At 40.1% G+C, this 144,179-nt stretch overlaps 2 protein-coding genes and 1 long non-coding RNA gene across 3 annotated transcripts in view; 1 reads left to right on the top strand and 2 right to left on the bottom strand.

The window, feature by feature from the left end:
* The window catches only part of OTC (ornithine transcarbamylase), a 57,667-nt gene extending 13,953 nt beyond the window's left edge, over positions 1–43,714 (bottom strand). The window contains exons 1-6 of the mRNA XM_082864765.1: positions 43,379–43,714; positions 36,235–36,373; positions 34,686–34,767; positions 23,755–23,842; positions 2,960–3,113; positions 1,017–1,139 (exon numbers count right to left, since the gene is read on the bottom strand). Of these exons, the coding sequence (XP_082720891.1) occupies positions 1,017–1,139; positions 2,960–3,113; positions 23,755–23,842; positions 34,686–34,767; positions 36,235–36,373; positions 43,379–43,455 (663 nt within the window). The 5' untranslated portion in view covers positions 43,456–43,714. The remainder of the gene's footprint in view (positions 1–1,016; positions 1,140–2,959; positions 3,114–23,754; positions 23,843–34,685; positions 34,768–36,234; positions 36,374–43,378) is intronic.
* Positions 18,306–21,541, bottom strand: LOC309977728. The gene is made up of 2 exons (XR_014327090.1): positions 20,023–21,541; positions 18,306–19,797 (listed from the first exon to the last, which is right to left on the bottom strand). It is a non-coding gene; the product is annotated as an uncharacterized lncRNA (long non-coding RNA).
* Positions 43,715–72,160: 28,446 nt separating the features above from the next.
* RPGR (retinitis pigmentosa GTPase regulator) lies at positions 72,161–142,969 on the top strand. The gene is made up of 18 exons (XM_082864767.1): positions 72,161–72,303; positions 74,119–74,244; positions 74,887–74,979; positions 76,428–76,490; positions 78,949–79,107; positions 80,060–80,209; positions 83,541–83,699; positions 86,053–86,208; positions 90,963–91,087; positions 93,501–93,686; positions 94,630–94,801; positions 103,000–103,097; positions 103,484–103,549; positions 106,012–106,959; positions 116,986–117,129; positions 119,165–119,222; positions 120,726–120,802; positions 142,369–142,969. The coding sequence occupies exons 1-18, from the start codon at positions 72,276–72,278 to the stop codon at positions 142,576–142,578; spliced, it is 3,018 nt and encodes a 1,005-aa protein (XP_082720893.1). The 5' UTR covers positions 72,161–72,275; the 3' UTR covers positions 142,579–142,969.
* The last annotated feature ends 1,210 nt before the right edge of the window (positions 142,970–144,179 follow it).

Genomic DNA, 144,179 nt, shown 5'->3' with positions numbered 1-144,179 from the left:
AGCAAAGTGACTCAGTTATACATATATAGATACATTCTTTTTCATATTCTTTTACCTTATAGTTTATCACAGGATATTGAATATAGTTCCCTGTGCTATACAGTAGGACCTTGTCGTTTATCCATCCTGTATATAATAGTTTGCATCTGTTAATCCCAAACTCGAGGCTGGGAGTATCTTAACATAGGGCTTCTCCTAGGGGGATCTGCACTTTTTTATTTTGGTGTATTTATTTACAGACTTAATATGTAGGTAGAACATTTACATGTTAAGAAATTCAAACCACATAAAAGGATATGCTGTGGAAATAAAGTCTCCCTCCTACCTCTATCCTTGAATCTCCCAGTTGCACTTCTCACAGACAACAATTATTACCAGTTTCTCGTGTATCATAAAGGGTTACTTTGGACCTATAAAAGAAGTCACACTTCCCATACATCCTGTGAGAGATTAATAGCAGGGTAGGAAGTAAGTGGGGGTAGCTTCACAGCCAGGACTCAGATTTAAAAGGCTGAAGGGCCCCTGGATTTGAGTTTTGAAGCACTAAGCTGGTGTACATGCCATTGCTGTGTCCTTCACATTCGAGTGAATTTTTTTTTTTTTTTTTTTTACCAAATCGTAGTACTCAAAAAATGACAGCATCTTCCCCATGCCTTTTGGGATTTCTACGCTGTCTGGATTTCATTACTTTCTTCAGCCTTTGTGGTAGCCATGCACAAGAATGCCAGTCATCATAATGGCTGGTTTCAGGGTACTCAAAGGGATAATTCAGACATGCTTTTAACACAGACTTACAGGGTGAAAGGCATCAGGCAAGACTATCCCTTTTTGTAGAGATGGGAAATTGGAAACTCAAGAGGCCGGGTAGCTATAATAGTAGGGCTAGTAACATAACCTAAACTTTGTGGCCTCACCTGTCCTCTCCTTGAATGGAAGAGAGGTTTGTCTTTCACTAGGTAATTGCATCTGGGAATGATTTCAAAGGGGGTTAGTTTCAAGGCAGAAAGTTTCCCTACCTTTGGAGTAGCCACCTGAAGGTGCATCCCGAATTTCGCTGCACTCATCATGATGGAGTGCAGGATGTTATTCCCATCCCCAATCCAGCTGAGGGTAAGGCCTTTCAGAGAGCCGTAGTGTTCCTGAAAGGCAAGGGATGGAGGAGATTACATCTGGGAGGAAATCCACTCATGTGAAACAGTTATTAGGGTTACAATAAAGGAGACAATCTACATCTCAATTTTAAGTGGTTTCTTGGAAAGAATAAGCTACTAATTTTTTTTGCATTATACAGAGCAATTCAATAACATGAAGGTACAATCACAAAAAAATAGCAATATGTCCTAATATCTTAAGCCAAGACATCATATGAGCTCATATGGAGACTCACTTTCATATATTTCAAATCTGAATCTTTGTTGTATTTATTCTTTCATTCAACAAATTGAGAACCATCAATGTCCAGACACTGTCCTTGGCCCTGGAGATATAACAATGAACAAAGGAGACAAAAATCACTGCCCTTATGAATCTTACACTTGTTGGTATAAGAAAGGGGAAATACAATGCACCTAGAACAGCGTAGCATGGTAGTTGAGTAAGTTCCCGTTTATATAAAGTTTAAAAACCATTAATACATTTGGTTGTTTATAGATATTGACATGTACAGCTAAAGTATAAAAACATGCTTGGAAATTATAAATACAAACACCAGGATAAAAATTTCTTTGCGGGGTTCGAGGAAATGGACTTCAACTCTTACCTGTAACATTTTATTTAAAAACAACAAAAAATTCTAAAGTAAGATTTGGCAAAACTGTATAATGGGCACATGGATATTTGTTTTACTTTCCTTGAAGTGTCTGTAGGTTTCATATATCTTATACGTTTATATATTTATAAAGTTAAGATTTTAAAAACAGAAAGGCTAACTAATTTGAAGATCACAGAACTACTGGGTGGCTAAGCTTGGATGTAAATCCAGGTTCATCTGATTTAGATTCCACGCCCTTAATAAGCTGCTATGTATTCATTCGGCTCCTACTTTGAGAATTTCCTTTATGAAGGCATTGCACCAGGTCCTGCAGGGGACAATATGATGAGTAGAACATTTCACTATACCTGATGAATGTATAATCTAGCAATGATAAAGCCCCAAGGGGAAGCATTAATTATCTGACGTATATGTAAAGCCACAAATACAAACAGACACTTGGTATCTAACATCGTTGTGTCATCCTCTCTGCATTAATCTTACCTTCATCACCAAAGAGTTTCATTTTGAGTTTAACCTGACATGTACATGTGTGTAGCTTATTCAAATGAGGAGGAAGATTGACCTACCTATCCAGTTTGCCCTGTCTCCCCAGAATAGTCCATAGACGCAGAAACCATGGTTGTTAGGATTCCCAGTGGCAAGACTCTGTAGATTGGCTGTGGCAAACCCAATGGGATGAATCTTTCAAAGTTATTCAAGTTTTTAATTTGAAGGAACATGGCTAAATTTGAGCCTCAATTCTATAAATTCTGCATGCTCTTAACTCCACTCTTAAGCAATTTATTAAAATGATAGAAAATGGCCTCCTTCTCAGAAAGTCATTTAGTAATTGACCATTCTGAATGTTCAAAGCACACTCCACCAGTCTTCACTGCCAAGTCACAGAGCCTGATATATATGGATTACATAACGATTCTTCTATTTTCTGTGCTCCAGCATTCCCTGTTCATCCACTGTGTTAAATATGGCACCAAAAAAGCAAAGGTTTGAGAACAGAAGTATCTATAATCTGTTTTTAGCAATGCCCTGTCTTCCTTGGATATCTAGTTGTACACATATGCTATAATTCTTTGCCAAGATATTATTTGAAAACAAAACACCAATACCACAATTTAAATGCTTCCGTTTAGAGCTGGTTAGGAATTATTGATTCTGCTCTTGTGTGAGGCAAAGAAATAAGCCAACCTGGAGAGTGAGGTAATCAGCCAGGATCTGGATAGGATGGTACAAATCTGACAGCCCATTGACGATTGGGATGGATGCTTCTTTAGCCAGGATGTCCAGATCCGATTGTTTATACACTCGCGCCAACACTGCATCTGTCATGCTAGACAACACACTGTGACAAACCAAGAAAAAATCATCTAAGTTGATTATGCTTAATAATTCCTTCTAAATATAGGGTCTTAGACAGTAATAAGAAATGCTAATACATTAGAATTTTTACTGTTACAACTGCCTATCAACATGACGGATTTAAAAGCTAATAATAAACATGTAATCATTCCAGAAGCCAGATGTTGTTCCACTGATGTCTTAGCCAATGACCGCTGATTTTACTATTTTTTACGGAGATAAGAAACCAATTGTGAGCCTAGCAGTTGTGATAATGAATTATAATTGCTATATGGCAGTTGGTAAAGTTAAAAGAGACAAGACCAGGGGCTTCCCTGGTGGCACAGTGGTTGAGAGTCCGCCTGCCGATGCAGGGGACACGGGTTCGTGCCCCGGTCCGGGAGGATCCCACATGCCGCGGAGCGGTTGGGCCCGTGAGCCACGGCCGCTGAGCCTGCGCGTCCGGAGCCTGTGCTCCGCAACGGGAGAGGCCACAACGGTGAGGGGCCCGTGTACTGCAAAAAAAAAAAGAGAGACAAGACCAAAAACAAGATATACAGAGAAAAATTAATGAACTGGATTGCGGCATTTTGTGAGGGGGACATCATCTCACAAATACACACTTTCACTATAAAATTGAAGGTAGCAGTGTGGCAGTCAAAGAGGTGCATACAAAGGTTGTTTTGCAAGAGAGAACCTTCTGGGAGGAGTGCTATTAGCTGACAGCCCCCAGCTGCTGCACCTTTGGAGTCTGCTGCAGCATTGCTGCTGAGGCCACACCCTCCCCAGGCTGTTCCCACCAAGGACAGAGCACAGGAGGGCCCCAGAGCTGGGCCATTCTGCCTGACACGGGACATCTCTGATGGGCAGCAAAGATGGATATAACTACTCTCATTTTATAGCTGAAGGACCTGAGACAAAAAGAAGTTTAGTAACTTGCCCCAGATCACACAGCTAAGTAAGTTGGAGGAGCTCATATTCAAACCAAAGTCAGTTTAACTCAAAAGACCACGTTCTTACCATTACAACACATTGCCTCAAATTTGCAGATGATAAAAACCTGGAATGAGAAACTGGGATCCAGATTTTAAGCTCTCTCTATATGTCAGGGTGATGGTGGTCCCTCAGCTAAAGCTTCAGCCTTACAAAAATAACAGGGATGGCCTTTTGTTTAAAATCTTGGTTTCTTCTTATTTAAAGGGAAACCCCACAGCAGAGGCTTCTAACCATTTTAGTTTTAAGGAACTCTTTTTAATGGCGAAAAAAAAATTGGAAAGCCTCCCATAATAGTAGTTATATTAAATATATAGAGTCATTATTATAAGGTATCCAGTTAGCCTTTGTAATTTTGGTTCTGTAACTTACTAGCTGTGTGACCTTGGACATGTTATTTAATTTCTCTATGACTTAGTTTCTTCATCTGTAAAACCATAATAACAATATCTATCCCATTGCGTTATTGTGAGGACTCATGAGATAACCTATATAAGATGCATATGCCTTGTTCATATGTATGCCTTGTTCATAGTTCATAAGTATGCCTTGTTCATAGTAGAAGATCAAAAAGTAATAGATGATATTACCATGTCAAAAGCAAATGTATAAAAACTAGAGCTAGTATTTAGTAAGGATTTCATAGATTTGTATTTTAATCATCATATATTTGGAAAATTAGTCCTTCTTATATATCTGAGACATATTATTTACTCAGTCTGTAGAAAACTTTTGCTGCTTATAAAATTCAATGACCACTAAAAAAATTCCTTGCTCCCAGAGATTAGAGAATCAAAGATTGAAAACCATATTCCTGTAACAATATTTTCTAGACTCAGGGTTTTTTTCAAATTTTCACAGATTTCTCATACCCATAGTTCCCAGGTTTTCAGATTTCATGGATCAGCAAAATTTCTAAAAACATATGGAGATCAACATATGATTCCCAACTTTTTGTTTAGAAGATTAAGGGCATGAGAAACAAGCAGATAAACACATATAATATGTTAATATCTTCATTTAGTAAGAGAGGACATTTTAACAACAAAAAAGGTGTGAATGACCTAATCTCAGAAATGATCCTTGAATTAATTTAGCTTTTTGAAATTCACTATATTGTCTTTATTTTTCTTATTTTACAACTTCTGATGAAAACTTCCCATGGCAGGGCATCAGTGGAGGGGTCAAAATTTGGAAACCAGTGCTCTCAACTGTCTAAGCACATTGTACATTGTAGTTTGAAAGAGGTGAATAAAAGAGCCGCTTTAGAGTTTCTCTTGTAAAACAGGTGACATTTGATGGTTGACTAAGACCGGAGTTTTCAATTTTTGCTGCATATGAAAGTCACCTGGAGAATTTTTAAAACTCTGGAGGCCCAGGCCATAATCTCTATCAATTTCATCAGGAAAATAGAATCTCTAGAGGTACGACCTAGAGATCAACATTTTTAAAAACTTTCCAGGAAATTCCAGGGTGCAGCCAAGGTTGAGAACCAAAGCTAGAACCTCACTCCTCAAATCAACAGTATCAGCATCACCCGGGAGCTTATTAGAACTGCAGAATCACAGGCCCCACCCAGATTTACTGAATCAGAATCTGTATTTTGACAAGGTTTCCAGGTGATTAATTTGCATATTAAAGTTTGAGACTCCTAATAAAGTGAAAATTGACGCCACCATATTTTTGAAAGTATCATCCATTCTTTTCTTCAAAACCTAACCAGCCCCCCTCCCCTCCCCGGCAAACATCAAGAGATCAAGAGATGGCAGCGCACAAAGACAAAGGACTTTGTCCACAGTCTCATTGGCAAGGAGTGCTTTCTAGTTCAATTGAAAGAAAAAGGCATCTCAAATCCTGAAAAATGAATAATTTACTCCCTTCCATTAAGGCCCGCATCTTTACAGTAACCAGCTAGCCTGACCTATCTGGTGTCCTAAGGCAATGGGTCCCAAACTTGGGTGTATATCAGAACTAAGTGAATAACTAATAAACAACAGAGGTCCAAGCTCCTGAAATAGGGTAGACTGGGTCTTTGTACTTTTACCAAGTTTCCCAAATAACTCAGATAACCTTCCAAAATTTGAGAACCACTGTCCTTAGACATAGGCTATTATGTTAAAAGAATTTTAGATCTTCTCCCCTTTTTTCAAAATCAAAATACAGATTCCCTTCACCATACAGATATACTGATGTTTCATACTACAGAATGCAGGCTTTTAACTCCACCTTGAGAAAGTTATTTAGATGCCGGTAGATATCCCAATAAGATCTATAATTATAATCAATTTCCTATTTCAGAAGAATTGGTTAATTTTATGATACCTAAAATCCTATGAGAGAGAGAGAGGTAGAGGGGTGTTTGACCCCAAAGGATTTCTTTAAATATGCATCACTTCCTACAGTGTGTAGAGACAGAATAAAAAAAAAAATCTGGATTAACCATTACAGTTGACTTTCTGGAATCTCCCAGTCAGAAAAACAGATCTGAGTTCAGTTGTAGCCTCTCAAATAATTTTAGGGAGCTAGGACCATGGGCTGCCAACCTCTTATGGTTTTTATGAACTTTATGACGTGTTGTTAAGTTTTGCTGTGTATGTCACAGATAAATGTTATCAACCTCATAGATGAGAAAACCAAGGCTTTTGAAAGCCTTGAAGTAATTAGAGCAAGGTTAGGAAAGAATAAAAAAGGATGAGGCTGAAAGAGGGAGACACTAGGAGAGCAACTGGAGAAGTCAATGCCCGATACACTTGAGTTTTTCAAGAATATTGAAAAAGGGCAGTTGTCGTCATTCCCTCCCTTGAACAATCCCAAGAGCTCTGGAACAAAGCAGCCAAAAGGCAAGCATGCATTTACTTGCCCTGTTTATAATGTGGAGTTGGTAACCCTGGAACCTCTATGGTATAATCTCATGGAATAGTGACTGGTCTGCTTTACTGAGGTTGCCCAACACCTCCTAGAACAGAGGTTCTTGACCTTGGCTGCACATTAGTATCACCTATGAAGCTGTAAAAACCCTGTTGCCATATTCTGCCCTTTGGAAGTTTAAATTAGAAGCTATGGTGGGGGAGTCACATCAATATTTTTTTATAATTGCTTTACATACTTTATAAGATTTAATCATCATGATAATTTTAAAGGTTAAGTATACATACTTTTTTTTTTACATATACATGTATCTATTCTTCTTCAAATTCTTTTCCCATTTAGGTTGTTACATAATATTGAGCAGAGTTCCCTGTGCTATACCCAGTAGGTCCTTGTTGGTTATCCATTTTAAATATAGCAGTGTGTACATGTCAATCCCAGACTCCCTAACTATCCCTCCCCACCACCTTTCCCCGCTGGTAACCGTAACTTCGTTCTCTAAGTCCATGAGTCTGTTTCTGTTTTGTAAATAAGTTCATTTGTAACATTTTTTTAAGATTCTGCATATGTGATAGCATACGATATTTCTCTTTCTCTGTCTGACTTACTTCACTCAGTATGATAATCTCTAGGTCCATCCATGTTGCTGCAAATGGCATTAGTTCATTCTTTTTAATGGTTTAGTAATATTCCACTGTATATATGTACCACATCTTCTTTATCCATTCATCTATCGATGGATATACTTAGGTTGCTTACATGTGCTGGCTATTGCAAACAGTGCTGCAATGAACATTGGGGTGCGTGTATCCTTTCAGACCATGTTTTTCTCTGGATATATGCCCAGGAGTGGGGTTGCAGGATCATATGGTAGCTCTTTTTTAGTTTTTAAGGAACCTCCATACTGTTCTCCACAGTGGCTGTACCAATTTACATTCCCACCAACAGTGTAGGAGGGTTCCCTTCTCTCCACATCCTCTCCAGCATTTATTGTTTGTGGATTTTTTGATGATGGCCATTCTGACTGGTGTGAGGTGATATCTCTTTGTAGTTTTGATTTGCATTTCTCTAATAATTAGCGATCACATCAATATTTTTAAAGCTCCCCAGGTTATCCCAATCTGAAGACAAGGCTGAGAAGTATTATCCTAGAAAATAGAGTGAGGAGGTGGGAGGAGAGTGGGATACTCTGCTGCTGGGTGGAACAATAGATCAGTGTAGAGGAGGAAAGTCTTAGTAGTTGCTGAAATCTCATACTATAGGAAAAGTGAGGGATAACAACACGATACGTTGTACTGGAAAGAACAAGATTTCATACACTTATAAAAGAAGCACAGTTGACCCGTGAACGATGTGGATTTGAACTGCACAGGTCTACCTAAACGTGGATATATTTCAATAGTAAATACTACAGTACTACATGGTCCATGGTTGGTTGAATCCATGGACGCTGAGGAACTGCAGTTACGGAGGGTGGACTGTAAGTTATATGTGGATTAACCCCTGTGTTGTTCAAGGGTCAACTGTATTTTCCTTTCAGCTCAGTCACTACCAAGAGCAGTCCTGTGGCAGCAGCAGTAGCTATAATCTTCTCTCCCCTCAACACTTGTAAGCATCGCTAGTGCCCAAATTTTGGTCTTAATATTGTTCTATACCTTAAAAGGGAAACAGAAACTATTAGAGGATAGTTAATTCCATGTCCCTGGGCAGGATAAAATCAGTATAGGTCTGTAACACCCTGTTGTTGCTAGGAAGCAAAAATGATTTTAGAAATAGTAGAGGCAGTGCTAAAAGGAAAAAGAACTAGCTTAACCATTTGTCAAGTTGTGATCATTTATAGTAAAAATCATTAAGTAAAACATGTTGTGCTTATAAAAGGCCATGATGCTCATAAGAAAAGAGTTAATATAAAGAAAATGTACAAAAATATAATTGTAATATCAAAGAAAGATGAATATTACCATGTACATTTAAATTTATTTACTTAAGTAGGAAAGTGCTTATATATAACTGTATAGATACAGATAGATATTTCGTGGGATTTTGTTAAGTGTATTTCTCTTCATAAAGTATAGATAATGTGCCATTTTTAATGTGTGTAAGCGACAAATAATTAACACAACTTAGATACCCAATAGTCCTAGAAATAGTAGAAACTATAACATGAATGGACAGGCCCCATCAGCATTTGTGGTCTTATGTAAAATGAAGTAGAAGAGGAATCCTGCAGCTGACTAGCACCCGTCGCCACACACAATTTCCAATTAGAAAGATGATACAACCATTTATTCTAAAACAATAAGTTAACTGTCCTGAAGAAGAAATCTAAATTTTCAAACTCACGTTCCTGTCGCTCTAGTAGTGAAACCTCTTGGTGACCCAACTAATTATAAAACAATGCCAATCAGAAAGGCATATATTTCAAAATGTGGAAACCAGGCCAGGTTAATATATCATAAAAATATTACAATGGGTCATGTACTGCCACAGATTGAAAACAAATAAAAATTGAAGGATACCCCATCTTTTAACTTCTTTAATAAATCAAAATCCATATGAAAAACAGAAACAAGGATCCTATGGTAGACAGAATAATGCCCCTCCCCCAAGGATGTTCATGTCCTAATATCCAAAACCTGTGTATTTCCTTACGTGGCAAAGGAAATTCTGCAGATGTGATTACATTAAGGATCTTGAGATGGGGAGATTATCCTGAGCTGGGTCCAATATAAGAGAGAGGATCCTTATAAGAGAGCCGCAGGAGGGGGGATTCCCTGGTGGTCTAGTGGTTAGGGCTCCGTGCTTCCACTGAAGGGGGCACGGGTTCAATCCTTGGTCCGGGAACTAAGATCTCACAAGCTGTGCGGTGCGGCCAAAAAAAAGGAGCGAGCGAGGCAGGTCAGAAGTGAGAGAAGATGCTGGCTATGTTGCTGGCTTTGAAGATGGAGGAAGGGAACCATGTGCCAAAGGATGTAGGCAGCCTCTGGAGGCTGGAAAGGCCAAGGAGTCTTTAATACGGGAGCCTCCAGAAGGGGCACAGCTCTATGGGCTCATTTTAGACCTCTGACTTGCAGAAGTGTAAGATAATAAATTTGTGTTGTTTTTAAGTCACTAAATTTATGGTAATTTGTTAAAGCAGCAATAGGAAACCAATATCAGATCCCGTGATTAAAAATGAAAATTAGGTTATAAAAATATATTCAAGCTAGTGGATGGCAGCTTGAATTTAATTCATCTTGAACTTAGCAAGCAGTTCCCAAACCCAACCAAAATTAAGTGGCCAGCAATCCACTAAACCTACATTCCTAGCCTCTTGAGATGATTTTTCTTCTTTCCAGTCTGGTAAAATTACACACACACATTTAAATTCCAGGACCATGTAAGGATAAGAATAAAAGTAGGGGTAAGAATGTAAACAAAATTAAATCTATGATATTAATAGCGTTGTGCTCAGTTTTATTGTTAAAATATTAATCAGCTCTCTAATCAGTGTGGTGTTTTAGGTATATATTTTCCTTTTTAAAATATTTAGAGCATTCAAGAAAATCTGAAATGCTAGGCTTGTGATTAAGTGTTTTAAAGCATTTGATTAAATTGCAATCAATGTTTAAATGGTTGACGAGACTTGTTTTGTTCATTTAATATGTATTTGATTTAGTGGTTGTATAAGTAGTGTGTGAATGTTTAAAGCAATCATTCTGAAACTTAAACACGCATCAGAATCACCAGGAGGGCTTATTAGAACACAGCCAGTTGTGTTTCTGATTCAGTAAGTCTGGGTTGGGGCCCAGAAGAATTTGCATTTCTAACGAGCTGTCGGGTACTGCTTATGCTGCTGATTTGGGGACCACACTTTGAGAACCACTGAGGAATGTTTGCTCTTTTTTTTTATGTTTGCTCTTTTATGTTTATAGAAATACTAAATTCATAAGATTAAGATATTGGACTGTAAACGAAGTACAACGAGTAGGGAGTATTTCTATAGCACAAAAAGCCTCTTAGACATTAAAGCATCTATGAGCAAAGGGGAGTATGACAAAGCTTGATAGAAAATGTCACTTCAGTCATTCAGCCACAGAAGCTGCAGGTGAAATGAATCGATATGGGGGAAGGAACAACCCTAAGCTGTTTTCACATTGGAATCACTTGGGGAAACAAAGATATTAAAGACCTTTAAATAGACAATATTATTTTGTCAATAATGTTGCTTTCTGCTTTATGTTTATAAGTCATAGAGAAATCACCATTCTTATTTTTCTTCTTCCAGTCTACTAAAGATCTTAAAAAACAATGACTTTTCACTAGAAACAATGACAGACCTGTAACTCGGGCTGGATTTACAGGCCCATTAACAGTATTCTGGGCTTTCTATAGTTCTCCAGCAATTTGACACCCCCGCTTTAAACATTGTAAGAGCTGTGTTATATGTGTTACAAATGAAAGGTTGACAAGTTAAAAATACTCTCTGGCTCTGTAATGACTTTTCATTTTGGTCTCTTTTCATTTCCATTGAATATATAGAGTTCTGTTTGCCTTCCGGTGGATTTCTGCAGCTTTGCAGACAATCTTAGGCATCTGTCAACAATGGTAGCAAAACAGCTTTTGCAAAATCCAAAGTACCCAAATTTAAAGTTTCTCACACGTATCAATTTGCTCTGGATGTTTCATTACCAATATGAGGATTTTAAAAAAAAATAGTTAACAAGTTAAAATATTTATTCAACTTGATTTTGCCTAAGTGTTTAAAATGTCATCTATTTTTTCCCCCCATCATCTCTTTTCCTACTGTTTAGAAAAAGGAGAAGCATGACGTAGGACTTTAAATGGAAAGATAGTTCAAGAGATAAAATGTTAACATTGATTATTTCTGGATGATGGCAGTATTGGTGGTTCTAGCTATTTTTTAAATCTCTTTTAGTGTTTTCTACCAAAAGGAATATGAATGTAATAACCAGAAAAAAACCATATCATTCAAAAAAGGAAATTTCTCCCAAACATGATTTGGAAAGTAATTGAAAATGAAATAGGGCTTCTTAGAGTAATGGCTAATTCTTGACCTTAATGAAGAAATGTGTAAGATGAGCCCGGAACATCTTGCCATGTCAAAAAGCAAAGGAGTTATTAAAGACTAATAAAGTTATGTCAAAATGACCTAGTAGCCAACTTGAAGACAGATCACATTGGCCAAATATGGGACAATTTGAGCACCAATAAGAGTAATAACTGCAATTAATTGAAACCTTCAAATATATTAAAATGCATGAGTTTATGAAGATACTACAAAACAGGACATTGAGAAGAGTCATAGCAAGATCAATTTTAACTCAGTATAAAAGAGAACTTTCAGTCAGTTTCAATGAACTCTGGTCAGAAAAGTCAGACTGTATAAAAATGGAACAAGAACTGCAATGAACATACAATGGAATATTACTCAGGCATAAAAAGAAACGAAATTGAGTTATTTGTAGTGAGGTGGATGGACCTAGAGACTGTCATACAGAGTGAAGTAAGTCAGAAAGAGAAAAACAAATACCATATGCTAACACATATATATGGAATCTAAGGAAAAAAAAGTTCTGAAGAACCTAGGGGCAGGACAGGAATAAAAACACAGACGTTTTGGAGAACGGACTTGAGGACACGGGGAAGGGGAAGGGGAAGCTGGAACGAAGTGAGAGAGCGGCATGGACATATATACACTACCAAAAGTTAAATGGATAGCTAGTGGGAAGCAGCCACATAGCACAGGGAGATCAGCTCGGTGCTTTGTGTCCACCTAGAAGGGTGGGATAGGGAGGGTGGGAGGGAGACGCAAGAGGAAGAAGATACGGAGATATATGTTTATGTATAGCTCATTCACTTTGTTATACAGCAGAAACTAACATACCATTGTAAAGCAATTATACTGTAATAAAGATGTTAAAAAAAATGGAACAAGATAGCTCTGTATATAAAGAGTGCCCTGATACTGGATATTTTCATGCAGGCTCAAGAATGATTTTGAAGGAATGGTGTGGAAGAGGCATGAAAAGGATGGTTGATCTAAATAGCTCATAAAAATCTTTCAAACCTCAAGTTTCTATTATTCTTTAATATTTTTTCCCTTTGGTATGAAATCACAACTTGTTTAGGAACTAACTAAAACACCCAGAAAGCCAAAAGAAAACAAAGCAAAACATAACAATAAATACCATAAACAAAGTCTCCCATGGCTCCAGGAAGGTCTGGTGCAGAGTCTGTGGTTGGGTAAACAGATACTAAAAACAAAGAAACAAACAAAACCCAAAACCCAAAACCCCAATAGTGTGCTGGGCCAGATCTTAAGAGCAAACATGGATATTGATGAGATGGGCAATCACAAAACAATCCTGATAATCTTAGAAAGAGTTGAGTAGTTCCTAAAATATTGGAATATGGTAGATGTGTTGCAAAAGCCAAAAGCAAACACAAGTTGTATTCTCATAGGGTCCTCCCATTCATTCTTCCTTCTGTCCCCATCCTGCCTTGAATCACTGTGTGCCCCCTAAATTCCAGTTGGTTATCAATGACATCTCCAACCAGTTGAATAGCTAATTGGCAAACAGTGGGAGGAATTTCCGGTTGTGCACAACGACACCATTGAGAACTCTGTAATCATTTAAAAATGGGCATTTCCTATTTTTACTTTTTATGGAAGCAGGCCAAGGCCCTAGAGAAGACATAGACTTTATCCCCAACGTAAATTGGCCAAGGAATAAACTTGCTGACTGAGTCTCCCTCTGGGAGGGAGAATATTCCAGTGCTCTGATATCTCTACACAGGTTATAATTTTAGTTATATCAATATAAGAATGATGAGGAAACAAGATAATACCTTCAGCACACCTAGGTGGGCTCCTCTCAAATGGGCTAAGGTTGGAAGAAGCCCAGGGATGTTGAATGATATTGCCATATGCAATTTATTTAGGAAGGCAGAAGCCTTTTGACTTATATGTTAGTTCCTAGTTTTGAAGACCTCAGAGATAAATGGGTAGGGCATAATGGCGTTCAGAATGACCTCCTCAAAATGTGCTATAGGAATCTCAGTGTTGGGTCAGCATAGGCTGACTAGGAGATCACAAAGATGGCCAGAATTGAATCAGAGCTTGTCCTGAGATTGAGTTAGGCCATACCTTGATTCAACCAACAGTACTTGAATTTCTTCTGTGGGCCTGTCCTTTAAAAGCACTATCTGATTTATCCTCATATAAACTCATTGAGATACGTATTTGTATCTCCATTTTACAACCGAGAAACCTAAGTTTCAGAAGCAACTGGTCCAAACCACAGGGCCAATGTGGTATGAGCTGTGACTTGAACTGAAGCCCAGCCCTGCTTCAAAGCCCCTACTCTCTACGCTGTGGCAAACTGCCTCTGAACTATGGCTATATCATATTTCATGTTGTGAACAACTAGCTTTTGTTACCATTTACCCAAGGACCTACAACTGCCATGCTGCTAGTTTCTTGGTGGCCTCTGTAAAGATTCTTGGAGATATCGTATTTCCTATTAGATACAAATTGATTAGTACCTAATCAGGTACGTATTTCCCATTAGGTGCCAATATTTTACAACATTTTACCAAGAAACCTAAGTAAGATTACCTTTTTTGGTCTTGATATCATTGGTATAAATATCTTAAGAACAGTATTCCAGCTTTTCAAAACATTCCTTTCAATATAACAATAGTTCACTCCTAGTCTTTTTTTTTTTTTCCCACTGCTACTCTTAAGAAATATGTCTCCTGGGCCTGTGCGTCCGGAGCCTGTGCTCTGCAGCGGGAGAGGCCACGGCAGTGAGAGGCCCGTGTACCGCAAAAAAAAACAACAACAAATATGTCTCATCCAAAAATCCCTTTATAACTTCCATTATTTGAGCTATCAGAATGACAATGATTTGAAACCCTTCCATGTTGCTGCAGGGGCATGTGGATATGTGCTTGTGTAGTGGGTTGAATGGTGTCCCCCAAATTCTTATCTACCAGGAAACTCAGAATGAGGCCTTGTTTGGAAGTAGGGTCTTTGAAGATGTAATCAGTTAAGATGAGGTCATACTGGAGTAGGGTGGGCCCCTAATCCAATGACTGTTGTTCTTCTTAGAAGAGGAGAGGATACACAGAGAAGGTAAAGGTGGAAGCAGAGATTGGAGTGATGTAGCTAGAGACCAAGGAATGCCAAAGATTGCTGAGAGCCACCAGAAGCTAGGAAGGAACAAGGAAGGATTCTTTCCTAGAGCCTTCAGGGAGAGCATGGCCTTGCTGACACATGGATTTGGGGCTTCTAGCCTCCAGAACTTTGAGAGTATAGATCTGTGTTGTTTTTAAGCTACCAAGTTTGTGGTAATATGTATGGCAGCCCTAGGAAACTAACAGTGGTTTATGCTGATTTTCCTTTCTACTGGTTTTACACTGGCAGAAAACACTTCAGCGATCCGTACCATAAGTGAGTTACATCTATAGGGGACCTAATTAGAGTAGAACAATGTTACGTTATTTGGTTTTATATGGTGCCTTTCATACACATGGTTCCTGAAGCTGTTTTACTAAGTACTGTATTAAAGTGAAAATGACTGTGAAGGTATTATGTACCTTTCAATAGTGGACTCAGAGCATTAGGCATGAACAGCTGTCATTATGGAAGAAACAGAAAGCCTTGAAACTGGAGTGAAAATGTCCCACTACTGTTGCTAAGTTTCATCCTTTTTTTTTTTTTAATGGTAATACTTTTTTTTTTACATCTTTATTGGAGTATAATTGCTTTACAATGGTGTGTTAGTTTCTACTTTATCACAAAGTGAATCAGCTATACATATATACATATATATATATATATATATATCCCCGTATCTCCTCCCTCTTTCGTCTCCCTCCCTCCCACCCTCCCTATCCCACCCCTCTAGGTGGTCACAAAGCACCGAGCTGATCTCCCTGTGCTATGCGGCTGCTTCCCACTAGCTATCTGTTTTACATTTGGTAGTGTATATATGTCCATGCCACTCTCTCACTTCATCCCGGCTTACCCTTCCCCCTCCCCATGTCCTCAAGTCCATTCTCTGTGCCTGCGTCTTTATTCCCGTCCTGCCCCTAGGTTCTTCGTCACATTTTTTTTTTAGATTCTGTATATATGTGTTAGCATACATCCGTTTTTAAACTTCCGAAGAATAAGTGATCTGAGTCATGCTAAACTGTCACTTCTGGTGTCACATCTAAAAAGACAAGCCCAGAGTGAGGAAAAAAATAGAATATCCAACTCTTAACCCCAGTAGAGCACCAGAGAATTGACAAAATCTGAAAACACCCTCAAATCTGAAGTAAATTTAACTGAATATATATGTATGTCTTTTGTGTCTTCTGATGTTAGGGGCTGGAAAAGAGTCGCCGAGAGAGACTTTTCTAAAGAGGGAGGTGAGCAATGGTTCGTTTTCTCCAATGGGAGCCTGGCCCTACAGGGATCCACAGTGAACTGAGGAAACAATTCAAATCTTAGGGCTGTCTTCCCATGAGTGTAGGATACACTCCCTTACTAGTTACATTACATCTAGCAAAATCCAGAAGAGAGATGATAGCCCAGTTGTGCAAAAAAAGAGCTAACATAGCAGTCCTGAGATGGCTATCTTCAAAAGGCCTGCTTACAAGGTTGGCCCTTAGCTGGCACTTGGACTTTGGGAGGGTCTCCACCACTCCTAGAAATAATAAGGATGGCTCACTACCTAAACTGCTTTTATAAACACTGCGGATTATGCTGAACACCTGCTTTCCTTCTGCGAGCCTAGAATTTGGCTTCACGCTAGGCAGAGGGTGCCTATGTGAGCAGCTCCCAGTAAAAATCTTATGCACTAAAAAAAATATATATATTATGCACTGAGTCTCTAATGGGCTTCCTGGAAGACAACATTTCACAAGTGTTGCCACAACTGATTGCTGGAGGAATTAAGCATGTCCTGTGTGATCCCACAGGGAGAAGACCCTTGCAAGCTTGTGCCTGGTCTCCCCTGGACTTGGCCCCACGTGCCTTTTCTCTTTGCTGGTTTTTTTATAATGAATCTTAGCCATGACCATATGCTGAGTCCTGTGAATCCTCCTAATGAATCATTGAACCCGGGGGTGGTCTTGGGGGCCCTGACATACCAACTCCTCCACAATATCAGGCGACAGCTCCATCTCAATGCTCCCCTTCACTCCCCACCAGTACCCTCAGATTACATGATACTCAACTGAGACTTAGCTAAGGAGAATTCCTCTACTATATTTTGAAGAGTGAACAGGTTTTATTATTGTAATCAAGTAAGAAAAGCGAAATACCTTTTATTTTGAATGTGTATTTAGGTCTTTTACTCCTTGATCTGGTTTTTCCTTCCTTTGGTGGCCAAGACAGGACCAACTTGTAAGGGTACATTTCTTTTTAACTTTCAAGTTTAAAGTATGTTCCTTTGCAGATGTAAAAACATTGCCGGCTGTCCTTCTGCTCCTGAGTGCATCAAGTTTGTTCTCGCCTTAAGCTTTTTTTTCTTTTTTTAATAAATTTATTTATTTTATTTTATTTATTTTTTATTTTTGGCTGCGTTGGGTCTTCGTTGCTGTGTGCAGGCTTTCTCTAGTTGCGGCGAGCGGGGGCTACTCTTCGTTGTGGTGCATTGGCCTCTCACTGCAGTGGCTTCTCTTGTTGTGGAGCACGGGCTCTAGGCACACGGGCTTCAGTAGTTGTGGCACATGGGCTCAGCAGTTGTGGCTCATGGGCTCTAGAGCCCAGGCTCAGTAGTTGTGGCACACGGGCTTAGTTGCTCCGCAGCATGTGGGATCTTCCTGGACCAGGGCTCGAACCCGTGTCCCCTGCATTGGCAGGCGGATTCTTAACCACTGCACCACCGGGGAAGCCCACCTTAAGCTTTTGTAACAGCAGCTCTTTTTGTCTGAGGTGCTTTTCCCACAGCTTGGCATCCCTGGCTCTGTCTTTTCAGTGAGCTCTCCACTTCGCTGTCACCTCCTCAGAGAGGCCTTCCCTGACCACCCAATCTAAAGGTGCCCCCAAATCCACCCACAGATCACCCTGCTTTGACTTCATCATAGCACTTATTTCAACCTCCTATTGTATTCATGCTTTATTTTTTGTTTAGTCAAAGTCTCCTCCCTCTAGAATGTAATTTCCACTTGAAAAAGTGTTTTGTTTGATTCGATCAGCATTTTATTCTCAGTGCTAAAATCCTGGAAGAAAAACTAGGCATTCAGTAAATATTTTTGAATAAATGAATAATTAAGTCATTTGACTAAATAAGTGACATTTTGGAAACTGCATTTAACAGGTTTCAGGAGAATGGCCCAATTTTCTTTCTTTTTTTTTTTTTTTTCCCCTGTTGCCACATTCAGTGTGTTCCCCATCTGGTTCTTTTTTCACCAATGGGTAGTGACTTTTTTTTTTAATTAATTAATTTATTTATTTATTTATTTTGGCAATGCCACACAGCATGTGAGATCTTAGTTCTCCAACCACGGATCGAACCCATGCCCTCTGCATTGGAAGCATGGCCTCTTAACCACTGGACCACCAGGGAAGCCCTGGGGAGTCACTTTTTTTTTCCTACCAGGCCCCCAAAGCAGTGAGACAGGCAGACAGAGAAGCAACGCCATCAATCAGTGTCAAGTGTGCACTTTTCTCTTGATTCAAAAGGGCCAGCACTGGGCTTCCCTGGTGGCGCAGTGGTTGAGAGTCCACCTGCCGATGCAGGGGACGCGGGTTCGGGCCCCGGTCCGGGAAGATCCCACATGCCACGGGGCGGCTAGGCCTGTGAGCCATGGCCGCTGAGCCTGCGTGTCCGGAGCCTGTGCTCCGCAACGGGAGAGGCCACAGCGGGGAGAGGCCCGCGTACCGCAAAAAAACAAAACTAAACAAAACAAAACAACAAAAGGGCCAGCACTACCATTTAAACATCATCCAATCTCTTTGCATCTTACAGAGTTTAAGGTCTACAAAAAGCAAGGGGGCAATTGCTATGGATTGTACCGTACATATCGGCAGAGTAGATGTCATTAAGATTCACGTCCTTGCTTCTCCTGTTCAATTACTTCTGTGCAAGGCAGTGGATTTCTCTTGTCTTCTTCAGTTTAGATTGACTGATTTCTGAATCTCAGCCATATCTTGTTTGTCAGAGATTTTGGCAGATTAAGCAGGAATGGGATGCACAAAAGAAATGTTTCCACAATAGCTACTCTAACCCCTTTTCTGCCATCCCCATCTACCATTCCAGCCTCCTCTGATATTGTACTAACCTTATTTACTTCGGACCCTAACGATTTCCTCCTGTCCCTCCTTAACTGCACCTGTCCTCAAGGTTCAGCCTTCTGGAATTCTCACACAGTGAGACTCTGCAGCTCATTTTCTACCACTGAGTTTATACTTCTATTTCTCCAGCTATCAACTTTACCCAAATTCTTTATCTCCAGTGGCTCATGGACATTTGTACGTGGAGGTTCAACGTTTAATGCAATATGTCCAATACCTAGTCTCTCACCTTCTTCCCGAAGCAGAAACTCCTTTCATTTTCCTGCTTCTGCTAATATATACATATATATTTTACGAATAACAAATCTGAAACCATTTTGCCTGCACTATCAGTGTACCCTTCACATTCAGTTAGCATGAGACCATATACATATCTTACTAGCTGTCCCTTCTTTACTAACACACTAGCATAGATTGATAGCACAACAGCCAGGATGACTACACAACCTCCCAATTCAGGGTCTCTCAAAGTGCGGTCCAGCCCCGCTTGCAGCAGAATCACTTGAGGAGCTTGTTAAAATATAGATTCCCAGGGCTTCCCTGGTGGCACAGTGGTTGAGAGTCCGCCTGCCGATGCAGGGGACGCAGGTTCGTGCCCCGGTCTGGGAGGATCCCACATGCTGCGGAGCGACTGGGCCCGTGAGCCATGGCTGCCGAGCCTGTGCGTCCGGAGCCTGTGCTCCGCAACGGGAGAGGCCACAACAGTGAGAGGCCCGTGTACCACAAAAAAAAAAAAAAAAAAAAAAATAGATTCCCAGACACCAACTGAACCCTAACCTACAAAATAAGAAGTCCTGAGTGTGGGGCGTAGAATTTTGCATTTTAACAGGTTCCCCAACATAATTCTCAAACTAGCTTTAGAACCCTTGGAATTCTCTCTCTACCTCCTATCTCTACCCAGATCCAAATTACTCTGCATCTGTCTACACATAGTTTACACTGGGACACACCTGTGTTTAAGGACTATGACTTTAATACGTTTGCTTACATTTGAGAGTATAAAGTGGGCCTTCAACATCGGAACGCCCTCATTTTATAGAAAAGGAAACTAAGATCCAGAGAAATTTTCACCCGTGGAGGTCACAGAGTAGGTAAGTGGCAAAGCTTGGACTAGATCTCAAGTCTTTTGATTTCCATGCCACGCAGAAAAGCGTTAACATAGCAGTCCTGTCCGCTGTCCTTTGAAAGGCCTGAGTGTGAGATTGGCCCTTGGATGGCGTCTGGGAGCTTCAGTTTCGGGAGGGTTTCCACCATTCCCAGGACTGATAAGAGGAACTCCCTGTGCCTAAAATGTTTTTTTGTAAACAATATGGTTTAAAATGAACACCTGCTTTCCTTCTGGGAGTCTGGAATTTGGGTACATGTCAAACAGAGAATGCTATGGGACCGTTCCCTGATAAAAACCCTGGGTACTGAGTCTCTAGGGAGCATCCCTGATGGATAACATTTTACACATGTTGTCACAACTCCTTACTAAGGGAGTTAAGCGCATCCTGAGTGACTCCACTGGGAGAGGACTCCTGGGAGCTTGGACCTGGTTTCCTTCAGATTTCTCCTCACGTGCCTTTTCCCTTTGTTGATTGTGCTTCGTATACTTTCACTGTAATAAATATAGCCACATGTCTGACTATATGCTGAGTCCTGTGAACCCTCCTAGTGAATCATCAAACATGGGGGTGGTCTTGGGGACCTTGCAGCGCACAAGCCAATGTTTTCCGTAACTCATTTCACTGCCACTCTCATTGACTGTATAAAAGAGACAGTAGGAGTAAACCAAAACAGCATGGCCTTAAAAAACCAGCATGATTTAAATGCTGACTTAGCTGCTAAGCTCCATTACTTCTCTGAGTCATGGTTTCATCATCTATAAAATAACTGGGCCAATAATACTTACTTTGTAAGTTTTCTTCTTTTTTGGCTGCGCTGCATGGCTTGTGGGATCTTAGTTCCCCTACCAGGGGTTGAGCCTGTGCCCCCTGCAGTGGAAGCACAGAATCTTAACCTCTGGACCCCCAGGGAAGTCCCTGTAAGGTTTTTACAAAGATTTAGCGATAATAGTACAAGAGGTCCATAGTATACACCCTTTAAGAAGGAGCTATGATTATTTTCCTTCGAGTCTTTTGGGTAAGATGGAATGACTAGAAGGAATTCTATGGATCCAATTTTGTGTATCCATGTAGCAATGGAATTAATTGTATGGACTAAAAAGTCCCAATCACGGCTTCCCTGGTGGCGCAGTGGTTGAGAGTCCGCCTGCCGATGCAGGGGACGCGGGTTCGTGCCCCGGTCCGGGAAGATCCCACGTGCCGCGGAGCGGCTGGGCCCGTGAGCCATGGCCGCTGAGCCTGCGCGTCCGGAGCCTGTGCTCCGCAACGGGAGAGGCCACAACAGTGAGGGGCCCCGCATACCGCCAAAAAAAAAAAAAAAAAAGTCCCAATCATATTGGGACTTGTAAGCAGATTATTTTTCCTAGGATCTGTGTAGAGCTCCTCTAACTAAGGACTTGCAGTGCGTATTGTGTGGAGAGCAAGCACGGAAAAAATATGTTTTTACTCATCCTCGGCTTTCAACCCATGCTTGGCTATTCGTCTCTTGCTTTTGGGGTCCTGCCTACTCCACTGATTTCTGGGCCCTGACCTCTTTCTTGCTGCCAATGCGCACTCCTTAGCTCTTTGTTGGATGTTCATCTGTTCCTCCAGCTGCACCTTCTTCCAACCACGAGTTCACACATGACTCATTCACCATCATTCACTTGGTCCTATATAGAGGATCCCCACTGAGACTTCTTTCCTGACTGTGGCCCCGGCTTCAACCCCTAACCAGCTTGTAATATTTGCTCTTGAATAAAGTATATTTCACTTTTGTGGAAACAGTTATTAGGCAAATATAACTCCAGTCAGTGGCAGCATATTTGGAAGAAAAACTCATTTATGTTTATTTATTCTTTTTGTCCCTTGCATCCAGAAGATGAACACAACACTTCTTAATGCTGACATTGTCCCATCTGAAATACCGTAACTAAAAGGTTTAAAGATGAGTTATTTCAACTCTCTTCAGCAATTCAAATGAGGTGGATTTTTAGTATATACTAGGGTAGCTGCCATACAAAGCAGCCAGTGTCTGCAAGGAGTTGCTTTATGGCACATCGTTTTCAGAAAATAATCATTAGTCTTAGATATCAAGGGCGAAATATTTAAACAAAGACATTTGCTCTGTATTTCTCAATCAGACGTGACACAGTAGTGAGGGCACTGCATGAGGAGTCAGAGGGCCTATGTTTCAGTCTCTAACTATAGTTAAGTGGGTAAGAGCCTTTTCCCACCTCCACTTTCATCTAGATAGGGCTGAGCTAATAGTACTTGCCAATAGAATGTGAGTGGAAGTGATTGTGCCACTTTCCTGCTAATGTGGCTTTAAAGCAAGCATCCTGTCTCCTTGCTATCTTCCCCTAGCTCCTGGCTGGATGCTGACACCCAGGATACCCTTGGAGGCCACATGTTGAAGATGGTAGAGCCATTCTCATCCAGAGTTCCTGAATGGCCACACAAATAATCAGTCCTTCCGTCTTATCAATCAGGAACATTTGCACTATGTTAAGCCATTGACATTTTGAGATTTTTGTGTTATAGAAGCTAGTATGTCCCTAATTAAGTTGTTTCACTTCTTTATGCCAATATGTTTGGGTTGTTATAAGGATTAAATGAGTTAGAACAATGCCTGACACAGAATAAATGTTCAATAAATGTTAGCTATTAATATCACTACCTGCTCTGATGCTAGCAGGTTATGGGTCATTGAACATGTCAGTTTCCCTGGACCTCCATTTCTTCAACTGTAAAACATAAGAGTCATGCTTGGACTTCCCTGGTGGCGCAGTGGTTAAGAATCCGCCTGCCAACACAGGGGACACGGGTTCGAGCCCTGGTCCAGGAAGATCCCACATGCCCGGAGCAACTAAGCCCGTGCGCCACAACTACTGAGCCTGCGCTCTAGAGCCCGCGAGCCACAACTCCTGAGCCCGCGTGCCACAACTACTGAAGCCCGCGCGCCTAGAGCCCGTGCTCCGCAGCAAGAGAAGCCACCGCAGTTAGAAGCCCTCACACCGTAACGAAGAGTAGCCCCCGCTCACCGCAACTAGAGAAAGCCTGCGCGCAGCAACAAAGACCCAACACAGCCATAAATAAATAATTAATTGATTAATTAATTAATTTTTTAAAATGTCATGTTTAATGACCATATTTCCCAAAGTTTGAAATTTTATAATCAGAAACCTCTTCAAATTGCTAAGAAAAAATATTATCTTAACCCATGGAAAGTGGCCAGAGGATGAGGGAGAGGCATTCAGAACATCAGATAAAGAGGGAAAGAAGGAAAACAGAGAACAGTCCAAAGGATGCCGAGAGGGAAAACCACTATTTAAAGAGAAGCATATTTTCTTTTTGACATTTATCCATCAATTCTGAAATAAGCTTCAAAGAGAAGATTTACAAACCGTGCTGTGTCCGTGAGACTTTCATTCACACCCAAATGAATATCTTGTGTGGTAAGAAAACAAGGGTGTCCTCCCAGAAGTGCAAAGCCTACAGTAAAAGAGAGAGAAAAAAGACATTTTGAAAGAAAGAAAGTAGCCAACAAAATTGTGAGCAATCAGCACCATCTCAGTTGAAAAGTCAAAATCTTTCAATCTCACCAGCCTCTCTGGTAGGGAATTCCCAGGGAAGCATAATGAGGAACGGAGAGAAGCAGGTGAAATCTTCTGCAGCAGCGCTTAACTCTCCTTCAGATGTGCGCCCATTTCTCCGCCCTCTTGTTCAGATCTTGGCAATATGGGGCATGTTCTCATTTGGAGACTATACCTCATTTTTATTCTTTAAAATATATAATGATGTCCACCCGGAAAATGGGAAAATAAACTATAGTATGGGATATCATGGATTACAATGGAATTCTATTCAGTAATAAAAAGGAATGCACTACTATACGTACAACATGGATGAATCTCACAAACATTATGCTGAATGAAAGAAACTAGACACAAAAGAGTACATAATGTATAATTCCATTTATATGAAGTTCTAGAATGGGCAAAACTAACATAGAGTGGCTGAAATTAAAGCACTAGTTGCTTCTGGAGAGGCTGATTGGCTGGGAAGGAGCATTGGTGAACTTTCTGGGGTTACAGGAATACTTTATACCTTGACAGTTTGTACGTTACAAACCCATATACGTGAGTATATGTATTCCTCAACACTTATTGAACTGTACACTTAAGATCTGTGCATCTTCCAGTATATAGATTATAGGTTAATTTTTTAAAATAAATTTATTTTATTTATTTATTTTTGGCTGCATTGGGTCTTCGTTGCTGCACGCGGGCTTTCTCTAGTTGTGGCGAGCGGGGGCTTCTCTTCATTGTGGTGCGTGGGCTTCTCGCTGCAGTGGCTTCTCTTGTTGTGGAGCACAGGTTCTAGGTACGCGGGCTTCAGTACTTGTGACACGTGGGCTCAGTAGTTGTGACTCGTGGGCTCTAGAGCGCAGGCTCATGTGGCACACGGGCTTAGCTGCTCCGCGGCATGTGGGATCTTGCAGGACCAGTGCTTGAACCCGTGTCCCCTGCATTGGCAGGCAGATTCTTAACCACTGCACCACCAGGGAAGCCCAAGCCCTTAATTATTTAAAAATTGAAAATAAAGTGAGTATTGAAATGGCAATTTCAGGTCACTAAAAGTCAGCAAGATCAGAAGGTCATTCAACTGCTGTATTTATCCTCCAACCAAGACAGGGCTAAGCACCACTTACATACTGCCCTCACCACTTTTCAGCCCTCCATGGGATGTGAGATTATTGCAGACATCTGAGCAGATGAGGATGGCTCCTTCCCCACCCTCATAGCACATTCCATGGGTCTGGGGAGGATGACACAGAGAGAGGCCTGCCCCAAGCCATAGCTAAACTCTGTGGTAACAAGGAGAGCCCTTTTACCACATGCCCTGAGGCAAAATTATGGGAAATGGTGACATCCAATCAGAACTTTACTTTCTCATTTGAGACAGGTTCAATAGGCAGGCTTTCTTAGATATACAATGTAAAGGCAAATAAGTATAATTACAAGATAGAGACGTGTCTGAGGAATTTTGCAAACATTACTTTTTTCCTCCTTATTGTAATATACCTACTTTGTCTTTTGGAAAATATGCAACAGTCACAATTTTCTAATCCTACTTGTTTCCCATGAGAAAGGAGGAAATCATTAATCTCATGGTGAGTTGGGGGACAAAGAGTTTTAGACTCATGAAGGGGAATTTGACCCAAAGTCTCATGAAACAGCCCACTGAAACCTTAATGCAATTTGAATGTGGATAGGTGATATTAACAAATCATTTTTATTAGGTATGATAATGATATTGTAGCTATACAGAAAATATTCTTATTTATTTGAAATATGCATACTGATATATTTTGAGGTAAAATTTCATTGTAGCTTTAATTTACTTTAAAGTATTTCACTAACTGGGACTTCTCTGGCAGTCCAGTGATTAAGACTCCATGCTTCCACTGCAGGGGGCACGGGTTCGATCCCTGGTTGGGGAACTAAGATCCCGCATGCCATGCTGCGTGGCCAAAAAAAAAAAAAATTTCACTAAGAAAAATGAACAGATAAATCAAAGAAGGCAACATATTAACAGTTGATTGATGTAATGGGTATTGGGGTGCTCATTATGCTAATCTTTCTACTTTCTGTTCATTTGAAAACTTTCCTAAGTAAAACAACAACAAAAAATCCATGACAAAACAATTGTTCTCATTTCTGTTACTACATTTAAAAAATAATTATATTCTACCTATTTCATACTTGAAAGTATTCTCTTATAAATGCCCCGACCAAATGGTTTTTTAGCTACAGGTCACTATGCTCTGACTCTAGTGATGACTAGTCACAGAGCACTACCAGGTGATGGCAGTTCACAAACTTGCTTCCATTGAATCCTTCACTCTGACAAAGAGCATATTAGATATTATTATAAGAATTTTATAGACAGGAGTTTTGAGAGTCAAAGAGTCTAAAAACTTGTTCAAGATTGTTTTTAAGAACCTAGAGCTTTCTCCTAGGAGAGCCAGCCCCTAAGCCAACTTACATTGGGATCTACAGAGGCAGGACAACGTAGTGGAACTAGATTCAGTCTTCATCTGAAAATCAGGCAGTTTGCCTAGATCCCTAAGATCCCTTGCAGATCTGATGAGCTACATCCCAGGTCGAGTGAGAGAACATGAAACACACAAGCAGTCCTACTTGCTATGGGCCTCGTAATAAAGAATGTGAGTCAATTTGTGGTGTTTGATTGCTGCCCGCCGTCACTCTCCCTTCTCCTCCCGCCCTGCGCACGGGCATCTCCACCCCAGCCTCACCCCACAACCGCAGTAAAAGCACAAGCCATATAATTTTCCTGCTCTCTAATGCCACTTTGGAACCAATTTTGGAGCTAGCCCTACTCTCCCCAGAAAGCCACGTTATGTGAATAGTAAACCTTTTCATACCCTCTTGGTGCAAGTGTGTTATCCTCACTGTCAACAATCAAACCAAATTTTGGTGGGAGGCACATCTTGTCTCTGTGGAGTGACCACAACAGGTCCTAGCCTCATGGCATGGTTCTAAAATTTATTCATTCATTCGAAAAGTATGTGCCTGCTGCTGTTCTAGGCACTGTGAAAAGCATTGTAAACAACAAGGTACAAGTCCCTGCCTACCTGGAACTTTCATTCTAATGGGGGAGAGATAGATAATAAACTGAACGAGTAAATTAAATATCTTGTATGTTAGATGTTGACAAGTGCTACATGAAAAATAGAGCAGGGAGGGAGGATAGGCAACGTAAGGAATAGGAGTTATCATTTTAACGTGGTCAAGGAAGCTGCATTGAAACATACAAGACAGTGGGAAGAGCGTGTCTTGAGGGCCTGAGGAAGGGTCATGACTGGTGGATTCACGGCACAACAACAAAGTTAGTGTGGAAGGTATAGAGTGTGTGAGGAGGAGAGTAATAGTTGGTGAGGCTGCAGAAGGAAGGTGGGGAGGAAGCGACAGCTTTGACTTTTGTCTGAGTGAGACGGGAAGCCATCAGAGGGTTGGAGCAGAGGATGACATGATTGGACATATGTTTTCATAGAACATCCATAGTGGGGCAAGGGCAGGAGCAGGGAGACCAGTCAGGACACTTGCAAAAATCTGGCTGAGAAGCGATAGCTTGGACCAGCATAGTAACCACTGAAGCAATGAGAAAATGATTGGATTCTTGATATATTTTGAAAGTAGAGCCAGCACTCAGTTGATAACCTTACTTCCCACCTCAGTGAAAAAAATGGTAACAGAGAACTTCCAGATTCCATCCCCCCATTTCCATACTTGTCAGCATCTGTACCCATATGTTCTGCTTCCCTTCCTGTTCAGCATAGATGAACTTTCCATACCCCATGTATGATCTAGAAGCCATGCCCCCTCACCTACTCAAGAATGTTGCTCTACCAACTCTTCCCTTTCTCTCTTACATTACCTGTATCGTGAATAGGCTGTTCTAATTTTTTCACTCATTAATTTTAAAAATGCAAACTTTCTCTTGTCCTTATTTCCCTTGCCAGGTATCCATTTAATTCTTTGCTCTCTTTGCAGCCAAACTCTTGTTTTTTCTTTCTTTCTCCAGTTCCTCGTCTCATTTCCTTCAAATCTATTCCCATAAGTCTTTGGCCCCCCAACATGGCACCAAAACTCCCCTCACCAAGGTGACCAATGACTTTCACATTGCTACATCTAGTGGCCATTTCAGTTCTTATTTTTCTTGACCTTGGAGCAATTAACAGTTGTTCACCGCCTTGCCCTTGATAAACTTTCTTCGCACACCATCCAGGACACCACACACTCTTGCTTTCGCACCTGCCTTGGTAGTTGCTTCTTCTCAATCGCCATTGCTGGTCCTTTCTCTTTTCCTTTACCTCTTAATGTCGATGTTCCCCAGGGCTAGTCCTTGGTCCTCTTCTCCCCGTCTACACTTATTTCCTTTATAATTGTATCTGGTCCCATAGCCTTAAATACCATCTGTATGCTGATGACTCCCAAGTATTCTAGGCCAAATTTCACTCCCCTACTCCAAACTAACACCCAGCTGCCTCTTCAACATCTTTGCTTGTGTGTCTAAAAGACATCTCAAACTCAATACTTCCAAAACTGAACTCTTGATTTTCTCCTCCATCCTGCCTGACCTGCTCTACCCTGCTCCATCCTGCCCACAGTTGCTCAGACAGAAACCTTGAAGTCATCCTTGATGCCTCTCTCTTACCTGATACATCAGGAATCTTGTTGGCTCTCCCTTCGAAACATATCCCGAATCTGGCCCTCCTACCCCTTCCTCTGCCACCACCCTGGCCCCAGCCTCTATGTACTATAGCAACCTACTGACAGCTTTCCCTGCTTCTATCTCATCTGCACCCCCAGCCCCGAAGTTTATTTTCAACAGAGCAGTCAGAGAGATCCATTTAAAATGCAGGTTAGGTCACATTCCTCCTCTGTTCAAAACCCTCCAAAGATTTCCCTATTGTACTCAGAGTAAAAGGCGAAGTCCAAATAATGGAGTACATGTTTCTCCCTCACTTCCAGGCAGTCTTCTCCTTGCCGAGAGCGCTTATCACCTTCCAACGTGATATATCATCCACTTAAAATGTATTATGTCTATTGTTTTTCGTCTGTGTACCAACTAGAATGTCAGCTTCATGAAGGCAGGGATTTACCTCTCTTTTTTTCACTGATATATCAATCTCAGGAACCTAGAATAAATACTGGCACATAGTAAGTATTCAACAAATACTTACTGAACAAATGCAGGAAGGATTTTGACTCTGGAGAGAGGACCCATTCTTTTCACTTGCAAACATCTCCTAATTTTGTTAATGGAATTTTCTATTAAGTGCGAAGTGAGCTAATGCGATTTAGTGACGATTATAATCACTAATCACTCTTGAGCCCTTAATCTATTTCTAAACAGGGGAAGTCACCTAAACAAAAATGAATACTGCACATTCGTCAAGAAAGTATTTACGGTGCACCTACGATGTGCGTGGCACAGGGATGAATGCCATTGAGGGTTGGGGACTGTGGAGGAAGATTTCAGAGAAAGTTTAAGGCCTCCTGGCAAGTCTGCTTGAAGTCATACTCTCACTGTGACAACCCAGGATTTGTTTGTTGGCTTTTCATTTTTCTCTTTGTGCTATAACGAAGATTCCCGTCAAGCCTGGACTTACGAGGTAGGGATAGGAAGAGAGGTTACAGAAAGTGTTAAGAAATAGGAGTGGAAGCTGTGAATGAAGAATGTTGCCTGCCCTGTCAGCACACAGATGATGCTGTGGGCTATTATCAGCCACTACCACCGCCCCGAGGGTGAGTCCTGAGGGAACTCCGAACGGAGACAAAAGGGCTGCCCACTGCCAAGCCCTCAGTCACTACAGCCACCCCAGCAGTGCACCCTGAGGGGACTCCGGATGGGAAAGAATGGGATACTGGCCCTAGATAATTAAGGTGCATATCAAAGGAATGATTTCCATGAGCCCAGATTCTTGCTTCTTCCCATACATAAAAAAATGCTAAATTCAGTAACTTGAGATGTCTGGTTTTCTTTCATTAACGGTAATTTTTTGATGTTCCGACGACCTGGATTTTGTTGCAAACACTCCTGTATATCCTGGTTCCTCCCTCACCTCTTCAGAACAGTCCCTCAGAGCTACCTGAGAGGCTGCCTTCCAGGCTTAAGTCCTCAGCAAGTCCACCGAATAAAACATAATTCTCAACTTTTAGGTTGTGCAATTTTTTTCAGTTGACAAAGCCTTCAGCAGTTCTTGAAGAAGATTAAACGGGAGGACACTGCTTCTAAGAAGGAATTGCCTCTGCAATTTTTGGTCACCGATCGAAAAGAAGCCTCAGACCCCAGTCCAAAAGTACAGGTCAAGCATTCACCAGTTCATCAGACGTGGATGGCATTAAGTGGTTCTGGAAGGTGTCAGAGGTTCTGAGAAGCCACCAGGAGCTGCCATTGCTGAGGAAAGGAGGACAGCTGGACGGGTCTCTACTCTCTCTTCACTCTTCATCCAGAGGAGTTTGTTTTTATCTGTGTCACTTGTTTATGCGTACACATCAGATATTTTTGAACAAAGGATTTCACCTGTTAATATCTTAATTTCTGTCTGGGAAAATAAAAGTACATCTTATTTTACTGTTTCTTTTCCTCACAGATCTCTGCAAGCTTTGGAGGAAGGGTTATAAATAGAATTCACGCTCTGGAAATGTAAAGGCTCTGAGAGCTCTTGCTGGTAGGACTAAGGCAGCTATTAACCTCTCTGTGCTTCGCTTTCATTCCTGCAGCATAGTATCACGTTTTTTATATTGCCACCTCTGTAAAGATGATGAATTTGAAACAGCTTGGAAAGCACTAGCTTCCATTTCACCTTGAAAGTCAAATACCAGTGTTAAATAACGAAAAGAACCATCTCGTAGGATGCCCTGTGCATTTTTCCATCAGCTGCCGCACTTACCAAGATTAATAAATGTATCCACCCATCTGCTCAATTAATTTGCAATAAAAGAGTATAGTCATCAGTAGACACACAGGAGAATTGTACAGTTTGGCAGGCAGGCATACACAAAGAGTGGGTGAGGAATGAATAAGCTACAACTACACACACAGCAACATCGATACAGCTCCCAAACATAGTGCTGAGCAAAAGAAGCCAGACACACAAGAGCATATGCTGAATGACTCCATTTCTATAAAGTTCAAAAACAGCAGAACTAATCTGTGAGGTTAGAAGCCAGGATAATGGTTACCCTTTGGGGGCAGAGCAGGGGTTGGGCGAGGGGAGTAGCAACTGGAAGAAGATACAAGGGAGGGCTTCTGGGTGCTATTCACATCCTGTTTCTCTATCTGGGTATTAGTTACAAGGATGTGTTTACTGTAATAATTCATTGAACTGGACACTTAATGATTTGCACACTTTTCTCTAGGTGTCTTACATTTTAATAAAAATATTACATGGGCAATTAATATGGCTTGATTTGGGTGAAGAATTTTTTTAATTAATTTTTATTGGAGAGTAGTTGATTTACAATGTTGTGTTAGTTTCTGCTCTACACTAAAGTGAATCAGTTATACATATACGTATCTTCACCCTTTTTTAGATTCTGTTCCCATATAGGTCATTACAGAGTATTGAGTAGAGTTCCCCATGCTATACAGTAGATTCTTATTAGTTATCTATTTTATTGGGTGGAGAATTTTATTTTGTCCCCCGAGATAAGTATAAATGCTGCTGTATCTTTGCAACTCAGGCCTGGGATGGAAGCCTCAAGGACTGTCCTCTGAGGATCACCCCATCCCAGAGGCTGACACAAATCTGGGGTAGCAATTGACAGTTTTAATTACATCCTATTTTCATTCTAAATACCAAGGTAACAGGTTTTGATGAAAAATTGTGTTAACCGACAACCATTAAGATGCACATGTACACAGTAGAAATGCTCTGCCATGTTGGGGGTTGAGGTTTACCATTTCTGTACGCATTTAAATCAGCTGCTTACTCTGACTGATTCTCCTACTGTTGAGTTTGGCAGGATGCCATATGCAGTGAGACCCATGGGTATTTATTGAGGATAGTGATGAATATTCTGTGAACCATAACTTTTTATGGTCATATGTTCCTTTTCTCATATATTTGTTATAGTTTGTAATTTTGTGCAGATTTCAGAGCATTTTTTTTTTTTGGCCTTGCCGCACGGCATGCAGCATCTTAGTCCCCCGACCAGCGATCCGACCTGTGCCCCCTGCAGTGGAAGCGTGGAGTCTTAACCACTGGACCGCCAAGGAAGTCCCAGAGCATTTCTCTATAGAAAACCATCATTTAACAAAATGCTTAATGCGACCTGTAGAAACAGCTTTATTGGAATAAAACATGACTAATAAATGTCTGAATTAAATTAGACACTTAAAAAATACATTTAATAATAGCTTCTAATCCTGGGTCTGCCATTTATTAGCTATATGTCTGTGGGCCTTTTGCTGAACCTATTTCAGCCTGTTTTCCTCAGTGGTCTCACCCTCATGGAGTTGTCATGAGGACTGAGATAATCCATGTAATTAATGTAGAGCACTTAGCACAGGGTCTGTACCCAAAAGCTTATTAAATCTTCACTCTTGGTTTTATTAGTAGCTTAACTACCACGTGATATGTGCATGGTAAAACTGATCACTTATTCAGGGGTATTTAAATCGAAAATAACATTTGAACAGAGAAACGTGGTAGACAACACTAAGAACCAAGAAAAAATAATCTGAAAGAAACTTAAAATTGAGAAATTTCTATATATTAATCGATTCTTTTTTTTTTTTTTTTTTTTTTTTGCGGTACGCGGGCCTCTCACTGCTGTGGCCTCTCCCGTTGCAGAGCACAGGCTCCGGACGCGCAGGCTCAGCGGCCACGGCTCACGGGCCCAGCCGCTCCGCGGCATGTGGGATCTTCCTGGACCGGGGCACGAACCCGTGTCCCCTGCATCAGCAGGCGGACCCTCAACCACTGCACCACCAGGGAAGCCCATATTAATCAATTCTTTTGATGACTTCAAAAAAGAACACCTCTCTTAAGTGCTAATGATTTTAAAAGATGATAACCAATGTTGAAAAGGAGCAGAATTTCAGAATTACTGACTGGCTTATGCAATATTCATTTTTCCTTTACTAAACGTCAATGTCATTGTGACCTTTTAAAGAACCCAGCTTTAAAGAGCAAAATGTTCTCAGCAGTTTTCTTCCTAGGACTTTAAAGATTAGATGACACCTTATATGTTTCCTTTCTTCCTCCTTCCTTCTCTCAAAGGGCAAGGGGAGTGCATTAGTAAGAACAGTAAACATGAGATCTGAATCCTGGTGCCAATTTGTATTAATTGCATGAACTTAGCAAGTCACTTGATCACTCTAAACTCCATTTTGTTATGTATTTGAGGCACCTCATTGCTGATCATTACAAGGCAAGAATTGCATGAAGTAGTTGTTTGCTTCTGAACCCTAGAAAGCTCTGATGCTTGTAAGTAGGATAAGATATGCAAAGGATCAACCAACATGTTTTTGTTTGTGGTACCTTTTCCTCAGTCCTATCCATTTGCTCATTTGGGCAGTCATATTATTGATTCAAGGGAGGTCTGATGGAGCAGAAATGCAGAGAGAAACAAGAGGTGATGTATGGCTTATGAGTTTCAAAACAGACTTTTTGAAACTCATTACAGAGATCATAGTTTGAGAAAAAAGAAATTTTGAGTTTCAACAGCTTAGGATTTCAGGCACAAACAACAGACTTGAAAGAATACATGGATAGTCAGAGCCAGTTTTTCCTCTTGCTTTATCACCTGGGAACTGGAAGGGGAAGAAAAGCTGCAAGAGCGAAGAAGCAACAGAAATAGACTTTTGACACTGTATCTTGCTGTCGGTCCCCCAAGCCAGGGACTGAAGGGTGGGGAGCATGATGGAAATTTCAGATGAGTTTGGGGAACCCCAGAGCTGAGATCACCTGTGTCTTGCTTTTAAGGCAGCGTTCTAGGAGGGAGCAAATGTTCTAGAACTGCCTAGCACCCAGAAAGAGGAAGGAACGGTAGAGTAGAGAGAGCCTTGCAATATCTCTGTGCCCATTGTGGCGTGCAGAGCCGCCAAGAGGTTGAGAGAGCCAAACCAAGAGATAGCTCAGATCCTGTGATCAGAGTAAAGCAAACTGCACAGTAAATGGGAGCCAGTCAAGGTCAAACAGGTCTGGTCCAAGGTTCAGAAGTCTCTGCAGATTTCAGCATAGCCATGTGATGATGATGTCCTGATGACCAGTGACCAGATCCCCATAGCTCTTAGATGCCTGGACATTGAGATACTCTCCAGGACTTAACCATGACTGTGGGGAAAAGGGGAAGAGACCCTAAACTGACACAGTAAACACTTTTTAAACAACTGAGGATTGCCTAGCGTTGCAGAGAGTGTTTCCATCATCCAGCAAAATTGATACAAACAAGGAAAAGTTCTTTATATGTTAGAAAAATACACATTTCTTGCTGACATGAGTTGGAGGCCTGAGAATTTATGCCCACTGACATTCTGTACTGAACATGAAGAATTATTTGGGACTTCTGCCCAAGTCCTCATGGAATCCCTACAGATGAGACTCATCCCTCTGCTTGCAGGTTCTATGAGAATTGGGAAGAGCATTCAGAGGCTTGCGCTACCCATTCTCAGTGACAGTGTTTGCCCTTTGTTGTTGCCAAAGAGACAAACAAATCCCCCCACTGGGCTACTCCTCCCAGGTCCTCACCCTCTGGCCCCCTCTTCAACACAAGTCCAAGTTTGTCTATGGACTCACCTGTTTCTGTGGACAATCTTGTTCGAGTACTTCTTTTTTCAAAAATCATGCCTAAGGACTTTCCTTGCAGTAAAGGCAAATACTGAAAGTCAAGGACAAGAATACAATTAAAATGAAATATACATTTTATATCCAATAGCAAGGATTACGTTTCAAAACTTATTCTTTACATTATCAGAAAATGTAGAATAATTAACACTGTTCCCGAACAAGTGTTCACATGTTATTTAAACAGTGAATTTAAAGTGGTTTTTTTCATGTTGTATACAAATGGGGGAAGGGAGCAGGAACGCCCACAGCTTACTGACACGTAATGAGAAAGTACTATTAGTTGCTCTGGGTTCAACCTGAACATTTGTTCCAAAGTTTATTAATATTTCACACTGGAGCCATCTTCTTACTTAAATCCGTGAAAACCTCTACCAGTGTTCAATGCCCTTGAAGACGCTTGGTTCAGAAGTGTTTTCTCAGCTAGGAATGTGCTTCTCTGTCGCAACGTGGGGTACTCAGGCTCCTAAAGATGAAGCTCCAGAGTTTCAGCTACACTTTCATCACGCATCCTTGTGAGAGTGCAAAGACTTTGTTCCTAGAAGTCATGTGGAAACAATCTGGAGAGTTTGGGTGTGGGGTGGAGCTCTACCTCCTTCCTCTTCTGTAGATGGACTTCCCAGTAGGATGAGTTCTAGAACAAACACATTCCTGCCAGCTAACCTTCCTCACCACGAGGTGTGAAGAACAAAAAGCCTGGGATCTTGGGGGACATTTTCTCCTTATTTCAAGGTCTTCTATAGGAACCCATAGCAGTTGGAGTCACTCCTATTTTCAGTTCGTTCTTAGGAACTTGGAGAGCTAGTGAACTAGATAAGAAAATCAAGGTTGTGTAAAACTTTCTCAACCTGAAACCAGCTCTTTCAAATGCTTCTGAGCAAGCTTGGAATACGAAAACACTTTCACAATTAAGCAGTCTAAATGAAGCTGCTGCATTAATTAAGCGTGTTTCAAACATAAATTGCTTAAAATGCAGAATAATGCTTCCCGCAAGGCACCATATCCCATCTCTTCTCCCACTTGGTTACCATTCAGTTGTTTATTTGCTAATCTAAATTTTTTAACACTGTCACATCATCCTGAATTTTTAAAAATTATCCTAATGATGATATATCTGATATTCATCCACAATTGAAATTTGTTGCTAGAAAAAATGTATCATCCTTATTTTTCATTTGATAGAAAACACACAGAGAAAAGAAAAAAGGTATAAAAATAAAATCCTTCCAGAGAAATGATTCCTTAGGTTCTGATTCAGTTAGTAATGACTTTCAACATTCCACATGAAAGAAATGCAATGAATTGTCATTGAATAACTGATTTTTATGCTTTTTATATGCCTGTACACTCAGTGATAATCAATTACCTTGCCTGTGTAGTTTCATTACTTAGCTACTGTTTAGGAATTTTAATGTATTTTCTTTTCCCTCTTTCTCTGGAAAGGCTGTCATTAAAAAGGCTGATTGGTAGCAGTGGAAGGTAGTGTGGAAATGCTACATACCTCTCCTTTCTGTTTTATCCTGTATTTCAGATCTGCTGATAGCCATAGCATATACTTAATCTCTTCTCCTGTAAAGTTCTTTAGAGTGAGGAGGTCACGACCCTTTAGCTGTACTTTATTTTGTAGTGGTTGTCCACATCTACAAAAAAGAAAAAGAGAACTATACATTTAAGAAAACAAAATCTATGTCCTATGGTAATTCATTGTTTAATCCTTGACACAAAACATAGCAAACACATAGCAACATTGCAAATGTGTAGCCTCATGTGTCTCTGCAAAGTGCTAATGCCTTAAAATTGATATGGCTGTGGTTTACATTTCAGATAGCCAGCATCCTGAATGTTGAGAGAAAAGAAAAATTTGAGGAAAGAGGCTGAATTCTTCTCTGCTGGAAATAACCGTATGAGTGGCTTTGTTATGTATTAGTTAGGCAAGTCACCTAAACTCTCTCTGCACCTAAATTTCTCACCTAGAAAATGAGTATAATAATCTTATAGGGTTGTTGTAAGGATGAAATGATTTAATACATGGAAATCAGACAGTGTCTGGCATATAATAAGTATTTGATAAATTTTAGCTATTATCATTGAAGTCATTCAGTGGTACAAACAGAATTTGTTATGTACATATAATAGAAAACAATTTCATTCTTTTCCCTCTACTGCCCTTCAGATCTGTTCTTGAAGATTTGTTCTTTATTGTCCCTGGTCAGATACAATGCACCCTGTGGCTTTTCTATTAACTTTTAGGGGGAAAAAAGTCCTCTGCTTACTTTATTCCCTCAAAGAGTCTCAGTAAAAGCATGTGTAATAATAACAATGATTTTTTTTTAACTTTAAGAAATGTACTGCAGGGCTTCCCTGGTGGCACAGTGGTTAAAATTCCACCTGCCGGTGCAGGGGACACAGGTTCGAGCCCTGGTCCAGGAAGATCCCACATGCCGCGGAGCAACTAAGCCCGTGTGCCACAACTACTGAGCCTGCGCTCTAGAGCCCGCGAGCCACAACTACTGAGCCTGTGCGCCACAACTACTGAGCCCGCGCACCACAACTACTGAGCCCTCGTGCCACAACTACTGAAGCCCGCACACCTAGAGCCCATGCTCCACAACAAGAGAAGCCACCACAATGAGAAGCCCATGCACCGCAACGAAGAGTAGCCTCCGTTCGCCGCAACTAGAGAAAAGCCTGTGCCCAGCAACGAGGACCCAATGCAGCCAAAAATAAAATAAATAAATAAAATTTTTTTAAAAAGAAATTCAGCAGATTTCTGAGAATAAATTTAGAGACATCCACCATGATGGATTTTCAATGCCATGACTAAAGTCTGAAGACAAAAAAGATACCAAGAGCCCCCCCAAACAGAATTAATGTTGAGGCAAGAGCAAGTATGGCCTGTGGCCTAGGCTGGACACAAGACCTAAGAGTCATGGAGGAGACTTGACTGTGGTCTAGTATGTTGCTAAAGCTGAAATCCTCTAGGGCTCAACCACTCCAGTATTGTATTTGCACTACTAGGAACAATGGTTGGACATATGCATGTGAAACCAAAGCATTATAACCTTGGATCCTATGCATAGCAGCCTGTGTCAAGTGCAAAAACCTGGAAAACTGGTGAGAGGACCTGGTGGGATAAGTTTTTGCCCATAGCACTGTGAGGGCCAAATCCGAAGTACATTAATAATGAACTATACCAATATTTTGGTTACCTCTTTCCGTGAACCCCTTTTGGACAGAGTAAGTCCCCTGGGTTCTTGGGGACAAAAAGAGTGGAAAGGTAGATCTTGTAAATCTGTCATACTAGCCTGTGAGAGTTGGAGTAATTAACTGGAAAATTTTTTAAAAACTGTATCTCACCTGGTGAAGGGGGTCGTACTGTTTACACCATTGAAAAATCATTAGAGCAGCCACCGCCTTTCTCAATTCTGTCCGGGAGGCGGGGCAGGAAATGTTGTCTTGGGAAAAAGAGTTGTTTTTCATAGATATCAAGAGCTAACCAGGAAAATTTATCACTGGAAGGAAAGCAAACACAATGGTTCCAGTTTAAATTCCTATCCTGTTTGCTGTCTCCTCCCCTCTGCTCCAAAATGGAGTTGCCACACCTCTTTCCTAAGCTACTTAAAAATTAGAGAAAAGTAAAAAGCCTCCACAATTGTACCATGTTGAAATGCCTCCTCCACAGACCCCTTTTTTCCTGTCCGTATCAAGCATTTCTTGCTTTCTGGTGATAAACTCACACGCGAGTTAGCTAGATAAAACCGCTGGCCTAAAGGGCTATTAAGTTCTCACAGAGACCCAGTGCTTCAGTTGGAAGCAGCCTACTCTAGTTCATGAGCCAGACCAAGGCCAGAATCACTATTTTAGTGTTCCCATAAAATGCTTGGTCTCTTTGTACTCAAGTGTGTCTCCTTGGTAAACCAGACCTAAACCACATTATCATTCTTCAGCCAACACATAACGGGGAGAATACAATATTGGAGAAAACAATGGGAACCACATACAGATTTTCTGTCAAAACTGTCACGGCAGTCGGTTATAGCAGAGCTTTTGAAAAAGGCAAGACTCGTTTGTTACATTAATTTTATCCCTTGAAAAAATAATTACAGAGATTTCTTCACCCCAGACCACTGAATGCTAAGAAGTTAGGCCAAGGTAATAGAAGACCCTTGTGTTAGCTTCACCCAAATATCTTCCTAGCTAGAAAATGGAAGAGCATTCTCTATTGGCAGAATGAAACCTTTCATTGCTACAGTCTGCATTTTCCAACTCTAGTAAATTGTTTGGAGTAGCGGGGGCAACCTGGATGTGTTCCCTTGTATAATTGTATTTTGTTGGAAGAGAAAGTGCTTAATTCGAGTAAAATGTGGTCAGTCAGAAACTGACTTTGCCAGAGTAGGAAAAAATTCAGTGTTAAATGATATTTTGATCCCCATGGAGAGTTTGCGATAAAGACTTTAGCTTCTGGAGGCATAAGAGAGGGCCAGTGGGCCTTATGGCAGAGATTTTGGTGTTTCTTTAACATTGCAGACTGATACAAAAGGCATATTTTCTTGGTGTTTTTTTCGTCTTTACTGAGATTTTGGCTATATCTTTTAAACAAGGTGGGGGAGAGGATGGGGGGATATTGAACAAGGGGAGATTGGCCAATTTGATCAATTTGGAAGGATCGAAGTCATCAAAGCAGTGGAATGAAAAGTGCAGTGGTTTTAAATATTCAAATTCGAGTCCTAGTTCAACTATGACCTTGGGAAGATCATTTTCCATTTTTGGCATTAATTCCTCATCTGAAAAAGTAAGAAAATGAACTACAAATCAGTGATCCTTCATGTCTTTGACTTCCACAACGCTCATGAAGTTCATAAATACAAGATTTCCCACAGGCCATACTGGAGCCATCTGAATTCTCAGTGGCCTAAATTTAATTTCATCCCTTTCTTTCCATCTCAGAAAGGTATATTGCAACGCAAGGCAGGGAGAGTGACCCTCTTTTCACAAAACACTTGAATATGACCCTATTGATTTGGAAAATAAAAGCACAAATCATTTCCAAATTTCTCTATTATTAACAATAATAATAATTTATTAGTAAAAATATACCTGCAACATTTGTCACTGTTGCCACATGCTCATATGTGGTATAAATTACTATTGATAACTGGGTGACTAGATGGTTTCTAAGATACCTTAGATAGTCAGTATTCTAAAACTGTAAAACTTTGCCCTCATCTGAAAATTGAAGAGTGGGATGAGGATTCGTGCAGACCTACTATTAAAGGGCTGGAAACGCGAAACTGTCGAAAAACTGTGACCGCCTCTACTTCTTTTATCTTAGTTAAATTATTAAATCACTAAAAATAACAAACTAGGAATAAAACCCCAATTCTGCTGTTGGCCAAGGGAAACATAATGACCCCATTCCATTCCTGGTCTCATGCCTTGTATAATTTTCTGAAGTGAAGAAATATGTTTTGTTGTTGTTGTTTTGTTTTAATTAATTTCTTTTTGGCTGCATTGGGTCTTCGTTGCTGCGCACAGGCTTTCTCTAGTTGCGGTGAACGGGGGCTACTCTTCGTTGCAGTGCGCGGGCTTCTCATTGCAGTGGCTTCTCTTGTTGCGGAGCATGGGCTCTAGGCGGGCAGGCTTCAGTAGTTGTGCCACGCGGGCTTCACTAGTTGTGGCTCGCGGGCTCTAGAGCGCAGGCTCAGTAGTTGTGGCGCACGGGCTTAGTTGCTCCGCGGTATGTGGGATCTTCCCAGACCAGGGCTCGAACCCATGTCCCCTGCATTGACAGGTGGATTCTTAACCACTGTGCCGCCAGGGAAGCCCCAAGAAATATGTTTTTTAAAAGGCACTCATTTTCAATTATGATGGAAAATGTGAATAATCAAAGAGGACTGTTTTCTCTCCTCTACACAAGAGCGTGGATGGCCTGTAATTGCTTCGTCTGCATGTCCACGTATGTATAGATCGGCATGTGTGTGGGATGAAGGGAACTTAATGAGTTCTGTAAGCCCTTAGAGAGGCCTGGAATGAAATACCTGAAAACCAGTCACCTCCAGCTCCGATGCATAACCTCCACAGAATTGGGTGGCTTAGCTCAATATTCTCTGAAGAAATTTCTATTTGTGAGATGAAATTGAACTGCACTTACAAGTTGGTCTTCTCTGATAAAGAAAGATATTATTTTTGTGGTTTCTTTAAAAGCTATAAGTGGTTTCCTTAATAGGAGCAAATCATAGGACACTGTCTATTATCCAAACACAGCCAGGCTCTAGAGCCTTGTTTGTGAGATGAAAAGCCTATGGATTGGGTGTTCTCGGCAGTCTTGGTGTCTGATCCTATTGATTTTGTAAAAAAAAAAAAAAAAAAGAAAGAAAAGAAAAGAAAAAATTACTGACTAAAAATGATTGATCCGGGAGCCTGTGTAGATGGCTGCAGCCTCACTTGAGCAGTCATTTTATCATGCCCATGGGATACGGCTGCTCGCTTCAAAACTGTGCAGTCCCTATTTTGTGGCACTGCCAAACCCTAACCACATATTTCCTACTACTCTCTAGCGCTACACTCACATGGTATGTAACAAGCGCCCTCCGCCTTTCCCAAGAGAGACAGGGGTGGGGAGGGGAGAATGGGGGAGTGGGGGGATGCAGAAGAACCCGAATCTCTGCAGAAAGCTGAAAATCAAAGTAAAAGTACCATACAGGCCGAGATAATGGGGAGATTTTCTCTATTGTTAAGGGGTCGTCAAAGATTATAGGTCTTATTGGAGATCAGCAATTCTGAAATCATCTAGCTGGCAGGTAGGGTGGCTAACCAAAAGAGCAGGAAAGAAAAATACTCACGCCACCTGAAGAGGACACCGTTTCAGTGTTATGCCATTTTTCAGTAGAGACTCATGCTCTGTAGTTTCTAATGACATGAGTGATTTGAGGCTTTCATATTTTCAAATAGCAGGTATGGATTTGGGCTGATTTAGCCATGCGTTTGCCTCAGTCCCCATTCACTGTGAGAGATGGCTAGCCAGGATTTTCAGAATCATAGTCTAGCTACTGGATAGAGAAAATAGAATCTTAGTAAATGCCCCCAAATGCCTAAATATTTGGAAGAGGTTTTTACTTGCAAAAATTTAGCCTGTAATAATGGTAAAAAAAAAACAATCAGTCATCACTGTGATTTTCAAAGAGGAGTGTAAGTTTAAGCTCCAAGCTTTGGTTTTTCATTCAGTTGATTATTTCCAGCTCAGTGACGAGTCTTTGTTAAAAACCGTGGAATGAAATTTCATCGCACTTTTATCTGATGTAACTCAGCGGGATGGAATGATAAAATAATGAACATTTGCCTGTCACTTGACAGTTTTCACACACATTATCTCACTGATTATTGCTAGACTGTGATTTCATGTGTCTGGAATGAAATAACTTATTTACCTTATTTACCACCGTATCTCCAACACCTTGCTTAGGGCGTGGCACGAAGTAGGTGCTCAATAAGTGTTTATTAAATAAATGATTGAAGCACCCTGTCATGTAGGCAGAGCGGGTATTACTCTTTCTCCCATTTTATAAGTGAAGCAACATCACAGAAAAGTTTAGTGACTTGCTCAAGGTTCTATAGCCAGCGAGTGGTAGTGCCAGGCCTTGAACCCAGTTCTTTAGACTCTAAACCTGAGCTTTCCTCCAGATGCTTGGTTTATATAGTCTAACTCTGGCACTAACTAGTAAACCCCGTAATCTCTCTGGACCTCATTTACCTTATCTGTAAAATAGGAGAAGGCATTTTTCTGTGGCTCTGAGGTCCCAACTTTACAATATCATTTACAATGTTGTTCTGGCTTCTGAGTGGTGCTAGTGGTAGAGTCCAGAGGGTCCAGAGCTGTCAGGCGGCCCAGAGAAGGGAGGCCCAGGGCCACAAATCACAGGGCCACTTCCTAACAGTGGGAGAAACCTTCAGACTAGAAGCTTCTAACTTTAAGAGTCATTGAGGTCATTTTGAGGTTGGTTTCGGTTGTCAAGAGGCACTGGGAAAATTCTGATTGTTAACAGGCAGTTACTCTAGAAGCTTTCTGGCAACGATGTCCAGATTTGATGGCCTTACTTCCCCGATTAACCCGTCACCCTTGTCCTCTTCCCCAGGGACACACTCCACACCACCTTCGACCGCAGGCATGGCCAGTTGGCTGTGAGGAGGATGCAACTTTGTAAATATTTATGTAGTCGTTCTTTTGGGGTCTGTTTTTTTAAAGATCGAATCAATCACCATGCCCCAGAATGATATATTGTTTTCAGGCAAACCCAAATACAAGCTGAAGGCCCTGTGGAGATTAGTTCCTCTCATTTCCTTCAGCCAGTTGCTCCTTTAGTATGTACACAAATGGAAGATGTCCAGAGCATTTAGTCTGTTATACGTGCCACGGTTAGTCGCCCCCCCAACCCGCCGTCACCTCCCAGCGCCCCATGAAATCTGATTACAGAGGACCGAGAAATGAAAGCTCAGCTGGAATTAGAGACAGTTGTCTCCAACAAGGGTAGAACCTGGCACTATACCCTGCAGAAAGAGGCCTTAGGAGGCTGCACTTCTCTGCAGAATAGAGTTTCATTTATCACCACGGTTCCTAAGTCAGACTCAAATCTCTGGCCATCACTTACCGATAATTTCGAACCGCGAAACTGTGACCGTTTCTAAGAGCTGCCTTGTTCAACAGGATCCTCAAATTAAACAGCATATTCTTTCGATAGTGAAAAGGATGATTCTGTGCTCTTGAAAACGCCGCACCAAGGTAGCCAGTGGGGTCCACCTGAAAGCTAAGAGTCCTTTTGATTACAGTGAGAGAGCAAAGGTAATATCACCCTTCAACTACCTTATCAAATTCCCCTGGTTAGAGATACTGCAGGGCAGGGTCCAGGAGCATTTGAACTTTAAGCCAAGCTCCAATCCACCACTGTGGGTTTTTTTTTTGTTTGTTTTGGGTTTTGTTTTGTTTTTCTTGGAGAAGGAATCCTGACTCTTTTGGTGCACAGACTCCTCATTTCTCATAATATATTTATGCTGTCACATACTCGTACAAAATCAATTGACAAGTACTCGTTGGGTGTATAATATATGCAAGACACTGCAGTGCTGGCTGCTGTGAAGGAACAGAAATAACTCATTCCAAAAATGCGAGTTGGCAGTGCAAAACTCCAGATGTAGACGTGACATCCCTGAGTATTTCCAGTGATATCACTTTCCTCCAAGTCCCAGCCTTTCTACAAAAACAAATAGAAAGATGTGCCCTGGAAGGTACTTGTGTGTGTGTGGCAAAAAGCTGGAGTGGGGATGGAGATGGAGTAAAAAGATCTCTGTCCTGGAGCTCCCACTGTGCCTTGCACATAGTAGGTCTTCAATAAATAAGGGGTTGCCTAATAATTCCAGCAGAAACCCATACTCAGCAGAAGCAGGGAGGTGGGGTACCAAATGTTCCTCCCCTGGCAGCCTCTCCGGATCACTAAGGGGCCATCCAAAGCTTCACACTCATTCATTCATCCACAGTTAGAAATCAGTTATTTTCAAAATCTGTTCTGTGTCGGATACTGGGCTAGGCTGCAATTTCAGGGAAGGAAGATGATCTCGCCTTTGCAGAGCTTACAGTTCAGTAAGGGTCATATATCTGTAAATAAATATCCATAATACAGGGAAGGGAGAGAACTCTAAGTGGGGAGGGTGGGAGGGCAAGGTAAGCACTTGCTAGATGTTTGTGGAATGCAAAAAAAAAAAAGTGTCGTTTAAAAGCCAACTATGGCCACTTCAGGGGCAGGGATGGTCGTGATGTCATAATTAATATCAGCAGGGAAATTTATTGACACGATTCCCTTGTACTCACAGAGGATGAGGTGGGATAAAGAGAGGGAAAGACTGCGATTTCCAAACCTCTGGCTAATCTGTTCTGGAAAGACTATTCCAGGCAGACTGCTTGCAGAGGTGCAGAGGTGAGAAGGTAGAGAATGAATGCTCCACGTGGGAGAAGAGAAGGCAGCTTTGTTTGAGAAGATCACCTTAAAGCATCGTTGAAGAGGCAGAACGGGCCAGTTGTTGGATAGGTTTTAGAGAGTAAATCCACTCTACCTAATACAGGGAAGGAAACTGGATGTTTGCAGGGAGACTAGAAGAGAAGACGATAAACTGCATTCAACTGAATGCTAGTATAAAGCCCACATCTTCAGTCAAATGTGCTACCCACGCAAACAACTCATCTGAACAACACTCGGGGAAGAATCGAGAAGTGTCTGCCGTGGTGTGGTGGGGAATGTGGGCAGCACTGCTGAGATTCCAAAGTGACTCATAAACCCTCGTCATTCTATGGAGGTGAGAGCTCAGTTCCCCCGGAGGGACTAAGAAAAACTTACCCCCCCCATAACCCCCAGAGAGATTGCAAGAGAGGCACCTTACCACAAGTGGGATGAGCTTAAAGGTAATGTCACTAAATCTCAAAAGACAAACTATCTCAACAGACATCTGTGTTACAGGTGTGGAAAAACACCATACAGGGTTTTCCATTCGTCCTCAGAATTTGTACAGGTGCTCTTATGGACCCGCCCCCGACTCCTTTAATTCCACTTCAACTGCCTGCTTTGGCTCTGAGGGATAGAGTGATAACCAGGAATGGTGAGTCCTTTCTCACATGGAGTTCACCATTTGGACTGACTCCAGAGCACAACTTCTGTCTCTGTCCCCTGACCCTGTGCATTCTAACCAAGAGGGTAGGGGTTGTTCCCTGCTCCCTTGCTTCAGGCCCTATGGGACCTCCAGCTTGGAGTGTCCATCATCCAGCTTCCATCAATGGGGGTTGGGGATTAGATGGGGTTCCTGAAGGAAGTGGCACTGGTCCTTGATGAATTGGGAAGAATTAGGGAATTGTCAAAACTGGAGGGGGTTACAAACGATATTACAGCAAAGGATGGAAGCTGTGAGTAGACCCAGAGGAAGGAACAAATAGGGTGTGTGGGGTAACAACATTTGGAGGGGTGGATTCACTCTATCATTGACCGTTTAAATGAAGCCCTGCCACCACCAAGACCAATATGAAAAGCACAAAACCATGAGTGTCCATGTCCTGTCTGTATCCCCTTGGCATTCTGTCTTCACCTACATACCTGCCACTTTTTTTTTTTTAATTTCCTACATAAGAGACTTCCCGGGTGGTGCAGTGGTTAAGAATCCACCTGCCAATGCAGGGGACACAGGCTCAAGCCCTGGTCTGGGAAGATCCCACATGCCGCCGAGCAACTAAGCCCGTACACCACAACTAATGAGCCTGCGCTCTAGAGCCTGTGAGCCACAACTACTGAAGCCCGCGTGCCACAACTACTGAAGCCTGCGCGCCTAGAGCCTGTGCTCCACAACAAGAGAAGCCACCGCAATGAGAAGCCTGCGCACCGCAATGAAGAGTAGCCACTCGCCGCAACTAGAGAAAGCCCACACGCAGCAACGAAGACCCAACACAGCCAAAAATAAATAATAAATAAATAATTTTTTTTTTTAGATGTTGGGCATAGGAGTTTATTAATTAATTAATTTATTTTTGCTGTGTTGGGTCTTCGTTTCTGTGCGAGGGCTTTCTCTAGTTGTGGCAAGCGGGGACCACTCTTCATCGCGGTGCGCAGGCCTCTCACTATCACGGCCTCTCTTGTTGTGGAGCACAGGCTCCAGATGCGCAGGCTCAGTAGTTGTGGCTCATGGGCCTAGTTGCTCCGCGGCGTGTGGGATCCTCCCAGACCAGGGCTCGAACCCGTGTCCCCTGCATTAGCAGGCATATTCCCAACTACTGCGCCACCAGGGAAGCCTAATAAATATTTTTTTTAAATTTCCTGACATAACACTTTATTCAAAATAAGTCTACAATTGGAATATGATGTTTTTGTTTTGCTTTTTATCCCATAAATAATGATTATTATTTTTTATTACATTTACATACAGTAAGTGATTATTATTATGGTGTGATTTTAGGTACAAAATCCTTCCTGCCCAAAAAGATTTTCTTCTACCTAAAAGTTTCATCCATAGTATCATTGTTTGGGATTAAGCATTATTTCAGATGAAATTTATTATGTAAAATACATAAAACAGCAACTGGCTAGGATTCGCAATAATACTGGCATAGAAATAAATTTAACAGATCATTTTTCAGTGTTTCCTAGGACAGAAATCATGGTGAGAGGGTAATGACTTTTGTTGCTGGGGAAGCATACCTGCTACTTTTTTTTTTTTTTTTTTTCCAGTATGTGGGCCTCTCACTGTTGTGGCCTCTTCCATTGCGGAGCACAGGCTCCAGACGCACAGGCTCAGCAGCCATGGCTCACGGGCGCAGCCGCTCCACGGCATGTGGGATCTTCCCGGACCGGGGCACGAACCCGTGTCCCCTGCATTGGCAGGCGGATTCTCAACCACTGCGCCACCAGGGAAGCCCCCTGCTACTTCTTAATGCCCGTGCCCACAGCTGTCTGGCTGAGGGTAAACTCCTCACTCCTGTGTGGGCAACCATGAGGCATGTTTTACACGCTCCTCCGAAGGTCCCCAGTGGGACTAAGCCTCGATTGCCCACGGTAGTAAACTGTCTGTCGATTCACCCTCTGTAAGCTGCCTTCCCTTCCCTGTCTCACTTCCCTCACACCCCTACCAGTGCTTCCTGGGATCATCTCCCAAATATACCACTTGAACCCAAATACCTTTCTCAGTGTCTGCTTCTGTGGGAACCCAATCTTTGCCCAGGTCTACCTTCTCAAATATTTTTCAATGCTCTGCTTCTTATTCGTTTCTCCCAGGCCCTCCCATCTCTGATTTGGGCTTTTAGTGTCAACATCTTTGTATCCTGTATACCATATCGAACACTCACTCTTAGATTTGGTCCTGGTTACCCTGCAACTGGTCGTGTTCTGGTAAATATTTAATGACCAGCTCCTCAAAAAAGAGAAAAAAAGCTCTGATTTGTGGCATTGACCGATTTGTGTGGTATAAATGCTCCCACCATGGACAGCTTCAAGCTACCAAAGTGACATCGCTGAACACAGAGTTGGGAAGAGAGGCGTAAGATTGGCTCTTGCAAGCCATTGTGAGCTGGCTCAGGTACACCACTGCCAACGACTCCCACCCAGAAAGGAGGATTCTCTCAAGGATGGAAATGAATAATGGAACCAGATTGTTGAGGGCCTTGAAATCCAGATTATGGAGTTAAGAATTTAATCTATAGTCAAAGGAAGATTATTAAAGTTTTAGAGCTGGGGCAGACAAAGGGACATATGTCATTATCTGCATTGTGTCTTGAAAACCTTAATCCAGCACCACTGTGTAAGAAGTGCAGTGGGGAGAAAATGGAGGCAAAGAGGCAGAAGTTACTGTGTTATAATAAGGGCCTGAGAGCATACTGGGGCTGTGGAAATAGAAAAGTAGGGATGGATGCAAGAGAGATCTAGGAATTAGAATCCACCTATTGGGACAATTGGTTGGATGGTGAGGGAAGGGAGATGGAAAAGTTAATGATTTCAAGTTTATTCTATCACACTTGAGTCTAAAATTCCAAATAGCCAAATGTCACCATTGGGGATATAGAAAAATGTTCGTTTTCTGACATTTAGAGCTTGTAAACATCATATATGAACTTGCAATATTTCTTTGCAATTGCTACTGTGGTTCCCTAGTGAAATCTAAGCACTGAAGAGGGAATCAATGTTATGTAAAGGAAATGGGAAGGACGTTTGAAGATCAAATGGGATCTCCGGCTGAGTCGCTAACTGATGGTGAATTGGCCAAGTGACTTGACTCCTCTAAGACCCTCAGAGTCCTCATCTGTCCAACTAAAGGTTTTAAAAATTTGGGCTATTACACTGCTTGGGAAACTTTAACATGCTAACCAAACATGAGGTACAGTGTCTAAGAGCCTTGACATAGCTATTGCCAAGGATCTAATGCAAATTTGAGCTCTGTGCAAATAAGACATATGGCTGTTACTGCAGTGAGAAGCTCTGTTTATTTCAGAGTGTTGCTAATTACATAAATACTTTTTATAGCTGGTTGTCTGGAGTCTTTAAGATCCTAAGAAACCACAGCATTTGCATGCAGTGCACACGTTAGTCACAAGCTCTGTGGGATTGTTGCCGGTAGTCTATCTTCCACTGGATATGAATAAAGAAGCATGTATCTCTGTCTGAGAACAGTAGCCATCCTGTGACCATGAGGAGAAGCAGCCTTAGAATGGAACTGGGGTTTGGCAGAGTGAAAGAAGAAAGGAATGTTGGTCATTTATTACATCATTGAGTTGTAAAATCAACGAACCTCATGACTCTCCCTACCACTGGACACCTTGTTATGTAAAATACTAAATGTTCTTTTTGTTTAAGTCACTCTGAATTGGGATTTTTGTTACTTGCAACCAAATGCACGCTAACTAATAAAAATTGGGCTTAGGTTTCTGAAGGTTTATTTCTCCTGTAACAACAGGGAAAGAATGATGTATTTCAAAAGTGTGGGTTCTACTTCAGAACCTATCATTTATTGGTTGAATGACCTTGGGCAAGTCAGTTTCCTTATCTGCAAATGAAAACAATATTCTTTTTCTCTTCTTTCTTTTTTTTTTGGTTAAATGAATACATATGATATGCTTTGTTGTTTTTTAATTTTTTTAATTAGCATACAGTAAATACCTTTTTTGTGTTTATGGTGCTATGGGTTATAACACATGTGTAGGTTCGTGTAACCACCACCACAATCAGGATACAAAACAGTTCCATCCGGGCTTCCCTGGTGGTGCAGTGGTTGACAGTCCGCCTGCCGATGCAGGGGACACGGGTTCGTGTCCCGGTCCGGGAGGATCCCACATGCCGCGGAGCGGCTGGGCCCATGAGCCATGGCTGCTGAGCCTGCGCGTCCGGAGCCTGTGCTCCGCAATGGGAGAGGCCACAGTAGTGAGAGGCCCGCGTACCGCAAAAAAAAACAGTTCCATGTCCCCCCAGAACTCTCCCTTAAATCCTTTTGTAGTCACACCCTCCTCTCACCCCTAATTCCTGGCATATTGATCTTTCTCCTTATACTTTTGCCATTTCAAGAATGTAACATGAATGGGATCGTACATTATGTAATCTTTTGAGACTGGTTTCTTTCATTCAGCATAATGCCTTTGAGAGTCATCTGTATTGCTGTGTTTATCATTAGTTTGTTCCTTTTTATTGCTGACTAGTATTTCATTGTGTGGATATATCAGTTTGTTTATCCATTCCCCATTAAGGGACATTTGGGTTGTTTCCTGGTTTTGGAACTTATACACAGAGTTGCTACAAGCATTTAAGTATGGGTTTTTGTGTGAACATAAATTTTATTTCTAGGGTAAATATTTAGGAGTAGAATGGCTGGATTATATGGTAAGTACATGTTTAACTTTTGAAAAAACTGCCAAAATATCTTCCAGAGTTGCTGTGCCATTTTGCAGTTCCCCCAGGAATGCATGAGAGCTCCAGTTACTCCGCAGCCTTGTCAGCACTTGGTATTGTCTGTATTTTTCATAGTTGCCACCCAGATGGGTATGTAGTGGTTTCTAATTGTGGTTTTAATTTGCATTTTCCTAAATGCTAATGATGCTGAGCATCTTTCCATGTGCCATACATATATCTTCTTTGGTGAAATATCTGTTAATACTTAGGTCTACTTTATTTATTTATTTTAAAAATTTTATTAAAGTATAGTTGATTTACAATGTGTTAATTGCTGCTTGGCAAAGTGATTCAACTGTACATATACATATTCTTTTTCATATTCTTTTCCATTATGGCTTATCACAGGATACTGAATATAGTCCCCTGTGCTATATAATAGGACCTTGTTGTTTATCCATTCTATATATAATCTGCTAATCCCAAGCCCCCAGTCCATTCCTCCCCCACCCCACCTCCCCCTTGGCAACCAAAAGTCTGTTCTCTGTATCTGTGAGTCTGTTTCTGTTTTGTAAATATGTCCATTTGTAACATTTTTTTTAGATTCTGCATATAAGCGATATCATACGATATTTCTCTTTCTCTGTCTGACTTACTTCACTCAGTATGACAATCTCTAGGTCCATCCATGTTGCTGCAAATGGCATTATTTCATTCTCTTTAATGGCTGAGAAATATTCCAGTGTATATATGTACCACATCTTCTTTATCCATTCGTCTGTCGATGGACATTTAAGATGTTTCCATGTCTTGGCTATTGTGAATAGTGCTGCTATGAACATTGGGGTGCATGTATCTTTTCGAATTATAGTTTTGTCTGGTTATATGCCCAGGAGTGGGATTGCAGGATCATATGGCAACTCTATTTTTAGTTTCTTGAGGAACCTCCATACTGTTTTCCATAGTAGCTGCACCAATTCACATTCTCACCAACACTGTAAGAGGGTTCCCTTTTCTCCACACCCTCTCCAGCATTTATTATTTGTAGACTTTTTAATGATGACCATTCTGACTGGTGTGAGGTAGTTTTGATTTGTATTTCTCTAATAATTAGCGAAATGAGCATCTTTTCATGTGCCTATTTGACCTACTTTATTTTTTAAGTGGGTTGTTTGTTTTCTTATTTTTTTAGTTTTGAGAATTCTTTATATGTTCTGGATATAAGACCTTTATTGGATATGTGATTTGCAAATATTTTCTCCCAGACTATAACTTGTCTCTTCATTCTCTTGCAAGGTAGAAGTTTTAAATTTGGATCAAGTTCTTTTTGTAGATTACACCGTTGATGTTATATCTATGAACTCTTTGCTAACCCAAGGTCACAAAGAGTTTCTCCTATGTCTTCTGAAAATTTTATAGCCTTACAAGTTACATTTAGATCTATGATCCATTTTGAGTTAAGTTCTGTCTAAGGTATGAGGTTTAGGTTTAGGTTTTGAGGGGGCGGTTGGGGCATAAGAATGTCCAATTTCCTTTTTCTTAAGAGCTCTCTATGTCCTAGGTCATACCTAATTTGCTGAAAAATCAAAAAAATCCTTTTGTATTAATGCCCCTGGAGTGCTTCGTAAGCTATAAACCTGCATCCTGTTGTAAGAATGTATTCTTATGTGACTTGGATCTCCATGGGAATTGGCAAAAGAAAATAAATTAGAATTATGATAGTGAAGTAAATCACCCATCAGCTGGCTACTATTATATTCCTTTCCACTTGTAAATATGTCAACTACAGAGCTCCTGATAATCTGAAAATTACTTTTTATTTAACAGATGGTGATGGGACTTTGTTAAAATATTGATTTGGGGGTGTTTTCTTGCTATGTAACTGCTAAGTATTTGTTCAAACATTCAGGCCCTCGGGGAAATTGTGAAATCAGTGAAGACTACCTCTGATCCCCTCTCCACCCCCTTTCCCACCCTACCCTTTCAACTGAGGCATATGAAGAAGGTAGATGGGGTCCTACGTGAAGACCAGAATCTGAACTAGAGCGTGAAATGCTGATCATCACATTCAAGGGTAATCTCTCTTCTCTGTTGTCATATAAACCACGTTTCCATCGAAGTCATCCTTCTGTTAATCATTTACTCTGGCAGCTGTTGATTTTAAGCAGAGCCTAGAATTTTTCAGAGCTTAGATAGGGACAGAAATCTCAAGTTTTCAAACCTGAGGCTTTTTATTTTGTGTTCTGGTAAATGTCAGCGTTAGAAAACAAGATTGGGAAATTCACACACAATTTTAGGAGGTAGAAAAAGGGTAAATAAATATGATCCAACCTTTATGTCAGAGGCAGATGAGTTGCAAAAGGCGAGGTTATCTTTCTTGAGTACACTTTCGTTTGCTCAAGCTCTCACCCAGAATCCTACAGCCATCTCTTCCCCCATAGGCTGATTCCAATCCCTCCCTTTGGAAGCACAGAGGTCAAGCTGTGCATAAAGGAGATTTATTAGCAGATCAGAGGCTATCAGGCATTAAGCAAACAGGGAAATCACAGAGGTTCAAAGTTCACCACTGTCTCAACAATCATCCCTGGTGCTCCCTAGGACTGCCGGATACTTCTAGAGGCTGAGTGACGTGAGGGCCCTGTGAGGCTGTAGACATTGTTTACGGCTGCCCAGGGCCTGGTTTAGAAGCACTGTCCCAATAATAATTTCCATAGCAATATTTTCCCCTTGAGCTTAGGACACATATACTGTATGTTCTCAAAAATCACAGTTTAGTGAACGCCTTTCCTGCTCATTTCTAGTTCTTGGTGAAAGCTACAATCATCTTTGTGGTGAATGCCTCTCTTTAGATACGACTTGGAAAGTCCTCGTGACCTACTTATGATTGTTGTATTTGACCACATCTGCTAAGCAAGGGCTCTGCCCTCACCTTAAGCAAATAGGAAAACACACGCTTCTTCTCTTAAGGCTGCTCCACTGGTAACAATTCTATGGCTTATAAAGATGGGACCTACTCAGGGTCCAGAAGATGAACTATGGGAATCTTGTCTCCAGAACAAGAGAGAAACAAGCCCTTTTCCTGGAACTTTTCTGAGTATTTGGAGTCTGGGTCGTGCGGACTGGGCACTCACCATTACCAATTTCACCCTCCGGCATTCTTTAACTGGAGTTCGGCATCCTTTCTTCCAGAGAACCAGGAAGTTCATGGATTCCCAGGTCATCCTCAATTGTTACACAGTGTGTTACTGTTAAGGAATAAGCAAATCACCTGGCAAGCAATAGAAGAATGAATCCAGCGATGTGGGAGTCACTCCATTACTGTTGATTGTGAGCAAATTCCTCAGCCTCTCTAAGCCTCAGTTGCCTCCTCTTTTAAATGGTGGTAGTAGCAGCCCCTATCTCATGGCTTTGTTGTTTAGATGAAGCGTGGTAATGGATATAGAGTGCTGTAGCACAGTACCTGGCTCGGTGTTCAATAAATGTTAGCTTTTATTAGTTACTAGCATCAGTACGCGTGGTGAGAGCCCCCATGCCTGTCCCAGCTGTTGGCTTATTATAATCACTTTCCTGGAAATAGAAATGTTGAGGTGCCCTGAAATAAGAAAGAAACAAAAACAGTGAGTGGCCATGGCTCACCGGCCCAGTCGCTCCGCGGCATGTGGGATCTTCCCGGACTGGGGCACGAACCCGTGTCCCCTGCATCGGCAGGCGGACTCTCAACCACTGCGCCACCAGGGAAGCCCCCAAGTTTATAATCTTTTATTGTCTGATTGTGTTTTCCTTCTGCAACCCTGCCATGCTAACCAACCTATCTCATTTGAGATGGAAACGAGATAAAGAAATTAATGATTACTAAGTGCTTTGAAAATACAAAGGACTCTATAAATGCCAAAAGTCGTTATTGCCTTTCAGTATAACAAAACAGTATAATAAAAATTGATCATAAAATCTCTCTGCTACTATGGTCCCTACTCTTTTTTCAAGTTAAAATTTACAACTGTAGCCTGTTTGTTCAAAGCCACGAGGGACATGAAAACAATCCAATCATTTTCTAAAGTAGGTGTCCCTAATCAATTGAACATAAAATGACTCCGGAGACATGAGCAAATCCATTGTGCAAAGTCCATATGAGAATAACACATCATGATCATCATCTAATGATCATGATGATATTAGTAATGACATTACTGACTCTTCCCTCACCTGCAAGCTCTTTGTCTGCAATGAATGTGCTGTTCACATCTCTTCTGCATGTATTTGTTACTTTATATCACTACCCAGTGTTTGTTCCTATGCGCCCTGCGTCTACTGAATCCCGCGTGCCTAGAACCCGTGCTCCACAACAAGAGAAGCCACCACAATGAGAAGCCCGCGCACCGCAACGAAGAGTAGCCCCCGCTCGCTGCAACTGGAGAAAGCCTGCACGCAGCAATGAAGACCGAACGCAGCCAAAAAAAAAAAAAGCTGTTTGCTAGTTTTCCTATTATGATTCCATATAGGACAGCATTTTTTAAAAAAAAATTTATTGAAGTATAGTCGATTTATAATGTTGTGTTAGTTTCAGGTGTACAGCAAAGTGATTCATATATATAGATTCTTTTTCAGATTCTTTTCCATTATAGGTTATTACAAGATATTGAATATAGTTCCCTATGCTCTACAGTAGGTCCTTGTTGGTTACCTATTTTATATATAGTAGTTTAATCTAGCCAGGTATAACTGCCATACCTGGAAGCCCACCTATTTCTTTGTGTTTGGGGAAGCCTGGGGACTTCAGTAGGATTCTACAAATGAGTAATACATATGGAGTGATTCAAAGAATTGGGTTTCCATTAGAGGGTCTGAACGTATTCATGACCCAGGATACAGGGTTGTTTTGAAACCAAATTCATATAAAATTGTTTAACAATTTTGAAATTGACTGCAATTTTAAAAACATTCTGTGATTTTTTTGTTTTTATCCCGACACTGCCCTTTGATTTGACAAAGTAATGTTGGCACCTGACACTATTCCTTAACTTTATTAAGTGAGGATAATTAAAAGTTATTTGCGTTCAGTTATTTGCTTATCTGCTTCTTTGATTGTGCTTTCTCTTTTCATCAATACCAATTTTAGTTTCATTTAATCAAACTGGTGAAATAATTAGATAGATAAGACATTTAGAGTAAAACTGATGCATCAACCTTGATAAGACCCTAAGGCCTCTTGGAATATTAACTTCCTTTATCACTGTTCTTCCCATGGTTCACCTTGATTTTTTTTTTTTTTTTTTTTTGCAGTACACGGGCCTCTCACTGTTGTGGCTTCTCCCGTTGTGGAGCACAGGCTCCGGACGCGCAGGCTCAGCGGCCGTGGCTCGCGGGACTAGCCGCTCCGCGGCATGTGGGATCTTCCCGGACCGGGGCACGAACCCGTGTCCCCTGCATCGGCAGGCGGACTCTCAACCACTGCGCCACCAGGGAAGCCCCATCACCTTGATTTTTATATGCATTTTAACTTAGTGGGCGTGGGTACTGAGGGAGCTGTTGAAATCAACATGAAATGTCAAAAGGCAAGTAAGGTCAAAATACTTCAATATCTAATATTATGGGAGGAATTCCATAAATATTATAATTTGCTGACATATGTAGAAATTTCATGTACAATGAGAAACTGGGTCAAAAATGATCATTTAGGGCTTCCCTGGTGGCGCAGTGGTTGGGAGTCCGCCTGCCGATGCAGGGGACGTGGGTTCGTGCCCCGGTCTGGGAAGATCCCACATGCCGCGGAGCACCTGGGCCCGTGAGCCATGGCCGGTGGGCCTGCGCGTCCAGAGCCTGTGCTCCGCAACGGGAGAGGCCACAACAGTGAGAGGCCCGCGTACCGCAAAAATAAATAAATAAATAAATAATAAATAAAATGATCATTTAAAATTACTCAGAGAAAAGGAAAGATGTTGGATTCTTCATTTATTAAACTTCTAATGTAAGCATAACACCTTTCTTACTAGATTCTTGAGAGGTTGAGATCATAGAGTGTTAGGCATAGATGAACCGTAAATATGTTAGTCCAACTCTCTCCGCCAGAGGACCAGAGAGGTACAGTGATTTTCTCAAAATCTGGTAAGGGAGGGAGTAAAGAGAGGGAAAGCAAGTGAGGGAGTGAGAGATAGAAAATAGCTTCTGGACTCTTAGTGAAAGCTCTTTCCATGACTGATTGACAGGCAAGGAGGGATTTTCACTACTCAGCATCCCAAACTCTCTCCAGTTCTCATTGTGTGAGTATTAGTGTAGAGCCTTAGTGTAAAAACCTTCCCTCCCTCTCTCCATCCCCTGAAAAAGCCAGGTCATGGGCACGTGATCCAGCAGATGCTCTCACCTGGGGCTTTGAATCTTGAAGGACTAAAGAAAAAGAGCCTGGGAGGTGAGATGTGTAGTGCTGTAATCTACCAGCATTTCTGGCTGTGTCCAGTGACTAGTACACTCTTGCCATGGTGACTAGGCCCAACAGTGGCTGCCTTGCCTCCCTACTTTCCCTACTTTATCCAAGCATTCCTCTCCAGACTGTCAATTCTATGAGTTTCCTGATGATTTCCCACTGTCTTTTTCTTTTACCCCAAGAACTCTGACTGATTCAGAAATTGGTACCACAAAGTGAGCTGCAGGCAACTGACCCTCAGGAAAAGTGATAAAATTGGGAATGGTTGAATGACATTAAAACTCCCCCTTAGAAATACAGTGGCAAAACTGATGCTTAAACCATTGCTTATGGTCACCTCGAATGCCGATTGAGAATATGATTTAAGGAGAACAGTATGAAGGGCATTAAGAGTTCAGTGATGGCCAATGAGATGGCTGCTTCTTATAGTGAATAGCTTAATGGTGAAAAAAGTCACCTGCCTCCGCTGATCTGAGATGGTCAAAGATAAACTCAGACTTTGGTCTGATCCTGTGTGCTGATGAATTACAGTATCAGTGGTATTCACAACCCTGACAGGTTTTTTAGGTGCATATTGTGGCATTATTGGGTTAGACTGAATGCTGGAAAATTGACATGGAAATATGTGAGAGGATTTAGAGGACCTTAAGAATGCTAAACCCTTAAATCTCATTGAATCTCCCTTGCAGGCTAAGAAATCTTTCCTAGCTTGTCTAATGAAACGGTCCTTTTCTTGATTGAAGATGCTTTTTCACTTGAGGGAGTTGCCTTGCCAGATGAAGCCAGTTCTCTTCATCCTTCCCCACCAATCCCCAAGATTGTCAGATTTCAGCATGACCCTGGGAGGGGGCTGGCAATGACAAAGTCAAAAGCCAGAGAAGGCCAAAGAACTCCTAGATTTCTAGTTTATATTGGAAAAACTGGGAAATCTGTGTGTGAACAGAGTATAAAGATGCTTGATCGAGGATGAGAAATGTAATTTTGGATTGGTCTGGATCCAGTAATGCAAGATTCACTGTAGATTGAGCAGCTATACCGAATCCAAGGGGTGAAGAAGGGAAATGCTCCCAGGAGGCAAAACTTCAAGCCTTACACCTCCCTGGCATTTGACCTGGAGGGAGAGAAGCCCTGAGGCATGGGTCTATACCAATTCATGAGCAGCAGTTAATGGTACGGCCAGATGATTAGGGGCATGGAAGGAACAAGATTCAAGACTGGAGACAAGGAGGTTTCGAGAAAAATGTGAGTGGGCTTCTCAGAGGAAATATTGATGTTCTTTGTGAATGCACACCAAAAAGCACAGTGTGCAGAAGCTTCTTATGTCTGTCTCATTTATTAATCTATCCATTAAAAAATGTTACACTGCATTTTACAGACATAAATATAAACAGCAGCTGCTAAAACAAAAAAAACAAACCAAAAAAAACACCCAACATTGTATTGAGAGAAATGCATGCTCAATGAAGTTTAGGTATTAACAGCCCAAGGGGTTCTATCAGGAAGACATTGATTAGGGCCTTCTCTTGGATGGGCTGATTATATTATTTGGCGGCCCAACAGTTGAACCCCCGACTAGATTTGAGAATCTTAGGCCTGCTTTCTTGTATAAGGATCTAGAGAGGGACTTCCTTGGTGGTCCAGTGGTAAAGAATCCTCCTTCCAATGCAGGGAATGCATGTTCGATCCCTGGTCGAGGAACTAAGATCCCACATGCCGCAGGGCAACTAAGCCCGTGTGCCACAACTACTGAGCTCGCACGCCTCAACGAGAGAGCCCGCGTGCTGCAACTAAGACCCGATGCAGCCAAAAATATAAAGAAAATAAATAAATAAACAAGTTAAGAGAAAACTTAAAAAAAAATCTAGAGAGATAAAGGGACCTTCCTAAGATCAGGAAATGGGGAAGGAAGGAAATGAGAGAGAAAAGACAGAACTGGAAATAAAAACCAAATCTCTATACTCTTGTCTGACGGGCTTGCTGTTGCAGATTATAAAGGATATTTAGGAGGTTACTTGTTAATGGCGATTTGTCTTTTTTTAGAGGAGACAGAAAACTGCCTTGTCTTTTTTTAAAATTTATTTGTTTTTTTTGGCTGCGTTGGGTCTTGCTGCTGCGCGTGGGCTTTCTCACGTTGCGGCGAACAGGGGCTTCTCTTTGTTGTGGTGTGCTTCTCGTTGCAGTGAAACTGCCTGGTTTTTTGTTTGTTTGTTTGTTTGTTTTTGTGGTACGGGGACCTCTCATTGTTGTGGTGTCTCCCGTTGCGGAGCACAGGCTCTGGACGCGCAGGCCCACCGGCCATGGCTCACGGGCCCAGCCGCTCCGCGGCATGTGGGATCTTCCTGGACCAGGACACGAACCTGTGTCCCCTGAATCGGCAGGCGGACTCTCAACCACTGCGCCACCAGGGAAGCCCAAACTGCCTTTTTTTTGAGCTCTTTCTGAATATCTAGAAATCCCCAAATGTGCGAGTCTTAAAAGAAGGTAGCAGCCCAGTTCCCATCAGGGAAGCCAAAGGAGGCAATATTCCCTGTCCCCACCCCTTGGCAAAGAGGATAAACTAGTAAGTGAACTAGCCTCAGCCAATTGGATGCTCCCACCCAGGACTTTGCTCCCAAGAATGTAACCGATGTGCCATGGACATATATACACTAGCAAATGTAAAATAGATAGCTAGTAGAAGCAGCCACATAGCACAGGGAGATCAGCTCGGTGCTTTGTGACCACCTAGAGGGGTGGGATGTGGGGGGAGGGAGACGCAAGAGGGGATATATGTATATGTATAGCTGATTCACTTTGTTATAAGGCAGAAACTAACACACCATTGTAAAGCAATTATACTCCAATAAAGATGTTAAAACGAAAAAAAAAGAATGCAACCGGAAGATGAAGGCATGAGATTAGAAGCAGAGTGAAAGCAGGGCTTTCATCCAGCAGTGGCGTCCTAGTCAGATTGCTCCTGCTGGGTAGCTTTCCTTGATCTCTGCCTTTTTTTTTTTTAACATCTTTATTGGAGTATAATTGCTTTACAATGGTGTGTTAGTTTCTGCTTTATAACAAAGTGAATCAGTTATACACATACATATGTTCCCATATCTCTTCCCTCTTGCGTCTCCCTCCCTCCCACCCTCCCTATCCCACCCCTCTAGGTGGTCACAAAGCACCAAGCTGATCTCCCTGTGCTATGCGGCTGCTTCCCACTAGCTATCTATTTTACATTTGGGAGTGTATATATGTCCATGCCACTCTCTCACTTTGTCCCAGCTTATCCTTCCCCCTCCCCATATCCTCAATCTCTAGTAGGTCTGCCTTTTTTAATGAGCCTCATTCCCCAATCTTCCCACTGATTCTCTGCACCAGCTGATAGCCTCTAGTGTCAGATATCTACCCAGGAAAGTTGCTGTGCATGGGCTTCATCAATGAGCTCCCATGTCTTCTAGCTTCTGGTTGGATTTGGCCATTGGAATCCCAGCTGGAGAATGGAGGGAGTAGAGTGAAGTCAGAAGATTTATTCTTCTGGTTTCCCATGAGGTTGCCTTGGGCTGGCTGTTCTTTGATAGAAATTCACTGTTCCTGTCAAGATGGCCTACTTTACACAGCTCTCCTTCCAAGTTGTAATGAACCCTTCATCTCTGTGGACCAAGGGAGAGCAACAGTTCCCCTGCTGTTAGCCCTGGGTCGTTGCACGATGCCTTGCGGTTGTGACCCAGCCCCCTTCCAACCCTTTGAAATTTGTTCCTTTGTAAACAAACCCTTTTCAAATTATCCTAATAAGAAGATGTCATCTGTTTGTCAGAAATCTGACTGATATGCCTTCAAGTACGTTTATTTTCTGGTTAGCTTTGTGCCAAAGAAATCCAACCATCTTAGCGTTCTGAGAGGAGGGGAAAGAAGAAACAAAAGCCCAAAGTTGGGGTCAAAGGTGAAATTTTCAGTCACTGGCAATAAATGAGGCTGAACGTAGCCAAGGAACCCTGTTAGGAAAAAGTTACCTGTGGAAAGGCACAGATAAAAATAGTTCAAAATACACGTAGAGTCTTCAAGCCCAATTCCAATCTCAAAGGGCAATGGCAAACAGCTCATGTAAAAGGGAACTTTTGTTCACAGACATACGATTGCTCAACAGTCAGGCCATTCATTTTTTAAGTGTCTGGACAGTCATTAAGTCCTCCCTTCCTCCCAGTCCCTATAGTGTTTTGCACAAAGGAAAATGTACATTGGTTCTTCCCCATGTCTCCTGCGCAGTTTTCTTTGCTGTCAGACACACAGCTGCACCATGTTTGGAATGATGCAGCATGAAAAAGCTATTAATCTAGCGCCACCTAGACGCACCAAGTCAAACTGCAGGGCTGCCTCCAGCTTAATTATAGGAGTACGTAGTGAAATTTGAAAAACACAGACCAAGGGATTTCCCTGGTGGTCCAGTGGTTAATACTCCACGCTCCCAATGCAGGGGGCCCGGGTCCGATCCCTGGTTGGGGAACTAGATCCCACATGCTGCAACTAAAAGATCCCGTAGGCAGCAACTAAGACCCGGCACAGCCTAATTAATTAATTAATTAAAAAAAAAAAAAGACCATGAAGCAAATAACGGGAATTTTAAATTATGAGGGAAAGTAAATCATCTGGAAAAAGATTGCTGAAAGCCAGGCACTACAGGTTCTGTACACACCATCTCATTTAAACCGAACAATCCTGCAAGTTAGGGGTTATTATCCTGATTTAACAGATGGAGAATCGGAGGCAAAGAATAAACAACTTGCCCAGATGACTCAGGTAACAAGTGGTGAAGCCAGAATTCAAAACCATGTTATCCCAAGCCTATTTTCTAAATGGAGGTGTGTGACACACGCCCCCAGGGGATGCTCAAGACAATCCATCTTGTTCGTTATGTTTATTCTTTATCTCATCATTTTAAATCTTTTTGTGTATATTTTACAATATGCATAATACATTGGTACAGTAGTACATGCATACAAACATGTACATGCACACATATTGCTTCTGCTGGGCAGCTTTTCTCCATCTCTGCCTTTATTTTTTTCTGAAACTCATTCCTCCAGCTTCTCACTGATTCTGTCACCAGCTGAGAGCTTCAAGTGCTAGATATCTACCCAGGAAAGTTGATGTGCATCTGCTTCATCAGGGAGCTCTTATGTCTTCTGGCTTCTGGTTGGTTATGAATGAGGATATGTGATCTACAAGTTTGAAGACTCCATGCTCTTTCAAAAGGCAGTATAGGGCTTCCCTGGTGGAGCAGTGGTTGAGAGTCCGCCTGCCGATGTAGGGGACACGGGTTCGTGCCCCGGTCCGGGAAGATCCCGCATGCCGCAGAGCGGCTGCGCCTGTGAGCCATGGCCGCTGAGCCTGCACGTCCGGAGCCTGTGCTCCGCAACGGGAGTGGCCACAACAGTGAGAGGCCCACGTACCACAAAAAAAAAAAAAAAAAAAGGCAATATAGTGTAGTGATTTGGAGCATAGATTCTGGAACTAGACTGCACGTATTCCAACCTCAGCCCTAACACGTTTTAGCAAACTTTGGGTAACAACTTCTCTGTACCTCAGTTTTCTCTTCTGTAATAGGAAAATTTAAATAATTAAGACATAGAATGCTTGACCAATGTCGGCACAAACAAGAGTATAATAATCTAAGCCATTACCATCACATTACATGAGCCTTAAAAGTAGTCATCTAGCAGGCTTCCCTGGTGGCACAGTGGTTGAGAGTCTGCCTGCCGATGCAGGGGACAGGGGTTCGTGCCCTGGTCCGGGAAGATCCCACATGCCTCGGAGCGGTGGGGCCCATGAGCCATGGCTGCTGGGCCTGCACGTCCAGAGCCTGTGCTCCACAACGGGAGAGGCCACAGCAGTGAGAGGCCCACGTACCGCAAAAAAAAAAGTAGTCATCTAGGAAATTACCTAGTCATACAAATACTGCCAAATACCCCTCACAACTCTCCTTTTGGAATTGTCTCCTGAGTTAGTTTGTGAGTCACCGGAGATCATCAAATCCGTGTCTTTATAGTCAACTCTTTGTCACCCCAAAGCATATTTTTTTCTTGAAATTCTTTTATATTTTTCATCAATTTAAGTTCCAAATTATTCTTCAGAACAAATCTATTTTCTAAATCTAATACAAGTACAAAGATTTAGGATTTTCCCTTCTATGGTTTTTTACAAGAACATACCTCAAGCTTTGGAGTCTCTTCCAAAAGAGTCAAAGCACGTTCCCAGCAATTTCAGCAATGCTAGACTAAGTGACCTCCCAAAGAAGGAGCAATTTCATTTGGATGTCAAAGTTTTGTCTCACAAAAATAATGCTCATATTCCTGCAAAAGTAACCATTTTATTAGAACATAGTGTACTGTAGGGATTCCAGTCACCAGTGTCAAATAAAACTAAGTTTGATTCCTGGTTCAATATTTGCTAATAGAATCACTTACAGATCAATAACATCTAAAAAGTGATTTAATGATTCCTTGTTTGTAGGTTTGAGATGGGAGATGAGCTCAGTGAGGTAGAGAGCCAGATGGTGTAGGCTGTTGTTAGGACTTTGGCTTTTATTTTGAAAGAGAAGGGAAGCCATTGGAGAGTCTTGAAAAGGGGAAGGCATATCATGCCCTTAAAAGGATCATTCTGTTGTGAAAACTGTTAGAATGGAAGCAGGGACACCAATTAAGAAGTGATGGAAGGGCTTCCCTGGTGGCACAGTGGTTGAGAGTCCGCCTGCCGATGCAGGGGACACGGATGATGCAGGGGACACGGGTTCGTGCCCCGGTCCAGGAGGATCCCACATGCCGCGGAGCGGCTGGGCCCGTGAGCCGTGGCCGCTGAGCCTGCGCGTCCGGAGCCTGTGCTCTGCAACGGGAGAGGCCACAACAGTGAGAGGCCCGCGTACCAGAAAAAAAAAAAAAAAAGAAAAAGAAGTGATGGAAGTACTCCAGGTGACAGGTGATGGTGTTTTGGAGCAGGGAGGTAATAATGGAGGTGATGAGACATGAGGAGTTTGCAGATATATTTTATAGCCAAAAGGGATAATGTAGGTAAAAGGCCTCAATCAGGTATCTGGTATACAGTAAAACCAATAAAGAGACACAATCATTACTACTTTATGCTTAAAATGTATACGGATAGCTAGTTTGTTCAGGAATATTATGAACTAGGATCTTCTAACATATACTCTTCCTAACATATTTTAATTTTTCCTAAATAGGCAGAGGCATAGTCCCAAGTCTTAGGGTCTTGTAGCCAGACAGGATGGGTTCAAATCTTGACTCCACCACTTACTAACTGACCATAAGCAAGGTACTTAATCTCTCTGTACCTCAGTGTCTTCATCTGTAAAATGGAGAGACTCAATAAAATATACTGCAGAGAGTTTTGTGAGGATTCAATAAGTTATTGTATGTACTTAGAAACATGCCTGCCACATCAGAAATACTCATTATGCATTAGCTATTATGGTTGTCAGCTTCTATTAGTTTTTTCTGTTTATTATTTTTCATTTCAAACCTTTTTGTTTTGATTGAAAAAGCAAATTGTGTTTATTATTAAAAAATTAAAGCCATATAGATATGTATGAATTAGAAATTACAAGGCCCCTGAAATTCCACACCCCAGAGGTAACTACTACTGCATAGCACAGTAAAGGTTAGTCCATATTTTTACCTATGTGTATATCATACCTATCCATGTATTCATATCTATTAATTTACTTTTATATAGTAGAAAAATGCTCTGCATATTATTTTGCAACTTATTTTATCACTTAAAATTTGGTCTTAGAAATCTTCCAGTATAAGTACATGTAAAACTATTGTACTGATTTTCGTGGTTGCGTGGTATTCTGTTGTATGTAAGGCTGATAATTTACTTCTTATTCGTTAGCTTACTGAAGTCATTTAGGTGTCTTTAATTTTTTCTTAAACAATGCTGCAATAAACATCCTTGTACATATTTTTGGTGCAAATCTGTGTATTTCTGTAAACTCTGTGAAAAAACTTTCTGTAAAAAAATTCTGGAAGCACTTATCTACAGAAGTGGTTATGATGAGTAAGAATTATATGCCTTTTAAATATATATATACATAATTTATACTGCCAAATTGCCTTTTGAAAAGGTCATACCTTTTCGAATTCCCACAGACTGTAAATAAATGTGCTTTTTTCTCCTGCTGACTAGATACTGGCGATCTTCTCGATCCTTGCCAACCTAATAGACAAAATAAATTTTATTCTTTTATTTGCACTTTTAATAGTAAATTGCCTTTTCAAATGTTTAAAATTTGGATTTTTTTTGGTACAAGCTCCCTACTTTTGTCCATTGAGGGGGGTCTTTTTATTTATTTTTTTCCTTTTCTTATCTTTCGAATTTGAAAAAGGCAAGCCATAGGCAGAGAAAAATTATCCGCAATACATAAACTGACAGAGGACACTAGATGTTTACCCAAAAGAAGTTTGAGCATTTGTCCACAAAAACCCCACGAATATCCATAGCAGCTTTGTTTTTTAGAACCCCAAACTGGAAATGACCCAAATGTCCATCAACAGGTAAATGGATAAATAAAGGTATAGCCATAAAAATGAACAAATTACCGATACACACAACATGAAATAATCTCAAAAACATTATGCTGAGTGAGAGAAACCAGACACAAAAGAAACTGTACAAAAGACAATACTAATCTATGACCGATGAAAAATCAAAATGGTGGTATTTTTCTAGAAGGTAGAAGTGGGGGAGGGAAATACATATCTGGCTTAAGGCGGTGGTTAAATGGTATAAGGGTATATACCTCTGTCAAAGCCTATCAAAGTATACACTTAAAATGTGTGCATCTATTTTATGTAAATTATGCCCCACTCAAGTTGACTTAGAGATAAAAAAATTGTTTTGTTTCTAATTAAAACATTTTCATTGTGTATTAAAGTACAGAAAATAGTATAATAGTCACTCACGCACCACCACTCATTGAAAAGATGTTGACCTTTTGCCATATTTGTTTGAGATCTCTGTTCTTTTGAAAGAAGCAAACCATTACTGATACTTATGAAGTTTCACTGTTCATCCCTCACCCTTCCTTCCTGTTCCAGAGGAAATGACTCTCCCTAATATGACGTTCATCATTCCCATGAATGATCAAATTGTATATGTGTATGTCTTTATACAAATATTTTATTTATCATGTATTTAAAACTTTTAAGATAAAATAGCAACATAGAGTACATTTTTCATTTTTCTCAACATTAAGTTGTTGAGAATTCCTCATGTCCATACATGTAAAACTGGTTCCTTTATTATAACTGCTATATGATATTCCTCTGTGTGAATAAACAGTCTATCCATTCCTCTACTGATGGACATTTAGGTTATTTCCACTTTTTTCTTTGGGACAGGTTATCTTTTCAACTTTAGTTTTGGCAATTTTTTTTTTTTTTTTTGGCCATACTGCATGGCTTGTGGGATCTTAGTTCCCTGACCAGGGATTGAACCTGGGCCACGGCAGTGAAAGCACCAAGTCCTAACCACTGGACTGCCAGGAAGCTCCCTGGCAAATTATTTTCTAATGTGATTGTACTAATTTACACTCTCAGTAGCAAGTTTCCTGTATTCCTAAATACACTTATTAATGTTATTATTTTTGCCAATAATGTGAATCTAAAATGTTATATCATTATTCCTTATTTTGCATTCTCCTCATTTCCAGTAAGTTTAAACATCTTTTTATATGTTTACTGGCCATTTGAATTTTTATCTCTGTTAATGCAATACCCTTTGCTCATTTTTTATTTCTTATATTTTTGTCTTTTTCTTATTGATTTGTTGGTATTCTGTGCATGTCCTGAATACTAGATCCTTTATCCATTAAATTGTCCATAATCACATTTACCAGTCTTTTCCTTTACTGCTTCTGTAAACTACTTATGCTTTTCCGTGAGTTAATCCCTTGCTACACAGAGTGTGATCCATGGACCAGTAGCGTCAGTATCATCTGGGAACTTGTTTTAAAAATGCAGATTCAGGGCTTCCCTGGTGGCACAGTGGTTGAGAGTCCGCCTGCCGATGCACGGGACGCGGGTTCGTGCCCCAGTCTGGGAAGATCCCACGTGCCGCGGAGTGGCTGGGCCCGTGAACCATGGCCGCTGAGCCTGAACATCCGGAGCCTGTGCTCCGCAACGGGAGAGGCCACAGCAGTGAGAGGCCCGCGTACCGCAAAAAACAAACAAACAAACAAAAATGCAGATTCATAGGGCCCCGTCTAGATCACTAAATTAGAATCTGAATTTTAACAAGACCAGTAGATGATTTGTATGTGCATGAAAGATTTTTAAATACTAGATTAAATGATTAAGAAAAATGCAAATTTTCCTCCAGGGGTAATAGCCCAGTAATCCCCACCTGGCTTCTGCTTCTTCTTAATAAATAAAACTTCCGCTTTGGACCTGTATGTCCTCAATTCATATATCCTGGAGCTGCACTACAAAATTTCAGAAATCAAAGAAGCTATTAGAATCTGATTTGTAAATTTGGATGTTTATGGGATTTCATAGAGAGGTTTTCAAAGTGGAGACATACCTGTTTATCTGATTCCAAAGAGAGAAGTAAACAGCAATGGCAGCCGCTTTATGATACAATTCAAAATGCAAGCCTTGGAAATTTTGTTGAATGCTGTCAAGAAAGGAACTAGTTCAGCTAGGATGCATAACCCGTCAAATGTCTTCCTTGTTCATAGATGCGTCTATTTTTAGTTGACACAAAATGCTCCAGAAATAAGTAACAACAAGAATTAATAGGGGAAATTGCCAAGAGTTGTGTGTGTTGTCAGACTGTGATGATTTCTGTATATCAGAATGATTTCCTGAGGCACGTATGAGTGGTTGGCCATGTATGAAGGGGGCACCAAAGAGCACATGACCGCAGTCATAAAATTTTACTTTTGATTTCCCTGCCTTCAATAGGACGGAGGTAACTCCACAGGCTGAAACCCTCTGGCTACAGGGATGTGGCAGAGGTATTTCCTACTCACTGAATGTCAGGGGCGTTCTCACATTCCTCTACCACCCTGCAGTCTGGAGCACAGAACACTAGATCTGGCTAATGGGTTGTAAGAAGGAGAAGCGTGTCCCCGCTGGTCTGAAACATTTAATTCCCTGCCTCAGCTCCCTCTTGGCCTGCTACAGCCACTGAAGAGGCCAGGAGTCACGTAGGGTGCAACTACAAGATAGTTGAATTAGTAGCCTGGGTCTCTGAATGACCAGGTGGAGCAGACCACCCCCCACCCCGGCCACTGACCCACATTGGACATAACCCATGAGTGGGAAAGAAACTTTTGTTGGTGTTAAGCCACTGAGACTTGGGTGTTTTTTGCATTGCAGCGTAGCCTGGGTTACAGTAAGCATAGCCTGACTGATACAGTAAGCATAGCGGACTCTGCCTTATTAACATTGTTGCGTGTTACTCTATACCAGGCACCAAGCAGTAAGTTCTACCTGTTACCGAGCCAAGCTTGCTCTGCTCGCTGCACAACAGGCCAGTAAATCGGAGACAAGGCGTTGAGGCAAGGAATACGACATTATTAAGAAAGCTAGCAGACCGAGAAGATGGCAGACTAAAGTCTCAAAATGACCATCTTATCGGGGTTTGGATGTCAGTTTCTTTTGTAGCACAGAGAGGGGGAGGAGATCAGGAAGTAAAGTAAAAAGGCCATAAGTTTTGCAAATGTCCCCTGGAATCGCCAGCCAGCCTCGGGGAGGGGATGTGCTAATTTCTTCTTTCTTGCAGCCATCCACAGGTGGAGCAGGGTCCGGATGTTTCCCTGAACAAAGGCACTTTGGTTTAACATTCAGGCAGAAGGGCAGGGTTCCCCGAGGCAGGTCATTATGTATAGACAGTATCCTTTTAGTGAACAAAAGCAGTGGATAGCAAAGGTTAAAGTAAAAGAAACAGATGCAACATGGAGTCTGATTTGGCTCTTCCCTGTTACATACCTAGTACCTCACAACAACCTTCTGAGATAGACAATCGTATTATCCTATATTACATGACATGTATGATAGATAGCTATATCGTATGTATCAATAATACGTAGATTATTGTCTCTATGTATATGTGTGTGTATATATGTATATATATATATATATACACATATATATATAGGAGTAGTATATTGTGAAAGGAGGCTTTCTTCCTTTCCTCTTGTTATGCTGGAAGTAGTGTCTCTTCTTCTTTTTTTTTTTTTTTTTTGCGGTACGCAGGCCTCTCACTGTTGTGGCCTCTCCCGTTGAGGAGCACAGGCTCCGGACGCACAGGCTCAGCGGCCACGGCTCACGGGCCCAGCCGCTCCGCGGCATGTGGGATCCTCCCGGACCGGGGCACGAACCCGTGTCCCCTGCATCGGCAGGCGGACTCTCAACCACTGCGCCACCAGGGAAGCCCTAGGGTCTCTTCTTGCTAAAGCCAGTCCCTCCATATGGGATCTGGATGCCATCTCTTCCTCCCTTACGTTAGTGATTATTCCTTCACTCTCCTGAATCTGTGTTTTCTCCTCTTCTATTCAGTTTGCCCCTGAGCATTCCCAAGTCTCTCCAGCCTTTGTGAAGGGCTTCCATCTGCCTCCCTTCCTCCTCCAACTGTGCTCTCCCTCTCTCCTGTCCCACCTCTATCTCCTGTCTCTAAAGTGTTCACCCTCACTTCTTTCCCTCAGCATTCCCCACTCTGCAACTACTATCCATACAATACGGTTCTTCCTCCATCAATCTACCAAACAGCTATTTTCAACACCAGTGATGATCTCTGTGTTGCTAAATTCAGTGGACAGTTTTCACCTTACTTCATTTCTCAGCATCACTTGACAAGATTGCCCGCACTGTCCTGTTGAAACCTCATGCTATAGGCTTTTCCCCTCTGGTCACTGTCTCCTTTACAGCTTCATCATCTGTTCCTGGGTGATTAAATTTTAGTCTTCATCACAACTCATCCTAGCCTCTCTTTTCTTCTCATCCTATAGTCACCTTGCCGTCTTTCACCTAGCAGTCTTCACCAAAGCTGCTATCACTATGTACACCCAGGCATCTTCCAAATGGATCCCTCCACCTGGAGTTTCTGCTCACCAATTGCCCGCTCAGTTCTGTGCCTCCACTTTGATGTCTTAGTGTGGACAAGGCTGGACTGTCAAGTTCTCTCCCCTCTACTTACTTAACGTCAACCCTTCCTGCTTCTTCCTCTGCGTTCCCCGTCTCAGTAGACAGGGTCACCGTCCACCTATTTGCTTATTTGGGAACCTGGGAATAGGGTTGCATTAATCCCTCTGGGAGTGCTCAGCAGGAAAATGTGCTTAACTATATTTTGAAATAAAAAACCAAACTAAAGCATATCATAACTAAAGTAAGTCTTTTAAATTCTGATTTTCCCACAGTGACTATTATGATGCTTTTAAAAAGAATATCAAATCCTCTCCAAAATAATTTGGGGCCCCTTCTTTTGCTGTTGCTCCAGGAGCTCCTGCCCTGCGTTGGAGTCAGTAGTCAGACACCATTTCCTGTTGATTCTCCCTCCCAAAATATTTTCAAATCTGTCTGCTCCTCTCGGGCGCCTAAAGCGCCCGAGAATCTAAAGCCAGCGTGACGCTTGTCTGAATTTCTGCAATAGACTCTGAACCCTCCTCCCTGCTCCAAACTCTTTTCCACAAAGCAGTCACGCAGAATGATTGCAGGAATACACATAACTGTTCCCATCAATCCACTGCTTAAAAACCCTCAGTGGCTTCCCATTGTCCTCAGGATAAAATCTCAGATTTGTAACAGGCCCAAGATCCTGCCACTTTGCCATGAGCCAGTGTCACCTCTTTGAGCACCTGGAAAGAGCCAAGCTCCTTATGTGCCTTTGCAGGTGATTTACTCTTTGCTCAGAGCTCACATCTTCTAGCTTCTGTCTCCTCAGTTCTTAGATTTAATGTCCTTTCTTCAGATAAGCTTTTCTTAACCTCTCACATCAGGTCTGTGCTCCTTGTTAAAACACTTTCTTAGTAACCCTCACTTGCTTTGTAAGTAAACGATTATTTGTATATTACTGGATAATTTAATCTCCCCTCCTAATTTGAATGCAAATTCCCTGAGGAAGTCAGTACACACTCCAGTACACACAGGAATTCAGGGATCCTTGAATCCAGCTTTGTCTGATTTTAGAGCCCATGCCCACAACGACCACCTGTACATATATCTACTCATCCTGGAAGATGGCATTTTGCCTCTTTGTTTTACGACGGCCAAGTATGGATGCACGGGAAGCTAAGTGTCAACTGAAAAAAATAAAAAGATAAAGCACAACCTAAAAGTTGAGAATTCTGTTTTATTTGGCGGACAAAACTGAGGACTTAAACCCAGAAGACAACCTCTCAGGTAGCTCTGAGGGTCGGCTCTGAAGAGATACGGGAGGAGGAGCCACGATATATAGGAGTTTTGCAATGAAAATCAAAAGATTAAGTAGACATCTCAAGTACTGAATTTAGCTCTTTTCTGTGTATGGGAAGATGCAAGAATCTGGGCTCATTGAAATCATTCCTTTGATTTGCACCTTAGCTACCTAGGGCCAGCTATTTAGGGGCCTTTTCTTTCCCATCCTGAGTCCCCTCGGGGTGCACCTTTCGGGGTGGCTGCAGTGGCTGAGAGCTTGGCAGCTGGCGTCCCCTTTGTCTCCATTCTGAGTTCCCTCAGGACCCAACTATCGGTGACTTCGGGGGCTGGTAGTGCCTGATGGCTTAATGACCATCCTTTGTTTGTTAATATGGCAGGCAATATTTTTCCTTCACATAAGAAACTAGAAAAATGTGACATCTCTGGCCGAATTCTAGAACAGTGATGTTCTGGTGTTGGTGAATCTCTTCGTGCAAGTTCTGTCTGTAGCAGATTGCACACCTCAGCCTCCTCTTTCTGTGGAAGGAGGGGCGGGGGTCTGAGGGGTGTTCAGATTACCAGCAGGACTGCTAAACTGGACCCCGGTTCTCCCACTGTATAATCTTCACATCCATAAACGGGAGTAACATTAACCACCTTGCAGGGCTGTAGCAGGACTCATTCATCTAATACGTATTTAATGGGCATCTAGTATATGCCAGGTTTGGGGTTGGGTGATGGGGATACAAATAGGACTTAGGATGTTTAGCAGAGTGCCTATCTCATTTAGTTATACACGGTCACTGTTAGTAGTATTAACACAGCTGTGTGTTGACGTTTGCCTGTGTCACGTAGCTTGAGTGAGAGGGGATGTGATATTTGTCACGTTCGTCACTATCCGGACGCGGGACCTGGGGGGCCTGGGTCTCCACCAACGTAAACGCGTACACTTCGGGGACATTACCGCGAGGCGTGACTGCCCCTCCTCTCCGGGCCACCAGAGGGCGCGCGGCCTCTACCGCAACCGCCCCCTGCGTCTGCGTCTGCGCCTGCGTCTGCGCCTGCGTCTGCGGCTGCGCTGCGCCGGCCGCCCGCCCCCCTCCCCCCTCCCCTCCCGCAGGCGGCCGCTCCGCCTCGCTGTGGAACGCTCCGCCTCCGTTGCCCCTAGCGGCTGTCTGTTGACTTCCGGGAACGCGGGAGTCGCCGATGCTCAGAGGGTCGCTTTGGGGTTCCAGGGGGATTCCAGGGTCGGCTTCGGGGCTGAGGCGCTGCCTTAGGCCCCACCGAGTCTCCCCCAACCCCTTCCCGGCCCAGGCGCAGGCTCCCCTTAGCGTCTTTCGGCATGAGGGAACCCGAGGAGGTGGTGCCCGGTGAGTGACACCCGCGGCGGTGGCGGCGGCCGGGAGGGAAGGCCGGCGGGCGGGCGGGCGGCCAGGCCCCGCCTCCGGGCCGGCCCCGTCGGGGGACAGGCCCGGGCCGCGGCGGCCTGACTTTGGTCGGAGCTCTGGACGCGCCCCCGTGGGCGACTGAGGGGAGAAGAAAGAAGGGGAGGGACGGAAGGGCGGACTACGGGGAAGGGGGTGCTGGTCTTTCGTCTTCTAATTCTTTTAAAATAAGTTTGCGATGAGTTTCTCGAAGGCGGGGGAAGTGTTTACCTCCCTATGAGCTTCCCAGAGTACTTGCTTCGAGGTCCTCAGAACCCGGTTGTGTATTGAACGCAGTAAAGAGTGAGTGACCAGGGGGAGTGGGGTAAAAGAGGATGGGGAAAACGCCTTGGAGAAAGGAGGGAGCCGTTAGCGAGTGGTTTTTTAAGACTTTTCCTCTGAGCTCCAGAAATAACCTTTGGCATTGAGACCCGGTACCGCGTACGTATTGTGTAACAGAAATAGAAGTTTCACGAAACAGTACTTGCTGTAGATGCGCTCAGATCTTTTCTATAATACATTCTCTTAAAAATGGTCACTGTGACCCACTAAGTTGATTTTCTGACCTACCAATGGGTCACGACCAACAGTTTGAAAAAACACTGGATTAGAGCAGAATCATGTATTCACTGAAATATGTATTGCGTTTCTGCCATGCTCTTGGGCTCAAACATGGTTAAATTCCTGCCTCAAATTCACAGCTTAGTGAGAGATTCAAGAAACTAAACAAAATGACAGGATCGTTTGACAGTAGTTGCCAGGGGGCCAGAGCAGAGCCGCCAAACCCTGGCTTGGGGTGAAGGTAACGGGGAAGGCTTCCTGGGAACCCAGAGCAGGACAAAACAGTTAAAATTATTCATTCTATAAAAACTTAGAGCCTGTTCGAGAACCTGGCCTCCTAAATGTCAATTATCAGTTTGAACTGACACACCTCACAGTTGTTCTCAGAAGGTTTTCCACAGTGGCTAGTCTCTTGAGCATTAATATTTATTATTAATAATTGTGTTTGCTATGTTTTTCTTTCTGGTACCCGTTTAGTTTCTTTATGTGTGATCATCCTCCTTGAGATTTCCTCAAAAGCTGGGTCTGGCCTCCTATTTGGAGGGGTGTGTGTGTGTGTGTGTGTGTGTGTGTGTGTGTGTGTGTGTGTGTGTGTGTGTGTGTGTGTGTGTGTGTGTGTGTGTGTGTGTTTACATAGTTACTGGGATCTGGTAGGAGTTTTTGATCTCTCTCCAAAATGGTACTGGACTAAAATAGTTTGTGAATACTCCTCCCATCGGGTAGCATTTAATGACTTAATTTAAGAATGTAAAAATCTCAACATCCTGCATCCTCACGATGTTAATGATGAAACTCAATACTGTCCTGTTTCTGTGTGTGGAGAAAAGCCCTCAGTCAAGGGCTAGACCATGAGGTGTTTACCAGCGTGAGGGGGGCATTGAGTGTATCAGCTCATTCCAGGGAGTAGATGGTCCACCTCGTGACAGCAGGACTCTTAGTCATTGTGACAGTATATTTCTTACTTTACACCAGTAAATGAATAATACATAATTAATTTATTAGATTTCATAAATAAAACTAGAATGAAGTCTGAGGAATAAAACTGAGTTAAGATGAAAGAAGGAGGGCATAGACAGTGCTGGAGCAGAAGCCAAGCTGTTGGGAGACAAGAGATCTGTATAGATAAATTACTGGAAAAATATTTTAGTTAACAGGCAACATAATAAAAGTTGTGAAATCCAAACTCTCATATATTTGCAGATTCGGGTGCTGTGTTTACGTTTGGGAAAACTAAATTTGCTGAAAATAATCCCAGCAAGTTCTGGTTTAAAAATGATATACCTATATATCTTTCATGTGGAGATGAACATACTGCTATTATTACAGGTTAGTGTTAAAATCTTAAATGAAGATAGTAATACTTAGAGAATCCTAAGTATTATAAATGTGCTGTGTTTGAAACATGTTGAAGATATACAGAAAGTGGAGGTTTTTTTTACTTTGCCAGATAATTCTTGACAAATTGATTTATCAAGAGTGACTTCTAAGTTCCCTTAGTATATTTAAGTGTGATTTTTCTATACATATTACTTTCTTAGAATAAATCTATTTGAATTTATCAATATAATCAAAAAATTATTACTGTATAATCTTAGAAACTTTTTGTGTGTGTGTGTGGTATGCGGGCCTCTCCCGTTGCGGAGCACAGGCTCCGGATGCGCAGGCTCAGCGGCCGTGCCTCACGGGCCCAGCCGCTCCGCGGCATGTGGGATCTTCCCAGACCAGGGCACGAACCCGTGTCCCCTGCATTTGCAGGCGGACTCCCAACCACTGGGCCACCAGGGAAGCCCTTAGAAACTCTTTACACCTAACAGAATATAGCTATAGGTAGATGGGCAAGGGAGCCTGTTTCAACACAGAAAAGCAATGACAGTGTTTAAGTACAGCATTTTTATTGCTTTGTGATGACTTCTTCTCACATTATGTTGCAACCGCTTCGATTTATTATTTCTTTTTCCTTCCCACCAGGAAATAATAAGCTTTTCATGTTTGGCAGTAACAACTGGGGTCAGTTAGGATTAGGATCAAAATCGACTGTTAACAAGCCAACGTGTGTCAAAGGTTTGGGGTCTTTTCTTCTTTATCACTTTAAATACTTAAAGTGTATAAAGTACTTTTATATTGATTGTGTAATTCTTTAATATATTATAAATAATAAAGTCTTTAGTTCTTTATTTTCTGAGATTTACTTGAATATTATTGGCATTTAACTTTATTTTTCATGTGATATTCAGAACTAGTTTTATATGTTAGGGTCTAAAAATCATATTGATTTTAAACCCAGAGACCACAAAGGAAGTAATGATTCTACAGTATTGCACTTGAACATCCTTTTTTTTTTTGGCCTGTTTGTAAACCAACTTAAATATTACTGTTACTGTATATACAGAGAACAAACAATATGATATGTTAGGATTTCGAGCTCTGTCTCATTTGTTTGAGTTGTGGACATTATGGTTCTGTTGGTTTTATAAAACACACTTTACCCTGCTGTGTATAGTTAGCAGCTGTGCTGAAGAAAATATTAGAACTAGGAGTTGATTAATACTAGTGTTCTTACAAGAACAACAGGACAAAATATTTCAAATCAGGATTGTCCCAGAAAATATGAGACATATTACATCTTTACAAAGCTTTCTCGCCATTATGTGCAAAAGCTTCTGTTTGGTTATAACCTATGAACATCAGCTATACTTGAATGGTGATGGAGATTCCTTGGGATATGACAAGAGCAGGATTCTTTATCTTTGTAGCCAAATTTTTAATTTCAGCTCAAAATTTCAGTGTAATTTATCATATGCATGCTATTTATAGATATTGCTGTGGAACTGTTGAAGTATTCCACTCGGTCAAAAAGTATTTACTGAGCACAGTCTACTAAACCCTTGGGTTTATTTACAGTGCCTATGATCCTTACTCTCAAATATCTAATCAAGCTAACAGGATTGTCTAGACTATGAGATCCTTGAGACCAGGGACTCTGTCTTAGTGATCTTTGTAGCCCCTATGCTAAGAGCTTAGGAGATGTTCTGTAAAAGTTTTTAATATGTAAATGAATGAATGAAGAACTTTAACATAGGTGTATGCCTATGAATATTGGACTTAGTGTTTTGTGGGGCAGGTAGAAAGTAAGCTTGATGATGGTGATGGCAGATTAGGGAATAGATCAGGTTGGTGAAGAGGCAGCAAAACAATGCAGTGGATCTCAGCACATGTTAATTACTTGTGGAGTTTTAAATAATATATAGATGCCTAGGCTTTACCTCAAGCCTACTGACTCAGATTCTCCAGGGGTGGGGCTGAGCTATTTGTATTTTTTTTCAAAGCACCATTGGTTACTATGATGCACAAGTCCTTGCAAAAACTTTTGCTTTATTAGTTATGAACATTGACTTTGGAGTCAGACAAGCCTGGGTTTAAATCTGTGCTACCACTTGGTTATCATTTGACCTGGATTATTTGTCATTTCCATAATCATAAAATATCTTGTCATATTTTTATATTTTTAGCTTTAAAACTGGAAAAAATGAAATTTGCTGCCTGTGGAAGGAACCACACCCTAGTTTCAACAGGTATAGTATTCAATCTGTATGACTTCCTGCCCAATTTGAGGACTGAGGTCTCACTCCTGTAACATTTGTGACTTTGTAAAATTAATAGAAATGGTAACTTGGCAACAGTAAGATTAGGATTTTTAAAAAATGTAAATGGTTAGTACACTTGTTTGCCTATGAAAATATGCAGATAAATGTTAAGTGACTGAAGAAAAAGCTTCTTTTCTTGGATTATGTCAAGGGACAGCATCTCCTTACCTGTGTGCACACCTCAGGGGCCGCTTGCTCCTGATCTTGCTCTTCCCTCTTCTTTTCTGAGGGTGAGTGGAAGCCCTCCCCAAAAGACTATTGATATGAGTTAGCACAATTCCAATCAAAATCCAAACAGGGTGTGTGTGTGTGTGTGTGTGTGTGTAGAAATTCACAAAGTGGTTCTAAAGTTTATATGGAAAAGCAAAGGACCTAGAATAGCCAAAAGAATTTTGAAAAGACCAAAATTGGAGGACTAGCACTACCTGATTTCAAGACCTACTGTAAAGCTACAGTGATCAAGACAGTGTGCTAGCAGTGAAGACAGACAGAGATGAATGGAACAGAACAGAATCCAGAAATAGACCCACATGTTTATGCCCAAGTAATATTTGACAAAGGTGCCAAGGCAGTTCAGTGGAGAAAAGGTAGTCTTCAGCAATCCTGCTGGAACAATTAGACATCCAGGCCCTGACCACCGAGCAGTCTTTCCTACTTCCTTTCCCACAAACACAGCTTCTTCTGTCTTCAGGCTGTTCTCACTGCTTCGGCCCCTGCCTCACCTCTCTGCCCTCACTCATACTTTTCCTTTGCTGAAATGTCTTTTCTCTTTCTCTTACTTAGATTCTTGTCTCTTAAGATCCAGTATAAGTCTTACTTCATCCATGGACTCAGATTCTTGTCTCTTAAGATCCAGTATAAGTCTTACTTCATCCATGGAGCTTTTTGTGACTATTCAACTTTTTCCTTATGTCATTCTCTGAACTGCTTCAGCATACCACCAACTCTGGTTTGTTCCATATGTGTTAAATTGTGTGGTTCAATTCCATGTGGCCTTGTAGTATCTTCCATTTGAAACCTAGTCTTATTTCCTCAATTAGGTTTCATTTTTTCTAAAATAATATCTAGTTTTAAATTTTTACTGATTCAGAATGATTTTGTCCTAAGTTTCCCCTGTAATTTAGTGAGGCTTTAATTCCATGTGCATTTTTATGACAGATATAACTAATTTTAATAAGTATATCTTTTTTAAAATAAATTTATTTATTTATTTTTGGCTGGTTGGGTCTTTGTTGATGCGCGTGGGCTTTCTCTAGTTGCGGCAAGCGGGGGCTACTCTTTGTTGCGGTGCGCGGGCTTCTCATTGCGGTGGCTTCTCTTGTTGCGGAGCATGGGCTCTAGGCATGTGGGCTTCAGTAGTTGTGGCACGCAGCCTCAGTAATTGTGGCTCTCGGGCTCAGCAGTTGTGGCTCGTGGGCTCAGTGTTGTGACACACAGGCTTAGTTGCTCCACAGCATGTGGGATCTTCCTGGACCAGGGCTCGAACCCCTGTCCCCTGCATTGGCAGGCAGATTCTTAACCACTGCACCACCAGGGAAGTCCCAATAAGTATATCTTTATGTGTCATTACTTTAGAGCTTACTGGCAATGTTTATTATCTAGGAATGATATATTTCTTAATGTGATTAAGAAAATTGTTAACATTTATATAGTTCTTACCGTGTGCCAAGTGCCATTCTAAGAATTTTATAAATGTTAACTCATTTAATCTTCATAACACCTCTATGGAGTAGGCACTATTATTATCCCATTTTACAGATGAGGAAAATGAGACACTGAGAGGTTAAGGATAGCTTGCCCAATGTTACACAACTGATAAGTGGCAGGCCAGAATTTGCACCCAGGAAGTCTGATTCTGGTGTCCTCTCTCCTAAACACAATGCTATACTGGCTTTCTATTTAGCTAGAAAATTAAAATAATTACACAACATAGAATTTTCACATTTCTAATTATATTCTTCTTGTATTCGCCTCATTTTACTTATTATCTATTATGTCTTAGCTTTAATGGGTATGGAAGGTAAAATTAATGAACCACATCTCTTTTAAAATAGTTTGATTTGGATTATAATCTAATTTGGAAATTACTTTCCTCTTTTTCACTCTGAGTTAATAGTTCTGCATTAGCAAGAAAATGCATTCCACACATTCTGTGCATTTCAGTTGCTACTTAAACTCTAGAATGATTTATAAAATCTCACAAAAATGTGGAGCCTTGCTTGTTTTGCTGTATTTTTGACGCCTAAATGAAGTTGTTCACCAAATTGTAGGATAATGCCAGCTTTCAGCTTTCTTCACTGGTAGTAGAGGAACTGTCTGATATACACTGGTCTGCCTCATAAAGATGGTGACTATGGTATACTGATGTTTTCTTTTCTGTGTGCAGAAGGAGGCAAAGTATACGCCGCTGGAGGAAATACTGAAGGACAGCTGGGACTTGGTGATACTGAAGAGAGAAACACTTTTCATCTAATTAGTTTTTTTACATCCCAGCATAAGATTAAACAACTCTCTGCTGGGTCTAACACTTCAGCTGCGCTGACTGGTAAGACTTTTTTCCACTTCAAACTGGGACACATCCCTTTTTTTTAGACCAGAATATACCAAGTCAGTAAACTGAAGACAGCAATACTGTTTAGTTTTCTTTCATTGACCATGTGTTTTCAGAAGACGTTTAAAATAGAACTTAAAATCATGACATATAGTACAACTTTATGCTTATAGACGTTTAGAAGGTAATTGTTAAATAAATTCGAAGCTGTGCTATCCATCTGTTCCTTTAGATATTCTTAAACATTATCTTCATTGTGTGTTCTGAAAGTTATATTTCAGCTTTAATGAAGTTGCTGTCAGAAACATCCTAGAAATCTGTTGGATATATGTTATTAAAATACAGTTTGTAGGGCTTCCCTGGTGGCGCAGTGGTTGAGAGTCCGCCTGCCGATGCAGGGGACACGGGTTTGTGCCCCGGTCCGGGAAGATCCCACGTGCCGCGGAGCGGCTGGGCCCGTGAGCCATGGCCACTGAGCCTGCGCGTCCGGAGCTGTGCTCTGCAACGGGAGAGGCCACAACAGTGAGAGGCCTGCATACCGCAAAAAAAAAAAAAAAAAAAAAAAAGTTTGTAATGGTCATTGCATCTCTCTGCCCTCCCTATCAAAAGCCCATATGAGAAATTTCTTTAAAATTTGGAGCCGAGATAAACGTGTCTCACTGAAGAAGCTGCTGGTGTGCTGCTTCATTCCAGTCCGGAGAGCTGTGTAACGTGCAGTGTTAGAGAAAGCCTGCGCACGGCAACAAAGACCAAATGCAGCCCCCCAAAATTTTTTTTTAAAGAAATTGTAATAAGTAGCTACCTGGTATAAATATCTTAGTAGTACTTTTCTTTCAAGATACATAATTTTTCTAAATTAAAAAATAAATGCTCTGTTGGAAGTATAATAACTTGCCATCCCTGCTACCTCTTAAAACCTTTTTTCCTCTTTGTGTTTTCTTTATAGAGGATGGAGAGCTTTTCATGTGGGGTGACAATTCTGAGGGGCAAATTGGTTTACAAAATATAACTAGTATATGTGTCCCTCATCAAGTGACCATTGGAAAACCTATCTCCTGGATCTCTTGTGGATATTACCATTCAGCTTTTGTAACAAGTAAGACAGAACAGTTTGGATTTCTCATGTTATCTCCCATTTCTAAGTTATTACTAAATAATAAAATGTCATAACATTCTACATTTCTATAGAAATATTGTCATGGTACTCCATGTAATGAAATAATTTTGGTCTGTTTTAGGTCACAGTATTTCTTCATTTCAGTAATGAGTATTTATAATTTCAAACTATCTGACGTGTTAACTTTTTTTTAATATCGATGGTACTATTTTATTTATTTCTTTAATTAATTTTTTATTTTTGTCTGTGTTGGGTCTTCTTTGATGCACACGGGCTTTCTTTAGTTGTGGTGAGCATGGGCTACTCTTTGATGTGGTGTGCAGGCTTCTCATTGCAGTGGCTTCTCTTGTTGCGGAGCACGGGCTCTAGGGACGCGGGCTTTGGTAGCTGCGGCACGTGCGCTCAGTAGTTGTGGCTCATGGGCTCAAGAGCGCAGGCTCATTAGTTGTGGTGCACGGGCTTAGTTGCTCGGCGGCATGTGGGATCTTCCCAGACCAGGGCTCGAACCCGTGTCCCCTGCACTGGCAGGCGAATTCTTAACCACTGTGCAACCAGGGAAGTCCCTTAACTTTTTTTAATGAATGTTAGATCTATTAGGAAAACAAAATTTATGCATAAGAAACCCTTCTAAATTTTGGCTCTCAAACTTCTTAGACTCTTTGGCATTAAAAACAAGACCTGTGAGCCTCTTTTCTCTGGATCCACTTGGCTCTGTACTTTGACCTACTCTATTCTTGTCCTGATAATTCGTTCTTATTGTTTCAGTACATGAGTCATAGATTTTCATTGTAGGAATAGGGATGAAGATTAGATGAAAAAGGAAGGGAGTTCAGTATGGGATATGCTTTCCTTTGTTGGGACTTTTCTCAGGATCCCCCGTTTCTCCTTTTCCTGGGCTCACTGGCAACCTTCTCTATCTTAGTTAAAATATTTTAAATGTTGGACTCTAACTATTATAGCCTACATCTACACTGGTAGTAATACCAGAAGTATGATCATGGTTTTCCATCTTATTTATGGTTTTCCTAACAGTAAAAACACCCAGCAGAAATAGTTCCATGGACCCTCTTAGATATCTCTCTAAATATTTGTTTTATACATTTACTTCCTATTCTGTGCACCTCAGATTCAGGTTTAGAAAGTGCTTATTGACCTATCCCAGTGCCCCCCAGGTTTACCAATGAATTGGTAGCAACTTGGTACCAAGAAAAGGCAAACTCTGACTTGGCTGGGTTTGTTCACTACTGGGTCAGTTTGTGTCTTGAAGAAACAATATTTATTCAATCAATAAATATTGTTGAATGAGGAGGTGAGTGAATGAATGATAAATTGACTGTGTTCCTTGGGGCAATACCACATACCAACTTATTTGCAACTCCTGGGGTTGGTATAGTCTGTACTCACTTTGTTTATGAAACAGAAAACAGGGAAAAAAATACCCATGCAAGAACAAATAATCAAAAGCATTGTCTTATATTTGGGCCTTAATAAAACTCCCAGAAACAATTTTTATTTACTACTGCTTTAGCCAGTAGGGAAACAAGTGGAATTATTCGTTTTAACCAATAGGCATTACATTGAACTTTTTTGTTTTGTTTTCTGTTTTTATGCCTTTTTTAAAAAACAGCTTTATTGATGTATAGGTCACCTACCATACAATTCACCCATTTAAGGTGTGAGGAGCAGCAGGAATTTATAGACAGTAGTAGAAAGAGACTTATCTGGACTTAGTAACTCCTTTCATATGAGAGGCAAGAAGCATGGGAAAAGGGGGAGCGTGCTGACTTACTGAGCACTTCTGTGCCAGTGTTTGCCGAATACTTCAGAGAAAACTGTGGTTCAGAAAGCTTCATTTTTTGTACAGATCAATCTAAAAAATGAGTATAGCTGTGTTTGCAGTATTTGACCAAGTTTTAAGTGGCACATACCATGTGCGTTAGATGTCATACAACTTCCCTAAGTTCTGATTTGCTAGAAGGGCTCTCAAGCTTCAGTAGCTGGTTGTACTCGTGGCTTAGATTTATTACAGCAAAGGATACCGAGCAAAAGCAGCAGGAAAGATCTGTATCCTCCAGAGAGGTCCAGTATGCGCTTCCTGGTCCTTCCTATTCCAAGGCCGCACATGACATGTTTTCTCTTTGGCAGTGAACTACAGACTACAGGGATGTGTGTGTAATGTCTCTGCTCAGGGAAGCCTACTCTATTCTCAGGGTCTGAGGCTTTTGTGTGGGTGGCTGGTGTCATGTAGGCACATCCTGCTAGCAACTAGTCATGGCAACTGCAACTCGGGTCCCTCAACAGTGAAACCAGGTGCACATCATCAGTGTTGAAGTTTGTGCAAAGCAAGCCTCTCTTAGCTTCTTGCTAAGCTGGCATAATTCATTTCTCCAGGTGTACATAACAAAAACATCAATCACCAACATAAAGAACACTCCCAAGGGCCACATTCCCAGGGGTTGGTCAACAGTCAGTCAGTCATGCTTCTCTTGGAGACATGCAAATAATACAAGAGGTGCTGTGTTACCTCTTTCCTCATATCAGTGGTGATGCGTTCTGTGTCATAATCTTTGGATTAGATTATGTATTTACAACAGTTTATAAATTCCTGTTTTATAGAACTCAGTTCAGTTCATAGAAATGAATAAAAAAAGTTCCTGCTTTCAAGAAGCTCATAGTATAGCGTGGGACGTGTGATAACAGAAGAAAATAAATAGTAGTGGTATGGACAAGGCAGTGATTAAATGTCATGAGTTCCTTAATAAGAGAATCTGTCTGGAAAAAGTGCCATCTAACTGAGTAAAATCTGCTATCTTTAGAGTCACCATATTTACTTCACACATAAATGGGTTTTCTACAATAAGTTTCATTAAAAGCAATTATTTATTCACCAAGTATTCATTAAATGTTTAATGTACTAGACACACTGCTAAGTTCTTGCAATACCATAGTGAGCAAGACAAAATCCATGTCCTTATGGGGGTTTAATGTCGACTCATTTTGCTTTATTGAAAGTAGGTAGAAGTAAGATCATCTTTTCTATATATTGTGAAACAGGTAAAATAATTTTCTAGTTTTTACTAGTAGTGCTGGTCGTGAATTCTTCAGGAAGATTTTGGATTAGAATAATCAAGGGGAAGGGAAAATCTACCTTTATTTCCTTACCATTCAGTAAAAATATCTCAAGAAAGGTCAAATTTATTAAGTTGAGATTTTCTACATTTTTTTTATCAAACGTGAGAACATGTACCAAAAAGACCGGTATTTGTTCATGTCTGTGTCATCATCGATCACTGTCCTTTTCCTCCAATAGCGGAGGGAGAACTGTACACCTTTGGAGAACCTGAGTATGGGAAGTTAGGTCTTCCCGAAAAGCTGCTGATCAATCACAAAGTGCCCCAGCTGGTGCCTGGAATTCCTCAGAAGGTGATCCAAGTAGCTTGTGGTGGAGGGCACACAGTTGCACTCACAGGTATGTGTGCGGCTCCGTTCCCTGCTTTCTTTGGTAGCTAATGAAAACAGCTTTTTTTACATTCATTTATTTTTATTGTGGTAGGAACACTTAACATCTGATCCATCCTCTTAACAGATTTTTAAGTTTACAATACAGTATTGTTATCTATAGGCACAACGTTGTATGGCAGGTTTCTAGAACTTTTACCTTTGCAGAGCTGAAACCTTATACCCATTCTTAAGCAGCTCCCCTCTCCCCCTACCCCAGCCCCTGGCAACCACCATTCAAGTCTCTGCTTCGATGAGTTTGACTGTTTTAGATACTTCATGTAAGTTGGCTTTGCATCTTTTTCCATTAAGAACCCCACCTTTTGTTCCTATAGTTAATAAGCATTTCTGGCCTGTGGAAGAAATTTTTAAGTAGAAAAAAATGAATCTTGTTGAATTATTTTTGCTAACATAATTGACATTTTCATGATCTTAACACGTTTAATGGCAGCACATAAGGTTTTTTAGCTCATTTTCAAGAACAAATTGTTTTCCTCATATATGTGTATTCCATATTTATTTAAAATTGACATTATTTTTTCTGAAATATCTTATTTTGGAGAAGCTCCCTGCTAATACTGTTTTCTACTTGTCATTGATAATTCTTTTTGATATTCACAATGTCTAACTTGGTGATTTCTTTGTGATTTTTATGTTCTGTTATAGTAATTCATTAAAGTGTTAAGATTTTAAATTACAGATAATAAAAAAAGTTAGAACTTTAATAGTAATGTCACTTTTGGCTTCTGAACTTTGTATTTGGTATGACATGTGACTTCTCAGGATTCTAGTCAGGATAATTAAAATAGACTTACTACTTGTTAATATGCTTACTAAATTGATGCTCCCAAATTTGTTCAGCATTCGATTTATTTTAGATGAGTAGTATAGAGGTAATGCAGTTAGATAGTGAATGGTTATGATATATTTTGGTCAAAAAGAAATAAACAGTTTCTGAAGTCACCACTTAATCTTCAGTAACCCAAAGCTAGAAGTGTTCTAGACAAATTTTAAGTAATATCCAGTTCTCAGATGATAATGCTTAAATGTTGCAAGGTGATTAAGCAATATTTTATCTTTAGATTTTCCTCTCTTACATCACTTTTCCTTGACTAGTCCCAGTCATGTGTATAAAGCTATGGTTTCCCAGAATTACAATTTCCAGATGGAATCTTTTCAAAGTGAGAAATAATTTTTTTCCAGGCCTCAACTCTAAATTTGGAAATAATTCTGAGGTTTAAGTTTTTTTTTAAACTTCTTCTGATAAAGTGAATTTTCATATAATTTCTAAAAGATTTATGTTAGGAATTAAACTTCAAAATTAATCTTTATAAATTATCTGAAAATTTATTCTATAGGCAGAAATGCAACTTATTCTTCATGTGTTATGTTATTTTATATGCTAAGGCAGGGGCCAGGGAGAGTCGTGTGTCTAAAGGACGCTTTCATCACCACTCGTTTATCCTATTTTTGTGCTTTTCCATTTCTCAAGACTATGTGAGCTAATATTTACTGTTATTGGAGTTCCTTTGGAATCACTTCAAAAATATTAATATAATATAGTATGGATGAACAACAAGGTCCTACTGTATAGCACAGGGAACTATATTCAGTATCCTGTGACAAACCATAATGGAAAAGAATATGAAAAAGAATATATATATGTATAACTGAGTCACTTTGCTATACAGAGGAAAATAACATAACATTGTCAATCAACTATACTTCAATAAAATTTAAAAAAAATTTAATATAGAGGAAAGGCTTTTCCCCTCGTTTGATTATTATTGCATTTCCTAGTAAATGAGCTTTACCTGTGAATAAATCTAGCATGTCTGATGTAAGTTTTCATTCTCATGCTAATTCTCCTCTGAAATTGTTTTCTAAAATAGGTTATTCCATTAAATTACTGTTAATAAGTAAGGACTTCTTCTGTAGGAAACACTATTCGTTTAGTTAGGGCAGTGAAAGGAATTAGCTTAATGACAATTGATGATTTTTAACAAACTGAGTGGTAATTATAGGGACTTTTTAGGTAGTAGTTCACCGACTTTTGTGTCTTTAGCAATTCCTTCTATGGTTATATGTAAAAGATAAAATCAGGCCCATGCCATTATTGTTGCAATTGTGTACCTTGTCATTTTTCTCTTCCTTTATCACTGAGGAATGTATACGTAAGTATTAGGTATTCTTATATGAGTATTTCTTTGAGAGGCCCTTAACCCTCATTATAAAAGGTGGAATAGCACTGTTTTTCTAGATATAATGGTGACAGTGCCTGTACCTCTGAAATCCTTTTCTTGTGTTTGCCCCTCCCCTTTCAGAGAAGGCCGTGTACACCTTTGGGCTGGGACAGTTTGGTCAACTGGGTCTTGGCACTTTTATTTTTGAAACTTCAGAACCCAAAGCCGTTGAGAATATTAAGGATCAGAAAATAAGTTATGTTTGCTGTGGAGAAAACCACACAGCTTTGATAACAGGTACAGATCAGAATTTCTGTTAATATACTTACGGAACTGGGTATATTTTATTACAAAATAAATACTGTATGGAATGAAAGTATCTAACTTAAGCAAAGGAAATAATAACTGAGAAAATGGAATTCTTTGTTTAATATGCCAACGTGTAAAGTTGTAAACTCCTTTCTCATATCTTAGTTTAATTTAAAATCAGTGTAAATGATCCAAAGGTTTAGAGCCTCAAAATGTGTCAGTGCTATCAGAGGTAAGACCATAGCATTATACTGTGGCAGAAGTATAAAAAGTAAAAAGCTGGAATCTTTTTGAAATTGTATCAATTTGAAGGCTCTGAACTCTGCTCAGACCAAAGGGAAAAGTCTCGTAAGAAAGAACTTATTTTAAAATATTCTCCCTCTTCAGTCTGACAGCTACATTCAGGCTGAGTAAATTCTTATGATGCTTCTGCCACTGGGAGGCGTTTTCAGGAGTAACACCTTCATACTTTCTCCACAGTGGTAGACAGAAAGGTACCCCAAAGACTATTAATTAAATGAATACCTGGGTCCTCTAGCTCTTCTGCTCTGTAGTTTCCCCTTTATCTGGGGAGATGGTGCTATGGGTCTACTTCTCAACCTCAGAAACTAGGTGCTGCCAATGTAGGACTCAATAAAGGTACTTCCCTAAAATGACTGACTCACCTATAGATAATTAATATGGAGCTGGAGGAATCAGCCTCCCTGACTTCAGACTATACTACAAAGCTACAGTAATCTAGACAGTATAGTACTGACACAAAAATAGAAATATAGATCAATGGGACAGTATAGAAAGCCCAGAGATAAACCCACGCACATATGGTCACCTTATCTTTGATAAAGGAGGCAAGAATATACAGTGGAGAAAAGACAGCCTGTTCAATAAGTGGTGCTGGGAAAACTGGACAGGTACATGTAAAAGTATGAAATTAGAACACTCCCTAACACCACACACAAAAATAAACTCAAAATGGATTAAAGACCTAAATGTAAGGCCAGACACTATCAAACTCTTAGAGGCAGAACACTCTATGACATTAATCACAGCAAGATCCTTTTTGACCCACCACCTAGAGAAATGGAAATAAAAACAAAAATAAACAAATGGGACCTAATGAAACTTAAAAGCTTTTGCACAGCAAAGGAAACCATAAACTAGAGCAAAAGACACCCCTCAGAATGGGAGAAAATATTTGCAAATGAAGCAACTGACAAAGAATTAATCTCCAAAATTTACAAGCAGCTCATGCAGCTCAATAACCAAAAAACAAACAACCCAATCCAAAAATGGGCAGACGACCTAAATAGACATTTCTCCAAAGAAGATATCCAGATTGCCAACAAATACATGAAAGAATGCTCAACATCATTAATCATTAGAGAAATGCAAATCAAAACTACAATGAGATACTGTCTCACGCCGGTCAGAATGGCCATCATCAAAAAATCTAGAAACAATAAATGCTGGAGAGGGTGTGGAGAAAAGGAAACCCTCTTGCACTGTTGGTAGGAATGTAAATTGATGCAGCCACTATGGAGAACAGTATGAAGGTTCCTTAAAAATCTAATAGAATTACCATACGACCCAGCAATCCCACTACTGGGCATATACCCTGAGAAAACCATAATTCAAAAAGAGTCATGTACCAAAATGTTCATTGCAGCTGTGTTTACAATAGCCAGGACATAGAAGCAACCTAAGTGTCCATCAACAGACAAATGGATAAAGAAGATGTGGCACATATATACAGTGGAATATTACTCAGCCATAAAAAGAAACGAAATTGAGTTATTTGTAGTGAGGTGGATGGACCTAGAGTCTGTCATACAGAGTGAAGTCAGAAAGAGAAAAACAAATACCGTATGCTAACACATATATATGGAATCTAAGGGAAAAAAAAAGGTCATGAAGAACCTAGGGGTAAGATGGGAATAAAGACACAGACCTACTAGAGAATGGACTTGAGGATATGGGGAGAGGGAAGGGTAAGCTGTGACAAAGTGAGAGAGTGGCATGGACATATATACACTACCAAACGTAAAATAGGTAGCTAGTGGGAAGCAGCCACATAGCATAGGGAGATCAGCTCGGTGGTTTGTGACCCCTTAGAGGGGTGGGATAGGGAGGGTGGGAGGGAGGGAGACACAAGAGGGAAGAGATATGGGAACATATGTATATGTATAACTGATTCACTTTCTTATAAAGCAGAAACTAACACACCATTGTAAAGCAATTATACTCCAATAAAGATGTTAAAAAAGAAATGAGCGTAAAGCTTCACAAATACATCAATAAATTAAAACTATTGACACATTAAATGAAAATATGTAATTTGAGAAGAATAAAAATTAAGTGAAATATATTTCATTTGAATTACAAAAAAATATATATTCTCCATAATTTTAATTACTTTGGAATAAAAGGCTCTGTAATTTCTCTATTTGTAGCTCATCATTTCTATCTAAAAAGTAAAGCATTAAAAAGTCATAAATCATATAGTATTTTGAAATAATCGGGATACTGGTATTTCTGCATTTTCCCCTTCTTTTGCAAGTTTCTGCTACAATGAACCTCATCTAATGGTATATGCTTAGGGGAACTAGCGCTCAGCAAATACAAGGTATTACCAAGTACTGTCCCTTCTTCCCCAAAGAACTTTGCAGAGAGAACTATCTGCCCATTTTCAAGTATCAGTGTCCTTATTAATGTTGCATGAAATTGAACTATATAGAATGTAAAGAATTACTGTTCATTCACAATCCCAGAAGAGTTGTTGATATGTATGCCTTACTGCAAGTCTTAAGCTCAGTTTCTCTGTCTTTACTGCCATTTTCCATCAACTCTAAATTGTCACTGATCGTAAATACACATTTTTTATGGATCATTTAACATACAATTAGGTTATTTGGTTAAACTTTCATAATACCTTTCCTCCTGATGAAAGAAGTTATAGCACAAACAATTGAACATTATTTGACTTTTTTGCTCATGAATCCTCCCCAGGGACAGGTGTTATGAATTTTTTCTTTGTCCAGGACTAATGAGAGATATGTAGTGAGTTTTCTGTAAGTTCTTGCCAGTTCCCCATTATAGCCAGTGGCTCATGTTTTAAAAAGCTCTCTGAGGTTGGAAGTGTGATCAGGCAGCTTGATCAGAGTTTATTTTTTCTGGCTAAAGATAACCAGGTTTGAAAAAAAAAAAACCTTAACATTTTGAATAAGAATATCAGGGTCAAAAAAAGGAGGAGGAAAGCAAAAAGATGATAAGGAGTATATATAAAGAAAGGAAATAAATACCTAATAGTAAGAATTATAACAATCTAAATTTAGAATCTAAACGCTGGTTATTGCTTATTTATAGGGAATCTATTTGTTTTTAATAATTTTTGAACTTTCCACTTTAGTGAATTTTGTTATTATTTCTAATTATTTTTTCAGGCAGTTCTCGTGGCTTTTCTTACTATACAATTACTTTGCCATCCTAAAGTACAAGTCCCCATATATGATCTTGTCACTTCCCAGCTTAAAACCATTCATTTAGCTTATTACTGTTCTTAATATAGAGTTCAAAAATGCTTAATATGAGCTAATAAGATCCTCTTTCGTGTGATTACTTCTTCCCTCTTCAGGCTCATCTCATACCACTCTCACCTTTGTGCTCCAGACACATTGGTTGCCTTTTGGCTTCTTGACTGGGCTGTGTTTTCTCTTGATTCACAGCCTTTGTATGTACTGCTGGCCTCTGCCTGGAAGATTTTTTGCTCCCTTCTTCTTGTAACTAAACCCTAATCCTTTCAGCTTCAGTTTAAAAGCCTTTCCTAATCTCCAGACTGGAGGGAGAGCCCCTCCTCTGCACCTATACTGGCACCCTTTCCTTTCCTTCTGCTTCCATGGCACTTGCCTCACTTGAGATGGAGAGTATGAAAGAAAGGCTTGAGGAGTGAATGTACAGAATACCTGCTATGGCAGTGGGCAAAACGATTAACTGGAGAGAAGGGACAAAATTACTCATCATCATCTTGGCCCAGCTATATAGGGGACCCCAGTATTGATATAGGGACCAGCAGCTTGGTTGGTTTATGGCATTTCCTTGAGCAGCTTTCCACAACCCTGAAGCAGAAGTAAAAGAGACAGTTGGATTGATCGAAACTAGTGGTGATTTTGTCTCCACAGGGGACACATGGCAATGTCTGGAGATGTTTTTGATTGTCACAACTGCAGAGGCAGGGTATTCTATGGGCATTTAGTAGGTAGAAGCCAAGGATGCTGCTAAACATCCCACGATGCACAGGACAGACCCATACAACCAAGAATTATCTGGCCTCAAATGTCTGTAGTGCCGAGGTTGAAAAACCCTGACCTAATCAGTGACCTGAGGAAAAAAGAAAATAGATTGTATTGGGATGTAGGAGGTCAGAATACAAAAATCTCCTTCTTGAGATGATGGTGTGTATCACAAGATCTTATGCTGGGTTGCTGCTGCTCCACACAGCACCTCACACACCTGGGTCTCAACTTCACAAGCCACCAAGAGCTTAGTGATTTATTCTCGGGATATCTATTGCCTCATGTTATGTGTGGACAACAGAAACCATAGAGAGTGTGGAAACATCAGTGGAGCAGAGTAAATTTAATGGAGAATATGAGGGGAAAATTGCAATGTAAGTTAATGTATTTGTCTATTTACAAATAGATCCATGAAAGTAACACTTTTATAATTCTCTCTTTTCTTCATTTTAGATTTAGGCCTTATGTATACTTTTGGAGACAGTCGACATGGAAAATTAGGACTTGGACTGGAGAGTTTTGCCAATCAGTTCGTTCCTACTTTGTGTTCTAATTTTTTGAAGTTTATAGTACAGTTGGTAAGGACATCACATTTCCCTGTTTACATGTTCATATTCCTATATTTGAGTCTTTCAGTATTTCATAGAAAATAAGTACTTTTCTGTTTATATGAAATATCATAGCTATATCTAGTAAATATACTTGTGTCCTAAAGGCCAAATGTCAGACATCACGGCTCTCTGAAAATCTGTCCCTTTTCTAATGTTCCTCCTCTAACATCTTCCTTTCTGCCCTAATCTTGACTCTTCTACTTCATTTTCATATGTCTCTTGAGAGCCAGGACTGTGCCATGCCTGGAAGCTTTGTGTTTCCTGTAGCTCCCAGCAGAGTGCCTCACTCACAGTGGTCATCTGTAAATATTTGCTGGATTAGATATCACTAGGACTCTCAAATCCTGCACAAGAAAAATATCTGATAATAAATGAAGCGTTTTGAAATTATATTTAATTGGTTAAGTGTTATTTGGATAAGGTGTTGTTTCAGTGACATCTCCATCAGGCACTGTATCTCTGTTGTTTCTAACACTTTTGCCAATTAAGAACTATAGACTTGAAAATTTTGTTTACTCAGTGATGATAATATTACTTGGAATTTGTTCTCCAAAGGCTCAGAGCCTCGTACTATGGAACACTTCCATTCCTTGATTTGACACCTGTTTAATGAATGCCTGCTTGGTACAAGATACTGGACTGAGGATGAGGAATACAGAGCATGCAGTGATGAACATAGTGACCAAATTTTCATTGACTAAGCTTATAATCTTATGGGGAAGATGGTTTCTGTTTTGTTTTGTTTTGTTTTGTTTTTTGTTTTTTGCGGTACGCGGGCCTCTCACTGTTGTGGCCTCTCCCGTTGCGGAGTACAGGCTCCGGACACACAGGCTCGGCGGCCATGGCTCACAGGCCCAGGCGCTCCGCGGCATGTGGGACCTTCCCAGACCGGGGCATGAACCCGTGTCCCCTGCATCGGCAGGCAGACTCTCAACCACTGCGCCACCAGGGAAGCCCGGGAAGATGGTTTTTAAAAGGTGCTATACAGAAAACATATCAATTTTAACTTTGAACATACGAAGGGAAAGGTTCAGAGTATGCTCTTCTATGTCATGTAGAACACTATGAAGACACCAGAAGTCTGTGTATTGCAAACACAATGTTTTTTAAAGCATTTTATTGAAAATCAGTTATTTCTCAAAATCGTTTGGATGTTGATTTCCTTTTTCATTGTTCTATCATTATGCATGCTTGCGTTTTGCTCTCAGGACTTTTAAGCATTAAACTTAAAAAATCTTCATGTATAAAGACATAATTATCCCAAGAGACTGATTTATTCTTGGGTCCCTTCTTTCCAAGTAGAACTTGTCTGAGTAATTTTTTCAAGTTGTTAGTGTTGCTCCAAGATTAAAATAGCATTTTCTAACTTGTAAAGAGAAATATAATGTGCCAAATAGGTTTTTTTCTCTATACTGTATATTCAGTTGAAAGTAAAATGGTATGTTAAACTTGTTCTAGTTTTCAATAATAGTGTTTAAAGAATATATATTGTAAGGGCTTCCCTGGTGGTGCAGTGGTTAAGAATCTGCCTGCCAATGCAGGGGACACAGGTTCGAGCCCTGGTCCAGGAAGATCCCACATGCTGTGGAGCAGCTAAGCCCATACGCCACAACTACTGAGACTGTGCTCTAGAGCCCATGAGCCACAACTACTGAGCCTGCGTGCCACAACTACTGAAGCCTGTGCACTTAGAGCCCGTGCTCCACAACAAGAGAAGCCACCACAATGGGAAGACCATGCACTGCAATGAAGAATAGCCCCCGCTCACCGCAACTAGAGAAAGCCCGTGTGCAGCAATGAAGACCCAATGCAGCCAAAAATAAATAAATAAATTTTTTAAAAAAAGAATATATTGTAATTTGTGTGTGTGTGTGTGTGTGTGTGTGTGTGTGTGTGTGTGTTTGTAGAGAGAGAGAGAGATTTCAGTCAGTCAGTCTAGGAAGTCTACCGCTAAGTTAATGTTTTGTAGCTGAAAACTGTTAAAGACCCATTTGTGGGGCTTCCCTGGTGGCGCTGTGGTTGAGAATCAGCCTGCCAATGCAGAGGACACGGGTTTGAGCCCTGGTCCGGGAAGATCCCACATGCCACGGAGCAACTAAGCCCATGCACCATGACTGAGCCTGTGCTCTAGAGCCCACGTGACACAACTACTGAAGCCTGCGTACCTAGAGCCGGTGCTCTGCAACAAGAGAAGCCACCGCAATGAGAAGCCTGTGCACCGCAACGAAGAGTAGCCCCCGCTCGCCACAACTAGAGAGAAGCCGGCACACAGCAATGAAGACCCAACGCAGCCAAAAATAAAAATAAATTAAAAAACAAAACAAACCCATTTGTGTTTGAAGCCAGTGTCAATTAATTTATCTGTGAATTTATGCTGCAGGTTGCTTGCGGTGGATGTCACATGCTAGTTTTTGCCACTCCACGACTTGATGGGGCAGAAGACGTTGAGTTAGATGAAATAAATGATTGTTGCTTACCTTCAGCTACATCTCTGCCCATCAGTGATCTGACTTCAGGAAACGTACTGCAGAGATCTTTATCAGCACGTGTGCGGCGAAGAGAGAGGGTACAGTTGTGGCCTATTCTATATAATAATGTTGTCTAGCACTGTAAAGAAAACAAATTTTTTTTCTTTTTAAACCAAAGAAGGGTCTTCTTAGGTAAATTTACTAAATAAAATGATTAGAATTGAGAGCTTACAAACTTTTAAAGCAAACTCAGAATTAAACTGGTAAATATACAAACTAGAAAATTGAAATGATCATGGATAACCTTTGCTTGTAGACAGTGGTACTTACCGCTATCTTATCACCTCAGAATGCTAAGTTGTTTTCTCAACCATCTGTGGATTGACTTCTACTTTGCTTTTATCTTGTAAAGCTAATACCTCATGAGCAATGAAAGGTTATATATATATTATAACTAATGAAAGGTAGAAAACAAAGAAATAAGGGCTTTATTTGAGAGAGGGAATGTTCTTTCTCAATTAAATTGAGAGATTCTCATTCTGTGCTTTAAAATTATTCAATGACACTTACATTTAAAAAAAATAAAATGCCAAATGATTTTTAGAGACATTCCTTTTTTAAAAAAATTGCTTTAAGTTCCAAAATGTATTCCTTTAGTGGTTAAAAAAAAAGTTAAGTTTCATTTTTCTTATGAAAAAGTATATATGGAAAAATTGAGAACTATCCCATAAGTATTTTGTAGTTGTTGTTGGTTTGTGTCTCCTGAGTAACTTTTTTTTTCCGGGAAGGCAGAGCAAACACACTTTTCCCCATCTTGTGAAAAACAGACTTCCAAATTGACAATTTAGAGCAACTTAGATACAGAGGCAACAAAACAAAACATTTTTGAGCCCTTGGGGATTATTAAAAAGTGAATGTTGTAGGACGTTGGCCAACTTTGAAGTCTCTCTCTTCAATATTTTTAGCAACCTCAGGGTGGTTTATATCAATATTAAGTATATAACATTATCTAACAGTTTATTTAACCTGTTTGTTTTAAAGGAGAAATCCCCAGACTGTATTCAAACGACAGGAACACTACCTCCAATTGCAGGGACTCTCATACCACCTGTTTGTTTTCCACCTCGTTCAGTTCCTTTCTGTATGTCTACAACTAATCTGCTAGAGAAGAGGATGCCTGATAAAGAGGGCCCTATGCTGCCAATGGAACCAGGTAACAGTTGATGCTCTGCCTGCTCTCAGAAGAAATGTACCATTTATTCCATTGTTTTCATGTTCATCTCAAGCTATTTTCTCTAACTAAATTGCTTTCTTCCTAGTTAGAGACTGACATCTCTCATGTGAACTCAAATCCAAGAATACTCTTACTAGTAGAAAGCATCTTTGGTGACCTTAAAAATCCCATGTAATGACAGCAGCATATTTTTATAAAGCAGTGTATAACATATATATCACCTTCTCTTACATTGTCTTCTTTAAACCCAGAAGCAACTCCATGAACTAGGTGGGAGTTATATTCTTCATTTTTGTATATGAGAAAAGCAAGGCTTGAAGAGATTGAGTGACTCAGGTCACTCAGTTTTATAAGTGAACAGGATTTGAATGCAGGTCTTGTAGACCTATGTGAAGTTCTGCCCTTAGGCAATATAGCATCGTGGTTAAGAGCCTGGGATGTAGAGTCAAATTGATCTGGGATCCGATGCCAGCTTTCACATTTATTAACTATGTGACTGGCTTTGGGAAAGTTACTTAATTTCTCTACACCTCAGTTTCCATATCTTTGAAATAACTTCAATAATACCTACTTTAGAGAGTTCATGACAGTTAAATGAGATAAGGCATATAAAATACTTAGCATTGAGCCTAGCACCCCCAGAAACCTCTTCATAAATATAGGCATAGTTATTATTAACCCCACTGCCTACTAGATACAGATTTCATGTTTTAAATTGTAATTCCAGCTCTTTAGCCATTATACACCTCTTCTAAATAGTTTTGTTTACAGACATTTGTGTATCTTAGGAGTGTGTTTATGTTACTACAGGGCATGTACCCAGATGATAGGGGCAGAACAAGAAACTAGGGTAGGAAATCAGAGTAAGCAGTACGTTTGGAATTAAGAAGAAAATCTGGGCATCTGGGATTAAGAACTGTGGCACAGATAATTTTAATATCTTTGGGCTCAGGAACCTAGATAAAAGGTTGAGGTAACAAAGGATCAGGAACTCAGTCAAGAATTGTGGGCCATAGGAATGGAATGTTGTCTACATCTAAGACCTTGATAATGAGCTGGGTTTCCTACATCTCACCCACAAATTCTGTATGTTTCCTTTGGAGATAGGAATCACTGGTGCTCTTCATCCCTGTACATGGGAAAAGTAGATTCTGGCAACAGTGTGTGCAAGGAAAAGAGAAGTTTATGGTTTGGGACAAGTTGTTTCCCACTTCAAGAGATTTGAATGTGAAGATAGAACTTTGTAGCTAGAGCGAAAGGAAAAGCCATCCCATATCTTTTTGTGACTGTTTGCTAAAACCAACTTAATAAAAATATTTTGAAAGTTGTATCCAACATATAATGTGACTTTTTATAAATTATTTGCAGGCTTCAGTATTTCTCATGGAGTGAAGGAGGTCAGGGAAGACATGACTGAGGAAGTGACATTTAAGCTAAAACATAAAGGATAAAAAGTAGCCACACAAAGAGAGATGTGTATGTTACAGGCAAAGAAAATAATGTAGGTAGAGGTTTGGAAGCAGTTTATAGGAAAAGGAAAGAAGATCACTGGGCTCAGAGAGTGAGGGAAAAGGCAGGACAAGATGATGTTGGAAAAAGAGACAGCAGAAGAATATCCATGGGTTTATAGGCCATGAGAGGCCTATTTGATTCGAGTGTTTCTCTTAAGTGTAATAGAAAGTCATTAAAGGGTTTTAAATAGTGGAGTGATGTGCTCCAGTGCCATTTATATTTTAAGATGATCACTTTTGCCGGTGTGTGGATGTAGGGATGCCAGACTAGAGGTAGGAAGAATACTTAAGAGCCTTTTGCAAGAGATGATGGTGTTTGCAGATTTGAAATACATTTTAGTCATAGAAACAACTGAACTTGCTCATTAATGGGTCACACGTAGATGTGTAGGCAGGAGGATGGTCGACTGCTTTGAGAAAAAAAAATAAAAATTGAGCTTGAGATACCTGTGAGACATCCAAGCAGAAATATCAAGCAGGCAGTTGAAAATGAAAGAATAACATTTAGAAGATAGGTGTGGACAAGAGACAGAAATTTGAAAAACGTCAACATAGAGATGGTATTGATAATTCATGGAAGTTGGTGAAATCACCTATTAGAGAGTAGAGTAGCAAGAAGAGAGGGCCCAGGATTTAGCCCTGAGAATGTCTAACACTTAGAGGGGAGGAGAGGAAGAGCCCACAAAACCACCTTCCCCAGCCTCATCAGCCAGTAAGGTAGGAGGAGGGTCATGAGGAGGGAGTAGGATCATGAATTCAAAGTACCGCTCAAAGGTCAAGGAAAAGGAGTTCAAAGAAGCATCCATGGATTAAGCATCATGGAGATTTTTGGTGATCCTGACAAGAGCAGTTCCAGGGAGAGATCAGGACAGAAGGCAGAGTGTTAAAAGTTGAGGCATGAAGGGGAAATGAGGACGTGAAGAGGAGATAGAGTGTGTAGATAGTTCTTTTGCCTATTTTGGTCCTGAAGAGGAGCAGAGAAATGGGCTGGCAGGAGAGGGAGATGTGGAGTCAATGGGAAATACTAGAGCATGTTTGTGTGCTAATGCAGGGGTCCCCAAACTCTGGGCCACGGACTGATTCAGGTCTGCAGCCTGTTAGGAACCGGGCCTCACAGCACAGCAGGGGGTGAGCAGCAGCCGGCGGGCAAGCAAACAAGCTAGCAAAGCTTCATCTGCTGCTCCCCATCGCTCGCATTACCGCCTGAACCATCCCCCCACCCCCGGCCTGTGGAAAACCTGTCTTCCACAAAACCGGTCCCTGGTGCCAGAAAGGTTGAGGACCTTGGGGACCGCTGTGCCTAATGGACATGAGCCAGTAGTCCCAGAGAGATTGGTAGCACACGAGAGAGAGGATATGACCAAAGGTGCAAAGCTCTTGAGAAGACAGGAGGGGCTGGCATACAGAGCAGTCTTTGTTAAGAGGAAAGACACATCCTACATTTTAACAGGAAAATGTAGGTAAATTTGTACATTTGTTGGTGAGGAGATAAAGCAGATCACCTCTGACGACTTCTATTTTCTCAGTCAAGTATAAGGCCAAGACCATGAGCTTAAATGCTATACTATCTATTTTCCAAACCTCCTTTTTCTGCCATCTCCAATCTCTCCTGCTTAGTACTTTTCTATTTTAATCTCCTTCAGGTGCACTTTAGTTCCCATCTGCTCCAATGTCTTCAGAGGATACCTAATATTTTTTTTAAATAAATGTAAATTTCCCCATGTAACTTCCACCTGCTTTTCTAGCTTCATCTCTCAGCAGCCTTTTTCTTATAACCTTAATTTAGGTCTCGAGTCTGCAGGCTGTGGCCCATGGGTCAAATCTGGCCAGCAACCGGTTTTTTGGGGTTTTTTTAATGTCTTTACTGGAGTATAATTGCTTTACATTGTTTTGTTAGTTTCTGCTATATAACAAAGTGAATCAGCTCTACATATACTAATATCCCCATATCCCCTCCCTCTTACATCTCCCTCCCACCCTCCCTATCCAACTCCTCTAGGTGGTCACAGAGCACCGAGCTGATCTCTGTATGCTATGCGGCTGCTTCCCACTAGCTATCTATTTTACATCTGGTAGTGTATATATGTCCGTGCCACTCTCTCACTTCGTCCCAGCTTACCCTTCCCCATCCCCGTGTCCTCAAGTCCATTCTTTACGTCTGCATCTTTATTCCTGTCCTGCCCCTAGGTTCTTCAGAAACTTTTTTTTTTTAGATTCCATATATATGTATTAGCATACGATATTTATTTTTCTCTTTCTGACTTACTTCACTCTGTATGACAGCCTCTAGGTCCATCCACCTCACTACAAATAACTCAATTTCGTTTCTTTATATGACTGAGTAACATTCCATTGTATATATGTGCCACGTCTTCTTTATCCATTCATCTGTCGATGGACACTTAGGTTGCTTCCATGTCCTGGCTATTGTAAATACAGCTGCAATGAGCATTGTGGTACATGACTCTGAATTATGGTTTTCTCAGGGTATATGCCCAGTAGTGGGATTGCTGGGTCGTATGGTAATTCTATTTTTAGTTTTTTAAGGAACCTCCATACTGTTTTCCATAGTGGCTGTATCAGTTTACATTCCCACCAACAGTGCGAGAGGGTTCCCTTTTCTTCACACCCTCTCCAGCATTTATTGTTTGTAGAACATTTGATAATGGCCATTCCAACCGGTGTGAGGTGATACCTCATTGTAGTTTTGATTTGCATTTCTCTAATGATTACTGATGTTGAGCATCCTTTCATGTGTTAGTTGGCAATCTGGATATCTTCTTTGGAGAAATGTCTATTTAGGTTTTCTGCCCATTTTTGGATTGGGTTGTTTCTTGTTTTGTTATCGAGCTGCATGAGCTGCTTGTAAATTTTGAAGATTAATCCTTTGTCAGTTGCTTCATTTGCAAATATTTTCTCCCATTCTGAGGGTTGTCTTTTGCTCTAGTTTATGGTTTCCTTTGCTGTGCAAAAGCTTTTAGGTTTCATTAGGTCCCATTTGTTTATTTTTGTTTTTATTTCCATTTCTCTAGGAGGTGGGTCAAAAAGGATCTTGCTGTGATGTATCTCATAGAGTGTTGTGCCTATGTTTTCCTCTAAGAGTTTGATAGTGTCTGGCCTTACATTTAGGTCTTTAATTCATTTTGAGTTTATTTTTGTGTATGGTGTTAGGGAGTGTTCTAAGTTCATTCTTTTACATGTACCTGTCCAGTTTTCCCAGCACCACTTACTGAAGAGGCTGTCTTTTCTCCATTGTATATACTTGCCTCCTTTATTAAAAATAAGGTGACCGGGCTTCCCTGGTGGCGCAGTGGTTGAGAGTCCGCCTGCCGATGCAGGGGACACGGGTTCGTGCCCTGGTCTGGGAAGATTCCACATGCCGCGGAGCGGCTGGGCCCGTGAGCCATGGCCGCTGGGCCTGTGTGTCCAGAGCCTGTGCTCCGCAACGGGAGAGGCCACAACAGTGAGAGGCCCGCGTACTGCAAATAAAAAAAAAAACAAAAAACAAAAAACAAAAAAAATAAGGTGACCATATGTGCGTGGGTTTATCTCTGGGCTTTCTATCCTGTTCCATTGATCTATATTTCTGTTTTTGTGCCAGTACCATACTGTCTTGATTACTGTAGCTTTGTAGTATAGTCTGAAGTCCGGGAGCCTGATTCCTCCAGCAACGTTTTTCTTTCTCAAGATTCCTTTGGCTATTTGGGGTCTTTTATGTTTCCATACAAATTGTGAAATTTTTTGTTCTAGTTCTGTGAAAAATGCCAGTGGTAGTTTGATAGGGATTACATTGAATCTGTAGATTGCTTTGGGTAGTATAGTCATTTTCACAATGTTGATTCTTCCCATCCAAGAACATGGTATATCTCTCCATCTGTTGGTATCATCCTTAATTTCTTTCATCAGTGTCTTATAATTTTCTGCATATAGGTCTTTGGTCTCCCTAGGTAGGTTTATTCCTAGGTATTTTATTCTTTTTGTTGCAGTGGTAAATGGGAGTGTTTCCTTAATTTCTCTTTCAGATTGTTCATCATTAGTGTATAGGAATGCAAGAGATTTCTATGCATTAATTTTGTGTCCTGCTACTTTATGAAATTCTTTGATTAGCTCTAGTAGTTTTCTGGTAGCATCTTTGGGATTTCCTATGTATAGTGTCATGTCATCTGCAGACAGTGACAGCTTTACTTCATCTTTTCTGATTTGGATTCCTTTTATTTCTTTTTCTTCTCTGATTGCTGTGGCTAAAATTTACACAACTATGTTGTGTAATAGTGGTGAGAGTGGACCACCTTGTCTTGTTCCTGATCTTAGAGGAAATGCTTTCAGTTTTTCACCATTGAGAATGAGGTTGGCTGTGGGTTTGTCATATATGGCCTTTATTATGTTGAGGTAAGTTCCCTCTATGCCTACTTTCTGGAGAGTTTTTATCATAAATGGGCGTTGAATTTTGTCAAAAGCTTTTCCTGCATCTACTGAGATGATCATATGGTTTTTCTCCTTCAATTTGTTAATATGGTGTATCACATTGATTGATTGCAAGAATCCTTGCAATCCTGGGATAAACCCCACTTGATCATGGTGTTTGATCCTTTTAATGTGCTGTTGGATTCTGTGTGCTAGTATTTTGTTGAGCATTTTTTTATCTATGTTTTATCAGTGATATTGGCCTGAGGTTTTCTTTTTTTGTGACATCTTTGTCTGGTTTTGGTATCAGAGTGATGGTGGCCTCGTAGAATGAGTTTGGGAGTGTTCCTCCCTCTGCTATATTTTGGAAGAGTTTGAGAAGGATAGGTGTTAGCTCTTCTCTAAATGTTTGATAGAATTCATCTGTGAAGCCATCTGGTCCTGGGCTTTTGTTTGTTGGAAGATTTTTAATCACAGTTTCAATTTCAGTGCTTGTCATTGGTCTGTTTATATTTTCTATTTCTTCCTGGTTCAGTCTTGGAAGGTTGTGCTTTTCTAAGAATTTGTCCGTTTTTTCCAGGTTGTCAGCCACCGGTTTTTATAAATTTTATTAGAAGCCAGTCACGCCCATTAATTTATGTATTGTCTGTGGCTACTTTCACATTTCAGTGGCAGAGTTTGCATAATCAGGACAGAGACTGTATGGCCTCAAAGCCTATAACGTTTAACATGTGGCCTTTGACAGAAAAAGGTTGCTGACCCCTGATTTTAATCAAACTGAGCTCTTCGCAGTCAGACTGAGTGGAAAGGCTGTGAAGTCAAGGCAGACTTGAGATTGACGCTTGACACCAAAAGAGTCACTGAACCTTAATTTATTCATTTGTGAAATGGGGATATAACACTTAGCTCTCTTATTGTCATGACATTAACCTGACATGTATAAAAGCATATGTTCCAAGTACACGGTAAGCCTTCAACACAAGCCATTCCACAGCTTCTTTTAGCACTAGGCTTATTTTCTTCCCCATCCACCTCCATCTCTGCCTCTCAGAATTCTACTTATCCATCATTCCCTGTAACTCCTTAGTGAAACATTTCCTGATTCCCAACATTTGGATATGCTTTCTCATTCCCCTATGTAATATGTTTTGTATTCTCTTCTAGACTATAAGTTCATTAAGATTTAGTAGTTACTTAAGTTGATATCTCCTACATAATACCTCACATGGAATAAAGACAGACTATTTGTTCATTTGAATTGAATGAATTTACAAGGGAGAGATCACTGTGGACTGGCATTTTTAGTGAAGACTTCATTAAGGAGCTCCTCTCAAATAAGTATATGTGTGCTACATGGGGGTATGGTAATTGAGAAAAATGTAAGGTCAAATAAAGCTTGTAACTTTTAATTATCTGCTTTATGATATAATAACCTTGCAGTTTTCTATAAAAGTTTCCAGGTCCTTGTGCTAGTTTTCTGTTGCTACATAAGAAATGATCCTAAAACTTAGGTTAAAACAACAAACATTTACTATCTCACACAGTTTCTCAGGGTCGAGAATCCAGGAACAGTCTAGCTGAGTGGTTCTGGCTCAGGGTATTTCATGTAGTTGTAGTCACATTGTCAGATGGGGCTGCAGTCATCTGAAGGCTTGACTGAGTCTGGAGGATCCTCTTTCAAGCTCACTCACGTGGCCATCGGCAGGAGGCTTCACTCCCTCAGCACATGGGCTTCTCCCTGGGGATGCTCACGACATGGCTTCCAAGAAAGTGTGTGTGTGTGCACGCGCGCGCGCGAGAGAGAGAGAGGGAGAGAGAACTGAGACATAAGCCACAATAGCATCACAATTATATCTGCTTTTTTTATTGGCCATACAGACCAACCTGGTAAAATGTGGAAGGGAACTCCACAGAGGTATGCATAGCAGAGGATGTGGGTTGTTGGAGATCTTTTTGGGGTCTGGCCATCACAGTGCTTGATACTTGGGTAGTATTTACCCCAAAGGAATAATGTTTGCCTGTTCACATGAATGAAGCAATTGTTATCTCATCAGTGTCATAGTTTTTAAATTTTCAAAAAGATTTTAAAACCTGTTATCACTGTGAATGAATTCTGTTCAGTTCCCTTAATATGAGGTTTAAGGACCTTTAGTAAAATTATAACTGTACTTTTATATTACAGAATAATTTCTGTTTATTGTCTAGTTGTCTTTCACTTTTCTGTTGAAATCTTGTTTTCTCTTTTCTCTTTTAATCATTCAGATTATTTTCAACGTAAAATAACCAAAGGGAAAGAGACAGACAATTTTTCAGCAGAGGATTCAGAAAGCCTTGGAGAAACTACTGATGTCTTAAATATGGTAATGGTTTTCCTATTTATGTGATATAGATAAAAGTTCCTCATGTATTTGTATGTGTATGTCTGTGTATATGTATGTCTACTTCCTAAGCCGTTATATACATAGAAAAGCTTTTGTTTTTGTTTTGGTTTCATTCATTATTTTAAAATCAGCTTTATTGAGGTATAGGTTACATACAGTAAAATTCATTTCAACTCTCACATTATTAGTATGCAATTGAGAGTTGATTATATGACTATATGGACTGTTTTGTGTTAATTTCATTTATATATTTTTAAAAATCAATATATAATCATATATATAAATATATAATCATATGTATAAATATATAATCATATATCTAGTCTTTATTCTTTTTAGAACATATTTTTTAAAATTTATTTCAGACACATATGATGAGCCTGAATTCCAATGAAAAATCATTAAAATTATCACCAGTTCAAAAACAAAAGGTATAATATAGAGAGTTATTTTCACTATGATGGGTAAGAATACTTTAAATTATTTATATTTTTCTTGAAAGGTTTCTGGAAAGAACACAAGAAAGGTAAGCATTCACTTACTTTAGGATTTAAAAGACGGGGATACAATATATAGAGCCTCAATTTGGGCTTATTCTGTTGGTGTGTATTCTCTGTGATGCAAGAAGAGTGGCAGAATTTCCCTGCCGAAATTTGCTCTTTGGAGTCACTAAGAAGTGACGATAGCCATACTTTGTTACCGTCAAGGCAAAAGATTTTTATCACAGTTCTTAAGTATTGGAAGAGGCTACTGTCTATGAGTGCCTCTCACACTTTGGTTGAGTATGACTTTGGGTGAGTTACCTTGCTGACCTTACAGGATGATATTAACATCTTTTCTAGTTCTAAAATTTTGTGGGTTTAGTTGAAATATTTGGTAATTGCTTTTACAATGTTTGGAATAGGCATTAATTTATCAAGGAATTGGTAGCATAAAAACAAGATTAAACATTTGGAAATTAGTCAGAAACTATGCGTGGGTGATAAAGAGAGACCTTTAATGAATAACAAATGAATAGCAAGAGTAAGGAATATTCTGGTTTTCACAACCCTGGAGAGATAAAGGCCTGTCCTGAAGCCATTTGCTTTTCCTGGCTTTAAGGACCAGTGATGTGAAAGGATGAAGGGTTGAAGATTAGAAAAGTAAATTAGAGAAATGTAAATTGAAGGACGAAGGCTGCAGAAAACATTTAATTTCTATTTCTAGTGCCTTTGCCACATTGTTAAAATAAAAATCCTTAAAATCAAAGTCACTGAAATCCAAGAGAATCTTGCTAAATTATAAAAATTTAGTGCCAATCCTCATTAGTCCTATCTATATTTTACTGAGAGCCATGGTGAATAACAGCATTCTTTTTGAATATGGGAGAGCTTTTCTCCTAACACAGTTATGGAAGCTCAGTGACTGACTGATCTATTGACTTGACTATACTTCCAAGCAGACATCTTTTGTATGTCTTTCCTTCCTCTTAGACTCTGGGCTCTGCCTCTTCTGTGCTGCTTTATTGTGCTAGGCACATACATTTAGAAGTTATTTCTGGCAGCTGGGCCTCTGTCTCTCTTAGGGCTCTTGAAAGAATCATGACTTTTTAAAGGAGACACCTAGAACAAACAGAAAAGGAAAGCACTTTCTTTTAAACTGACATGTATTTTATACTTCACATAGTCCTTTTAAGTGGAGGCCCTACCAAGCCTAGGTATTTTTAGTGAATAAAAAAAGATTTATTATAGTATTTTTTATATATTATAAAATTTATATTTTATATATTAATTTTTAACTTGTGCTGTTTTAATAATTTACTTAGCGAAAAATGACCTCTTCCTAGGCCTAGCACTCGTCACAATTTATAAAACTTGATTTAGTGATGTTTTACTGTCTAGAGACCCAAATTCATTGACTATTTCAATACATTAGCTTGTAGAATTTAGGTCAGCAATTTGATTTTTGCCTTATTTTGTCCAGCAGGAAATTAATTTCATATTCTTAATGTATCATCAAAATCTCAATGTTTCATTATATGTTTTTTATAAAAGTTTATAAAGTTTTTATAAAATCTTATATTTTACCTTAAGTATTTTTTTTCTCATAGTGTTTTTTATGTATGCAAATTATTATAATTAAAGAATATAGTAGATAAAAGGAAGAGGGTCAAAAATTTGAGAACTCAAAGGATTTTGTTTAGAAAAGAAAAATATTAATTATTATCTAGTGTATTGATAAAAACATTTCATTTGTAGTTATTTTTGTTGTTGTTTTTTTGGGGGTTTTTTGTATTTTGGCCGCGGCATGTGGGATCGAACCTGGGCCTCTGCAGTGAAAGCTCCAAATCCTAACCACTAGGCCACCAAGGAACTTTCTCATTTATAGTTTTCACTTTAGATTTTTTTCTTCTAGAAATAAGCTATTCATTATTTCAAATTTTTTAAAATTTCATATTTTCATTTATTTTCTTTAATTTTGAGAATTTCATGGAATCAAAAGACCAATCAAAATTTGACAAAACGATAGGGAAGGTAGAAAACCATACATTTTTTAGCAATATTTTGCAAAATCAGTCTGGAAATATATTTAAGAATTGATTCAGATTAAGACAAGGGGCAGAGAATAAATATTGATGGTACTGTGCATAATGGCAAAGTTAAGGCAGGTGGTAAATTTGAAAGTTAAACACAGATATATGTTACTAAATCAAAATTAGATGTTCCACAGACTTAGAGAGTGGCATAAATTATCCCCCCAAAGAACCCAAAATCTGAGCAAAATGTCTGATAAAACTGGGCATTTTTATTCTAGTGAAATTTATAATAATGTAGAATCTTGGCAGTATTTTATAATAGATAAGTTACTTTTGTCAACTAATAGTAGTATGACGATTACTTGAAAAAATTTACAGAAACAAGAAACAATTGAGAAACTGAAGCAGCATACAGCTCATACTGAAAATGGCGGTAGTAATGAATATGAAAGTGAAGAGATGTCCAAAAAGATGAAAGAAGGGAAAGCATATAAACAACTTTTGGCAAAAGGAATGTACATGATGCAAGCAGCTGTGACTATGGAAGCATTTTCAGATGAGGACGTAGGTAACAACTCAGGCCAGCAAAGGCCTCAAGCCAACACCAGTGCAGAGAGTTTGCAAAAAGGGATATTTAGACATGAAAATAAGCATGGCGTCTATCCACTTAAGAGTAAGGAAATAGAAAAGGAAAGTGATGAAGGACAAAGTCAGAAGGATTCAGAAGTGGAAAAAATAGTCTCTGAGAAGGAAACTGGTCTGGTGAAAATGACAGGTCTGAATGATATAAGAAAAAGTGAAGAGAATAGAAAAAATATTGATACATTCCTTGACGACTTACCAAATAGAGACATGAATATTGAGGATGAAGAAAATAAAAACTTTGTTAAGGAAAGTAAAAGTAACAAGCGAGATATGATCTTTGACAGTGAAAGAGAATCTATGGAGGAGCCAGACAGTAACTTGGAAGGTGATAGTGAAAGTCAGCAGGGTACAGCTGATGGATTCAAGCAGCCTGAGTCAATAGAATTTAGCAGTGGAGAGAAAAAGGATGAAGTGGAAACTGACCAAAACTTGCGGTATAGCAGAAAATTTATTGAACAAGGACATGAGGAAGAAATCGAACACAGAATGTCCAAATACATGGCAAAATATGGTTTTAAGGGTGACCACATATCAGACACCCCAGAGGAGCAGGAAGGAGAAGATGATTCAGAAGGAAGTGGAATGGAGGAGCAAGAGATAGAGATAAATGAGGAGGTGCCTGGAGAAAAAGAGGAAGAGGAAGCAAAGTTCCTGTCAGATGACCTTACAGACAGAGCAGAGGTGAGTGAAGGCGAGGGAAAGCCAGGGGGAGAGGCAGAGCACGTGCCTGAAGGTGGAGGTGAGGGAATCGGGAAGGAGGGTAATTCAGGAGTGGAACAGAGGAGTGGAACAGGAAGTGAGGAGGGGGAGGAGGAGAAAGACAAGGGAGGCGGAGAAATGGAGAGCCTGGGTAAGGGAGAGGAAGACCTGAAAGAGGAGGAGGAACGGGAGCAAAAGGAGAGGGAACAGGGCCATCAGGAGGAAAGAAACAAAGGGCTGGAGGAAGGGGAAGGGAGCGAGCAAGCAGGGGGGGAAGGAGAGGAGGAGGAAGGCAAGGAGGAAGAGGGGGGAGAAGACAGAGAAGGAGAGGAGAAGAGAGAAGGGAAAGAGGAAGAAGAGAAAGGAGAGGGGGAGGAAGTAGAAGAAGGGGAGGGGCAGGAAGGAGACGAGGAAGGGCAGGAAGAAGAGGGGGGAGAGGAGGAGGGAGATGAGCAGGAGGGAGAAGGGGGAGCAGAGGAGGGAGGAGAAGAAGGAGAGGAGGAGGAAGGAGATGGGGACGGAGAGGGGGAAAGAGAGGGGGAGGAGGAAGGAGGAGAGGGAGAAGGAGAGGAGGAGGAGGGAGAGGGAGAAAGAGAAGAAGGGGAGGGGGAGGGGCAGGAAGCAGACAGGGAGGGAGAAGAGGAGGGGGAAGAAGGAGGAGAAGAGGAAGAAGGAGAGGGGGAGGAGGAAGGAGGAGAGGAGGAGGGAGAGGGGGAAGGAGAAGGAGAGGAGGAGGAGGGAGAGGAGGAGGGGCAGGAAGCAGAGAGGGAGGGAGAAGAGGAGGGGGAAGAAGGAGGAGAAGAGGAAGAAGGAGAGGAGGAGGGAGAGGGGGAAGGAGAAGGAGAGGAGGAGGAAGGAGAGGAGGAGGGGCAGGAAGCAGAGAGGGAGGGAGAAGAGGAGGGGGAAGAAGGAGGAGAAGAGGAAGAAGGAGAGAGGGAGGAGGGGGAAGGACAGGGGGAGGAGGAGGAAGGAGAGGAGGAGGGGGAGGGGCAGGAAGCAGAGGGGGAGGGAGAAAAGGAGGGGGAAGAAGGAGGAGAAGAGGAAGAAGGAGAGGGGGAGGAGGGGGAAGGAGAGGAAGAGGGAGAGGGGGAAGGCAAGGAAAGGGAAAAGAAGGAGGGGGCAGCGAGGGAGAGGAAAGAGGAAGAAAACAGCAGGAAAGAAGGGGAGAAGGAAGAAGAGGAGGATGATGAAGAAGAGGAGGATGATGAGGAAGAGGAGGGAAAGTACCAGGAGAGAGGCAATGAAGAAAGTGGAAGGCAGGGAAGACAGAGTGGAGGAAGAGAATCCAGCAAAGGGAGCAAGATGAGAGGATCTGTGAAATATGACAAAGATAAAACATATCCAAAAAAGTTTATTGCTAACAGGGAAGGAAAGGGGAAAGAGCATGAAGTACAGAGGTTCAAAATGCCAGTGCAGTCAAAACAACTCTTAGAAAATGGGCCATCAGGTTCCAAAACATTTTGGAATAATGTATTACCACATTATTTGGAATTGAAGTAACAAACTTTAAATTGGACCTGATTATGTCCAGCCAAACAACTTGAACACATTATGAAGAATAGGCACTCATTCTGTTATATTGATTTTATGTCATGGTTACCTTACCTGTGGTACAGTAGAAACTGATAAAGATAACTTGAGGCACTGGTAAATTTTGGTTTCTCTTAAACTAATATTTTGGTGTATTTTCCCCTGAATTATAAATATATAAGTAGAAAATATCAAAAGATCATAGTATATAATTAATATTATTCCTCATTAAAGACAGTTTTAGGAAACGAGTATATTGTAAAAAGTATTTTGTGTATACAAGTAAGTCCCTTTAAAAATGGCACAGATCTTTAAGGGTTATAAAAACATCTAATTTCTTATAACTATGGTAGCATAGTTTTTTCAGTCTGTGATTACAGTTTCCCTACCGTATAGAATAATTTTATAAGAATGGGTGGTATTCTAAAGCTAAAATGAGGAATTCACATTTTTAAAAAAAACAGTGCTGTCTTTTTACCTTTTATGTGTCCTTTTTGCAGCAATCTACAAAGTGACAGCTGGGTTCAGAACTTAGACTCTAATGTCTCTTTTGGTTACTGTTTGGTAAATGACAGAATATCTAATGAAATGGGGATGAACGCATATTGTAAAAGTGTGAAAAACTTTAAGTATTTATTGCCAAGCAAAGCTACTCTTTGGGCTTCAGTTTCCTTATCTGTAAAATAGAATGGATTAGATGATATGATAACTGTAGCCCCTTGTAACTCTTAGATTCTTTCATTCTAACGTGTTTGTTATTTGCATAAGAAAATTTTTTAAGGAAAAAAAATTATACTTTACAATTAATCTAGTTTTCCATGAAATGTTCTTTACTCTTAAAAAATTATGACACCTTTAATGTCTTTTGTCTTCCGTAATTCTGTGCTTCTAAACTCCTATCATTTCTGAGCTTTCATTGTACTGTCAGACCTTCATTCCCAGTACTGCCATTCCCAGTGTCTATTACTTACCTTCAATGTATTCTTCATTCACTCTTCTGTAATTCTTTGTTTGCTGTTTGTCAGAATGTTTCAAGTAAAATAAAAATTAAATGTATACAGTCAGTAGTTGTCTGTGAAAAGAGAAACTAATATTAGATATTGAATTTTAGAGAGGCTAGATTTCCACTAGAGTAATTCCATTGTATGTAGTGCAGCTAGTTTGTTTCATTATTGTTTATTCATAGCTTTCCTTCCCCAGTCATTTCTATATCTTAGACATGAGGAATTTCTTATACTTACTTTTATCAAGGAGGATTGTGATGGTAAACATCCTATGAATTTTGTGTAGTTGAATTCTTTGCACATTTGATTTTTCATGAGTGAGAAAGAATATGAGGAAAAAGACTAGGATAGGAAGTGAAGAAATTCCTAGGAGTAGTTATAAATTTTGTCTTAGCTGCAAGGCTCTCTGGTAGCTTCCACTGACCAACCAAATATACGGATTTGGCATTGCAGTGTTCTAGCAAATTCTACCACATTCATTAGTGTTAGTAGAATTGAATTAATACTTTGATTAAAATGTATGTGCTGTGTGGTTAAATCTGGTGCAAAACGTGGTTTTCTTAGAAGTAGACTTAAGATTAAATAAGATGGATGACAGAAGTGGAGTTCATAAAGAAAAAACCTCCAAGGAGATGAGAAACTCTTAAACTCAAGTTAAAGGTATGGGCATTCATCTTCCACTGAAGAGATAATTAGCCGGCAATACTGAAATGATGTTCTTAAAATATGTGCATCTCAGAATTTGAACCAGTCTAGATAACCAATTGTAAACAGCATTTCTTACCCATTTCTTCACATTTCCCTGGCCCCCAAAAATCTTTGTGCTCTTTTAGAAGCAGTAATTCATGCATGCCTGGTACTCTGGTCAAAAGAGCACCGGCCTAGTCATTTTCAGACCTGAATTAATAGTTGGTTAAGTAGATTGGAATAACTAGTTCCTCCTTTATTGTCCCCATCTGCTGGTTGATCATGCTTTTACTGTAGTTTATCAGTCATCATTTTTGAGGCAAGTGTGAGTTGTATATGTAGAATCCATTGAATTACAGTTTCAAATGAGGACTCTGGCAGAAAAATAAGGTAAGCTACAAAGAAGTACCACAGAAACATCTGCTGCTGCTGACCAGCAGCACTCCAGGTGAGTGCAATTGAAATGTTTTCTATTATTTCACTATAGAAGTAAATTTTCTGTATACATGTAGATTAAAAATAAAATGCTACCTCGGAGAAAGGTGCTGTAATTTCTTCCTTCATTCTTTCCATTGTGAAAGTTAAATGTGATATTATATGCCCAGTACCTGACACATAACTTATAGTTGGTACATATTATTCAGTCAACAAATATTTATGTACCAAGCACCAAAAAGAGAACAGAAGCTACCCCGAATCAGGTGGATCTCAAGCAGTGAGGGCTGCTTACAGTCAACTTCCTGTGCTCCTCTAACCTATCAGGGATGTTAGGTAGGTATAGATTTCGTGAAAGAACACCAGGTAAAAAGAGTTCCTATGACTCTGCCTTAACTGTTGTTTAACAGTGCCCTTAATATTTCTTGATACCCCCATGTTATTAGCCAAGACTGCCCAAAGATAAAAATATGATTTGAAAACAAATCTATGGCTTTCCTCCATTAAATCCCTTAGTTAATAAGAAGAAAGAGCACTTTATAAGATATGGCTCCTGATCTCAAGGAACTCTTGGCTGTTTCTACAGGCTGACCAGAAAATTTACCAGCACAGTAGAGTGCTTCAGGGCTGGCACTTCAGCTGCCACTGGGAAAAACAAGGAAAGGGCTTCCGGGACTGCTGGTGAAACTTGAACTGAGTCATGAAAAGTAAAACCTATCCAGGCAAAGAGGGGGCAGGGTGATGAGAGCCAGGCTGACGGAAGCCAGGAGAGTATTTCCGTGTGACTGCAGCCTAGAGTATCCTTTGACCTGGATAGAGGGGCACAAGAGCTTCCGTGTTTGTAAAAGATGTTAAAAAAGAGTAAGATGATCACACTTGGGCTTTTGTAGCGTCATTCTGGCAGCAATATGGAGGGTGGATTAGAAGGGAACAGGACCAGGGTCAGTCACAGTAGACCAGGCAGAGACTGAAGAGGGGCTGGACTAGGACAGTGGGATGGAGAGTTGCAGACCTCTATTACTGAGAGAGATTTGTGGATAGAATTGGAGAGCTTAGTAGGGATATGGAGCTTGGAGGGAGGTAAAGTCCAAGCTTTTCTTATTTCTGGCTTGGAAAATTGGGAAGAAAGAGTGCCATTCACGGAGACTGAGAACTGAGGAGTAGGGACAGATTGAGGAGACTGCCTGGGGGCTTGTTGATCCAGGAGATGTTCAGCAGGCAGATACACATCTGGGTTTGGAGCTCAGGGAAGATGCTGAGTATCAGCAGCTTATAAATGTAGTTAAAACTGGGGATTTGAATGAGAGGCAACATTCGTATTGTGAAAAGAGAACTGAAGAGAATTCAGGGAAACATCAGTAGGTAAGGGGAGGTTGAAAAAGGGAAGCCTGAGAAGGAGGCAGGGTAAGAACACTTTCTAAGAAACAGAGGGGCCCCCAAAACCAAGGAAGAAGGAGCAGTGGAGGGCTGCAGAGAGGATCTGGGGCAGGGCCCACGTTGACATCAAAGAGTGAACTCCAGGAAGTCCGCTTTTCAGAGACATAGAATCAGAACTAGATTTTGAGAAATAAATATCAAAGAGCTCTACTGGCATATTTCTTAATTTAGAAAGGGAGATGTATGTTCCAGAGACTTTGCTGCTCTGGGGGGAAAAATTCTAAATTTTTATTTGCTGTTATTATATACGATGGTTACATAAGAATAGGGTATTGCTGAAGTGAGCTTATCAACAAAAAAGAGGAGTATGCAATGCTTTAAATATCAGTGGGTGGCGCGGGGTGGTGAGGAAACAACTCTGAGGGCAGCCATTATGGTCTGTAAATTATTTGGGCAGAGTTGGTTCAGAGCATGGGCTCTGTAGTCCAGTAGGGCTGAGTTCCAAACCCAGCCCTTCACTGATTAGCTGAGTGGACACCTGGAAAGTTGTTTTTTTTTTAACCTTTCTGAGTCTTATATCCCTCTTTTAGTAAAGGGGGGGGGTCTTTTGATATTTACATTAGTTAACACATAGAACATGTTAGGGGTACTCAGCAAATGCTAACCTGCATCACTCTAATTATCCTCTCTGATCATACCAAGTCAGGTACAGTGCTCCCCTCATGAATCTCCAAGTCACTGGCTGATGTGCATGAGTTTAACTTAGTTTCATGTGCCTGTAAACCGTACTTTTTTTTAAATACAGCGTAGCAACCCCCCAAAAATTAGCTTATGGAGGTAGATCCATGGAAATGAAGTGGATAATGATAACCCTTAAATATGGGGTAGAGTGAAACTCTCATTACACACCATACATGGGTCAAATACTGCCCCTCAACATTTGAACCACGACGAAAGCCTGATGGTACTCACATGGTTAGCCTAAATTTAGATATTAGTGCTGTCACCGGACCACAGATTTCCCTCTGTATCCTAATGTTTTTATCACATAGTTAAAAAATAATTCACACATAAAGTGTAATCATGGATCATGCATTTGTTTAAGATAGAGAGGAAGATAAATCATCTAAGGAAAAAGACGGGGAAAATAATAGAGTAAAACTGAAAACAAGAATAAAACTGTGAACCAGCAAGATGTTCTGTACCCTGAGCACTACATTCATTTTTGCAGGCCACTTATCAGAGTCAAACTGTAATATATTTGGTGATAAAAATACAGGATTAGGAATGAAGTAAGGGACTGGCACACAGAAAGAAGGGAAAGTTTAGAGATTATAAAGTAGTGTCATTAGAAGTGAAGAATTGGAAGTCACAACTGGCAGCCCATGGGTGCAGTCTGGCCTGCAGACTTATTTTGTTTGGTGTACATAGTGATTTTTTAAACATTTGAATCAGATGCCAACATTGAAATACCAGGAGATTTTACATTGAAAAAATATTTTTCCGGACTTCTCTTGGAAAACCTGAGGGTCTAGGAATATCTTGCCCTGTGGCAACACTGGCCTGTAGCCCAGCTGAGGCCACCCCCCACTTCCCTGCCATCCAGGGGCTGCTCCTGATAGGCGTCCGCCTTGTTCCCTCGCTTGCTCTAGCTACCGGGCACCTGGCAGAGAATAAAGGGATGTGTATGAGAAGGTAGAGCAAAGAAGTGTACGTTTTAAGTGAACTATTTTCTATTGATAAGATCTGGGACATGGCAAAAAGCATCCAAGCTTCTTGTTTTTTGACAGTCCTCAGTGCATACTTGGGATTCTATCTTTTTATAGAATGGCCTTTATAAAATCACTTATATTTATATACAAGTACTTATTGTTTGCTCATATTATTTTCTCTGTAAACAATCTTTTTCATCTTGATACAAACCCTCCTAGGTAGGTGTTGCTAATGTCATTTTTCCATTTTACAGATAGACTGAAATACATTAAGTAGGTACCTTGCTCAGGCCAAGAGTAGTAGAGCAAGGCTTTGGAAAACAGTGTTTAGGTCTTTGTATTTAGTGCCCTTCCCACTCTCCACTCCTGCCTCAGTGATGTCTAGTGTAGTTAAAACTTGAACTTACATGTTAGCTCTTCTTGTCCTAAAAAAACATATCTTGAAATTGAGATTTTAAAATATACACTTTCCACCCGATGACTTAGATATGAAGTTTTATGCTCTATTTAACTTGTTTGGAAAACATTTTCTACCCAATGTGACATTGAGGCATGTCATGAATCCAGAATTGTAGCACAAAATTTTACACTTTATAGTCTTTAACTTGAAAAAAAATTCTTTTGACGTTAATACATAGACAAGTATATATCTCATACATGTATAGCTCAATGTATTTTCCACAAACTGAACACACCCATATAGTCAACATCCAGATCAAGGAAAAGCACAGTTCAGCTCCCTAGAAGCTCCCCTTCAATCCCCTGCCAGCCATTTCCCATCCGCCACCCCCTCCAGGGTGACCACTAGGCAGACTTCTGATAGCAGTCTCTAGTTTTTAAAGCATACAATGTAATTGTTTCTTAAGCAAACTGAAACCTCATGGGAACATTTGGTTTCTTGGTATTTCCCATAAGAAATGTAAAAAGTGTTGCCCTGGGCCAGACCAAAGACTGCAGCTCCTCATGCTGTGTCTGACCAATGAAATAAGGGTCCTTTGGTGGAAGCCAGGCCCATTCACTTCTTCGCTGGGGTCCTAACACCAGATGCACTTCCACTGACCACTCCAGATTACCTCTTTACATTATATGTGGTTCTGGTGACAAGAATGTATTTAAACTTTATCCTTTCTTTTTATAAAATGACAGTATTCTGCCAGTCTCTCCTAAATTATTTCAGTTTGAAGGTAAGTGCTGTATGTGACTTAAAGTAGTTGTCCAGATATATGTAGATTAATTTTAAATGTGCTTAATTAAGTGCAAAGTGTCATGATTGATGATGTGATTTCTACTGCAGATGCCATTTTCTAAGAGCTTTCTCAAACTTTAGAAAGTGATATCGTTTATTGTTGATACAGATTTACATGAAGTTAATGAGTAAAATTGTAGTTCATTATAAAAGAGATGTTTTGCTTATTTCTAAAATAAGCTATAACTCCATGTTTCTTCTTATAATAGCATGATATCCTATGGTTACATTAATACCTTAGTAAACTAGCACAACTGGAATTGACCCAGGTCCTAGATTTGCCAAACTGTCCAAGTAATGAGGACTTTGATAGAATACAGCTCACTGACCCTCCCTCTGGGAGATAAGTGGGCAGAGTCTGAAATTCTCTGTCTCGGGAGCTCTGTTCTTTCTAGTTGGCCTTCATATATGTACATTTATGAATACATCTGTTTATCAGGCCTAAGTCTTAAATCTAGTAATCTTGCTTCCCATTCCCTTCCAAAGTAAAATGATCTCTGATCATTTTAGCTACCCATAACGTGCATTTGGCTAGCCATGATATGTCACTTAGAGGGGAAATCATGCAGAAGAAAAAGAAAGCTTTAGAAGTTCTTGGTAAATGGTAGCTACCTTGTTGTTAACCCTACCCAACCTAAACACGTAGCACATCCTTTAATGTAACTCTCTACCCTGGTACCCTGTTCCCTTCTCCCACATTCCCCTCCTGAGTGCACTGCCTCATGACCTTGATTACTAAGTTAAGCCCTCCCAGAGTAACTTCTGAAACTCTTTCTTAAATCTCAAGGCTTCACTTGCAGATTGCTTGTCCTCGGTGGGAATGCTATTAGGCCATACCCTTAGTGCTGTTGGCCTGAGGATGCCACTTATACGTTTTACTAAGGTGTGAAATACAAACACGTTCTCTCCCTAGCCTGAACTCTCACAATTTGTATTTTTACCAGAAAAAAAGGTGAGTTAATTATTAGAGACATTCTTTTCAAACCACCCAGTAAAGATTTTGTTGGGTGTCAGGCTTATCCTTAGCCAAATAGCCACTAGGAAGGTGACCATGAGAAGCTAGTTACAGTGTTGAAGGGATATAAAGGGCATATATGGTCTCAGGCAAATATGGCTAAGGTGAACTTTGTAAAAACATTCTTCAAGGGAGTGAATGGCACAGATTGCTTACTGTGTCACCTATTTTAGGGGTCATTATGCCTTTAGTGAAGTGCATAAATGAAAAGCATAGGAAAAAATATCCAATAAAGAGTCCAGTCTCTTAATGACAATAAATAAGCAGTTTTCCACCCAAAATATGAAATGGCAAAAAAAAAAATCTCAGTATAGAATAAAGGGTAAAACTAGTATTTTCTGCCTTAATAAGCATTACATGATTTATTACCAGTCTATCAAATCCATAGACAGGCTGTTTTGTAATTTGGATTAGCTTGACAGGAGCCAGATGGACTAAGTTCTCCCTCTGTCTGGTTTTCCATCTGCTTTAAATAACCAAGAGCAAACAATTTAAAGTGCCTATGTCCCTTTATCCTTTTCCCAGAATGTAAGTAATTACAGTTACCTCTCTCTTGTGAATATTGGTGAATTGTACTTCTGAAGTGATTTTAAATCCTTATGTTTTGGAAAATGAACGTAATACATACATATGATTATGTTATAATGCTACAGTAGATAGAAAGCTTTTTAACTTCTCTAATATTTAAAAGCATTCTTTTGAGACAGCCCAGAAAGCATTTTGTTTTTCCATTTTAACCTTACCATAGGTGGTAAAAAGAACTTTGGGAACCCTAGTCATTGGAAATGTTAAAATAGAGTAACATGCATGAAATCCTTGGTAATATAGTAACTTGATATGCAGCATGGATTATTCAGTATTTTATTTCTTTGACTTTAATATTTGAATTCATAGTCTATATGTTCTTTGAGATGGTATAAATTGTTTACAACAGCAATATCAAATCTCTGTTTTTTAAAGAAGAAAATTTTAACTCTTCCCTGATCATCAATTTTGTCACAGGATCACGAATTTTCAGAAGATGATGAGCCAGAAGACGTGCATGAGGAAATTAAGGAATATCTAGAAGGCGAGAAGAAAGCTACAGGAGAAAATAAAAGTGTTCCTGCAGACGACCACAGTGAAACCAACAACTCAGTTAAAAAGGTATTGACAGCCATTGAAAAGGTATGATGATAAGTGCTTAAATCCCAAGACCCTACCCAAGAGAAAGCATATGGGTCCCCTGGTCTCTGCAGAGGGCAGATTCCAGCTTCCTTGGAGAACAGAAATATTTCCATGAATAACTTTGTTCATGTGCTATAGGACAAGCTTTGACAAATTTATGAATCAGACACCCTTTTTTCTCTAGCATTCTTTCCAGATTTCTTGGTAGCATTCTGTTCTTCAAATGAATGGAAAACAATTGATATGGGCCAGTTTAGTACACTCTTGAGAAATTAACCAAGAAGTTCAGCCCCAGGTCCTTGAAATGATAAAAATACAACGTTAGCATCCCAGTACTAGTGGCAGAAATGAGATGTGTATGTGCACACATACGTGTGTATATTTACATGTACATGGACAAATAAAAGTTGTTCACAGCAGTGTTTGAGGTTGTGATCAGTTCTGCAGAGATGTGGTATAGAAGAAAGTATTCATAGGAGGAATGGGAGGAGGCCTCACTGAGGAAGAGAAAGTCATCCTGAAAGTGGAGCTAGGGATGCCAAAAACATCTCTTCCATTTGGCAGATAGAAGAGCGACCCTGCTAGGAGACGGTAGGTTTGAAATCATTCGTTTGCTAGCACTACTCTGGATTCATTTCAGAGGTATGGAATTCAGAAACCCAAACTGAATGATACTGTATTGATTCATTTTCATTTCATTTTTTGGACCTCTTGCAAAGAGCTCTGAGTTAATCCTCCCTTCTCATTGATGAAACACTATCATCACTGGTCTGTGCGAGGTGCTTCTCTATTTAAATTGATTCCCTTTGAGCCTCATTCCCCTTTTCCCTAACATAGCCAACCATTGAAACATGCTTGTCCTTTTATTTGAATGTGTAATTGTAAAACATGTGTTGTTGTTTTGTGTGTATTTTTTTTCAATTTACAAAATGGTATTGTGCTAAAGAGGTCATTCTCTTCCTTGCTTCCTTCTTTTTCCAAGACTCCTTCCTCTCACTGAGGAAGAATATGTTCTAGCAGTTATTGTTTTCTTTCGGAGGGAGGGAACAATGGAACTTCCCTGGTGGTGCAGTGGTTAAGACTCCACGCTCCCAACGCAGGGGGCTCGGGTCCGATCCCTGGTCAGGGAACTAGATCCCGCATGCAAGCCGCAACTAAGGAGCCCACATGCCACAACTAAGGAGCCTGCCTGCCACAACTAAGACCCAGCACAACCAAATAACTAAATATTAAATGTTAAAAAAAAAAAGAGGGAGGGAAAGATTCTATTTTATAAAGAACATTTATGAGTTCCAGTTATGGTGGTCCCTGAAATTCTTTAGCATAGGATTCATTAAACTCCAATTTGACATTATAAAATGTTGAGCTAATTCCTATACCAGTTAATGTTCCTGAATCTTCTTTGAGTAAAATTCTTAAATATACAATTCTTGTTAATTATACGATGTTTTTTTTAAGGGAACTTTATTTATTTATTTATATTTTTTTAAATTTATGGCTGAACTGGGTCTTCGTTGCTGCACAGGCTTTCTTTAGTTGTGGCGAGCGGAGGCTACTCTTCATTGTGGTGCGTGGATTTCTCATTGCAGTGGATTCTCTTGTTGCGGAGCACAGGCCCTAGGCACACGGGCTTCAGTAGTTGTGGCACGAGGGCTCAGTAGCTGTGGCTCGCAGGCTCTAGAGCGCAGGCTCAATAGTTGTGGCGCACAGGCTTAGTTGCTCCGCGGCATGTGGGATCCTCCCAGACCAGGGCTCGAACCCGTGTACCCTGCATTGGCAGGTGGATTCTTAACCACTGCGCCACCAGGGAAGCCCTAATCATGCAATTTTAAGCTAGGAAAGACATTAGCAATCACCCAGCATCTAAGGCAGGAGTCCTGCAAAGGGAAGTAATTGTCACATGTTTATGTTGTTAGCTAGAGACTGACTCTAGAACCCTGCTTAAAACCAAGACTAGGTTTTCTAGCTCAGCACAAATCTGTTTTTTATTATATTGTTTCTTTATTGTTTATAGGACACAAAAGCCAACCAAGAGGAACGGGCCATTCATGAATACAGTGAAAATCCAAAAGGTGTGAGCACATTTGACTTCAAAAGCATACTTTTAAAAAGGCTAGATACAGGGCTTCCCTGGTGGTGCAGTGGTTGAGAGTCCGCCTGCCGATGCAGGGGACACTAGTTCGTGCCCCGGTCCAGGAGGATCCCACATGCCACGGAGCGGCTGGGCCCGTGAGCCATGGCCGCTGAGCCTGCGCGTCTGGAGCCTGTGCTCCGCAACAGGAGAGGCCACAGCAGTGAGAGGCCCGCGTACCGCTTAAAAAAAAAAAAAAAAAAAAAAAAGGCTAGATACATAGAATACTACGTTCATATGTACATACAGATATTTATGCATATATGTGCTTCAACTAAAGAATTATGACTTACACGTATGTCTGTTTTACACTTTTTATTGTTACATGACCCTCATAATAAGCTATGAAATATGTGACACAGGCTTATGTGTTCTCATTGATCACCACCACAGCTTCTTCATGGCTGCTCATGTGTCAGTGTTAAGTGGTTTAGAACAGCCTTTTTACTACTTTTTTTTTTCAATCAGTATTATTAAATTGGGCTTTTGTCCCAGATCTTGATATGTCTGGTGAGCACTACCAGACCCCATCGCTGATGTCCAGGCTGGTCTAGAGCCACAGCAGGCCATCCAGTTATTTCCCCACCCCCCCCGAGCCCAGACCTGAGTCTTTGATCTTACCACAGGCGTTTCAGAGGAGTCCTTTCCCAAACCTTGCTGTTGGTGTCAGAGAACAGGTGCCACAGAACAGAGGAGACCGTGACTGCCCTTGGGACCTACAGTTTCTACACCCAAATCATTGGTGCTTTTGCTATATGACCCCTATATTATGTTTCCACACCATCACGTCACAGTGGGCCTTTTGCTGCGATGTCATTACAAATAACTGTCTGTGGTAGTGGATATCTGATCAGAACTTAAGCAGAAGAAGGAATAGTTCCCTTAATACATTTTTCCTTCTCACTTCTGCAAAGAGAGTAGTAAGTTTTAGAATATTTTAAGCAAAATGTTAAAATATTTGTCATCTCTAAGTATTCTTAGCATATAACCTAAAGTGTTAAAAAGAAATTAAATGTAAGATTTAAGTTGTTGATAATATAAAATTAGAAGAATGCATATGTTTCATGAGTCTACTTTAAAGATCATTATTCAACTATATAACGTGGATTAATTTGAAATACCAAAAAAATGACATGTCCGTTTCAGTACAAATAATTTCACTACAATGAGGTTAATTTTTTTTAAAGGTAATTTATATTTTACAGAAGTCTTCCCTAATATTTACTGTTACGTTTGCTGTACTTAGTACTGGTCATCTAAACATTTACAACATTGGTCAGGTCATTCCGAGATTTTTGCCTTAATTTTTCAGGAAATATGTAGTTGTCCACTACTCTTTAGTATTACCCCATAATTCATGGTTGATAGAGTTTCACTGAAAGCCTCAGGACTTTTCTTTTTCTAATTAGTTAGAAAAAATGTTTCTAAATATATCCTATCATAGGAAATATGCATGATTGTGCAAAGAGCAATTCTTCAGAGATCCTGGAAGATAGTAAATCAACAAAAAAATCAAAGAAGGTAAGTGAAATGAATTTTTCATTTTAGTGTTAAGGCTAAAGTATTGAATTGCTTCTACTACTTTTTATATGGTGATCCACATAATTTAACTCCCTTAATATGAGTTTTGATGACTCAAGAACATGTGACGAATTTCAGGTGATGTTTCACATTTTTAATGTGCATATTTACTTATTGGATTTTAGATTATGATTCAGATTGCTCTGCAAAAAAAAAAATAGCATGTTCCTTTCAATCATCCCACGCATACTGATTCATCATACAATAAAAGATATGTAAAAGAACTCTACTGCTTAAATTATAAGAGTATAGTATCCTGAGAGTCTAGAAGAGAGTAAGGCAAAGCCAAGAAATAGGATGAATGAAAAAATAAAGGTGACTGTGCTTAGAAAACATTACAACATGCTACTCCAGTCTCTCCTAGTACCTGTTTTGGAGTTGTTACAAGTCTGATGGATACATTTCTTCTTCTTGGAAGTAAATTACTCTTTCCACTTGCAGAAAAACTTTATTTAATCATGAGAACACATTTCCAGGTAGAAGTGTTAGGAGGTAACATGGAAGACAAGAAAAATGAAAAGCCTCGTTAATTCTTATTCAACCTAGGTGTCAGCTTAAATGTCATTTCCACACAGAGACCTTTTGTAACCAGCAGCACTTATATAAATTATTATGTCCCATTATTATTCTCTCACAGAGCACCCTTTTCTCATACTTCTTAGTATTTGTCACAGTTTGCAATTACATAGTCATTTGTATATTCATTTACTTTATGTCTGTATCTCCCCACTGGCCTTCAGCTCCTTGGGGACATAAACTATTTTCTGTTTCACTTTCTAGTGTATCCTTAGCGCTTATCACAGTTCCTGGTAAATGGTAGATGCTCAGTAAATATTTTTGGTTGACAATGAATTGTAAAATGTGAGGGGGTAAGAAAGAGGAAAGGATGAAGGTAAAACCAGGAGCCGCCCTTAGGGTAGTAAACAGCCTGTCTTTTACCATCTTTGTAGGTATATGCCACTCTGAAATTCCTTTCCGAATTACTTCAGAAATTTCAGAAGTTATTTTAGCCCAAATCTCCATATTGTTATCTTTTACTAAAAATTACTTCATGACCATTTTTATCTTTATAATATTATAAGTTTGGATTACCGTACCCAAAAGTTGTCTGTGACCTGGTTCAAAGGACACTTCAGAATTATTATCCTTCTTAGAATTATAACATGCATCGCTAGAACATTTCATCAAGGTTTAAGAACTTTTTAGATTCTCCAGCTAGTAGAACAGAACATTTAACAGATATTCCACCAGTATACTTCATAATGTTCCTGTGAAAACTTTTTTCAGTTATAAAGAGCTCAGGGAAAGAGTCTGGAAAAGAAAATCAAATCTGAGGGAGAAGCATAAAAAGTAAAGGAGTCAGGAGACCTAAGAACCTAAGGGGAGGAAAAATGAAATGAAGCAGCAGAAAAAAATATTTGAAACACACCTCTGACCAAATGAAAATGCATATTGTAGAATACGTGGTCGAGTTTAGGGAACTTTTCAGGCTCTCCCGTCTTCAGCATTGTCCGTAGTTGGTAGGATTTGGATACGCAGGACAGGAGAGGCCGGAGCCAGGGAAGGCATGCTGTGTGGCAGGCACCTACTGTAGCATCAGGGAGCCCCACCAGTCCATGGGACAAAGGTGAGGCCAGGCCAGGATACAGAGTGCCAGGCTGACAAATTCAGTCTTAAACTTTGATTCTGCTTAAATTCTCATTTATACCTAATGGAAAAATATAATTCAGTAAGTGTGCATTTCCTTGGATAAAGAAAAGAAAAAGTATTGAAAATTATATTTTAAAAAGTCAAGCAGTAATAAATGTATTTCCTACTTAAAGAATAGTTTGTTATTCTATATTTTTTAAAAAGGAAATAGATGATTTAGATGAGAATTTTTTCAATCATTCCCACATTATATATTTTAATCTACAATGTCTCTAACCTATTTATACCATCTAAGCCAAACAAATCAAACTGTTTTTAAAACTTGGAAAATAAATGATGCATTACTCATATCAAGATAAGCATGTGTTTGAAATTTTACATCCCTTCCCTTAATTAGACAGCCACTCCAAAGGTAATTTAAAAAAAAAAAAAAGAAAGAAGTACACTCTTGGTCTCTACAAGACAGAATTCACCATTGAATTTTGTTTTGATGATTTTAAATGTTTCAGATAGCCAGGTTAGGACCCATAATTTTAATTGGTGGCAGAGATCTTCTGATTGTTATATTTGGAAATCGCCAAATATTGCTTTTCCAAACTGTAGCAAATTTGAATCCACAGTTAGCTGCTAAGAAAAATGTGTTATTGGCTTAATTTCCACCTAAGTAAGCTACTGAAAAAAGCAGTAAGCTTTTTAGCTATTAATAATAATTTCTTCCCATCATGGAATTAGTTTATTCATGTGTTTATTTAGCATATATTTACTGGGTGCCTCTTATGTGCCAGGCACAAGGCTAAAGGCTGCAGGTAGAGAAGTTAAAAATCCAGTGCCACCCCTCAGAAACTAGCTAGAATATGGCAGATCCCCGGATAGTTCCCCATGCCAGTTCACAGTCAATAGATTTCTTATTCATTGTCACTACCATAAATATAAGAGGCTGAGATGAGAATTTGTCCACCAAAAATTATACCTGTGGATTCTTGCCTTTCCTGATGGCTTCCTTTTCTCTGATGCTAAGCTTTACTCACCATGGCAGCACAATTCAGCACGTTTGCCCCAAGTACACAGTTAGCTTTGCTCTATTGTGAGGAAAATCTGAGGTCAATTATACATATGGTATCCTGTTGCTGTCAGTTTTTTCAGGCTTAATACCTGAGACTATCACTTTCAGACCCACCCAATAATTACTCCCCTGCTTTTTAAAAATAGCTTTATTTAGGTATAATTGACCTATAATGAACTACACATATTTGAAGTATATAATCTGATTAGTTTTGACATACATATACAGCTGTGAAAGCATAATCACAATCAAGAGAGTGAACAGTGCCATTATCAGCAGAAGGTTCTTTGTGCCTCTCTGTGATCCCTGTCTACACCCCACATCCCCCTGCTGTATGCAGCAAATAACTGATACCGTTTTGAGATTCATCCATGCGTGTATCAATAGTTCATTCCTTTATATTGCTGAGTGGTATTCTATTTTGAGTTAATTTCTTATATGGTAAAGGTATGGATTGAAGTTCTTCTTTTCGCATATGGACATCCCATTGTTCTAGCACCATTTTTGAAAAGTTTTTTTAAAAGCCTGTCCTCTACTGAATTGCCTTCATACCTTTGTCAGAAAGCAATTGAGTTTTTATGTGTGAGCCTATTTCTGGACTCTGTATTCTGTTCCTTTGATCTGTTTATCTTGTGCCAGTACCACACTGTCTTGATTACTGTAGCTTTGATATAAGTCTTGAAATCAGGAACTGTTAGTCCTCCAACTTTGCTCCTTTTCACACTTGTTTTGGCTATTCTAGACTCTTTGCACTTCCATGTGAATTTTTATAATCGGTTTGTCAATTAATGAAAAAAATGCCTGCTGGGATTTTGATTTGGCGTTGTTTTTGAATCTACAGATAAACTTGGGAAGAATTAACATTTTAACAATATTAAGTCTCCTAGTTCATGAACATGACATTTCTCTTCATTTATTGATATCTTCTCAAATTTCCTTTAGCAACATTTTGTTGAATGTTTCTTAACATGGAAGTTGAGATCACTGATTTGAGACCTTTCTTATTTTCTGTTATAGGCTTTTTGTGTTATAAATTTCCCCTGAAGTACTTGATATGTTGTGTTTTCATTTTCATTCAGTTCAGAATACTTTCTAATTTCCCCTTTGATTTCTTCTTTGACTCATGGGTTATTTAATTTCAGTGTTGCTGGAGATTTTTCCAGTCATCTTTCTGTTATTACTTTCTAATTTAATTACATTGTAATTGGAGAACATACTTAGTCTGAATTGATTCCTTTTAAATTTATTGAGACACATTTTATGGCCCAGAATCAAGTTTATCTTGGTAAATGTTCATTTGAGAAGAAGGTTGAGAAGAATACTGTGGTTGGGTGGAGTGTTCTGTCAGTGACAGTTAGGTCAAGTTGGTTGATAGTGTTATTCAAGTCTTCTCCATCCTTCCTGATTTTCTGTCTACTTGTTCTATTATTGAAAGAGAGGTATTAAAATCCCTGACTATAAATTGTGGATTTGTCTAATTTCCCTTATACTTCTATTAATTTTTGCTTTATGTATCTTAAAGCTATTATTTGGTTCTATAATGTTTAGAATTGTTACCTGCTCTAATTAATTGACTCCTTCATCATTATGAAATGACCTTCTTTATACCCAATGATAGTCTTTGCTCTAAAATCTACTTGATCTGATATTATATAGCCACTTTAGCTTTCTTTGGATTAGAGTTATCATCTTTTAACATACTTTTACTTTTAACCCATTTGTGATTTTACATTTGAAGTACATTTGATTTAGGCAGCATGCAGATGGATCTTGCTTCTTTTTTTCCTAACATCTTTATTGGAGTATAATTGCTTTACAATGGTGTGTTTCTGCTGTATAACAAAGTGAGTCAGCTATACATAAACATATATCCCCATATCTCCTCCCTCTTGCGTCTCCCTCCAACCATCCCTATCCCATCCCTCTAGGTGGACACAAAGCACCTGAGCTGATCTCCCTGTGCTATGTGGCTGCTTACCGCTACCTATCTGTTTTACATTTGGTAGTGTATATATGTCCATGCCACTCTCTCACTTCGTCCCAACTTACCCTTCCCCCTCCCTGTGTCCTCAAGTCCATTCTCTACATCTGCATCTTTCTTCCTGTCCTGCCCCTAGGTTCTTCAGAACCATTTTTTTATTTTTATTTTTTTATTTTTAGCTATTCGAATAGGTGTGTAGTGATATCTCGTTGTGGTTTTATTTGTATCTCCCTAATGACATATGATGTTGAGCATCTTTTCATGTACTTAATTGCCATCTGTATATCTTCTTTGGTAAAAATATGTATATTTGTATTTTTCTTTCTTTTCTTTTTTTTTAACATCTTTATTGGGGTATAATTGCTTTACAATGGTGTGTTAGTTTCTGCTTTATAACAAAGTGAATCAGTAATACATATACATATATCCCCATATCTCCTCCCTCTTGCGTCTCCCTTCCTCCCACCTTCCCTATCCCACCCCTCTAGGTGGTCACAAAGCACCGAGCTGATCTCCTTGTGCTATGCGGCTGCTTCCCCCTAGCTATCTGTTTTACATTTGGTAGTGTATATGTGTCCATGCCACTCTCTCACTTCGTCCCAGCTTACCCTTCTCCCTCCCCATGTACTCAAGTCCATTCTCTACGTCTGTGTCCATCGACCTCACAACAAATAACTCAATTTCATTTCTTTCTGTGATTGAGTTAATACTCCATTGTATACATGTGCCGCATCTTCTTTATCCCTTCATCTGTTGATGGACACTTAGGTTGCTTCCATGTCCTGGCTATTGTAAATACAGCTGTGATAAACACTGTGCTGCCTGACTCTTTTTGAATTATGGTTTTCTCAGGGTATATGCCCAGTAGTGGGATTGCTGGGTCATATGGTAATTCTATTCTTAGTTTTTTAAGGAACCTCCATACTGTTCTCCATAGTGGCTGTGTGAATTTACATTCCCACCAACAGTGCAAGAGGGTTCCCTTTCCTCCACACCCTCTCCAGCATTTATTGTCTGTAGATTTTTTGATGACGGCCATACTGACTGCTGTGAGGTGATACCTCATTGTAGTTTTGATTTGCATTTCTCTAATGATTAGTGATGTTCAGCATCCTTTCATGTGTTTGTTGGCAGTCTGTATGTCTTCTTTGGAGAAATGTCTATTTAGGTCTTCTGCCCATTTTTGGATTAGGTTGTTTGTTCTTTTGATATTGAGCTGCATAAGCTGCCTGTATATTTTGGAGATTAATTCTTTGTCAGTTCCTTCATTTGCAAATATGTTCTCCCATTCTGAGGGTTGTCTTTTCATCTTGTTTATGGTTTCCTTTGCTGTGCAAAAGCTTTTAAGTTTCATTAGGTCCCATTTGTTTATTTTTTTTTAATTTCCATTTCTCTAGGAGGTGGGTCAAAAAGGACCTTTCTGTGATGTATGTGTGTTCTGCCTATGTTTTCCTCTAAGAGTTTGATAGTGTCTGGCCTTACATTTAGGTCTTTAATCCAGTTTATTTTTTGAGTTTATTTTTGTGTATAATGCTGAGTTTATTTTTGTATATTATTTATTTTTGAGTTTATTTTTGTGTATAATGCTAGGGAGTGTGTATAATGCTTATTTGAGTTTATTTTTGTGTATAATGCTAGGGAGTGTTCTAATTTATTATTTGAGTTTATTTTTGTGTATAATGCTAGGGAGTGTTCTATTTTTGTGTATAATGAGTTTATTTTTGTGTATAATGCTAGGGAGTGTTCTAATCTCCTTCTTTTACATGTAGCTGTCCATTTTTCCCAGCACCACTTATTGAAGAGGCTGTCTTTTCTCCATTGTATATTCTTGCCTCCTTTATCAAAGATAAGGTGACCATACGTGTGTGGGTATATCTCTGGGCTTTCTATCCTGTTCCATTGATCTATATTTCTGTTTTTGTGCCAGTACTATACTGTCTTGATGACTGTAGCTTTGTAGTATAGTCTGAAGTCAGGGTGCCTGATTCTTCCAGCTCCGTTTTTCGTTCTCAAGATTGCTTTGGCTATTCGGGGTCTTTTGTGTCCATTCAAATTGTGAAATATTTTTTGTTCTACTTCTGTGAAAAATGCTGTTGGTAGTTAGATAGGGATTGCATTGAATCTGTAGATTGCTTTGGGTAGTATAGTCATTTTCACAATGTTGCTTCTTCCCATCCAAGAACATGGTATATCTCTCCATCTGTTTGTATCATCTTTAGTTTCTTTCATCAGTGTCTTATAGTTTTCTGCATATAGGTCTTTTGTCTCCCTAGGTAGGTTTATTCCTAGGTATTTTATTCTTTTTGTTGCAACGGTAAATGGGAGTGTTTCCTTAATTTCTCTTTCAGATAGTTCATCATTAGTGTATAGGAATGCAAGAGATTTCTGTGCATTAATTTTGTATCCTGCTACTTTACCAAATTCATTGATTAGCTCTAGCAGTTTTCTGGTAGCATCTTTGGGATTCCCTATGTATAGTATCATGTCGTCTGCAAACAGTGACAGCTTTACTTCTTCTTTTCCGATTTGGATTCCTTTTATTTATTTTTCTTCTCTGACTGCTGTGGCTAAAACTTCGAAAACTATGTTGAATAATAGTGGTGACAGTGGGCAACCTTGTCGTGTTCCTGATCTTAGAGGAAATGGTTTCAGTTTTTCACCATTGAGAACGATGTTGGCTGCAGGTTTGTCAGATATGCCCTTTATTATGTTGAGGTAAGTTCCCTCTATGCCTACTTTCTGGAGGGTTTTTATTATAAATGGGTGTTGAATTTTGTCAAAAGCTTTTACTACATCTGTTGAGATGATCACATGGTTTTTCTCCTTCAATTTGTTAATATGGTGTATCACGTTGATTGATTTGCATATATTGAAGAATCCTTGCATTCCTGGAATAAACCCCACTTGATCATGGTGTGTTATCCTTTTAATGTGCTGTTGGATTCTGTTTGCTAGTATTTTGTTGAGGATTTTTGCATCTATGTTCATCAGTGACACTGGCCTGTAGTTTTCTTTTTTTTTTTTTTTTTTTAACATCTTTATTGGGGTATAATTGCTTTACAATGGTGTGTTAGTTTCTGCTTTATAACAAAGTGAATCAGTCATACATAAACATATGTTCCCATATGTCTTCCCTGTTGCGTCTCCCTCCCTCCCACCCTCCCTATCCCACCCCTCCAGGCTGTCACAAAGCACCGAGTCAATATCCCTGTGCCATGCGGCTGCTTCCCACTAGCTATCTACCTTACTACGTTTGTTAGTGTGTATATGCCCATGACTCTCTCTCGCCCTGTCACAGCTCACCCTTCCCCCTCCCCATAACCTCAAGTCCGTTCTCTAGGAGGTCTGCGTCTTTATTCCTGCTTTACCCCTAGGTTCTTCATGACATTTTTTTTCTTAAATTCCATATATATGTGTTAGCATACGGTATTTGTCTTTTTCTTTCTGACTTACTTCACTCTGTATGACAGACTCTAGGTCTATCCACCTCATTACAAATAGCTCAATTTCATTTCTTTTTATGGCTGAGTAATATTCCATTGTATATATGTGCCACATCTTCTTTATCCATTCATCCGATGACGGGCACTTAGGTTGTTTCCATCTCCGGGCTATTGTAAATAGAGCTGCAATGAACATTTTGGTACATGACTCTTTTTGAATTTTGGTTTTCTCAGGGTATATGCCCAGTAGTGGGATTGCTGGGTCATATGGTAGTTCTATTTGTAGTTTTTTAAGGAACCTCCATACTGTTCTCCATAGTGGCTGAACCAATTCACATTCCCACCAGCAGTGCAAGAGTGTTCCCTTTTCTCCACACCCTCTCCAGCATTTATTGTTTCTAGATTTTTTGATGATGGCCATTCTGACTGGTGTGAGATGATATCTCATTGTAGTTTTGATTTGCATTTCTCTAATGATTAATGATGTTGAGCATTCTTTCATGTGTTTGTTGGCCATCTGTATATCTTCTTTGGAGAAATGTCTATTTAGGTCTTCTGCCCATTTTTGGATTGGGTTGTTTGTTTTCTTGTTATTGAGCTGCATGAGCTGCTTGTAAATTTTGGAGATTAATCCTTTGTCGGTTGCTTCATTTGCAAATATTTTCTCCCATTCTGAGGGTTGTCTTTTGGTCCTGTTTATGGTTTCCTTTGCTGTGCAAAAGCTTTGAAGTTTCATTAGGTCCCATTTGTTTATTTTTGTTTTTATTTCCATTACTCTAGGAGGTGGGTCAGAAAGGATCTTGCTGTGATTTATGTCATAGAGTGTTCTGCCTATGTTTTCCTCTAAGAGTTTGATAGTTTCTGGCCTTACATTTAGGTCTTTAATCCATTTTGAGCTTATTTTTGTGTATGGTGTTAGGGAGTGATCTAATCTCATACTTTTACATGTACCTGTCCAGTTTTCCCAGCACCACTTATTGAAGAGGCTGTCCTTTCTCCATTGTACATTACTGCCACCTTTATCAAAGATAAGGTGTCCATATGTTCATGGGTTTATCTCTGGGCTTTCTATCCTGTTCCATTGATCTATCTTTCTGTTTTTGTGCCAGTACCATACCGTCTTGATAACTGTAGCTTTGTAGTATAGTCTGAAGTCAGGGAGCCTGATTCCTCCAGTTCCTTCTTTCGTTCTCAAGATTGCTTTGGCTATTCGGGGTCTTTTGTGTTTCCATACAAATTGTGAAATTTTTTGTTCTAGTTCTGTGAAAAATGCCAGTGGTAGTTTGATAGGGATTGCATTGAATCTATAGATTGCTTTGGGTAGTAGAGTCATTTTCACAATGTTGATTCTTCCAATCCAAGAACATGGTATATCTCTCCATCTATTTGTATCATCTTTAATTTCTTTCATCAGTGTCTTATAATTTTCTGCATACAGGTCTTTTGTCTCCTTAGGTAGGTTTATTCCTAGATATTTTATTCTTTTTGTTGCAATGGTAAATGGGAGTGTTTTCTTGATTTCACTTTCAGATTTTTCATCATTAGTATATAGGAATGCCAGAGATTTCTGTGCATTAATTTTGTATCCTGCCACTTTACCAAATTCATTGATTAGCTCTAGTAGTTTTCTGGTAGCATCTTTAGGGTTCTCTATGTATAGGATCATGTCATCTGCAAACAGTGACAGCTTTACTTCTTCTTTTCCGATTTGGATTCCTTTTATTTCCTTTTCTTCTCTGATTGCTGTGGCTAAAACTTCCAAAACAATGTTGAATAATAGTGGTGAGAGTGGGCAACCTTGTCTTGTTCCTGATCTTAGTGGAAATGCTTTCAGTTTTTCACCATTGAGGATGATGTTTGCTGTGGGCTTGTCATATATGGCCTTTATTATGTTGAGGAAAGTTCCCTCTATGCCTACTTTCTGCAGGGTTTTTATCATAAATGGGTGTTGAATTTTGTCAAAAGCTTTCTCTGCATCTATTGAGATGATCATATGGTTTTTCTCTTTCAATTTGTTAATATGGTTTATCACATTGATAGATTTGCGTATATTGAAGAATCCTTGCATTCCTGGAATAAACCCCACTTGATCATGGTGTATGATCCTTTTAATGTGCTGTTGGATTCTGTTTGCTAGTATTTTGTTGAGGATTTTTGCATCTATGTTCATCAGTGATATTGGCCTGTAGTTTTCTTTCTTTGTGACATCCTTGTCTGGTTTTGGTATCAAGGTGATGGTGGCCTCGTAGAAGGAGTTTGGGAGTGGTCCTCCCTCTGCTATATTTTGGAAGAGTTTGAGAAGGATAGGTGTTAGCTCTTCTCTAAATGTTTGATAGAATTCGCCTGTGAAGCCATCTGGTCCTGGGCTTTTCTTTGTTGGAAGGTTTTTAATCACAGTTTCAATTTCAGTGCTTGTGATTGGTCTGTTCATATTTTCTATTTCTTCCTGATTGAGTCTTGGCAGGTTGTGCATTTCTAAGAATTTGTCCATTTCTTCCAGATTGTCCATTTTATTGGCATAGAGTTGCTTGTAGTAATCTCTCATGATCTCTTTTATCTCTGCAGTGTCAGTTGTTACCTCTCCTTTTTCATTTCTAATTCTATTGATTTGAGTCTTCTCCCTTTTTTTCTTGATGAGTCTGGCTAGTGGTTTATCTATTTTGTTTATCTTCTCAAAGAACCAGCTTTTAGTTTTATTGATCTTTGCTATTGTTTCCTTCATTTCTTTTTCATTTATTTCTGATCTGATTTTTATGATTTCTTTCCTTCTGCTAACTTTGGGGTGTTTTTGTTCTTCTTTCTCTAATTGCTTGAGGTGCAAGGTTAGGTTGTTTATTCGAGATGTTTCCTGCTTCTTAAGGTGGGCTTGTATTGCTATAAACTTCCCCCTTAGAACTGCTTTTGCTGCATCCCACAGGTTTTGGGTCGTTGTGTCCATTGTCATTTGTTTCTAGGTATTTTTTGATTTCCACTTTGATTTCTTCAGTGATATCTTCATTATTAAGTAGTGTATTGTTTAGCCTCCATGTGTTTGTATTTTTTACAGATCTTTTCCTGTAATTGATATCTAGTTTCATGGCGTTGTGGTCAGAAAAGATACTTGATACAATTTCAATTTTCTTAAATTTACCAAGGCTTGATTTGTGACCTAAGATATGATCTATTCTGGAGAATGTTCCATGAGCACTTGAGAAAAATGTGTATTCTGTTGTTTTTGGATGGACTGTCCTATAAATATCAATTAAGTCCATCTTGTTTAATGTATCATTTAAAGCTTGTGTTTCCTTATTTATTTTCATTTTGGATGATCTGTCCATGGGTGAAAGTGGGGTGTTTAAGTCCCCTACTATGAATGTGTTACTGTCGATTTCCCCTTTTATGGCTGTTAGTATTTGCCTTATGTATTGAGGTGCTCCTATGTTGGGTGCATAAATATTTACAATTGTTATATCTTCTTCTTGGATCGATCCCTTGATCATTATGTAGTGTCCTTCTTTGTCTCTTTTAATAGTCCTTATTTTAAAGTCTATTTTGTCTGATATGAGAATTGCTACTCCAGCTTTCTTTTGGCTTCCATTTGCATGGAATATCTTTTTCCATCCCCTTACTTTCAGTCTGTATGTGTCTCTAGGTCTGAAGTGGGTCTCTTGTAGACAGCATATATAAGGGTCTTGTTTTTGTATCCATTCAGCTAATCTGTGTCTTTTGGTGGGAGCATTTAGTCCATTTACATTTAAGGTAATTATCGATATGTATGTTCCTATTCCCATTTTCTAAATTGTTTTGGGTTCGTTATTATAGGTCTTTTCCTTCTCTTGTGTTTCTTGCCTAGAGACGATCCTTTAGCATTTGTTGTAGAGCTTGTTTGGTGGTGCTGAACTCTCTCAGCTTTTGCTTGTCTGTAAAGTTTTTAATTTCTCCATCAAATCTGAATGAGATCCTTGCTGGGTAGAGTAGTCTTGGCTGCATGTTTTTCTCCTTCATCACTTTCAGTATGTCCTGCCACTCCCTTCTGGCTTGTAGGGTTTCTGCTGAGAGATCAGCTGTTAACCTTATGGGGATTCCCTTATGTGTTATTTGTTGTTTTTCCCTTGCTGCTTTTAATATGCTTTCTTTGTATTTAATTTTTGACAGTTTGATTAATATGTGTCTTGGCGTATTTCTCCTTGTATTTATCTTGTATGGGACTCTCTGTGCTTCCTGGACTTGATTAACTATTTCCTTTCCCATGTTAGGGAAGTTTTCAACTATAATCTCTTCAAATATTTTCTCAGTCCCTTTCTTTTTCTCTTCTTCTTCTGGAACCCCTATAATTCGAATGTTGGTGCGTTTAATGTTGTCCCAGAGGTCTCTGAGACTGTCCTCAGTTCTTTTCATTCTTTTTTCTTTATTCTGCTCTGCAGTAGTTATTTCCACTATTTTATCTTCCAGGTCACTTATCCGTTCTTCTGCCTCAGTTATTCTGCTATTGATCCCATCTAGAGTACTTTTAATTTCATTTATTGTGTTGTTCATCGTTGCTTGTTTCATCTTTAGTTCTTCTAGGTCCTTGTTAACTGATTCTTGCATTTTGTCCAATCTATTGTCCATTCTATCTCCAAGATTTCGGATCAACCTTACTATCATTATTCTGAATTCTCTTTCAGGTAGACTGCCTATTTCCTCTTCATTTGTTAGGTCTGGTGCATTTTTATCTTGCTCCTTTATCTGCTGTGTGTTTTTCTGTCTTCTCATTTTGCTTATCTTACTGTGTTTGGGGTCTCCTTTTTGCAGGCTGCAGGTTCGTAGTTCCTCCTGTTTTTGATGTCTGTCTCCAGTGGCTAAGGTTGGTTCAGTGGGTTGTGTAGGCTTCCTGGTGGAAGGGACTAGTGCCTGTGTTGTGGCGGATGAGGCTGGATCTTGTCTCTCTAGTGGGCAGGTTCACGTCTGGTGGTGTGTTTGGGGGTGTCTGTGGCCTTATTATGATTTTAGGCAGCCTCCCTGCTAATGGGTGGGGTTGTGTTCCTGTTTTGCTAGTTGTTTGGCATAGGTTTTCCAGCACTGTGGCTTGCTGGTCGTTGAGTGAAGCTGGGTGCTGATGTTAAGATGGAGGTCTCTGGGAGATTTTCGCCGTTTGATATTATGTGGAGCTGGGAGGTCTCTTGTTGATCAGTGTCCTGAAGTTGGCTCTCCTACCTCAGAGGCAGAGCCCTGCCTCCTGGCTGGAGCACCAAAAGCTTTTCATCCACACGGCTCAGGATAAAAGGGAGAAAAAGTAGAGGGAATTAGTAGAAGTATGAGGAAAGAAAGAAGGAAAGGAGGGTAGGAAGGAAGGAAGAAAGAAAGAAAGAAGCAAAGAAGGAAAGAAGGCAAGAAGGAAAGAAAGGAGGGAGGGAGGGAGAGAGGAAGGAAGGAAGGAGGGAAAGAAGGAAAAAAGACAGAAAGAAAGAAGATACAGTAAAAATAAAATAAAGTATAATAAAGTTATTGAATTAAAAAATTCTTATTTAGGAAAAAAAAAAAAGAGGGACGGAAAGAACCTTAGGACAAATGTTGGAAGCAAAGCTGTACAGACAAAATCTTACACAGAAGCATACACATACACCCTCACTAAAAGAGGTAAATGGGGAAAAATCCTAAATCTTGCTGTCAGAGACCACCTCCTCAATTTGGGATGATTCGTTGTCTAAAGGAGGGAGGGAAGGACGGAAAGAAAGAAAGAAAGAACGAAGGTAAAGTATAATATTGTTATTAAAATTAATTATTAAGAAAAAAAAATTTAAAAAAAACATGGACGGATTAGAACCCTAGGACAAATGGTGGAAGCAAGACTATACAGACAAGATCTCACACAGAAGCATACACATACACATTCACAAAAAGAGGAAAGGGGAAAAAATCATAGATCTTGCTCCTAAAGTCCACTTCCTTAATTTGGGATGATTGGTTGTCTATTCAGGTATTCCACAGATGCAGGGTACATCAAGTTGATTGTGGAGCTTTAATCCGCTGCTTCTGAGGCTGCTGGGAGAGATTTCCCTTTCTCTTCTTTGTTCTCACAGCTCTCAGGGCTCAGCTTTGGATTTGGCCCCGCCTCTGTGTGTAGGTCGCCTGAAGGCGTCTGTTCTTTGCTCAGACAGGATGGGGTTAAAGGAGCAGCTGATTCGGGGGCTCTGGCTCACTCAGGCCGGGGGGGAGGGAGGGGCACGGAGTGTGGGGTGGGCCTGTGGCGGCAGAGGCCAATGTGACATTGCACCAGCCTGAGGCGCGCTGTGCGCTGTCCCGGGGAATTTGTCCCTGGATCCCGGGAACCTGGCAGTGGCGGGCTGCACAGGCTCCGTGGAAGAGGGGTGTGGAGAGTGACCTGTGCTCGCACACAGGCCCCTCGGTGGCGGCAGCAGCAGCCTTAACGTCTCCCGCCCGTCTCTGGATTCCGCGCTTTCAGCCGCGGCTCGCGCCCGTCTCTGGATTCAGCGCTTTCAGCCGCGGCTCGCGCCCGTCTCTGGGGTTCGCGCTTTTAGCCGCGGCTCGCGCCCGTCTCTGGAGTTCCTTTAAGCAGCGTTCTTAAACCCCTCTCCTCACGCCCCAGGAAACAAAGAGGGAAGGAAAAGTCTCCTGCCTCTTCGGCAGGTGCGGACTCCCTCCCGGCTAGCTGTGGTGCACTAACCCCTTCAGGCTATGTTCAAGCCGCCAACCCCAGTCCTCTCCCTGCGCTCCGGCCTCAGCTCGCAGCCCCGCCCGCCCCGGCGGGTGAGCAGACAAGCCTCTCGGGCTGGTGAGTGCCGGTCGGCACCGATCCTCTGTGCGGGAATCTCCCCGCTTTGCCCTCCGCACCCGTTGCTGTGCTCTCCTCCGCGGCTTCGAAGCTCCCCCCTCCGCCTCCCGCAGTCTCCGCCCGCGAAGGGGCTTCCTAGTGTGTGGAAACTTTTCCTCCTTCACAGCTCCCTCCCACTGGTGCAGGTGCCGTCCCTATTCTTTTGTCTCTGTTTTTTCTTTTGCCCTACCCATGTACGTGGGGAGTTTCTTGCCTTTTGGGAGGTCTGAGGTCTTCTGCCAGCCTTCAGTAGGTGTTCTGTAGGAGTTGTTCCACGTGTAGATGTATTTCTGGTGTATCTGTGGGGAGGAAGGTGATCTCCGCGTCTTACTCTTCCGCCATCTTCCGCCTTCCCCCTCTGTAGTTTTCTTTTTTGGTGACATCTTTGTCTGGTTTGTTATCAGGGTGATGGTGGCCTCGTAGAATGAGTTTGGGAGTGTTCCTCCCTCTGCTATATTTTGGAAGACTTTGAGAAGGGTAGGTGTTAGCTCTTCCCTAAATGTTTGATAGAATTCGCCCGTGAAGCCATCTGGTCCTGGGCTTTTGTTTGTTGGAAGATTTTTAATCACAGTCTCAATTTCAGTGATTGTGATTGGTTTGTTTATGCTTTCTATTTCTTCCTGGTTCAGTCTCAGAAGGTTTTGCTTTTCTAAGAATTTGTCCATTTCTTCCAGGTTGTCCATTTTATTGGCATATAGTTGCTTGTAGTAATCTCTCATGATCCTTTGTATTTCTGCAGTGTCAGTTGTTATTCGTCATTTTTCATTACTAATTCTGCTGATTTGAGTCTTCTCCCTTTTTTTTCCTGTTGTGTCTGGCTAATGGTTTATCAATTTTGTTTATCTTCTCCAAGTTTTAGTTTTATTGCTCTTAGCTATTGTTTCCTTCATTTATTTTTGATCTGATCTTTATGATTTCTTTCCTTCTGCTACCTTTGGGGTTTTTTTGTTCTTCCTTCTCTAATTGCTTTAGATGTAAGGTTACATTGTTCATTTGAGATGTTTCTTGTTTCTTGAGGTAGGATTGTATTGCTATAAACTTCCCTCTTAGAACTCCTTTTGCTGCATCCCATAGGTTTTGGGTCGTCATGTTTTCATTGTCATTTGTTTCTAGATATTTTTTGATTCCATCTTTGATTTCTTCAGTGATCTCTTGGTTATTTAGTAGTGTATTGTTTATCCTCCATGTGTTTGTATTTTTGACAGATTTTTTCCTGTAATTGATATCTAGTCTCATAGTGTTGTGGTCGGAAAAGATACTTGATACAATTTCAGTTTTTTTAAATTTACCAGTGCATGATTTGTGACCCAAGTTATGATCTATCCTGGAGAATGTTCCATGAGCACTTGAGAAGAAAGTGTATTCTGTTGTTTTTGGATGGAATGTCCTATAAATTTCAATTAAGTCCATCTTGTTTAATGTATCATTTAAAGTTTGTGTTTCCTTATTTGTTTTCATTTTGGATGATCTGTCCATTGGTGAAAGTGAGGTGTTAAAGTCCCCTACTATGATTGTGTTACTGTCGATTTCCCCTTTTATGGCTCTTAGTAATTGCCTTATGTATTGAGGTGTTCCTATGTTGGGTACATAAATATTTACAATTGTTATATCTTGTTCTTGGATGGATCCCTTGATCATTATGTAGTGTCCCTCTTTGTCTCTTTGTAGTGTCCTTCTTTGTCTCTTTATTTACTATAATAAAACATATAGTCTTTATTTTAAAGTCTGTTTTGTCTGATATGAGAATTGCTACTCCAGCTTTCTTTTGATTTCCATTTGCATGGAATATCTTTTTCCATCCCCTCACTTTCAGTCTGTATGTGTCCCTAGGTCTGAAGTGGGTCTCTTGTAGACAGCATATATACATGTCTTGTTTTTGTATCCATTCAGCCAGTCTGTGTCTTTTGTTTCTAGCATTTAAGCCATTTACATTTAAGATAGTTATTGATAGGTGTTCCTATTACCATTTTCTTAATTATTTGGGGTTTGTTATGGTAGGTGTTTTCCTTCTCTTGTGTTTCCTGCCTAGAGAAGTTCCTTTAGCATTTGTTGTAAAGCTGGTTTGGTGGTGCTGAATTCTCTTAGCTTTTGCTTGTCTGTAAAGATTTTAATATCTCCATTGAATCTGAATGAGATCCTTGCTGGGTAGAATAATCTTGGTTTTAGGTTTTTTCTCCTTCATCACTTTAACTATGTCCTGCCCTGCCTTCTGGCTTGCAGAGTTTCTGCTGAAAGATCAGCTGTTAACCTTATGGGGATTCCCTTGTATGTTATTTGTTGCTTTTCCGTTGCTGCTTTTAATATTTTCTCTTTGTATTTAATTTTTGATAGTTTGATTAATATGTGTCTTGGCGTGTTTCTCCTTGGATTTATCCTGTATGGGACTCTGCACTTCCTGGACTTGATTGACTATGTCCTTTCCCATATTAGGGAAGTTTTCAACTATAATCTCTTCAAATATTTTCTCAGTCCCTTTCGTTTTCTCTTCTTCTTCTGGGACCCCTATAATTCAGATGTTGGTGCGTTTAATGTTGTCCCAGAGGTCTCTGAGACTGTCTTCAATTCTTTTCGTTCCTTTTTCTTTATTCTGCTCTGCAGTAGTTATTTCCACTATTTTATCTTCCAGGTCACCTATCCATTCTTCTGCCTCAGTTACCTGCTATTGATTCCTTCTAGAGAATTTTTAATTGCATTTATTGTGTTGTTCGTCATTGTTTGTTTGCTCTTTAGTTCTTCTAGGTCCTTGTTAAACGTTTCTTGTATTTTCTCTATTTCCAAGATTTTGGATCATCTTTTACTATCATTGCTCTGAATTCTTTTTCAGGTAGACTGCCTATTTCCTTGCCATTTGTTTGGTCTGTTGTGTTTTTACCTTGCTCCTTCATCAGCTGTGTATTTCTCTGTCTTCTCATTTTGCTTAACTTACTGTGTTTGGGGTCTCCTTTCCACAGGCTGCAGGTTCGTAGTTCCCATTGTTTTTGGTGTGTGCCCCCATTGGGGGAGGTTGGTTCAGTGGGTTTTGTAGGCTTCCTGGTGGAGGGGACTGGTGCCTGTGTTCTGGTGAATGAAGCTGGATCTTGTCTTTCTGGTGTGCAGGACCGCATCCGGTGGTGTATTTTGGGGTGTCTGTGTACTTATGATTTTAGGCAGCCTCTCTGCTAATGGGTGGGGTTGTGTTCCTGTCTTGCTAGTTGTTTGGCACAGGGTGTCCAGCACTGTAGCTTGCTGGTCACTGAGTGGAGCTGGGTGTTCACGTTGAGATGTAGATATCTGAGAGAGCTTTCACCATTTGCTGGAGCACCAGGGTCTTGCTTTTTTATCTAATCTGGAAACCTCTGCCTATTTATTTATTTATTTATTTATGGCTGCATTGGTTCTTCATTGCTGCGCACAGGCTTTCTCTAGTTGCAACGAGCAGGGGCTACTCTTTGTTGTGGTGCCCGGGCTTCTCATTGCATTGGCTTCTCTTGTTGCAGAGCACAGGTTCTAGGCATGTGGACTTCAATAGTATTGGCATGTGGACTCGGTAGTTGTGGCTCACAGGCTCTAGAGTGCAGGCTCAGTAGTTGTGGCACACAGGCTTAGTTGCTCCGCGGCATGTGGGATCTTCCCGGACCAGGGCTCGAGCCCGTGTCCCCTGCATTGGCAGGTGGATTCTTAACCACTGCGCCACCAGGGAAGGCCCTGCCTTTTTCATTGGAGCATTTAGACCAGTTATATTTAATCTAATTATTGATATCATTAGGTTTAAGTCTATTATCTAACCACTGGTAGTATTCTTCTTTGTTCCTAAAAAAATGCTACTTTATTTTATCAAATATTATTATAGCTATACTAGTTTTCCTATGGTTAGCATTTTCCTAATATATCTTTTTTCATTCTTATACTTCTACTTGTACTTTAGATGTGTCTCTTGTAAAATGGCCTATAAGGTGGATTCTGACTTTATACTTTTTAACATGTACCTAAAATCTAAAGCTAATCAATGTTCCTTTTTCCCAAATATTACCAGGATCTTAGAAGAGTTTTCTCTCCTATCACTCGTTTTTTTCCCATTTTACATGTTATTGTATCGAGTATTCTATGAACTTTTTTAACCTCATCAATCAAATATCATTATTTGTTATACCGCTTTCTTTATTCACCATTCCTTTTCACATCTCAGATGTCCCTTCTAGAGTGTTTTTTATTCTTCCTGAAGAAATCCTTTGGAAGTTACTGCCATAAATTTCGTTCTGAAGTTAACTTTTGCAGTTGCTACTCACTGGAAAATTAATGGTGGTATGGCTGATTGACAGTTATTTTCTTTTAGTATCTGCTCCCATTGTGGCTCTTAAGAAATTTGCTTTAGTATAGTTGCTGGTAACTTCACATATAATCTGTCATTTCTGTCTGGCTGCTTTTTACATTGTTTGTCTTTGATGTGCTTCATTTCACTATGAGATGCCTAGATGTGAGGTTTTTTTATTTTAACTTTCTTCCAATTCATTATGACTCTTGAATCTGAGAATTCATGTCATTCATCATTTTAAGAAAATTCTCATCCATTATATATTTGAATATTTCCTCTCTCCTCTTTGGAGCTCAAGTATAATAAAACTTTTTATTCTGTTATCTATGTCTCTTAATTTTTACTTTTATATTTTCTGTATCTAAGTGATATTTGGGGAAATTTCAGAGCTTGTCTGTTTCATAGTATCTTTTCATCTGAGACTAATCTGCTATTTAACCTCCTTATTGAGTTTTAATTTCAGTTATGTTTTTCACATATTGAAGTGAAATTCTATTTTGATTCTTTTTCAAATCAATCTGATCTTTTACCTTGTTTTGTTTACCTAGTACCCTGTTTTTTATTATAGTACTTTAAATAATTTAAGCAAACTTATTTTATATTCTGTATTTAGTTATTCCAATGTCAGACATCCTCCGGAGTCTAAATCTGTTTGTTGCTTTGGCTGGCTTGCTAGTGGTGTCTTGTTTCCTTCTGTGTTTTGAAATTTGGATTGTAAATTCATGTTCAACCAGGACTTTTTGTGGAAATTCTTTAAAGATTAGATTACTGTAAGTCCATCCATAGAGAATTTATATAAAATTCTGTTAGCTTCCCTGGGTGTTACCATTTCGGGACAGCTTTTAGTCAATGTCTCAGTTAAGGGTTTTCCACCAGTACCGTACATGTGAACCCCAAACTCACATTAGGAAAACATCATTAGGCTGAGAGAGACATGTTATTTTGTTCTCTTCCATTGTTTGTAGGTGGACTTACATTAAAGGCCTAGTTCTCAGAGGGTCCCCACTTTACATAGGAGTCTCAGTTCCATTTCTCCATATTTTGTGAGATCAAATCTGTTAAAATCCAAGAGTTGAAGTTATGAGATCAGTAAAAGCCATTTCAGTACTCAACTCACCCCTGAGGCTTCCTGCTCCCTCTTTTTTTGTCCCACAGGGATTTCCCTTCATTTTATGTGAGCTTACCCACACATTATAAAATTATATTTTGTATACTTCTAAAGCATTTCTTGGCATTTTGTAGTGGCAGAATTTTTCAAGATGTGTATATTCCTACACAATAGCAGGAACAGGAATTCTCCCATTTTAGTTCATAGACTCTATCTAGGCTAACTTTTTGGGTTACAACTTTTCATTCTAGTTCCTCCATTCTTTAAGGCTAAAGGCAAGCTATTATTATTCGCACCATTTTAATTTCTGAAGGAGCCAGATCTTCAGCTGTTCTTTAGTTTTGGCATCTTGTCAAAACCATTACTTTGTCATTCTTTAGGAATCCTGTTTTCTCTCTGGCTAAATCCTCAAAGGGCTTAAATCATTTGGAACTTTTCAGTTATCATCTTCCTTGATGTCTCCTGCATGTGCCTTGTTGGCCACTCTCTTCTTGATATTTTCCTCCCCTGACTTCTGAGTTGCCTTTTTTTCCTGATTTTGTTCCTACAAAACTCAGTCCCCAGTGCTGGCTCCTCTTCCTCTGCCTACCTTTCACACTTGGCTTTTCCTCAGTCTCTTTTCTTCTGTTTTCTCTTCTGCCCACCTGGAATCCCTGGGTTATGGAGTCTACTTTCGTCTCTTCAGCTGTTATCTGCATTCTGCCTGTCCACAGCCCTGGCCTCCCCTGAGGAGCAGGTCTGTATATCCACCTGCCTACTCAGACCCCTGGGGCTCCCACCCCCATCATTTGGCAGCACCTAACACTTTGCCAGAAGTTCTGATCTACAGGAATGGGGAGGTATGTCCTCTAGAAGATGCTGGTTTTCATCTTTTTCTCTTATGACAAAACAAAGTGAAATACTAAATTTGTTCTTTGAAGAAAAATGTTAACATATTACCAAAGCACTGATAGTGTTGAAGGGTAAACCCTGAAAGGTCTTGTTTTAGGGAAGAATCATGATTGCAATTGGTAAAAGAAAAAAGGCTGGTGGATGCTAAGACTGTACCATTGTGGTGCCTCATAAAGATGTGATGAAATAATGTTAAGACTTGTTGAAAATTATACCCCCTAAATACTGTTAAGTGACTGTTTCGCTTACTGAAATGAATTCTCTGCGTGTGTGTTTTTTTTTCTAGATTTTCCTCTTTAAAAGGATGTCATTGACAAGCCAGAGAAGTAGAAAGCAGAATAATAATGAGCCACTCTCAGAGATAAAATCAATAGGAGATAAAATAGCTTTTAAAAAGAATAAGAAAGATGCCAACAAGAAGCACATGGGGCAAAATCATCAGGATACCTCACCCCCAAATATGGAGAGAAGGTCAAAATCTTGCATAATACTGTGAATATATGTTTATGTTTTCATGGTCACCATGCCCATTGTAATTTATACTTGAAAAACATTTGAGCTCTGACGGAAAGTTTCTAATAACAAACTTTTAAAGATATAACTTAAGAACGTGTTTTATTTGGTTTGAATAGTATGACCAGTTTTGATATTTATTTAAATGCTGATATTTTTGACAAGCAATTTCAGAATATGTGTATCTCAGACTCTCCTTCAAGCGTTGTGGCCTTAACTGTTCAGTGTTGCAATATAAAATATATTTTTATATGTGAAACTTAAATTAAGATATTTCATAGTTTTTACCAAATTTTACTGCTTTATAATTTCATAAGGCAATATTTGCAATCTCATGACACTAACAGTTTTTAATGTATTTGCAATTTTCAAAAACGGAGTCGAAATTGTTTTTAATGAACATATTTTAATAAACTATAGCTGGTCGGTTGCACTGTTTAAATGGGTGAATATGAATAAAATTTGGAGGTACTTGGAGTTATCAGTTGACAAAACAGGGGCAAAAAAAATCTAATTTTAAAATATTGAAAGATGCAAAATGCATTTCCCTTTGAGTAAAGAAAGTATCGGGGCAACTGTATAAACAGGACATCTTTGTGGAGAAACTGTGTTGAAATTTCTTTGCTTCCCGCTCCTCTCTTTAGGGAGGTGATTTGACACGAAAACATTGCAGATTATCTGCACTGTTTGACCATGCCACAGATCACCAGTCTAGGAGAACCGGACACAGCCAGACTGGCTCATTGCAGCTGTCTCTAGCACTGACAGTGGTAACTAAGGTTGGCTGTGTCACACAGTGCTCTGCCACAAGGAATAGGAAGGGTAAAGCTGCTAAGTCTGCTCTAATAGAAACATTGCTTTCCTGTGCTCACAGATGCTACTTATTTAATTGATCAAACTACCTTCATTTTTCCCATTCTAACTTCTGACTAAAACATTTGCTTATTCAATCACAGTGACCATTGCCCCATTTAAACAAAACAAAACAAAAATACTCCATCTTTGTGTTTCACGTACAAAGGCTGTAAGGATTTTAGTCTAGAATAGATGTGATTTTGAAATCTTACAAAATAGTCTCCTATATTACATTTAGTGGAATTCTAATTTTATTAAAGGTAAGTTTAATAAAAAATTTTGCTATTGCCACTATAGTACTAGTACAGTATTGTAAAAATACTTTGCCAAAATATAAACTATAGAAGCCAAGTGGAAGTGAAACTCACAGTAATACTAAGACATGCCAGTTGTGATAGGCAGGATCCTAAAATGGCCCCCAAGGTTCCTGCCTGCTGGTATATTTGCCTTGAATAATCCCTTCCCCTTGAGAGTAGGGGAGACCAGTGAATATGATGAGCTGTCACTCCATTGCTTATGTTGTATTATGTGGAAAAGATGAAATATTTTGCAGATATAATTAAGATTCCTAATGAGTTAACTTTAAGCAAAAGAGAGATAATCCTAGGTGGGCCTGACCTAATCAGGCGAGCCCTTTCAAAAAAGATCTAGATGTCAGAGTTGGAAGAATTCAGAGCAATTCAAAGCAGTAGAGATGCTCTCCTGTTGGCCTTGAAGAAGCAAACTGCC

The sequence above is a fragment of the Leucopleurus acutus genome, assembly GCF_964270905.1.
Source record: "Leucopleurus acutus genome assembly, chromosome: X".
In the NCBI taxonomy this organism is placed as follows: Eukaryota; Metazoa; Chordata; class Mammalia; order Artiodactyla; family Delphinidae; genus Leucopleurus; species Leucopleurus acutus.
This window is presented reverse-complemented; position numbering and strand designations above follow the sequence as displayed.

Bases quoted from the DNA above. Each gene is read 5' to 3' on its own strand.
- RPGR (XM_082864767.1), top strand. From the start codon at position 72,276: ATGAGGGAACCCGAGGAGGTGGTGCCCG. The intron at 74,980-76,427 runs GTTTGGGGTCTT...TTATATTTTTAG, and splicing joins CAAGCCAACGTGTGTCAAAG to CTTTAAAACTGGAAAAAATG. The intron at 76,491-78,948 runs GTATAGTATTCA...TTCTGTGTGCAG, and splicing joins CCACACCCTAGTTTCAACAG to AAGGAGGCAAAGTATACGCC.